Here is a 144,179-nt window from a genome sequence, read left to right as displayed (position 1 = left end):
ATTTTGGTTTGGGTTGTTTAGTTTTGTTCCATTATTGTCGTGTGCTCATTTAGTTATTGTGTCCACCCGTTCTCGTCAACCTACCTGGTGTCGACCAATCAGCTCCCTCCAAGCCATTCGTGTTTTGTCCAGGTGTTCCTCGTTGTCTCGCCAATCTGTTTGTATTTAGTTGCCTGGTTTCTTTCATTTCTTGTCGGCTCATTGTCATTGCAGTGTGTCATTGTCCCTGTCTGTTCATGTTTTGTTACCATTTTTGGTTTATTCAAGTGTTTCTTTGTTACTTTGGTTATCTGTTGTGGGACTTTGTTTAATTTGCTCTTTCCATGACCCTTGTTTACCTTTGATTTGGAATGAAATATTTTTGAGACTCCTGCCTTGCCTCCCTGCTTCCCTGCACTTGGGCCCTCCACGTTTTGGCCTTGCCTTCCGAAAACCCCAATCGTGACAGAAAGTGTAGTTCACTAAGTCGCAAAATAAATACTGCTTTTTAATACAGTTAAAAAGCCAGTATTTTGAGAAATTCAACAAACATTTGAAAAACAACAAATCACCTGTGAGAAAATGTCACAAATGGCAACCCCACAACTTTACAAGAGTGAAAGATGAGCTATTAAAAAAAAATCAAAACATGTACATGTGTAAAATTTCAACTTATATACACAAGACCAGCGTTATCAGACATATCTTGAAATTAGTATCATTTTGCTGTGACAAATATTTAAAAAAAAGTTACAAATCTTTAAAAGAATTACCCAAATTAGTCTGGACATTGTTCTATCCTTTTTTTTTTTGTGGTGTATTATATAATCTTGAAGATAACATGGAATAAAGACAGATGTGCATGAAAGTCCATGTCACTAAGGAGGTCAATGTGGTTAAAGCAGTACCATGTACATTGATGAGTTATGACTTTAAATATGTAATAAAGCATCCCTGCTCTAAACTATGAAGAGCCCAGATTGTGAAAGCAATTAAAAGATATATTGTATTCTATCACCAGTAAAATCCAGCACACGCAGAAAAGTTGCTGCAACAAAGTGCCTTTTTTTGTCTTGAAGGAAAGGAAAGATTTAGTTCTAAAATAATAATAATAAAAAAGCCAGTTGGAGTTTCAGCATTGGACGAGACAGGAATGTTTTAATCATCCATCATTTTTATTTTTATGTTGGAACTTTCACCTTGACTCAGAATAAAAGCTTCAACCACTAACATATGAGAAAATATTGGACACATTACACTAAAATAGACGAAGCATAAAGGTTATGATCATCTGAGCAATTCCACTGACCGACTACAGGAAGTTGTGGGTGCTACAACACCCTAAACCTGATTTTATTCTATTCTAGCATTCACACTTCAAAGCAGGCCTTTGGATGAAAACAACCCCTTAATTGTATTTCTATGATTATTTGTAGTTTGTATTTTGCATCTGTCTGAGAGGAGATTTACAAATGGAATAAGGTTGCAAATCAGGCAAAAGTTTGAGCACACACATACGCCCACCCACCTGCCCGCCCACAGACATGCACGCACACACAGCGTTGATGTGATGTTCGGGCTGCAGGCCTTAGCTTTTTTTCACTTGGACTTGACATGCGGTGATCTAATGCAAGCTGTCTGCTTGACTAATGACATTTTGGAAACTTAATTAACTGGAAAACTATCGTTGAAAATATGATCCACAGTTAAAAGATCTAAAAACAAATCCAAGCTGCCTAAAAACTTTATTTACATGGAAACCCAATGGAGGAACACCTGCTGTTCTGAATGGAGTACTGCTTCAGTGACCGTGTATGCATGATTCCCACTCACACTTCATCAAGAAATCAGTGTCTTCATTTTCAATTATTACATATTGTAAAAGTTTAAATGAGGACAAATATCAATTGAAACATCATGACTAAGCAGACAATACCAATATTGTGTGTTGAGTGTGTCATGATCACATGGTTGTCGTGTCACACAAGATTTATTATTTTTAGCTCCAAATGTTTTCTGAACAAATCTGGGATGGAAAGAAAAAAAAATGCTCTCAACACACCCACACCACAGGATAATCGTTCCAGATAATCTTTTAGACACATCTGAAAATCTGGCCATTGCTGGCTTAGATCAGAAGAGAGCAAACATGCTAAAACTTAGGCCCAATTTTCCTTACGTGTGTATCCTGGTTTAGTTAGCATATTTTCCCTGAAATCATTACAATTTATAGCATTATTAATCTTACCAAGACATTTTGGACAATTCTATTTTTCCATCTTTGGCCCTTTTATTTTCCAACATAACTGGAATGGCAATGTCATGCGTGAATGTGTTTTGGAGTGAAAAAAAACATGAGGCCAGACCTCAACCCCGTCAAACACCTTTGGTATGAATGAGAACAGAGATTGTGAGCCAGGCCCTCTCACCCAACATCAGTGACCTCTCATCTCATGTTTTTGGAATGACTGGACAACACACTCCAGTTCCATCCTGTAGATAGTCTTCTCAGAAGGGTAAATGCTGTTAGTTGACAAACTGTCTTCTGTTTTTAGTTTATGTGAGTGGAATGGTCAAACACCCCAACTCTTTTGACAGTATTTAAAAAAAAATTTTTTTTTATTGTGGTAGCACTCTAATCCTTTCTGGTGGTCTGTAAAAAAAAACAAAACAAAAACATTTCCTGTTCTTTAGCAAGTTATTTATTAACACTCAATGAAGCAGCTTTCTTTGCTCTTCTCCATGTTTCTCTTTTTAAAAACGTTTGACTGATGATTTGATAAGACAATACTTTATTTATCCCGCAGCGGGTGAATTAATTGGTTACAGCAGCAAAACAGATTTACGAGGTGCACATTATATGAGAAAGAATTTTGGTTCATTATCAATGAACCACATGAGAGGAAGAAAAGAAATCATCTGGAAAAGATCTTTACAGCATTAATTTAATAGAGCAACATTATGTTACACAAGAGAGGACATATAATATATATCCCTCATTGACCCTTATGTCCTCTTGGCGAAGTGGAGTTTGCAGGTCTATGGCCCCTCTTCAGTGGGGAAAAATAGGATATATAGCAATGACATCAGAATGTCATTCGGACAAGATATGTTTGGGCAAATGACTCTATATGTCAAGGGAAGATGATCACAACTGAAGGGATTGAACTAGCATAACAGATGTGCAGGACAGCTACAAATACCTTGGAATTCCACAGGCAAATGGCAATCACGGGGAGGCAGCTCGGCGTGCAGCTAGATCCAAATACCTAAAGAGGGTGAGGCAGATCCTGAATAGTCAGCTAAACGGCAAGAAAAAGATCCAGACCATTACCACTTATGCTCTGCCAGTAATCAGATACCCCGCTGGCATCATACCCTGGCCACTGGAAGAGATGCAAGCTCCTGATATCAAGACAAGAAAGCTCCTTACAATACATGGAGGTTTCGACCCAATCTCCAACATCCTGAGACTGTACACAAAGCAGAAAGATTGCGGGTGAAGACTAACGAGCGTCACAGGCACTATCCAGGAGGAAACGACTTGGGCTTGTGTAGTAGGTATATTCTGTAGTTCGGTGCTGGTACTTTTCGAGGTGCAAGGTGGAGGTGGCGAAAATTGTTTACTTTTCAAGACAAAAAGATAGCTCTTCCAGGCAACACTGCAGTGTGTCACTTGTTATGTTGAGCGATTCAACTCGGCTTTTTATTTGACATTTCACAGTGACCCGGTTCTCCAAAGGACATGGTAAGTTAACATTCACCGAGACAATATCACCATTGCAACAACAAGAGTTGGCGGTGGGCGAAGCTCTCTCCTCTTCCTCTTTCTCCCCGCTCAGTGCTGCTTTTCTGCGGCTGAACGAGCAATTGCTGTTCACAGGTGTTGGAGAAATTCTCAAGCCATGAGAAACATTGATCAGCCGATATTATATGCTTGTTGTGGTTATTGTTTAATTCTTGGTTGTTTTTGTGACTCCAATTTCATTGTATTTGCACCTTACAATGACAAAAAAGGCTTTCTATTCAAAGTATGTTCACTAATTATGTATAGCACTAACTAACTAACTAACTAACTAACAAAGTTGAGTTGAGAGTTGATTGTCTCAAAGATTAAGTAAGAGAGTAAGTACACATGAACATGTACATGTATATATGTACTATGAAACTGCAAATGACTCATAAAATCAGATGGATATGGATCTTGCAGGATCTACTTGGCGTTGCTTTCTGCATCCACTTCATAAGGACCATCTCACCGTCCAGTTTCAAGGTACAGTGTTCCCCCAGCTGTTTGCAAGGGAGAGGAACTGAGCCCTGCCGCAAATTGCGCAAGTAATCGAAGCCCAACTGATAGGGCTGCACACTATATTGTTTAAGCATCCTCAGCGCAATGTATGTGTGCGCAATAGTCACGTCGCAGGGTCCTGCGCAATGGTGGTGCACTAATATGCAGTCAATCAACTGGTATAATAATAAGTGACCAGCCGAGGGAGCTGGTTGGACAATCCATCCCTCCATTTTCTGAGCCGCTTCTCCTCACTGGGGTCGCGGACGTGCTGGAGCCTATCCCAGCTGTCATCGGGCAGGAGGCGGGGTACACCCTGAACTGGTTGCCAGCCAATCGCAGGGCACATAGAAGCAAACAACCATTCGCACTCACAGTCATGCCTACGGGCAATTTAGAGTCTCCAATTAATGCATGTTTTTGGGATGTGGGAGGAAACCAGAGTGCCCGGAGAAAACCCACGCAGGCACGGGGAGAACATGCAAACTTATGGTAAATTATAACTCATGAAACAAAACACACAAAGCAGCCTAGAGGGCAGCCAAGGGAGCACGCCCAATTTTCGTTGAACCCCCAGTGCAATGACAGTAAAGGATATTGTTTTCTATTCTATTCCTCTTCAGAATGTGATGAACGAATGCATGTCGAAACAGATTACAATTGGAGGGATGGGGGAGAGTCACGGCATTATTGGAGAGACAAACTTCAGTTGTACATAACGTGTTTTGCTTTACTAATGCACTCAAATATAGAAATACTAATAGATAATAGATCAATACTAATGCATATGTTAAAACATAGGTGTAAAATAATAGACTGATTATAAACAAAAGAATATTGTTATGAATGTGATAATGACTGGTAGGATGGTCCCTATTTTTTATTTCTTTTTAACATTTACAAGTTCATGCTCTCACCCCACCAATATGTATGAATATATAAAAAATAATTGGGAAGAATGTTATCTATATTAATCAATATTTGGAGGTTGAGCAAGACCTTTGAAATTATGCAATATATTCAGGATTTTTTACCATATCATGTGATGCATTGTGCTAATGCAGCCCTATGGGGGGCAGAAGCCAGTGCTAACTGTAGGCCGGTCCCAAGCCCAGATAAATGCAGAGGGTTGCGTCAGGAAGGGCACCCGGCTTAAAACTTTGCCAAACAAATATGTAAAGAATTCCATACCTGATCGGTCGTGGCCCGGGTTAACAACGTCTTCCCCCGACGCCGTTAACCTGCAGGGCGCCGGTGGAAATTCAGCTACTGTGGGTTGGAAGACGAAGGAGAGGTGGAAAGCGGGTTCTTAGGCAGAAAGAGAAGAGGAAAGCACAAAGCCTACAACTCCATGTGGGGACGTTGAATGTTGGGCCTATGACAGGAAAATGTCGGGAGTTAGTTGACATGATGATTAGGAGAAAGGTTGTTATATTGTGTGTACAGCAGGCCAGATGGAAAGGGAGTAAGGCTAGAAGTTTAGGGGCAGGGTTTAAATTATTTTACCATGGTGTAGATGGGAAGAGAAATTGAGTCGGGGTTATTCTAAATGAAGAGTTAGCTAAGAATGTCTTTGAGGTGAAAAGAGTATCAGATCGAGTGATGAGGCTGAAACTTTAAATTGAGGGTGTTATGTATAATGTGATTAGCGGATATGCTCCACAGGTAGGATGTGACCTAGAGGTGAAAGAGAAATTCTGGCAGGAGCTAGATGAAGTAATTCTGAGCATCTGAGAGTCGTAATTGGTGCCGATTGTAATGAACAAGTTTGTAATGAACAAGCAGAGAACCATGTGGTGGGAGCTGAGAAAGGAAGAGCGTTGTGCGGCTTTTCGGGAAGAGGTGAGACATGCTCTCGGTGGATCGGAAGCTCTTCCAGGAGACAGGACCACTAAGCCAAAGTGATCAGAGAGACAGGCAGGAGAGTAATTGGTGTATCTTCTGGCAGGAAAGGGAGAAGGAGACTTGGTGGTGGAACCTCAAAGTACAGGAAATCATACAACGAAAGAGGTTAGCTAAGAAGAAGTGGGAGACTGAGAGGAACGAGAAGATGAGAAAGGAATACATTGAAATGCAACGTAGGGCAAAGGTAGAGGTGGCAAAGGCCAGCCAGACAAGAGGCATATGATGATATGATGGCATATGATGACATGTATGCCATGTGGTGTAGGTGTGACAGAGGAATCTAAGGTGGAGGTGGGACTGCATCAGGGATCAACCCAGTGGTTATGGACCAACCAGCCCAGGAACTTTGAGTTCCAGGTAACAGGAATTCCTGGTAGCAAAAGGTTCCCATGGCCCATCTGGTTTGTTTTTCCATCGCACTAATTAGTTCAGGGAAGCTTAAGCAAATGAGGCTGATGCTGCTTATTACTGACACCTACTGGAACTAAAAAAATTCTGTTATTTCAAGCTTTGAATGTCTTATTTTGTATATTAATCTAAATTTCAAATCTTTTTGATACATTTAAAACCTAACCCTTTATCCAGGTGAGGCAATTGAGAACTGATTCACATTTGCAATGCCAACCTGGCTGCAGACAGTCTTTGAGGTAGCGAGTTTTATTATATACAGGTACATTTCAATAAATTAGAATATATTTATTCTATTTTACTGAGATGATATACCTAAATAGATATGCAACAGAAGCTTACAGATGACTATAGATGTGATTTCTCAGCTGTCTGTGTATATATATATATATATATATATATATATATATATATATATATACTGTGTGTGTGTGTGTGTGTGTGTGTCCATATCGTGTCATATCATGTGACCATAGCAACTGTGCTAAAAAGTTTGGAAAAGTTAGGTTTTGATTAAACTTTTCACCTCAAAGGTCTGCCACTGAGGTACACGATATAAACCAAGCCTGAGACACAGAACACTGGACCTTTCTATAGCACGAGGACAATCTGGGGCTCAAAGGAGGAACAGAAGACCCATTCTACAATTGATCTAATAGTGCAAACATCCACACCGTGATAGTGAGCATAAGAAAGGTAAGAAACAATATATTTTTTCTTTACCTTATCTCTTCCATATAATGTAGTACATCTTTTGGAAGTTTCCCAAAGTTTCCCATTTTTATGAACTTTATTAGGTTCCTTTATGCCATGTTATGTTTTTTTCATCATTTTTATTCCAACACCTGGCTGTTTGAGGTCTCCCTTGATGTGTGCAAAAAAAAAGTGTTTCACTTGATAGTTCTTTTTACTTTCTGAAGAAGACATCTTATTTGTGCTCACATTCTAGAAGCAATTTAAACACTTCTCTAAGTATATGATTTGTGTCAATAAATATTTTTCTGATCATCTTCCAGTGTGCAACCTCAAGTGCGCAGCCTCTAATGAATTTGCAGTAAATAAAATTCAAACTGACATTTTTCACACAAAAATGGGAATACTCAACATGCTTTATACAGAATGACCAGGATTTCAAGAACTTTATTTCCAGTACTTTATTTAAGGAAAAATTAAATAGTGATATTAGTATATTATTACATTATGGGCTCAGTTATTACATTTGTAAATATTATTATTATTATTTCTTTTTACCAGGCCAATAACATAATAACTAGCTAATAACGCAATAATGATTACGTTATTGGCCAAGTTATTATGTTATAGGTTCAGGACCTTTTTTACGTGACATTTTAAAAAGGGCAAATTTATTACATTATGGGCCATTATTACCTTATGGGCTGTTATCACGTTATGGGCTTCTACAAGGGGCCTGTGGGAGATACTGCCTTTTTTTAACAGCAATTGACTGACTTGATCTGGACGTGGACCCCGGCCTGTCATTTGAAGACACCCAACCTATTCTAATAAAACATTAGGTTAAATAGCAGAACTAAGAAGATGCTTTATTAGAGTAGTACATTTCTTTTTCTATTCAATAAATTTTCATTACACCATTTGCCTAGACTCTTCTACTTTGCTCACTTCAGTGGTGCAAATTGAAAATATTATTATATTGAGCCACTGTCAATCACTGACCATTAGAATCATCATCACTTATTTCACCCTAAATGTGCCCCTGACTTTACTGCTTTTGGGCAATTAATTTCCAAGTTTCTTTTTCATTTTGTTGCGACCAACTGTACCTACATCAGGTCTGGAAAGCACGGCTGCAAGATGTGCTCATCATCCCAGTCCCCAAGAAACCTGGAATCTCAGGTCTGAATGACTACAGACCTGTCGCCCTGACATCTGTGGTAATTAAGTCCTTTGAACGCCTCCTGCTGGACCACCTCAACAGCGTCACAGGTCCCCTGCTAGACCCCCTGCATTTGCCTACCAAGCAAACAGGTCTGTGGATGATGCAGTCAACATGGGACTGCACTTCATCCTAGAAGACTGCGACGTTGCGGGGACCTATATGAGGATCCTGTTCGTGGACTTCAGCTCTGCATTCAACACCATCATCCCCGAACTCCTCTCCCCAAGCTTCTCCAGCTCAGCGTCTCGGCTGCCATCTGCCAGTGGATTTACAGCTTCCTGAAGGGCAGGACACAGCAGGTGAATCTCTACACGAACGACTGCACCTCAACGCACCCGGCTGTCAAACTCTTGAAGTTTGCAGACGACACCACAGTCATCGGCCTCAACAAAGACGGTGACGAGTCTGCATATCGACAGGAAGTGGAGCAGCTGGAGCTGTGGTGCGGCCGACACAACCTGGAGCTGAACACGCTCAAGAGTGTAGAGATGATCGTTGACTTCAGGAGGCATCCTTCACCACAGCTGCCCCTCACGCTGTCCAAGTGCCCTGTGTCAAGCGTCGAGACCTTCAAGATCCTGGGAATTACAGTCTCTCAGGACCTGAAATGGGAGATCAACATCAATTCCATCCTCAAAAAGGCCCAGCAGAGGATGTACTTCCTGTGGCTTCTGAGGAAGCACGGCCTGCCACAGGAGCTGCTGAGGCAGTTCTACACAGCTGTTGTCGAATCAGTCTCGTGTTCTTCCATCACAGCCTGGTTTGATGCTGCTACAAAAAAGGACAAACTCCGACTGTGTCATGGGTGTGTGTTCTGGTTGTTGTTTCCCCCCTGTCTCGTACACACCTGCTCCTGAGAGCATCTTCCCCACCTGTGCCTCGTTTACCTTAACTACCCCATGCATTTAACCTCTTGTCTTCTTCTTTCTGGTCGCCAGTTCGTTGTACCTTCTTGTCACATTCCAACATTCCTTGTTTCCATGTCACCGACTCGTAATAAGACTAGACCCTGTTCTGATTTTAGACCTTGCCTCTTCGCCTCACGTTTTTTGGATACTGTTGCGTTTTTGGATTGCCTGCCTGTGTACCGACCTCTGCTCGTATATTAAACCTCTCTTTTTTGAAACTGTCCATCTGTATTGGAGTCGTGCATTTTGGGTCCTGTCCTCTGTTCCGTTCATGACAGACAGCAACGGACAATCAAAACTGATGAAAAGAGTCCTTGAGGACTTGCACGCTGCCAGAACTAAGACAAGAGCATGCAAAATCTTCTTGGACCCTCCACATCCTGGTCACCATGTCTTCCAACTCCTTCCCTCAGGTGTAGGCGCTACCGAACAATGCAAACTAAAACTAGCAGACATTCCAACAGCTTCTACCCTCATTGCCATTAACTTCTTAAACAGTTAACTTACAATTCCATTGCAACATGCTGCCAATTTTTTTGTCTTGAGGTTGTTGTCATATTTCTGTCGGGCCAATTATACATTACTCGTGCACTCACTGTAGTAGTCTCGCCACGCTGCATTATTTGCATATCCCTTGCATATATACTGGCCACTCATGTGCCTGAGTAGCATCTGCAACATCGACACAATCGACATTGTCCCAGATTATCGCACTACTAGTCACTTTAAACTGCATACATTTCTTGAAGTCTTGGCCCCCTTTGGACAATGGTCATTGCACCGGACTATTGTTCTATTAGTCATTTCGAACTTCTCTAATTGCTAGAGGACTATGCATCTTTTTGCACAATTATCAAAAATAAAATAAAAACAATTGTACTTGTATTATTATTTTAAAAAAAAAATGTTTTTATGTCTCAAAAGTATTCTCTGTCAATTGACTGTTGTTGTACTAGAGCGACTCCAACTACCGGAGACAAATTCCTTGTGTGTTTTTCGCATACTTGGCAAATAAAGATGAGTCTGATTCTGAACTGCAGGTTTCAGAACTACCTACAGTAATACCTCAGTAATATCATTAAATACACAGGCTGAGAAGCTTGATCATCTGGGAGGGGCTCAGAGTAGAGCTGCTGCTCCTCCACACCTACAGTGCCTCTGCCTATTGAGGCTCTGAAATTAGCATGGCAGCAGTGAGTCTCTCACAGGATTACAAAAGTAAAAGCAATGAGGAAGGCCTCGTTGCAGGCAAATGGCTCTCAGTCAGTGGATTATGGGAGCGACAACAAACCCTGTGGGGGATGTGACAAATTTGCTGTAATTGTCAATAAGTGTGAGCTTGCTTCATTTATAGTAGATGTGTTAAATAACTCACCACTGATGGACGGAGAGACTGAAAAGAAAAAAATGACAGTGAAATGAGATGGGAGGCTCTTGGAATGAAAGCGCCAAGCTCAGTAACATGAGCTGAAATTAGGATCAAAGTACCAAGTAAGGCTTCCAGCTTCTCTTCGTCATCCTTCAATGGAATGAAATGCTTTATTGCAAGCAGAATTTGAACACTTCTGTACCAGACTCACAGAACATGTAACAGCTGTATAATAGTAATAATAATAAAGGTTTGAAATAGAAAGAAGCATAATGACGACCTATTAAAGTGACCCATCAAACATGCTAAACTTTGCAGAATAAAGGTGGACAGTGTTTATTGTATTTCTTATAGAAACGATACTACATTACACATTGTAACCAGATGAATGAGATTTAGACTTACTTATTGGTTTTTTTTAAAGCTTTGAAGCAGTCAACTGTACAAAGTTATGAGCAAGATCGGAAAAAGATACATCAACGATGTGGGGAGACACACTAGACAGAAAGAAAATACATACCAGACATATACTACCAGTCAAAAGTTTGGACACACTTTCCCATGCTATTGAATGACCCACCCAGTCATGTTCTCTTAACACTTTTCAAAGGCACTGAGCATTTTCCTTCTGATTGAACTGCAGCCGTTTTTGTGAAACATTGTTTTGCACGTTGAAGGTGATGATGCAAACCATGAAGCAGAACCATGCACAGTCAAACAAATGGTGTCTCTATTTTATTTGGATAAAGAAAATAAAACTTGCTTTTGTTGAAAATAATATGACAAACCTAAATGCAATGGCTGCAGTTGTATCATTTATAAGGATATAAAAATAAGAAGTCAATAAACCAGAAAAGACTAAAGAAGATACATCATATACCACACACCCATGAAAGCTAATGAGATCCAATACAAGAGCTGTGTTAGAAATTCCGTCTGCTCAGTTTTTTCTGACACTGTCAGAATAATATTTATTTGACAATGTGTTTATTGTTGGCGGCACGGTAGACGACTGGTTAGAGCGTCTGCCTCACAGTTCTGAGGACCGGGGTTCAATCCCCGGCCCTGCCTGTGCGGAGTTTGCATGTTCTCCCCGTGCCTGCGTGGGTTTCCTCCGGGCACTCCGGTTTCCTCCCACATTCCAAAAACATGCATGGTAGGTTAATTGAAGTCTCTAAATTGCCCGTAGGTGTGAATGTGAGTGCGGATTGTTGTTTGTTTGTATGTGCCCTGCGATTGGCTGGCAACCAGTTCAGGGTGTACCCCGCCTCCTGCCGATGATAGCTGGGATAGGCTCCAGCACTCTCGCGACCCTTGTGAGGATAAGCGGATCAGAAAATGGATGGAAGGATGTTTATTGTTGTAATTATACCAGTCTACCCCTGAAATTTGCTAAATAAGGAAAAACAAAACATAATAAAAACCCTACATTGTAGTTTGACAATAATAATCCAGTAATGTAACATTAATTAATTAATACCTCTCTGATAGTGTCAATAAAGATACATTATTTCATTTGAAAATGCAGAATAAATTTGATGAAGATCTTGTATTGACTCTTATTAGATTGTGCAGGTGTATCCAATGTTATGGTAAATGTATGTTTGTAGTAAGTAATGTAATGTTCGCAAAGACATCTCAGATGAAACATTGAAATTCAAGAACAGTAACAGTATATTATTTGTTGCTATATTAAGTCTCTTCATCCATTCTTAGATTCAATATTGGTATCAATTAAATATTGCACGACTCTGTTTCTCTATTTGAACTAATTTAGTTAATCATTCAGTCTGTCTGCAGTGGATTTTTCTCACATGGACTCAAATTCATCAATGCGCTGTTTGGTGTTGCCCTGACGAATCTGACGTAGGGTCTTGTATTTGTCACGGCCGGCCTTTACATTGTCAGCATGGATCAGGTCATTTGGGGTCTTTTTGCTCTCGTCTACAGCTTGAGCAAGCTCAGTGCTCAGGAACTGAAAGAGAACACAAACATACAGAGAATGAAATCCTCATAGCTGAGTCTATTCAGAAGCCTCAGCCCTCTCCCCACACCCCTGTTCTCCCCTCAGTCCCAATCTGAAAACATTATTTTGTTCATAGTTATTAAATCCATTTTTTTCTGTTGGAAATTCTATGCAACATCATATGGTATCTTGTTTTGCTTGGGAAATAAAGTCCAATTTTATTAGATGAGTAATAGACTTTGTGGATGACAAATGAAAAAAAGCACTTGAATGGCAAGGTACCTGCAACAATGTTTAATTATGTAGAGTTCACTTAGTTCCTGGAGAAAAACAAAATAAAAAACCACATCCTTTTGGGGGGTAATTAGGCTGTCAACTAACCAGCGCAATCAAAACCATATACAGTGTGTATTAAAAGAAAACCCAACAAAGAGAGCAAACATAATGGTCACCAGGAACTGCATAAGAGGTGGGATCAGAGTGGGCAAACTAAACTACGTGACATTATAGCATCAACTGAGACTGAATCCAGTCAGGCATAAACCATAGTAAATTGCACAAATTATCATTTGATTGCAAATATATGAAATGTTTAGAAAACATTGAAGTCAATGTGGTCTATCGGTTAGTCGTAGTAGCAAAACTTCTGTAAAAACCCATGAGATTGTCGTCAAAAAGATTGGTAAATTTTATGGGTACGTGCACAGGATCATCGGGGAAACATAAATAGTTTACCTCCAAGTTAGTCTGGAAGTCCAAAATTTATTTTTTAATTGGTTACATTTTGAGTGGAAAAGATTCATTCTTTTTGTGACAAATTTCAGTGATGGACAGACATACTATATTTAATTATCAATAGATTGGTGCCAAACCACTGGAGATGGTTCTAGTATTAATTTACCGTACCTTTAAGTTTTTCTGCAGTCTCAGGTTCTTCTGTGCCTCTGTTACTCTTTCCTCTTCACTGCGGTCGCGTACCGTGCCGGGAGACATTAACTCAGCACTCGCCTCCGCGCTGCTCTCATCTGTCTCGTCATGATCATGCATGTGAGGGTGGACAGAATCCTGAATGTGGATCCCCATTATTTTAGATTTCAGCTCTTCTTTGGTTCTCTCTAAATCAGCTTCTACCATCATCGCCTGTCAACAAAGACATTTACATATTTAGTGGAGATCTGTTGTAAATTTTTACACCCTCAGCAGACATTTATGCAAAATTGTTACAGTAGGCACTCAATGACACAATGTCACAGTATGTTATTTTTGACAATTGTTTTTAAAGTGTTATTGTTTTTATATATGTTTAAAGTTTAAACAATTACTCGTTAAGTGAATATTTTCTTGACAGATAAAATTTTTCTCATTTTAGTTTGTATGGTTCAAGAGTCAATTTAAGTTTTGGAAGTTCTTCAGGACATGTCAAAAAATTGAATGAAAACAATTTCTAGATCTTTATGAATTGATATCATCGAGCTAACCCTTCGGCGAATGTGGGAGAATGCCAAAATATAGGAAGAAAACCCACACAACAAGAACATGCAAACGCTAAAGCTGAGATTCGAGCCCTAAATCTCTGATTTAATACGTCTGCCCTCTGAGGCAGACGTATTAACCACCAGGACACTGTTCTGCCATATAATTAAGTTATACAACCCCAATTCCAATGAAGTTGGGATGTTGTGTTAAACATAAATAAAAACAGAATACAATGATTTGAAAATCATGTTCGACCTATATTTAATTGCATACACTACAAAGACAAGATATTTAATGTTCAAACTGATCAACTTTATTGGTTTTTGCAAATAATCATTAACTTGGACTGAATTGGGAGTACATGAATCTTCTGGTATATCAAAGATGACAAATTTCAATGTGAGCATTTGAATCAAGTAGGGCTGTGAAAAAAAATCGGCTAACTCAGCTAACACAAAAATTGGTTGATGCAAAAATTTCTGCCTCGAGGCAATAAAAACTATTAATATAAGCATATATGTTCCACCCGGAATAATTTGGCCACTGTCCATGTTTACCACACAGACATTTATTGCAGATGGATGCAGTGTTGGACCACTGATAAACTTTGCCAAAAATGACAGCGTCTGTATGTGATTTTTAAGACACAATTAGATGTGTCATGTACACGTGATGTTGTAGTGGTACACTCGCCTCACTTTGGTGCGGGCAGCGTGGGTTCAGTTCCCACTCAGTGAGGGTGTGAATGTGAGTGTGAATGGTTGTCCGTGTCTATATGTGCCCTGCGACTGACTGGCGACCAGTTCGGGGTGTGCGGTGTTGAAAATGGATGGATAGATGGTAATCTCTAGCATGTGAATGCTAACTGCTTAGGAAATACTGATTTTCTTGTCTCATATTCTTTACAGAGTTCATACCATACAGTACCAACATATGCAGTTTAAGGATAGAAGTTCAGCCCTCATAAATGAGAGTAAAACAATAAATAAATAATGTTTTTTTTTTTTTTTTTTTTTTAGGCGTCGGCGGCGATTACTCGACTCGACTAAATATCTAGAGAATAATCGATTCTAAAAAGATTCGATAGTGACAGCCCTAGAATCAAGGGTAACGTTAAATCCAACAATAGATTTACGAGGCTTAGGTTCATATTAAATGCCAATAAATTATCAGTCTTGTGGTATTCTTGCCACTGTTGGATTCTTTGCTCCTATCTATCTATCTTGTCTTATACCCTGTTCACTTAGTAGTGTCAGACATCCCTCTGAGCTCATTTTTTATTCATCCTTTATCTGGCTCTTGCTTCTTCCGTTAATTCTCACCCTTTTCTGCCATCTCATTGCCTCCTCGTCCTTTTTCTTCTTGGCATCTTCCAGCTGGGAGATTTTCGATGTAAGCTCTGCCAGCTCAGTGGCCTATCCACATGGGCACACAAATGGGGAAAGAGTTAAGAGTGCGCCTGATCTAAGGTCACTGTGCTCTGTTTGTCATGACAATAGGTGTGTGCGTGTGTGTGTGTGTGTGTGTGTGTGTGTGTGTGTGTGTGTGTGCGTGTGTGTGTTTGTCTGTGTGGATGCAATCTCTTCATTTCTATAATGCAGAATCAAACTTGGACTCATTTAGTTTCATTTCATCAACCAAAAGTAATACCTACTTTTTGCCATTTCATACAATAGCTCTATTTTAATTTGAAATGAGTAACAATAGTGAAGTAGTACAAGGTAGAGAGACTAGTTAGACACGTTAAGGTGCTACATGCTCTCAAAAGAGATGAATTTTCAAGAGATTCTTCAAAGTAGAGACAGACGCCCTTTCTCCGACTGATAGTAGGAGTTTTTCCACCATCGGGAGCAACAAATGAGAACCACACGTGTGGGGGAATGACATACATGAACCAGCGTCATTATGCTTACATTAAAGCAGACATACTTCAAACCATAGGATTCCATAAATGAAGGTTTGTATATAATCCACTGTTGGCCTACTGCTGAATTGTGTACATGTACCAGCTCTTCCTGACTCTTCATCTTGGACTGGGGATGTTGTAGCAGGGCTTCTTTCGCCTGCATGGCAGCCCTGTGGTCATTTTCCAGGCTCTCAGCCTCCTCCTGCGCAAGTGTCTTCTCCTTCTCTAACTCGAGTGCCCTGCGAGTCTGCTCCTCCAGCTCTGAAACACAGTATTCAGCACACACAATACAGAAGACAGTATATACAGTACTGTTACTGTAGACTTCATTGGGGGAAATTCCCAAATCATGAATATTTCAATGTTTGTAAGCAGAAAGAAATATTGTATTCAAAATGTTGTCAGACCATCTTGAGCTCTCTTTGTCTGCTCTTCAATCTGTCGCAATCTCTCCATTAACTCCATGGTCTCACGAGCGATCTTCTCTGTTTCCTTCTCAGCATTTTCACGCTTTTTTTTCTCACTCTCAAGCAGAGCCCTGACAGGAGAATTGTGCATAAGTACACATCTGGAACAACTGCATCCCCTGACAGTTCTTTCTTAACTACAGATCACACACTGTAAACTGTAAAAAAAAAAAAAAGAAGAAGAGAGAAGTCCTTATCTTTGTCTTTTACCTCTCTATCTGCCTCTTGTTCTTCTCCTCTCTCGCCTGGGCCTTCATCTGCTGCACTTCGATGGTGTCCGGTTTTCGTCTGCGCATGTACAAGTCGTGGTTTCCCATGCATAGTGCCAGTATACGTTTGTTGATGCGCAGACGGGGTACATAGAAAACAAAGTCCTTTAACACAAAAAGCATCAATTAACTATGGTTTGACTGATGAAACCACCTTTTAGCATCTAATTCATTGTACCGTTCTGAGATGTGAATTTCCTGGACATGTGCCCGAAAAGTAAAATTAGTGATCATCACTGAAATGATCTAATTTCAGTATAAACTGGGTTTTATGCATTTAGGAAAATCATAATTTCCCCTAGTATCCTGCTACACCTGTTTACAAGCACAGTGAAGAGATCTGAATTAGCAAGTCAGTGAAGTAGTCATTAGTTTCTTGTTTGTAGTTGTGAAAATCCATTTATATTAAAAATCTCAATTCTCAAATAATGAATACTAAACATTCAGTGCTGGGCATTTAATAAAAAGCTATCTATGAATTCAATCAAGCTAAAACAGCTAACATTTTGACATTCAATTTATCTACATAAGACCAAATCCATTTCCCCTAAATAAACAATGAACTGGCCTGTCAAGGTGTACATAAAGCTATTTTTAAGATATTCCATACCGGAGATTTCTTGTCAATAGGTTTGATGACAAACTTCTTGTCATTGAAGGAAATATTTCTGATCTCACTCCAGGGGAAGCCAATCTTTGGGGTCAGCCTGCAGAATATTGGAATACTTTGTCACAGCCCAGACACAAATACATTAAGTAAAATAATACACAAATGTGTGTACTGTATATCAGTATCCTAAAGTAATTATGACAGGTTGTAGGTTTCCCTTCGAATCTGATACTGAATAAAATTTAAGCTGGTATCGGCTATAATTTGTGCAAATACACTTACTTTCTCTGGTAAATCTAAATACAGTAAAATAGTGCATTTTGAATCATAGCTTGATAAAGAAGAAAAGGCAGCAGAGTAATTCATGTACAGTGTTTATTAATCTTAAACTTGTATTTTATCTATCTATCTATCTATCTATCTATCTATCTATCTATCTATCTATCTATCTATCTATCTATCTATCTATCTATCTATCTATCTATCTATCTATTGTCAAAGGCAGCAGAGTAATGTATTTATTTTAGACTTTTTTAATTTTTAACTCCTGCCCGATGATAGCTGTGATAGGCTCCAGCACGCCCGCGATCCTAGTGAGGAGAAGCGGCGCAGAAAATGGATGGATGAGAAAATTTGTGTAATTTGATGCAATAACAAAATGTGTTCCAAGCTCTTGGGTCCTTCAGCGGGTGTATTATACATACTTGTAGGTTCAAGGAAAAATCAACTGCAAAAGGGTGATTGTAGTTATCTCTCAGCATTTAGAACTGCAAAGCAGTTTTCCCCAAACATAAAATAATTAAATACTGGTTTATCGCTACAGGTGACAAGCACCAAGCCCACTCTGGGTAATATGTGGCGACAAGCTAGGAAATTAGGTAACAAAGCCTTCAAAAATAAATAAATAGATAAATGAATAAATACAATCGTGTGGCAGATGTGTTCAAAATAGTTGAAATCCAATTTGGTTCTAAATCTGACATCATTTTGTTTTACTCTGCTGTCTGCAGCCAGGCATTGCAAATGTGAATCCGCTCTCATTTGCCTTACTTGGACAAATAAAGATTAAATAAATAAAAATCAAATAATTCAGTAACTGATAAGTAGAAATGAGCATTTTATATGACAAAGACTATGGCAGAGATTTGAGCATTAAAGATGGATTTTAAATTAACAACTGTCCCAGCTGGGAGTTGAAGGCATACTTGTCCTTTTTGTCATATATGTTGAGCCCCAGGGCATCCACTCCCAACCACAGCTCAGTTCCTTTCTTGTTCTTGATGCTGAAGTAGTTGACCCCATACATCTCTAGATCCTGTGCTATCTTCAAGTACTCCACCATGGCATCCTCCCTGTGACAAAGAGTCATGTCATATTTTATGCGATGAAACACTCATTCGCAGAGAATAGTGCTCGGGTTGGGCATCGAGTATGAGACTCGATTGAGATAACATTCTGATTCTCCTGGAATCGTTCAATTTTAACATTTCGGTTCCTAGTTTCGATGCCTACAGACCACTAACCAGAAGAAGAACACACCGAAAACCAACGAAGAAAAAGTGACGAAAACCATCGAAGTGTGTGCCCAACAGGGGCTGCAGCGATTAAAAGTGTCTTAACTTTGTTAAAATAAATAACCAGTCGCCTCAGTGCAACACTTGCAATAAGATTATAGTGTGCAAAGGACGTTGCATGATGTGTGGAAGTAACGGATGCCGTCTCCCCCTCGTGCCGAGCCTAAGCCTACAGCGCGCTGAACTTCAGTGAAGTCATAATAGGGTGAGTGAAACAATAAAATAGTTCTTATGCCAAAATTGAGGCGGATAAGTTAAACTGACTTAAACAGTGGGTCAACGTTAATGCAAAGATTGAGAAAAAATGTTTTCTTCTCTTCTCCTTCCTTGTCACTCGCTGTAGAAAATAAGTACTGTAGCTACCAATGCAGGCAAACAACACAGGCCATATCAAATGTTCATTTTAGTCTATGATGTGGCCTGCTAAAAAAATGGATGGCCGTAGTTTCGACACCCCTTCTTCACACCATGCAAACTTTTTGGAATGTGTCCCCTAAAAGAATCGGAATCGAGAATCCTTTGGAAACGGAATCGAAACGAGGAACCGAAATCAGAACCGGAATTGTTTAAATTCAAGGGATGCCCAACCCTAAGGGGTACATTGACTTTGGGTTACCTTAGCGTTCCCTTGTGCTCTTGATGCCACACTTGAATTCTTTCCTCCCACTGATTCGTATTCAGTTTGTGTTGCTCTAAAACCCTGGGTTTATCATGGAAGATGACACTACAGTTAGAATTCCGATGACTGAATAAAGTTCAAGTTTGTATCCAGAGGATGGAACGTCTACCTCTGGGGAAGCAGCTTCTCTCTTGTTAGGTAGCCCGGTACGTGATAATCTTTCCTGTAGTCTCCATGTTTGACCTGAACCACATATGAGGCCAAAAGCACGGCAGTCTCAGGTGGACAGTAAATGTCGTCATTTAAGATGCTCTCTTTTACCTAAAGCAAAAACAATGGCAGTTGCTCATTGTTAGTATTCATATTATTATAGCGCAACCTAGAAAAAGCCATGTAACTTCTGAAGTTTATTTGATACACATGGATAAATTTGTTTGTGCACATGAACTCCCTTGTGAAAAACCTCTGAGAATAACCTTTTGCCTGAGTTGTTGGGAAACCCCCAGAGGTTTTTGTGGCATCTGTTTTAGTTGAGATTCCTGATTTGTCTGTGCATCGGTACCACTATAAAATTTAGAATTGTTAGTTGAAAGTGTTTTTTTCTTGTCTGTGTTGAATTGTAGTTTTAATGTGGATTTAAAGTATTTTAGCCATACTAGTCATTTGGAATACCATATAAGGTAGGAATATTTTCAAAAGATTTTTACAACTTTATTGAATTATGAAATAGTGAAGTTCAGAACCTACATTTTATTGTTTGCTTTATGCCATTGGTTGTGTATTCGCTAACCTGCAGAAAGAATAGACGCTGCGTTGCCTCCTGGATGAGTTCTTCTGCAACATCCTCAGGGTAAAACCTTGCTCTGAACTTAATCAACAGAGGATTGTCCCTCCTGACATCTTGAGCGGTCACCTGTGATTGGCACCCCACAACAAAAAGCAAGCAGCTAATTAACCTCAATGGATCGACAGAGTCACGTTCATTTGTGAGCATCTATCAAGGGTGCGGGTTGGGCGGGTCATTTGAGAGATATGTCAACAAGTTAATAAGTTAACTTTCTTTTTACCCTTTTGTTGAGCTTTAGCCAGGTGGAGAAGCCTTTGCTGTCCTGGTACTGGAGACCAAAGAACCAGGTTTCCCTGAGGCCGATTGTTTTCACTATCTAAACAGAACAATTAATGGTATCATATTACTGTTGAAAAACGGTCTATTACCATGTGTTGTACAGTGTACCTGATCAAAAAGCTGTTTGCCAGTCGTGCTGGGCAGGATGGCAAATTCCAGCTCAGCAGTCCATGCTCGTAACCCGAACATTTATCTGTCGGAAAACACAAGTAACAGGAGGAAAATATTGTGGTTGTGCAATAATCTGTGTCACTGCAGAAGCTTTGAGGAACATGACAAGCAACAACTGAGTGAAAATAAACTGTACTTGTTTTCTAATATCTTTGTAAGTTCTTTGAAACTGAGATCAATTTGTTGGTTTTTGGACAGAAAAATGACAAAAAAGAGAGTTCCTTACATTCTTCTGTTCAACCAGGAGCATCCACTCACAAGAGGTTGGTGGAGGCTACAGTCAAAAAATGAAGCCCACAGTATAATGAATGGGTCAAAACTAGGGGTGGGACAAAATCTAAATTGCGATGTCTTATGATCCCATTTTACGATACAATTTCAATGCACCAGCATATAACACATTTTGATATAATCCGGCGATGTACATACAGCTGTGCACTTCCTGACAATTTGGATATGATGTTAATCATATTGTACTGTACTGTAACTGTGAATATCTATCTATCTATCTTTTCATCATAAAACATTGTATTTGATTTTATTTCTTTTTTTATTTATCAGTTTCCTCGTTTTTAGTTATATATCATGATGCATAATATACTGAAGATTATTCTCGTCCAGAATAAAGATGATCACACAATTGCTGTATTGTGATACTATCGCTATTATTGGCAAAATATCATGATATCATCAGCAATTTCCACCCCTTGTCAAAACAATGTTGCCAATTCAACTCTGTATATGTACAACTTTTAATAGAACAATGTACAGCGGAATAGAAGAAAAATTTTTTTGCTCAAAGCAAGACACTTCTGTCAATAACAACAATAACATCCTAAAATATATTGCAAAATCTACAGGTACCATGCAAGTCTTGGCTAGCACGAGCATGCATTATTGCAATCTATTCTACCTTGCTCCATTTTAGATTACAGGGCCTTGTTTTAAATCCAGCATGTGAGTGTGCTAATTCCTAACCATTGCTAATACAACATAAACTTCCTTAAACATATATATTCACAATACACAGTAGATATAAACAATGAAAAGTTGCTACTCACAGTTGACATCTCTCTTTTTCTCTAGTCAGTAGTAAAACAATTCTTCTCAGGGACGCTTGTCACCTTTTCTCTGTGGAGTCATATGAAACTGCTTGCAATACCAACAAGGATTAGACGGAGTGAGAAAAGACCATTGCATTGTTCCCAAGCACCTCTCTCTCATTTAATCCATTGGCAGCCTGGGGCCCAAGCATTGCTCAAAGGCAGACTTCATCTGAGAATACTTCTCATCATGTTTTGATCATACATCACTTCAGGGATATATTTATAGCATAATTCAGACCAGTGATTCTTAACTGGTGGGTCAGGACCCAAAAATTGGTCACAGACTCATTTTGGGTGGGTTGCCGACAGCTAGTATAAAAATTACATTTATTCTTATTCAGTTTTTTTTTTCAGTACAGTACAGAGGCGTACCAAGTTCCCACACGGAACATAAGAGGAGAGTCACAAGAAATGCTTTTCTTGCGCTCTAGCCATTCGTCTACTCTGTAATCAAATACAGTGCAGCTCATCCTTTGGTTGGCATTTTGTAAAGCAATACACCTTTGACCATACAGCAAACACATTTGAAACGGCATTTTAAAACAATACACTGTACATGTGTTTTCAGGTGCTATTTTTAAACAACAACAACAACATTTTTTACTCTCAACTTTTATGAAAGTGGGTCACGACTCTGCAATAATAGGAAAATGCATGTTCCAGGGTGACAACACTTGAGAACCACTGATTGTTTGTTTCCTAAAAAGAAGACAAACTATGCATGTTGCAGTTTCCTTAAAGGAAGAGATCAGTGCCCAGATATAAAATGTACAGTTATGTTCATCCTCAGTTTCCTAATAAGGTGCGGCATCTTGGCGCAGACTGGTTTGCCAAATTGGCAAACACGCCAGTGAGCATTGCGCTTGCATGAAACTCATGATGCAACAGTTTTTGCGGTTCAGCGCACGTTGCACAGTCTATGGAGATAGAGCCCCCCCTCCACCTCCCAGTGCTTGAAATTAGATTGCGATGCACGTCTTGACCGAAACTGATTGGTTTCTCGCATACTAACTTTATTTATATATTTAGCACCTTTAAAAACACGTTTACAAAGTGATTGAAAAGATGCCACTGATTTTGCATCTCTCAGCTCCACAGGCAGGTGGAGACGAGTCACCCTGATGGAAAATGCTCTGTCACCTTTAGTTAAGTCTCGACTTTGGAACAACCAGAACGCCCTCACCCGAGGATGTGAGACCGAGCGCTGGTTCGTACATGGTTAAAAGCTTGGTTATATAGCTCGGAGCCAGGCCCATACGTGCTTTAAAGGTAATGAGTAAAATCTTAAAATAATTTCTTAAACAGACTTGGAGCCAATGAAGTGAAGCTAAAATTGGAGTGATGTGGTGCCGTCTATTTGAATCACTGAGTAGCCGAGCTGCTGCATTCTGAACCAGATGTAGGCGAGATAGCGATTTTTTTTAAATTTTTTTTTTTTACTAATACTGGGGAGGATTGGGTTGCACTAATCCAGTGTGGAGAAAATTAGGGCGTGAATCAGTTGTTCAAGGTCGGGCTTAATAATTATTTATTGTATTTTGGCTATCGTGCATATATGAAAGAAACATGACTGAACAACTTTATTGATATGGGTTGTAAAGGTGAAATCCGATTCGAAGATTACTCTTTTAGGTTTCTTGCGGAAGTGTAATTATGTGTAAAGGGCCCAAGGCTAGATTTAATAACGAGGGTAGTATTTTGCAGGTTGAATAGAATTATTTCCGATTTTTAGTTATTTAGTTGGAGGAAGTTTTGTGCCGTCCAGCAGCTGATGTCAGAAAGGTAGTCTTTTACAGCAGCTAGGCTTCTAAGGTCCTTTGCTCTCAGTGGAAGGTATACTGTATCTGTGTGTCATCTTATGCATTACTTATTTACTTCTTCTCAACCTCTATTTGTTGTACTTTAATGTGTTTATTGAGCAAACAATGTTTTTTCAATTTTTATTACGGATCTGTTTGGGTCTGTTTTTACTACTCCTCCATTCTTCCTTTTTATTTCCACTGTATTTTATGTGTCTCTATTTTGTATTTTTCTCGCTACATATTGTTTTATCAATATTTTTTAATGTGTTGATAGTTTTTTTTTTATTACTCTTCCTAATGATTTCCTTTCTTATCTCTTTTTGACTCAGCAACTTTTTTACACTTTGGGGTCAACCGTGGCCCGATGGTTAAGATAATCATCACCTGCCACCATGGGGAGCCAGGTTTAAGACCCCGACTGGACCATCCACCAACATCTCCCGGACTCACAGCTGTGGTGTCCTTGAGCAAGACACCGATACCCCAAACTGCTCCCTGGGCGCTTAAGCTGCCCCCTGCTCCAGTGTGTTCCACTAACAAGTGTGTGTGTTTACTGTGATGGGTAAAATGCAGAGAACAAATTTCGTGTGCATGCATGCATGTTCATGACAATAAAGATAATTCTTCTTCTTCTTCAAATTGAGCCACTGAGAACTAGAGTGGGCTAACTCAATTTTTTAGATGACTTCTGAACTAAATCAAGGGTTAAGTCCAATTTTGACATATAGAGAGCTGTCCATTATTGCATTCAGCACTTTTCCTGATTCATCAGTGCAACGACTGGGCCAACTCTTGTATCCAAGAAGGCCACACTCATGAAATCAGGCTTCACCTCCTGCAAAAAAATCCCATGTGAGAAAGTGCAGTTCAGAGATTGATAGACTCGGAAAGTGAGTAGTGCTTTGGCTTGGGTGTCAGTGCATCAGCATTTAGTATAAGTAAATGTTATTGATCATCTTTCATAAAATATTGATAGATTTGATGGACGGGCGGCACGGTGGAGTCTGGTTAGTGCGTCTGCCTCACAGTTCTCCCCGTGCCTGAGTGGGTTTTCTCTAAGCACTCTGGTTTCCTCCCACATCCCAAAAACATGCATGGTAGGTTAATTGAAGACTCTAAATTGCCCGTAGGTGTGAATGTGAGTGCAAATGGTTGTTTGTTTATATGTGCCGAGCGATTGGCTGGTAACCAGTTCGGGGTGTACCCCGCCTCCTGCCCGGTGATGGCTGGGATGGGCTCCAGCGATCCCGTGACACTCGTGAGGAGAAGCGGTTCAGATAATGGATGGATGGATGTTTGGAATAAACTACAATTTTAGGAAAACCACAAATTTCTGTAAAAACAAGCAACCAGAAGTAATCATTGCTGTATAAATCACCAAAATACAAATCAAACAGCTTTTATTGCAGCAATAAGAGCTGTCAGGTTCAAGGCACATCTTTTGAGATTGGGATACTTCTGCTGTAATACACCTGTAATTTCCAGAATATGCCAAGCATGCCAATGCCCGCGATCCTAGTGTAGATAAGCGGGATGGAAAATGGATGGATGGATGTTAGTCAGTTCAAAACATCAGTAAAGCTATGTGAATATGTAGTTTTGGTAGCATGCCAATGCTTGCTAGCAAACCTATATTTTTGATATTATATTATCAAAATAGGCACTGTGTGTAATTTGCAGTAAAAATGAATTTTTGCTTTTGGATTTATACGTACAATCAAGAGTCTGTACTATTTTAAATTTACTTAAAGGACTCAAATCACTAGGGTACTTTTACTTTCACCAGTCTTCACCAGTTTTTTTTATTTTTAAGTATATGTACTTTCAGTTCAGAGTGTGACTTTTGCCACATTTTAATGTTTTACTTGCCTCGTGTTTAATCTGTAAAATAGACTAGCTTTGGCGGAGTACGAGCCACTGTGTATGTTTACTTGGGTGCAGACTACTTACTGAACCCTTCAACCACTACCTCACCTTGAGCAAGCGCGCTCGGGTGCGCGGTCACGTCGACTATTTATTTATTTATTTATTTTGAATATTCCCAAGAGGAGACCACCGGGCAACACGGCGGCACCAGCTGGTCTACGATTCAAGTATTCATTCAACATGACGGACGAACAAGAAATCATGTGCAAGTTAGAAAACATCCTGGAAGTACGGTAAGGCTTTTGAAAATACGTAAAACAATCAACAGCCTGATGTTTGAGAGAGGTCAGCGAATGCAACACTAAACAGCCAAACGAGCTTCCCCCCCCCCCCCATCCTTTTGGCTGCTTTGTTACCCAGCTAGCTAGCATTGGCTAACAGCGTCTATGCTACTACTTCGCTAAACGAACAAAGCTAGCCTTTGTTATTTTCAACACGTCTTACATAGATGCACATAGGCTGTAGCTGACGTTTGTCATCATTCTTGATGTGTGGGCAAATTCAAGTTGTGGGTTGCGAAGCAGTGCTGTGGTCGAGCTAGCTAATTAGCCAGCAGCAGTCTGTCAGGTTGTAACTGCACATTCGCTGCTGGCCGGCTGATAGGTGCGCTATATTATTTTTTTATAATATACATATTAAAGAATATTTGCAAGCAATGTTTATATATGCACAGTACGATACCAAGACACCTTTATCTGCATTTCACCTTTCTAATGATAGCCTAATACCAGGCTAAACCTGACAAAGCCACAATTGCAATAATCTTTTTGTCTGTCTTATTACTGTATAATAAAGCGATATAGTATGACCGATCCATATGTTGGTGTACCTAAAGTTGTGGCCAGTAAGTTTTTGTAGTTCATATCTACTCTAGATCAGGTAGGCTATCCTCAATTAAAATTTGCAGGGGTCTGGTTTCAAAGGTTTTCCAAGGGCTACGATCCGAACAGGCGGCACGGTGAACAACTGGTTAGTACATCTGCCTCACAGTTCTGAGGACCTGGGTTCAAATCCTGGCCCCGCGGTGCCTGCGTGGGTTTTCTCCGGGCACTCTGGTTTCCTCCCACATCCCAAAAACATGCATTAATTGAAAACTCTAAATTGCCCGTAGGTTTCAATGTGACTGTGAATGGTTGTTTGTTTCTATGTGCCCTGCGATGGGCTGGCGACCAGTTCGTGGTGTACCCCGCCTTTCGCCCGAAGATAGCTGGGATAGGCTCCAGCACGCCTGTGACCCGCGTGAGGATAAGCAGAAAGGAAGATCAATGAATGAAAGATCCGAATATCAAAATGTTTTCCATTTGCGTAGCCGACCTGTCAAACAAAATGGTACAGTTCCTTTTCCTTTTCAAAACATTTGGCGTGACAGTAACTCAGTAAGTTTTGGACCTGGGCTTTGGAGTCAGAGAACACGGGTTTGAGTCCAGCTATGGACAAAAATGTAAAAATGGCAACTAGTTGTTGCAAAGTTGCTAGTCTGCCTGCTGGCTACTTTTGAGGTGGCCTTGAGCAAGGCATCATCCCCACTCCCCAGCTGAAGTTGTACAGCACAGTTTGCACCAACTGAAAGTCTCATTGTATGCTTGCATGTATGTAATCTGGTTCTATATGTGGAATGTGTGAATTCTTTGGCCAGTCCCTCAATAGTCACGGTAACTACAGTATGTCTGAATTCTTTATTTCATGTAATTCTAATTCATTTATATTTGCATTAACTTACATGTTGTAACGTAAACTACAGTCTGCTTTAGGTCTCCCTTCCAAGCAGTTTCAAAATTAGCTTTATTGGCCAAGTACTTTACGTTACAAAACACACAAGGAATTTGTCTCTGGTATATGGAGCCACTCTAGTATAACAACAAATAGGCAGTATGATGAAGTATACATTTCGGACTTTAAAAAAAATGTTTACCTTACCTAGTATCTTCTACTGACATGTCACACATTCAAACTAGACTTTACACCGATCTGATCGGTATCGGCCGATAATTAGTTTTTTATGCTGCTCGACTTTAATGTCAAAATTTGCCAATCTTGATTGGCTCCGCAAAAGACATTTACTCCATATCGCTGTCGTGTACAGTATATTTGAATCCAAAATCTAGTTTATTTTTAGCCTTATTGTGTGTCTTTTGACGTAGTACTGTAAATATCTGACCACCGATAAAGTTATTTTTAAAAAAACATGTCGACGGTGTGGGACAGACAACACGTAATGCCCGGATCAGACTACAAGACAAATTTGGTCTTTCACGATTGCACTGTCAGACTACTGCAATAATCTTTTATTCCGATACCGCCGCATCCCGTGTTTTAAGATCACTGGGCTTCATCTTGTCAACTCACATGCGACCGGATACACTCATTACCATGGCGACGACAACAATAATAGATCACGCCGTGTGTTTGTAAGAACAAAATGGGGAAAAATGTGTGTTGATGGTCACCGGTGCTCGGGTGAGGACTTTCATTCAAGGATTGCTTGAGGTATGTTCACGTAATTTTAATACAATATGGCTTGCAAGCAGGCAACAAAACGTTATGTAGCCTAGCAAGCTAGTGCTAGCACTAACGGTTGTAAGCAAACATGCAGGCGTTCTGTCGACTCTAAAGTTTTGGTGTGTGTGAATTTAATTAGAATTAAGTAATTTCATTACAGTAAGTTAGCACCCATTATTTCTGTCATGTTGTAATGCTGGTTTGACCTGATTGATTAGAATACACGATCTGACGAGAGCAGTTATTTCCAACCTTTATGGAGCCCAGGCACATATTTTACAATTGAAAAATCTCACGGCACACCAACAAACAAACAGTAAATGGTGTTGACTGACTGGTTACGTGTAACCATGTATTCTTACATCACTGTGCAAACTAGTTCATTACGCACCATTCGTAACCTCAATACATCATATGTCGGTAATGTCATAAACTAATGACCCCCTGTAATTTGTAAAACTACCTGTCTGCGTCCCACTTTTGGGCCCGATCCACCTGTTGAGAATCCCTGCCTTAGAAGGTGTTGTTTACTTGTTACCGGTCATTGAGTTTCTACTGTGAATAAGATGAGCTAATTATCTTCTTCTTGTGCCAACAGGAACAAAACGGTCCAAATGCAGAAGATCAAGTCTCGTCTGAAGATTGAGTTTGAGGCTCTGGAGTCTGAGGAGAAGCATCTAAAAGAGTACAAGCAAGAGATGGATCTCCTCCTGCAGGAGAAGATGGCACATGTGGAGGAGCTCCGGCTCATCCATGCAGATATCAATGTGGTGAGTGTGTGCTACAATTACAGAGCAGCACCATTATTATCACATTTATAGCATGTGCAAGTAGAATCTTTCAATCTTTCTTTTATATGGGTATACAAGAAAACAAATATTTTTTCTAAATAATTTAGATGCAAGGGTTTATTGCGGCGTATTCAGACAAAAAAATTCTAAATATACGTCTTGCTGATTATACAGTTAGGGTTTTTAGGTGTATTTTTGTTTTTCCCCAAAGATGGAAAGCACAATCAAGCAGTCTGAAAATGACCTGAACAAGCTGTTAGAAACAACTCGCCGCCTGCATGATGAGTACAAGCCTCTGAAGGAGCATGTTGATGCCCTGAGGATGACTTTGGGACTACACAGACTCCCTCACCTCAATGAAGAAGAGGAGAAACTTTCCTTGGAGTCAGTATAAAATACACACACACACACACACACACACACACACCCTCCTAGACAATTCTAGTTTACACTAGCACTGTCTAGACGGAGACTTTGATTATAGGATTAAAAAGAAAGAAGTACAGGGAATGCATGTTGTGATGTTCTAACTCAGGGTGTCCAGATCTGATCTTTCAGATCAAACATCGGTCCGATGTCAGCAAACAAACAAGTTTCGCATTGGATCTAAAATCTCCAATTTTACTACTCTTGTACAAGCAGTCCAATCCATGCGCCACTCCACCACTTGTATCCAGCAGCGGCCTTACGGCATGCAGAGCCCACATGCTCACAACAACAGCTTGCTAAGTTGGAAACATAGTAATAAGCAAGGAGTAAGAGTGAATGTTGCTTGCTTAAAGTTGTTTATTGACATTCCAGTTGAAGTTCACTTTAAATCTAAACTTGCATCACAAAAGAATCACACCTATTGAATGTGAAAATAGATTACAGATTTTGTTTCTTTCTTCGTTTATGTTCACAAAAATCGCTAGCTCAAAGCTAACACACAATGAATGAAAAACACCATTGACGAGCTAACAAAAATTAGCATTGAACTCACAGCACTTAAAGCTCTCAAAATAATGAATATTGGTACACAAACACTGTATAAAAAATAACAAATAGGCCATATAACAATGCTCAGGACAGGAGAGGACCTTCATTTAAGGCTTGCTTGAGGTATGTTCATGTACTTTTAATACGATACGGCTCACAAGCAGGCAATAAAATGTTATGTAGCCAAGGAAGCTAGCGGTAGCACAAACGGTTGGATGTAAATATGCCGCCGTTCTGTTGAATCAAGCTCTAAAGTTTCGGCGTGGGTGAAGTAATTTAATTAAAAATAAAGTAATTTAATTTCAGTAAGTTAGCACCCATTACTTCTGTCATGTAATGTTGGTTTGACCTGACTGATTAGAACACGATCTGACTAGAGCAGTGATTTCCAACCTTTATGGAGCCAAGGAACATATTTTACAATTGAAAAATCTCACGGCACACCAACAAAGAAAAATGTCACAAAAAGTGGATACATTAATTACTGTATTTACTTCCTGCCATCTAACAGAAGACCATTCATTTGTTCTGTCTGTCACTATGCCTCACTGGCATAAATAGAGGAACAAAGATAACAATTTTGAGCAATTAAGTACACAAGTATATACAGGAAATGAACAGGTCATTTAAATAGACACATTCCTCCATCTTGTGATCAGATCGGTGATCGGTTATCGTTTTTTTAAACTCGCCGATCGGTGATGGGCCCCAAAAATCCTGATCATGTAAAGCCTAATATGAATACAGTTGAAGTCATGCTAACTTCCCTAGCCTGCCTGCTACCTTGGTTTGCCCAAGTAAACTTATTGTATTCACTTCCTATTTGTGTGGAGGTTTGCAGTCAAGGGGTGAGAGAATCTCTCTGTGAGTGTTCTGAGCTCCTGTTTCTACGCCAGAGTTGTATTGAGAAGATCAATGCTGTCTGGACGAGTTGTGCCATACCGGATGTCTGTGTGGTTATTGGATGGAGCAGTTTGTGTGCAGTCTGTTTATCTCAAGATTCTGGTTGTTGATTGGCTTAATTAGGAACATTTTAACTAAACATCTCCTGCAGAGATGCAAAACTGTAATTGAGAGGCTGTCGGCCAAATCGGTGATCTTTGATTACTTGTTGACTTGTTGTTTGTAACAGGGCAGCTGACCATTACTCTTATTCTGTTCTACGTGCCACAACGCTGTCAGACTCCTCAGTGGCACAGCTTACTGCTATAAAAATAATTCTGCAGTCATTTTTTTACCTTTTAGTAAGTGCCTAATGAAATTGTATTTGAAGGTGTGATAGAGCAATCTTCAAGCAAATTAAATCACACCTCATATGCCTGTTGGGTGTTAGGAACATTTTCAAATACTCTCTTAGAGGGAGTGACGCTTCCGCATGAGATGAGCTCTCGCTCAAAGAAAATCAGCTTGAAATATAAATTTAGACACGAATACAGACACATTTAATGAACATGCATTGAACATGAAATATTAAGATGGGTTGTGTTAATGGAATGCATTAATATGTGGTACGTTGATGGATGGTTTACAGGAAAGCCGAACCATTAGATTTGTTTTGCAGTGAATTGTACGCCATAATAAAACTATTCTTAGAGAAATCTGAGCGCATTATGAAATAGGATATTTTTTTTGGGGGGGGGGGGGGGGTGAATGCGCCAGTCAGACATAAAACCAAGGCAGATTTCTCCCCCCCCCCCTGCACAAAGACACTCACATTAACTCAGACAAACACTCTCACTATGACTGTACTTTGGCCTGGAGTTGTACATTAAAACAGGGGAAAAAAGAATGTGAGCTTGTTTTCTTTGTGTCGGTGCTCCTGATGTGTGATGGGATGACATTTGTAAGATCCTGCAAATGAGACTCACAGCCAGCCCTTTTGTGTCTGTCATGTCTTTCCCTTCAATAGTTACTTTGAGAAGCAAAAAGCAGAGTGGCAAAAGGAGCCACATGAACCGGCCATCCCAGAATCCCTTGCTGCCGCTGCAGCAGCGGCACAGCAACTTCAGGTGTCCCGGAAACAAGATGCCCGCCAGACGGCCACCTTCAGACAGCAACCACCCCCCATGAAGGTACACTTTAATCTAGTAATAATCTCGGATGTTAGGCGATGCTTTTAATTTCAAATACAGTGGTGCCAAGATTTACAAGTTACTTGTATATTAAAACAATAGTCGCCATTGAAATTATTTGAAATGCCATTAATTCATTACAATCCCTCAACAAACATGTTTTAACAAAGAAAAATAGCACTGCATTGTATGAAAACATAATAAAAGATTACAAAAGAAAATAAAGAAATAAACAAGCTTTTAAAAATTAATCTATGTTGGTATGTTTCCCCCCCCCCCCCTGTAATTAATTAATGTCAATTGATGCATTGTTCCAGTTCAGGTTCTAAAGACCGGTTTGATTACCCTCTCAATTAGAGTTAATTGGCTTGTGTCATTCCGGTTAACAAAAGAGAACTCACTGTGATTTCAGCAACTTGTGCTATTCATTAAAAAGACAAAGTAGATGTTAGTAAATAATTAAAACTCTGAGTACATTACACAACGGTGACAATTGTTTTTGAAAAGTTTCGAATACGGACAACACCAAAATTGATTTTGGTGATGAAAAAGGGTCGTTCCCAGGGTAATTCTTTATTTACCAATAGCTCCAAAACGGATTGATATTATGACTTCCACGCTGACTCTTTTTCTCTCCCCCCGCTACGTCTCTCTTCATTCTTTCTGTTTGGTCTGCGCCCAGTTAGTGATTATCGCCTGAGATGAAGACTTGATTGCCTGAGTAAGGTCACGTAGGATGGTTTAGCTCGCATGTGATTGTTCTGTACGTTTATTCACTACCGTCAAGCCTATAATGCTGCGCCGCTTAAAATAGAAGCGCCCCGTATGTCTCGAATCATTCCCTTTATTTTTGGGTTTTGGGTGTGGGTCCGTATGGGACTGCTTCCACCAGTTAGTTACCTCTGCCTTAGGGTTGTATGGCACGACAGATGTTTTTATATAATACTACGAATCACGTCGTAGTATGATCGTACAGCACATCAACATGGGCACGGGAAGGAGCAAGCTGTGCCTTTTGTGCACGATGCTGGAGTGGGGCTCCGATACTTCCGAAAGATGAATATCTGAATTTAATTGCAAGTTAGAAACTAGATCAGACGGGTAAAAGGTACAAAAAGTAGATCAGAGAGGTACAAGGGGCAAAATAATGTCCATATAGCTTAAATAAGTATGAGCAATTTCTCCAATACCGTTAACAGAACTGTTAAGGGTGGAGCTTATCGTTACGCCAGTCTTTAATAATTTAGCCACGGGACCAGTTTAATACCGGGGCTCAATATCCATCCCTAATTATAGGTCCAAACAGTTGTTTTCCATTGTTGTTTTGGTCACCATGTAGTTGCACTAACCTGCACTGAACATTAAACTTATCTGTTATGGTTTTACATGAAAACGGATGGATAATGATGTAGTTTTGCATTTTGAGTCCCATTTTCAGATGTCTGTGTTTATAGACTAAACACTGTCTCCTTTATTCTCACTCCAGGCTTGCCTGTCGTGCCACCAGCAGATTCACCGCAATGCTCCCATCTGTCCCCTCTGCAAGGCCAAAAGCCGCTCGCGCAACCCAAAGAAGCCCAAGAGGAAGCCGGACGAGTAGATTCTTTACTCTATTTACTGCAAACTGGCCCAGTGTGCTGATCCTGAATCAGTCATACACACAGAAATGCCAGAACTACGTGTTAGGAAGACTCCCACACACTTCGACTATACACATTACTAGTACTGTACCTTATTCGATATCAGTCTACCATTGAGCCAGGATTGGGTTATATCTACAGTACGTTGTGTGTTCCTCCTATCTGTGCTTTTGCTGTGTTAATATGTAACCGTATGACTTCCTCATTAGGTTTATTATCCCTCAATCGTGTTCCTGCAATAACATAGTTAACAAAAATCGTTTGTATTCATCATGATTATTGCCTTAGATAATGTACTGTAATATGGTTTTTTTTTTAATTCAGTGCATGCATGCTTCTGTGGTTGTCAATTGTGATTTGTGCCAAAAAAAATTAAATACAGTAAGTTTAATGGCTACATTAAATGAAATAGTGTTGTTGTAATGTTTACAATGTTAAGCGTGACCACTGACTCATATGGAGAAAAAACAGCCAGACTGACTTGCTTTAAATTGTGTCATAACTTTTAATACAATGATATGAAAATAAATGTCTTTTGTACTAAAATGTACAAAGTTGTGTTATTTTTAGTCAAGGTAAATATTGCCATCCTCAAAATCTCTGAATCAAACCTTAACTTTTTGGACTCAGGTGCATCGTGTATTATTTTTGATATACGTGTGGCTGGACCACCCAACCAAAGTTCTTTTTCGAGTAGCAAAGCACCAAGACACGTTCTGTCTGCAGTGCTAATCAAAGGCAGAGTGACTTTATTGGATAGGTCACACTATTGAACAAATCCGTCTACATTTAAGTTATATGCCTGTTACTGCATTTGCATGTTTGACCTGTTTTTATACTTCTGTTATAACTCATGCATGCAGTTCTGTTTTGAATGGGCATATTTTGTTATGCAGCTCTTTGAATGTTGGTAGGGGTGGGCGGGGTGACTCATATGGAGGCAAATTAGTTTGTACGGATTTGTCGTGTTGTTTAACAGGTGTTTATTATATCTGTGTGTTGGACCCTCTTTTAAAAAAGAGAAGACTCTTAAGGGGTCAACCCTGAACAATAAAGTTTTTTTTTTATGTGGATGTAAAAGAACAATGGTCTGTGAAAATCAACAACTAGAATGGTACGCTTGCAGAAAGTGAACCTCCGCCAAAGCCGCTTCCTTTCATGTGCATCAATAACTGAATTTAAATAAATAAATAAAAAATCCTGACAAAGTAAATCTGTATAATATATGCTGCCTGGTGAATCAACACTGAAGGTGCATAGGACATTGTGTGAATAGAATTTGTGAAGTCAATACTAATTTAACAAAACTGCTCTTTGATACTCCTCCACAATAACAAGTGTGTATGGGGCTCCATCCTCATCACCCTTCAACCAATATACTCACTATCTCTCCTCTGGACGTCTCCAAACCATTGGAGTCTGCTCTCTCTAACTTTGTCTCCAAAACATCTAACCTTGGCTGTCCCTCTGATGAGCTCATTTCCAATTTTATCCAACCTGGTCACTCCGAGAGCGAACCTCAACATCTTAATTTTCGCCATCTGCAGCTCTGCTTCCTGTTGTCTCTTCAGTGCCACTGTTTCTAATCCGTACATCATGCCTGGCCTCACCACTGTCTTATAAACTTTGCCCTTCATCCTAGCAGAGACTCTTCTGTCACATAACACACCTGACACCTTCCTCCAAACGTTCCAACCAGCTTGGACTCGTTTCTTCACTTCCTGACCACACTGTTGACCCCAAGTATTTAAAGTCTTCCACCCTTGCTATCTCTTCTCCCTGGAGCCTCACACTTCCCCCACCACCCCTCTCATTCATGCAGACATATTCTGTTTTACTTTGGCTAATCTTCATTCCTCTCCTTTCCAGTGCATGCCTCCATCTTTCGAACCGTTCCTCCACCTGCTCCCTGATTTCACTGCAGATCCCAATGTCATCTGCAAACATCATGGTACACGGGGATTCCAGTCTAACGTCATCTGTCTTATCCATCACCACTGCAAACAGGAAGGGGCTCAGGGCTGATCCCTAATGCAGTCCCAGCTCCACCTTAAATTCCTCTGTCACACCTACAGCACACCTCACCACTGTTCTGCTGCCCTCGTACATGTCCTGTATTATTCTAACATACTTCTCTGCCACTCCAGACCTCCGCATGCAGTACCACAGTTCCTCTCTGGGTAGTCTGTCATAGGCTTTCTCGAGATCCACAAAGACACAATGTAGCTCCTTCTGACCTTCTCTGTACTTTTCCATCAACATTCTCAAGGCAAATAATGCATCTGTGGTACTCTTTCTAGGCATGAAACCATACTGTTGCTCACAAATACTCACTTCTTCATCAACTGTATTCCTCTACAGTTCCCACAGCTCTGCACATCACCCTTGTTCTTAAAAATGGGCACAGCACACTTTTCCTCCATTCCTCAGGCATCTTCTCACGATTTCTATCTAGAATTCTATCGAACAAGCTGATCAAAAACTCCACAGCCACCTCTCCTAGATGCTTCCATACCTCCACAGGAATGTCATCAGGACCAACTGCCTTTCCATTTTTCATCCTCTTTAATGCCTTTCTAACATCCCCCTTACTAATCATTGCCACTTCCTGGTTCACCACACTTGCCTCTTCTACTCTTCCTTCTCTCTCATTTTCCTCATTCATCAACTCCTCAAAGTATTCTTTCAATCTGTCCAGCACACTAATGGCACCAGTTAACACATTTCCATCTTTAATTACCCTAACCTGCTTCACATCCTTCCCATCTCTATTCCTCTGTCTGGCCAACCTGTATAGATCCTTTTCTCCTTCTTTATTGTCCAACCTGGCATACATGTCATCATATGCCTCTTGTTCAGCCTTTGCTACCTCTACCTCAATGTATTCCTTTCGCCTCTCCACAGTCCTCTCAGTGTCCCACTTCTTCTGAGCTAACCTCTTTCCTTGTATGAGTTCCTGTACTGTGAGGTTCCACCACCAAGTCTCCTTCTCTCTTTTCCTGCCAGAAGATACACCAAGTACTCTCCTGCCTACCTCTCTGATCATCTTGGCTGCAGTGGTCCAGTCTTCTGAAAGCTCCTCCTGTCCACCGAGAGCCTGTCTCAGCTCTTCCCGAAAAGCCGCACAACACTCTTCCTGTCTCAGCTTCCACCACATGGTTCTCTGCTCTGCCTTTTTCTTCTTAATCTTCCTCCCCACCAGAGTCATCTTACACACCACCATCCTATGCTGTCTAGCCACACTCTCCTCTACCACTACCTTACAGTCGGTAACCTCCTTCAGATTACATCATCTGCACAAGATGTAATCCACCTGCGTGCTTCTACCTCCGCTCTTGTAGGTCACCCTATGTTCCTGCCTCTTCTGGAAAAAAATGTTCACTACAGCCATTTCAGTCCTTTTTGCAAAGACTACCACCATTTGTCCCTCCCAAGTTTCTTTCCTGGATGTTGTACTTACCCATCACTTCTTCATCACCCCTGTTTCCTTCACCAACATGTCCATTACAATCTGCACCAATCACGACTCTCTCTCTGCTTCATCATCATATGATAATAATCCATCCATCCATCCATGCTCCTGGAGGTGGGGCTCGAAGGCGAGCACCTGGTGGGCGGGCCTGCACCCAAGTGGCCCGGCCGGGCACAGCCCGAAAGGGTAACGTGGGTCCCCCTTCCCATGGGCTCACCACCTGTGGGAGGGGGCATAGGGGTCGGGTGCAGTGCGAGCTCAGCGGTGTCCGAAGGCGGGGACCTTGGCGATCCGATCCCCGGCTACAGAAGCTGGCTCTCGGGACGTGGAATGTCACCTCTCTGGCAGGGAAGGAGCCCGAGCTGGTGTGTGAGGTTGAGAAGTTCCGACTAGATATAATCGGACTCGCCTCCACGCACAGCTTGGGCTCTGGTACCAGTCCTCTCGAGAGGGGTTGGACTCTCTTCCACTCTGGAGTTGCCCACGGTGAGAGGCGCCGAGCAGGTGTGGGTATACTTATTGCTCCCTGGCTCGGCGCCTGTACGTTGGGGTTCACCCCGGTGGACAAGAGGGTAGCCTCCCTCCGCCTGACTGTTGTTTGTGCCTATGCACCAAACAGCAGTTCAGAGTACCCACCCTTTTTGGAGTCCTTGGAGGGGGTGCTGGAGAGTGCTCCCGCTGGGGACTCCATCGTTCTGCTGGGGGACTTCAATGCTCACGTGGGCAATGACAGTGAGACCTGGAAGGGCGTGATTGGGAGGAACGCCCCCCCCCCCCCTCCGATCACAACCCGAGCGGTGTTCTGTTATTGGACTTTTGTGCTCATCACGGATTGTCCATAATGAACACCATGTTCAAGCATAAGGGTGTCCACCTTATGTCGCAGTTTGATGATCGACTTTGTGGTCGTGTCATCGGACTTGCGGCCGCATGTCTTGGACACTCGAGTGAAGAGAGGGGCAGAGCTGTCAACTGATCACCACCTGGTGGTGAGTTGGCTCCGATGGTGGGTGAACGTCTGGCGGAATCCCCTGTCAAAAGGAGTTTCAACTCCCACCTCCGACAGAACTTTGCTGATGTTCCGGGGGAGGCGGGGGACATCGAGTCCGAGTGGACCATGTTCCGGGCCTCCATTGCTGAGGCAGCCGACCGGAGCTGTGGGCGTAACGTGGTTGGTGCCTGTCTTGGCGGCAATCCCCAAATCCGTTGGTGGACGCCAACGGTGAGGGATGCCATCAAGCTGAAGAAGGCCTTTTGCCCCGTGGGACTTCTGAGGCAGCTGATGGGTACCGGCTGGACAAGCGGAATGCAGCTTTGGTGGTCACTGAAGCAAAAACTCGGGCATTGGAGGAGTTCGGTGAGGCCATGGAGAAAGACTTCCGGACGGCTTCGAGGAAATTCTGGTCCACCTTCCGGCGTCTCAGGAGGGGGAAGCAGTGCACCATCAACACTGTGTATAGTGGGGATGGCGCGCTGCTGACCTCGACTCGGGACGTTGTGAGCTGGTGGGGAGAATACTTCGAAGACCTCCTCAATTCCACCGACACGCCTTCCTGTGAGGGAGCAGAGTCTGGGTTCTCTGAGGCGGGCTCTCCTATCTCTGGGGTTGAGGTCACCGAGGTGGTGAAAAAGCTGCTCGGTGGCAAGGCCCCGGGGGTGGATGAGATTTGCCCGGAGTTCCTCAAGGCTCTGGATGTTGTAGGGCTGTCCTGGTTGACACGCCTCAGCAACATCGCGTGGACATCGGGGACAGTGCCTCTGGATTGGCAGACTGGGGTGGTGGTCCCCCCCTGTTCCAACTACTGGGGGATCACACTCCTCAGCCTATAAGGTCTATTCAGGGGTGCTGGAGAGGAGGGTCCGTCGGGAAGTTGAATCTCAGATTCAGGAGGAGCAGTGTGGTTTTCGTCCTGTCCATGGAACAGTGGACCAGCTACACCCTCGGCAGGGTCCTCGAAGGTGCATGGGAGTTCGCCCCCAACCAGTCTACATGTGTTTTGTGGACTTGGAGAAGGCGTTCGACCGTGTCCCTTGGGGGGTCCTGTGGGGGGTGCTTTGGGAGTATGGGGTACCGAACCCCCTGATACGGGCTGCTCGGTCCCTGTACGACCGTAGTCAGAGTTTGGTCCGCATATCCTGCAGTAAGTCGGACCCGTTTCCGGTGAGGGTTGGACTCCGCCAAGGCTGCCCTTTGTCACCGATTCTGTTCATAACCTTTATGGACAGAATTTCTAGTCGCAGCCGAGGCATAGAGGGGGTCCGGTTTGGTGGCCTCAGTATTGCATCTCTGCTTTTTGCTGAGGATGTGGTTCTGTTGGCTTCCTCAAGCCGTGACCTCCAACTCTCACTGGAGCAGTTCGCAGCTGAGTGTGAAGCGGCTGGGATGAGAATCAACACCTCCAAATCTGAGACCATGGTCCTCAGTCAGAGAAAGGTGGCGTGCCCTCTCCAGGTCGGGGATGAGATCCTGCCCCAAGTGGAGGACTTAAAGTATCTTGGGGTCTTGTTCACGAGTGAGGGAAGAATGGAACGGGAGATCGACAGGCGGATCGGTGCTGCGTCTGCAGTGATGCAGACTTTGTATCGATCCGTTGTGGTAAAGAAGGAGCTAAGCCGAAAGGCGAAGCTCTCGATTTACCGGTCGATCTACGTTCCTACCCTCACCTATGGTCACGAGCTGTGGGTCATGACCGAAAGAACAAGATCCCGGATACAAGCGGCCGAAATGAGTTTCCTCCGCAGGGTGTCCGAGCTCTCCCTTAGAGATAGGGTGAGAAGCTCGGTCATCCGGGAGGAGCTCAGAGTAGAGCCGCTGCTCCTCCACATCGAGAGGAGCCAGATGAGGTGGCTGGGGCATCTGATTCGGATGCCTCCCGGACGCCTCCCTGGTGAGGTGTACCGGGCATGTCCCACTGGGAGGAGACCCCGGGGACGACCAAGGACACGCTGGAGAGACTACATCCTTCGGCTGGCCTGGGAACGCCTCGGGATCCCCCCGGAAGAGACGGATGAAGTGGCTGGGGAGAGGGAAGTCTGGGCGTCCCTGCTAAAGATACTGCCCCCGCGAGCCGACCTCGGATAAGCGGTAGAAAATGGATGGATGGATGGATGGATGGATGTCAACTACAAGTATTATTTCTGATATAAGAGTTGAACAGAATCTCACGTTTGCCTGATGAAGCATCCAGTGAGTATTTGTAGTATGCAACATAAGGATTGGTTTCCATTGGACAATCAGCTTGGTGTGGCCAGCATATTAAAAATGAAGACATAGAAACATTTGACTCCACCTTAACATTGTCCCTCACATTGTACAAATGATGTGCCTGTCATTGCTGCGATCTGTCGGAAAAAGGACAGTGAGGTCCTGCTAAATGAGTTCCTGTTGTGTTTTTGTCACGGTAACCTCTCATTTCATCTGTTGCCAGGGCAACTCCACGTTCCTTCGTAGTTGCTAAGGCGACCACAGGTTGCTGTGACCCGCATATTTCCACAAAATAGTTACTCCCAAATCCAAAGAGGGGCATTGAAGGGCGACGAGGCGTTTTCGGCAAACTCTACTAACATGCACACTCCTAAGTGAAAGAATTGTTCAAAAGGTCCAACGGCATCAGATTAAACACTTTGGTGTCTCCAGGAGACATCAATATTAGAGATGTTTGGACCTAGGCCATAAAGATCATGGGTGTATTTAGTCTGCCTTGCAGTGTCTGGTACTGCAATTGTGTCTTCGTTCTGATAAAAGTTTTCAAGGCCACAGAAACCTGTTACTCCTCACATTGACCACAGTGCAAAACAGAACGCATATACACACATGCATTAACACGAACCAGCGCACACAGAACATGACGAAAAGGCCGGACACTTGCTTTCTGTTGGCTTGTGTGCTACAGATGAATGACTCCTCACCCTTCTCATCTTGTCTAAGAGAATTTTTACCGTCAGCTGTAGAATGAAACAAAGCGGGACGGGCTTCACTTGAGGACCTTGAAAAGGGGGTTGCCAAATCTTAACCTCCCAAGAGGCCTCACGCTGACGTTGCTGGGCTTGATTAAGGACACGCACACGAAAAAAACATCCTACAAGTGGCAAGCTGTGCATTTGGTACACGACAAAAGCATTATAATGTAGTAAAATGTGCATCCTACTCACCAGAGATGCTGATTATTAAGTGTTTTAAAGCTTGCTGATCGCTACTGACGTACAGTATTTTGCTTACTGATCTTTGCTCGAACTCTTTTTGCTTGGACCGACTTATCAGAGGACAGAAAAATGTGGCAATATAAAATATAAAATAATCAAATTAAAATGGTATGAAAAAACGAAGCAATTCCTTACCTTTATGCTTGCACACAGGAAGAAGCAAGGACATCAATGAATTTCAAAATACGTGCCTTACCAACTACAAATGTACGAATACAATATATTTATTAAACTTTTTTTTTTTTTTGTCAAGCAGTCTTCTTTTTGTGTTTACAAGAACACGCTATGAAATCAATGTATCACTATCGCCATCAAGTGGAGAAAAAACGAGGATGCAAATTCAATTTATTCAGTTTTTTATTTATTTATGATAACGATGAGAGATTGTTCTCATTATGTAAAGCAAATAAGGAAAGTTTGAATCAAAAACAGTTACCAAAGTTTTCATGTAATTATTAGCCTTTTTATTATTAATTATTAGCCGTTACGTTTATTGTTGGGGTTTTAAACACTTATGCACTCACTTTTCACGACAATGTATCTTACTACAGTACATGGGGTTTTATGGACATGTATACTTTATATGTTACACAAACCTCAATTCCAATGAAGTTGGGACAGTTGTGTAAAATGTAAATAAAAAAAGAATACAATGATTTGAAAATCCCTTTCAACCTACAGAATATTCAATTGAATACACTACAAAGACAACATATTTAATGTTCAAACTGATAAAAATCTTTTTTTCCCGCCAAATATTCTCATATAAAAATATTCATTTTGATTTTGACTCCCGCAACATGTTCCAAAAAAAAAAAAAGACTTTGAAAGTTGAGGAAAGCTAAAAAAAAAAAAAACACCTGTTTGGAACATTCCACAGGTGAACAGGTTAATTGGAAACAGGTGAGTGTCATGATTGGGTAGAAAAGGAGCATCCCCATTAGGCTCAGTTGTTCACAAGCAGGTTCACCACTTTGTGGAAAAACTGCATCAGCAAATAATAATGTAACAATAACAGTAATGTACAATTGCTAGGAATTTAAGGATTTCATTATCTACGGTCAATAATCTCATCAAAAGATTCAGTGAATCTGGAGTAATCCCTGCACGAAAGCGGCAAGGCCGAACACCAACATTGAATGCCCCTGACCTTCGATCCCTCAGGCGGCACTGCATGAAAAACCGACATCATTGTGTAAATGATATTGCCGCATTGGCTCAGGAACACTTCAGAAAACCATTATCAGTTAACACAGTTTGTTGCTACATCTGCAAATGCAAGTTAAAACTCTAACATCCAAAGCGAAAGCCATATATTGACAACACCTTGAAACGCCGCCGGCTTGTCTGGGCCCGAGATCATCTGAGATGGACTGACGCAAAGCGGAAAAGTGTGCTTTGGTCTGACGAGTCCACATTTCAAATAGTTTTTAGAAATCATGGATGTGGTGTCCTCCGGGCTAAAGAGGAAAAGGACAATTTGAATTGTTATCAGTGCATCAAGTTGTAAGGCCAGCATCTGTGATGATATTGGGGTGTGCTCGTGCCCATGGCATTGGTAACTTGCACATCTGTGAAGGCATAATTGATGCTGAACTGTACATACAAGTTATCACTCTCGCACTCTCATTCTAGTCACTGGATGTTCAATATACACCTCATGGCAGTCAAGCACTATCTGAATACCTGGAAAAGGAATTGTTGATCGACTAAAATAAGCGCTAGGCTATAAGCAGATTGCAGCAGACAATGATCCCCTCCATTGGAAACAAACACACCTTCAACACAACCACTCAGGGCAAAGGTGATGGACTGACCAAGTGTTCTATGTCCCCTGACCTAAATCCTAGTGAGCATCTGTGAGGCATCCATAAATGGAAGGTGGAGGAGCACAAGGTCTCTAACATCCACCAGCTCACCGATATCATCGTGGAGGAGTGGAAAAGAATTCCAGTAGCAACCTGCTGGAAAATAACGGTGGCCACACAAAATTTCTACACTTTGGGCACAATGTGGACAGTTTCACTTAGGGGTGTACTCACTTTTGTTGTCAGTGTTTTGGACGCTAATGGGTGTGTATTGCATTATTTTGAGAGAACATTAAATTCACACAGTTAAGCAAGCACATACAACTATACATCATAGTAAAGTGTCAATTATTTAGTGTTGTCCCATTTTAAATATAAAATAGAAATATATTTACAGAAATGTGAAGCACGTAGTCACTTTTGTGACATACTGTATCATGTGTACATGTTATCAAATAATTGGAAACTTCTCCATGGTGTATTCAGTGAATGCCAGCAATCTCGACTATTTGCCATCTGCAGAAAGAATGTGGTGTTACATTCTATTACGAGTTAGGCTTGGCAAAAGAACAGCTGATTGCTGGCTTCACGGTGGAAATGTCTCGCAGTCACGCAGCTGACACTTACTAAAATGGCTTCTGTTGAGAAACTGGGGATTGGGAGAGAGGATAGCAGCAATGCCAGGATTCTTCTGTGATTTTTCAGCTTTTATTCACCTGTAACCGTGGCAAATATGTAAATGCGACTTAATTTGCATACTTACTCTGTCAGGACAAAGTGGCACAACGGTCGTGCTTGATAACATTCTACACGCCTTTAATTCTGGCATACAGACATAAACACATCTGTTCTATTTTTGTTTTTGTCCTGGACATCAGTGACACATACATGCGCACACACTCAGACACACACCAATCAAAGAGTGCCACTGGTCTATCACCTTTCTAATTTTAAACCTGCGCTTCAACTCTCCAAGAATGGAAGTTCAGCCAGGCCCATCTGTGGTCTAAATTTAGCCCCCCCCAGACATTTTAGCCCCTTAAACACAAACACACTATCGGGCACCTTTTACAACTCACAAGTCTCTGCATGCATCACACATTCACAGACACGCACAGGTTCTGCCCTATGTACCTACTTATTTCCGTTCCTGAATGTAACTTGAAGGTGATTGCGTCATTTTTGCTTGGAAATAACCTCAGCCGAATAAGGTGAGTTTTTGTTGTAATAATGTGTCATTTTCACAATAATGTCGGCTTTTAAAGATGTAATGATCCCTTCATGTCAAACAGTTTGTGGCATTACATATGCACAGTATAATCACAGCTGTCACATAGACTTGTGCTCAAATAGACACAAACAAACGACAGATATGTTTGGGTGCATTACCATCCCCATTGTCTGCATTTGCAGATGGCAGAGCTTTAACTCGCACCGGCCTGGAGATAAATATGCCCGTGGGTCGAGCTGTCGACATGAGTTTGATGGACATCTCCAAGATCTTCTCATTGCTGCAGCCCAGGGAGGACGATGAGGACAACGCTCTGAGTCAATCATTAAACAACGCCGTGAGCAGCGACAACATCTTTCTCCTCGCGCAGCTTCTTTCTCAGGAGAGCTACAGGAGGTCTATCAACAGTCGAAGTGGCTGGGGGGTCCCCGTAACCCCCTTACGGACTGCTGCTGCTTTGGGACACCTGAAGTGCCTGGAGCTGCTACTGGAGCACGGTGCAGAGGTATTTGTGATGTGCAGCAGTGTGGAAGTAGAGGGGTCACCTGTGACTCTCGGGCTGGTTATGTATTTAGATTAGAAATCAAAACATGTTGTGCCTTCAGCATTTTACACGCGTTGAACATATTATGCATTAAAGCTGCATAATTACAGGACACCGCCTTTCATGTTAGATCAGATAGGCTTCACTGAGCTTTGAACGATCTTCACTGATCTTATTTTAATATGAACCACGGTGATAGAAGCAGTCTATTTTAGACCAAAGCAACACTTACACCCAAACAAATTAATTAAATAAAAAGCTAAAAAAAAATATATATATATATATCAACATGGATCCCAGCACCCACTTTATTTCAGAATTTGATTATTTCATAAAAATAACGCGAGTTGGATAGTTTTAGAGGTACAGTGGTGTCGAAGAGCTCTCTAATATATTGAAAGAAAATTTTATATGCATCCATCCATCCATCCATCCATTTTCTGAGCCACTTCTCCTCACTAGGGTCGCGGGCGTACTGGAGCCTATCCCAGCTGTCATCGGGCAGGAGGCGGGGTACACCCTTAACTGGTTGCCAGCCAATCGCAGGGCACATAGAAATAAACAACCATTCCCACTCACATTCACACCTACGGGCAATTTAGAGTTGTCAATTAACCTGCCATGCATCTTTTTGGGATGTGGGAGGAAACCGGAATGCCCGGAGAAAACCCACGCAGGCATGGGGAGAACTTGCAAACTCCACACAGGCGGGGCCGGGGATTGAACTCCGGTCCTCAGAACTGTGAGGCAGACGCTTTAACCAGTCGTCCATCGTGCCGACCAGCATGATATAATAATGTGTAATACGTTTCGCTTGGAAATAACCTCAGCTGAATAAGGTGAGAAACTTTGACAGCATGTGCAAAACTGCACTGCACTGCATCAAAGTTGTTTATATTTCAATGACCTTTTTTACATTTCAAAAAATAGAAATGCCTCTCAGAAATATAAGTGGAGTTCTACATCACTGCAAACTACAACCAGAATAAAATAAACATAATAAATTAACCTGCAGGTCTATATGCTGGTTATTTGTGTCCACCTCGCTTATTTCTTGAACCGTTTTAGCTGTTTTAATGAAAATAAAATGAAACTCCATAGGGGAGTGGATTTTCGTTTGATAATTGAAATACAGGATAAGTGCTTTGGAAAATGAATGAAAGCATTATTGGTGTGATCATGTCCAGGTAGATAGCCTGGACGTGAAGGCCCAGACGCCATTGTTCTCGGCTGTTAGCGGCAAACATCTAGACTGTGTGGTGGCTCTCCTGAAGGCCGGAGCCGACCCAAACGGAAGCCAGCACAACAACTCTTCGCCGGTGCTGACAGCTGCTCGAGAAGGGGATGTGGACATTCTTCAAGAGCTGCTCCGCTTTGGAGCAGAAGTGGACGTTCGACCCAAAGGACCAGAGTGGGCATCTAACGCTACGGCTTGCCGAGGGCCTCTTTATATCTCAGCGGTGTACGGACATCTGGACTGCTTTAAACTCCTACTCCTCCATGGAACTAACCCTAACTATAACTGCACAGATGAGAAGATGCTGGCCCGAATAAAGCAGCCGAAGACTGTGCTGGAGGTATGTTTGCGTTACGGTTGCGGCGTGGAGTACATCCAACTTCTTATAGACTTTGGAGCAGATGTATATCTGCCGACACTCATCGTTGACAAGACAACAAAGCAGAATGAAGCCTTGGCTCTGCTGCTCAAAGAAAGGGGTAAGACCCATATGACTGTGATTTCATTTTGTCACAAAAAAGTTCAACTGTTGCTTTAACTTTTTGTGTCTTTCTGCCCCAGTTTGTCCCAAACCTCTGATGTCACAGACTCGCCTAGCATTCCGCAGATACCTTCATTTTGCTAACAAAGATCCTGCCATTGACGGTTTGGACGTTCCTCTTCTCCTGAGGAACTACCTGAAGCACAACACCTCTGAACACGTGGGATGTTCCAGTTAGCATCAGAACAAGCAGCAATAATTTTTATGTCAGTGTTGGTTATTAAGTCCTCTTCGAGTTAAAAAATAAATAAATTGGATGACACATCCATTTATTCATTTTCTGTACAGCTTGTCCTCATTATGGTTGCGGGTAAAATGGAGCCTATCTCAACTAACTGAGCAAGAGCCTGCACTGGTCGCCAGCCAATTGCAGGGCACATATGTATTTGTTTCATAAAATTGTATGAATTTATTCCGAGCACTCTTCATTTCGTAGCGTTTCTCAAGGCTCCACTGTACTCCTCCAGTACGTGATTCCAGACAGATTTCAGAACTAGATTTAAGATTATATGTGCTGCCATGTCAATCTAATCTGGGCCACGGAACTTCAGAATCAGTAGTGTTGGCCGATATAACTTAAACTATGTTAGCGATGCTGCTGTTTCTTGAACCGATCAGATTTCAAATTCACCGCAAAGGGCCTGCTAGCTGACCCGCAGCAACGTCAGCATTTTTTTGTCATTTGAATGGTTGGTCAGAGAAAGTCAGCTTCAACTAGCAAAACTCGTCTGTAACGATTTGCACACTTCAATACATTTAAGAATCAGCATCACTCTGAGTGAGTATAATGTATGTTTTCATGTTTTAGTCACATGTTATTAAATAAATATTGATTTTGCATGTTCTCCCCGTTCCTGCATGGGTTTTCTCCGGGCACTCCGGTTTCCCCCCACATCCCAAAAACATGCATGGTAGGTTAATTGAAGACTCTAAATTGCCCGTAGGTGTGAATTTGAGTCCGGATGGTTGTTTGTTTGTATGTGCCTTGTGATTGGCTGCCAACCAGTTCAGGGTATACCCCGCCTCCTGCCCACAGTTAGCTGGGTTAGGCACCCTTGTGTGGATAAGCGGCTCAGAAAATGGATGGATGGATAGCTGCTCCAGATGATGTACTGTTATGTTGCATTTGTGTATAGTATAATTGCAACATGATATCAACGGTATTAATGACTCCGGTAAATCCCCACTGAAGGCTACAAAATGCACATGAGCGCCACTGTGTTTTAGGAACGTGTGAGGAAGCCAGATTAACTGAAACAACAACAACAACAAGCACGGGGAGAATATGCAACTAACTCAACACGGGAAAATTGGAGCAAACTTCCCCCCCCAAAAAATGTAAACATTAAACCTCATATTTGTGAGGCAGACATGGCAACCACAAAACCACAAGCTGCTACGCAAGTGGACAATAGTCAACGAAATGTCTGTTGTTTGTTGTTTCAAAGGACATGATTTTCTGGTGCAGTAAAATGATTTTGAATTATTTTTTAATCAATGTTTGAATAGTAAATGAATGTATGACTTTACTACAATTACTGTAACTGATCAAAGGTTGTGTTGGACTAAATTCCTCCAAAATCGGAATTATTTTTCATACCAAGGTTTGTTGGACAGTTCTTTGTGGGAACACTTCAGGGATGCCATGATTTGACGGGTTTGATATTAAAGAACCAAAGAGGACCTGGATCTCATACACAAAGAACAGATTGGGAGACAGGTCTGCTTGTCCAACACAATGCTCTTTTGGATGAATGGGCCGCAGACAGTCTTTCTTTTGTTTTGACCTTCGTTTGGTGTTAAAGCCTCAAGGACGTCCCAATACTTTAGTCCTTGACAAACGCTTCCATGTCCTTGTTAAGTGTAACATCATTGATGGGCACTAGAGGCCGCAGTTGTGCTACTCATTGATCTGACTCAACCTTGGGCCTTGCCAAAGGAAGTTTAGCTGAGCTATTTTCGTCTTCAGTGTTGTTTTTATTTTTATTTTGCAAGTATCTTCTCCCACATAAACAGTTCAATGCCTTCATCTAAAGAGTCACAACTGGAGCAAACCTCTGAAAAACACACACCCACACCGCATCACACCAATGAGTCTTAACAGCTCGCCGGAAAAAGAGGAGCAGTCGGCTGAGAGATGTATTTGCATAAATCTTATTACTAATTGATGGCAGCATACTTACAATCTGCAGACTCATTTTTGGCGGGCATTTTTAAAAAAAATAACCAAACAGTGGCGGACAACTGGATAGCACATCTCCCTCAGGTCCTCAGTTCTGATGACCCAGGTCCAAAACCGGACTCGCCTGTGTGGAGTTTGCATGTTCTGCCAGTGCCTGCGTTGGTTTTCTCCGGGTACTCCGGTTTCCTCCAACATCCCAAAAAACATGCTTGGTAGGTTGACTGAAGACTCTAAATTCCCTCTAGGTGTAAATGTGAGTGCGAGTGGTTGTTTGTTTATATGTGCCCTGCGATTGCCAGGCGACCAGTTTAGGGTGTACCCCACCTCTCGCCCAGAGTCAGCTGGGATAGGCTCCAGCACACCCACGACCCGAGTGAGGATGACAATGACAGTAAATAAAGCATTAGTAGCAAGACAGTTGAAAGTCCAATGGCAACACTAAACACAAGAATTCAGTAAGACATAATTCTTGCCAGCAACCTTATTGCAAACAAAATGGAAAGGTTTGACATTTTTTGCATATATTATTTTGAAAAAGTCAAAATCCTCTGAATTCAGTCTCTCACAAATGTGAATTATTTTTAATTGACACTAGTTTGGGGGAAAGATTCAGAAAGACGAACGTCTCTCCCCAACTACGCCGCTGCTTTCCAACATTTCCCCCCAAACAATCTCTTTGAATTCATCATTAATGAATCCATGTGCCAAATATTAGAAATGCCACAAAATGTCCCAGGACAGGAAATCTAAACCAATGCACTCACTCACACACAAACGCCCGACACCAATCTGGAGAGGTTTTATTGTCAAACAAAGTACAGCTATATCAGATATGGATTCTTTTTTTTCTTTTTTCTTTTTTTACAGCGAAGTACAACGTTTTCCCAGTGCTTCGGAATACACCAAAACATATAATGTACATACAGTTGACTTCCCCACTCTCCCATTCACAGTTTCTGGATTGAATAAGCATTATTTTTCATTTCTACATCAAATCATCAAACTCAAAATACCAGCAATAACAAAAATGACAAATGTTTGCATGTGGAGACAAATGATTTTGGGCAGTGAGTTAGTTTTCTACGGTAGGCAAAACCTAAACCTTGGACTATATGGTATTATACAGTGAATCGTCTGTTTCTAAAAGTGGGACGCCCGTCTTCAGATCACATTGCAGTCATTGAAAACCACATCTAATATGGCTCATTGTACTCTGTGGTACCCTGACTGTTCAGATGCAACCAAGAGATCTTTCGTGGTGATGTGGCAATGCTCTATGCAAGTGTTTTGTAAACACATTGGAATAAAAAGCAGCCTCCTATGCACTCTGTTCGCTAACTTGGCTGTCTCAGGACATGATTGGAAAACCAATTGTATTAAAATGACCTTCACTGAAGGCCAACGTCTGGGCCTTGAATAAACGATCAGAATGGTAACCTTATGAGATCAACCAAACCAAACCATTGTTTGAACAATTTGGCTCCAAAGTTACAACATTGAACACTGGCTACTAATTAAATAAATACAAGTGAGAAAATCATCTTTACTGTGAAGTTGTTATACTTCAGAGCATTATTTTGAACAAGAGCATGATATGAATTGTAATGAAGTACTCTGTGTGTGTCTTCAGGATTAGGATTATTTTTAGCACATCCCTACAGATGCATTCGGCTCTTCTGATCGACTAAAAATCTACAGACAACACCCATGATCAGTGCTAACTCCATTTGGTTGTCATAGAAAACCTATACCCGTTTTGCGTGATCCTCTGAAGCTCAGCGCTACTGGTACCCATAAATAACCAGCGATTAGAGCTGTGCCAGTGTAGATTGGAATAAAAAAGAGAGAACATCTAATATTTGGCACACAGAATGCCAGTTTGCCAAATATTTCATTTGACCTATCAGGAGTTCACTCTGACTCTGTGTGAGGATAAGTCCCTCTCCAATTCCTGACATAGAATAAGAACAAAAGCTACAAGCGTAAACATGACATAAGCAAGGAGACAGGTGGACAGAGACCAGAACTCCCTCTGGTGAGATGACAGTGGGTTCACAACGGAATGCATCATGGTGGAAAAATCCCATTAAAAGCAAACAAACCATAAAGAGTTGTTTTAAGTCTCATGCAAAGTATTGGATGCCACAAGCATGCATTTACCTGTTACTGAGCTCTACCATACGCTAGAACTGGATCAACATTCGTCTCCAACGCAAAATACCAATATCCAAATATATGATCTGTTCTTTTTACACTATTTACAGTGTGTAGCTGATAAAGTTAAAATAGATGACTTTTTCTTATTTAATTCATAACCCATTGCTTATAATATTCTTTCAACACTACAACTCCACTATGCAAAACTAATGATTTCTCATATATATTCCAAAGAAATCGTCTTTAAACAATAAAGGAATTCCATGTCATTTCTAAATAATCTATCTGAAATAAAAATAATTTATAATTGTGCAAGATAATTGCTGCTATGTAATATAGTAATAACAAAGTAAGTGTTTGGAGTGTGCCGTGTGCACAGAAACGACTCATGTGGAAGAGATATCTGTCCGAGTGGATCTCGTGCGAGAGAAAGGAAGAGACCGTTGGAAGTCCAACACTGAAGGGAAAATACGTGACAAATTTGAATCTGCCTGTGAAACTGAACAGATAATCACTAGTGGAATGCTGGAAGGCACTGTTAGATAGCATCTCTCTTCTCCGCAGCACAATGGGCCAGTAAGTGCGCATGATTGTGTGTCTCTGTGTGCGTTTGCATCTGCGGGGGTGAGGCGGTGGGGTGGGCGCAGCACTGGACCTGAGGTTATCATTGTCTAGGAACCGTATGTTGTTGGTGAAGGGAATTATCTTCCAAAGCAATCGGACTGGGAGCGACACCACTCATCCATGTCTCAACTTTCTTTACTGAAACAAAACACAGATTGTACAACATACTGTTTAAATAAATTCTATGCTGTTTTCCCAGGAATTTATAAGGCCTTTTTGAAGGCAAACAAATTACATAGAACAATATCATGAATAACTCTTTCATACTGAGTAATAAAGTAATGATGGCACATTGCTCAGATACGTAGATGTACTTTCCAGTGAATCCAAACGAAATGTGTCTGAGGTCAAACTATGCTCACAAACCTTGGACAGATGTTTTGCTTACATTCCTGCAGTAGCAACGAACACAAGCCATTTCAAGAAGATCTTTGTTTTTCTAACTACTATACTGAAGTCTCTCGTTCATTGCGGGTGAAACAAGTCTTCAGAAATTCAGTTAATAGTGTGGAACTCTGTGCCAGATCTGAATAAACAACATGATGGGGGGGGGGCAATGCCAAGCCAAGATTTTAAACTGCAATCTGTAGAGATACATGAATCACAATCAGAAAATGCCAGCATGCTACACATTATATCCGTCTTTGTGCCTCCATACTCATATCACACGAATATATTCTTTTTCACTTTTTTTAAAATATCTGCCTGTTTTGACCTCCTTGTGGTGGTTAGGGTCTACCTACAGCCATCCGTGCACATCAATCTTCAACCAAATGTATTCTGCCATGCTGTGCCCTTTTCCATTGTGGGCAGTAAAAAATAAGTAAAAAAAAATAAAAATAAATAAAAATAAATCATGAGCTGACAAAAAACCCCCAGACATTTTAAAGATCAACCTCACTGCTAGCTCTTGAAGTGGGCCGTGGTCTTTCTAAACAGTCCGTAAGCTACCAGCACAGTGCTACAGGGGTGGTCTCTGGGGAGAGAAGGGATGGGGTCTGGCACTAGCTGGCTGGAACGTAGTCTGCCTATCTCCTGCTCCCAGCAGATTCATCTGACCAGCAAACTCTCCACAACCCACAGCCCTCGACATTTTGCGTGATGGGATATGAATACCCTGTCAAAACTGCTTGGTGAAAGAATGTTAATACACTGTACTGAAATTCCCACTATTGATTTGTTCCTGGAGCGGTCATATCATGGCCGGTGGCAGGTTTCTGAAGGAATGAAACACTTCCTCTAAATCATATAGGCTGAACAGGTGAGTAACGAGATGAAGAAGGTAGGATGACGAAGAGAGGGCGACATTGCGACGAGAGGGCTATTCCAGACCAAGTAGAGAGGCGATCCAAATGAAGACGTGAGTGGAGCTGAGATGGTCTGTAATTAGCGGTGGGAGAGGTGACGCCCAACAGAGTCGCGCTTTTGCAGGTACTTCAGACACCCTGGCGAGTAGCATAGGTCTGTCGTTATTTGGCCACACATTCACAAGAATGCACCATGTAATCTCACATAGTGTAGCAGCACAGCAAGATCTTGGACACAATCATACAACCACCTGGCGCTCCCTGGTGTGTGTCTTCAGACAATGGATTTAAAGAGAGTAAGACAACAATCTCTACGAATTCCAGGACATTCAGATGGTGTGATGATACAGGTAAGTGTTGCAGAATCTGAATGAGAGCGCAAGTGACGGTTGACTCAGCTGGAGAAGCATGATACCTAAGAATGTTTTCAACAAGTATGAATTATTATGTTTTATTCCTCCCCTCGATTCTGTGAAAGTCTTCAGTCCTCTTGCTGCTTTCAACCACACCCAATATTAACATTGGTCCTTAGCTTTGAAAGTCTCAAGTCAATGTGTTTTTGTATTTTCTTCATTGTGGGACACGATCATCCAGTGTTTAGTGCTTCTACGAAAAAATAGGTGGTCCTTCAAAAGAGTCTCTATTTCTTAAACGGAGCTAATCTACTAAAATTCTGCCAGAAAGGAGCCTGGCCTCGTTTGGATTGACTGAATTCAAAAACCTCTCCTTGTGCCATGTCCTCTGTTACCTCATACTGCCCCGCACTGAGGGGATCCTGGGGGGGCGGGTATGAGGGGGGCGTGCACCTATTTACACCTAGAAGAGAAGCAGGCGCAGAAAAGCAGGAAAGGGGTACGGGGGGAGGGGGACAAGGAGGCAGCATAGGCACAAAGCAAAGGGAAAACAATTGTTAGTATTGTCACTGAATTGCTTGATAGCACAACATCTATTCATGCTACCACAGCAAACAGGTGCACGCATAAAAATGAAATTCCGTTGGTAACATTCCTGCATGTTAAACCGGAAATATGATCATATGATGATTGCTGAAGAGGATGGGAAGTGGAATTCAGCTTTAGCGATGACAGAAGAGTGATGAAAGATGCTATTCAAGCAATGTCTGTTACATGTGAACAAGAGAACGCATCACATTTGATACAATGCTGCAACCAGGTTTTTGGACAACAGACATTGTTCCTGCATGTTTCTTGACAGCATGTTTGTTTGAATAGCACCCTCAACACTTGAGGAACACAAGGGTGGTGAAAATAGAGGCCAACAGAAAGCTGTTAATATGCACTGAACTAGATTCTATCATGTCATTTAGCAAGTCTACAAGCATCACAAGTATACTGGCATAATAACAAACTAGTATATTTGGAGATGAAAAATTCAAAAGTTGCCATGGCATCTCAGAAATAAACATAAAATGATAAATAAAATTGTGTGCTTTGTTACAGGTATTTTGCCAAACACCGTTTTAGCAGTGAGAAGAGTTTGGTCTATTTGTGACCAAAGGAAGCTGTTTCTCTGAGATACTGCATGTGATCGTGAACATTGGACAGTGACTTAATGCTCCAGTGCCAAGGTTAATGACAACACCTCCCAATGCTGTTTTAGCAGTTGCCATGGCATCTTATTGTGCTAGCTCTAAAGAGAACTGTTATGCATATACCTTTATCATTTTCAAACCATGTCCATACAACATGGCCTTCTTTCTCAAGAGGAAATCTATAAATGAATCTGAAATTCAAGAGAGTACTTCACCTTGTGCCAGCCATGTACACATACAGCACATCCACAACATTTATTTTGACAGACATCTATGAGGGTTGACATCAGAGAGAACATTCAGAAGTGGTCATTGGTTAATTCATAATTTAATGGATGATCATGCTTATTGTGCCACTGGCTTTAGCGAAAATATCAGTCATGGTTTAAAAAAAACAAACACAAAAACATCTAGACTAACACTAAAATGGCTAAAATACAAACGGATGACACCAGCAGTTGTGACATGTGGGCCCAGTGTTTGTGCTGATAGGTGCGAGCATCTAAGAAACAGGTTTCTCTTTTTGTCTTTTGTCTTCAATTAGTTGTAAGGCTGTTGGGTTTCACTGGTGACTGAAGCTGTGGTTTCATCAGACTGAGTTACACAGTGTAAAGTAGATTATTTTAGTGTCACTTGTCATATTGCTTCAATAGGGTCTTAGGTCTGACAAAGAGAACAAAACAGTTCTGGTTTAAATAAAAATACATACTCTTTAAATGGTTGAAGAACTGTTGATAATTACAAGCAGCAGAGAGGTGGAAAGAAAGTGACAGATCTGACCTTTTACCTCAGCAACTTTGACTAACTTGGTTCATCAGCTTTCACAATTATGTGAAAAAAATCTGAAAGAACACAGTTTATTGGAAATTGTGACTGACCGTTACTAGCCGAGGCTATGGCTTTCAGCTATCTTTGTCATCTTGTGTTGGACCTTATTAGCTTGTCCCAAGCTCAGGTGCTAATCCTACGCAGGCTCCTACTACCTAAAACTATAGAGGCAACTGTGAAGTACATGATGAAGTACTGGATAATAATGTTAAGTTAAAACCAACCAACGTTTGCCTTTGCTCAGTCAAAAAAGAACAACAACAACAACAAAAAGTTGCTAACCCTAACCCAAACAGTTGTTGGAGGTAGGAAATGACACCGGATCCAGATGCCATGAAGACGTGTGTCATCTCTCAAACACAATACTTCATGCAAAAAGTCCATCTGTCTTTTCATTGATGCTAAACAGCCGCTTTACTACATGTGGCGATTCAGCTTAATGGGAGCAGACAGAAAGTTAACTCAAATAAAAAGACCGAAAGCAAACCTTAATCAACTGTACTTTTCCAGTTTACTCGGTACACCATTCATAAAATGTGTGTTTGTTAAAAGTAATTGAAAGTAGATATGAAAGCAGGTTGAAAGAATAATAAACAACAATGAGAAGACAGAGCACACCAGCGAGGAAAAGAAAATGGAAATCACCTGATATCTTCTTGTTGCCTCACCTTTCTGTTTGGTCACCTTTCTCACTGTCATGGCTGCCTGTCGCTTCTGATACTCTGAGATCTCAAAACCTAAACGGTATGTTGTAAAAAATAAGTGGTCAAACTAAAGATTGCAGTACAGATAAGAACTGAATTAATGAGTATCATATATCATATAATTTCATATCATAGTGTCATAATACCATACAAATATGCTTGTCTGGGGCTGCAGGGGTGACATCCGAACTATCCGATTGGACACTCAGCAAGTGCCTTTGGCAATGCCGTGGCATCACTGTCACATCATTATTTTCTGTCAATTGTTTTCTTGAAGGTTTTTTTGGGGGGGGCTGATATGTTTTTAGGCTCAGAAAAGTAAAAGTAATTTGACTGTGTTAAAATCAGTAGAGCAATTGTACTAATGAAAAGCTTGACAGATAAGGGGAAGAAAAATGTGATGACTAGCGGCGTAATCGCTTGCTCAGTATTCACACAATTAATAAAAAGGAAGAAACTCTGAAGTTTACATTTATCATTTCACAAAGAAGTTGTAAAATACATCCCACACTTGAACATGGAATTTGAACCAATAGCATCTGGATATAGAGGTAAATAGTTTTGTTTTGCAAAGAAGTTGTAGTACATATGAACCATGGATGCTACCCCTCCCATGGTGAATGAAGCGAACGCTGTTGTGACTAACCGATTTTCTCATCCTCACGCACCATCTTCCTCTCCTCATGGAAAGCCCTGAGCCAGCGGATCTTCTCCTCGGGTTTCTTGGCCAGGAAGATGTGGATCTCGTCGCTGTCTTTGTTGCACAGTTTGAAGGCGTTCTTTACACTTACGTTGAAGTCATCGTCTCTCCCATCAATGGCATCCCGCACCTCGTAGCGATCCATGTCGATGCGACCCTTATAGTACAGGATGTCCCGTCGTATCAGATCCTGGTGAGGTGCACAGAAAGATGTGTTGTGTGTAGATTACTTGAGCTTAAAAGTAACTTAGTTACTTTACTGAATACTTTATTTCAAAAGTAACTAAGTTAGAAAAAAATATTATTTTTGTTACTTTCAGCAGCTACCAAGTGGCAGGAATATCACTTATCCACAGTAGTACCAAAAAAGTATTAGCTTAACTGTACCCATTACTTGGTAACCACCCAAGTTACAGAATGATGTCATCAACTTAATTATTTGTGTTGTTGAAGCCACATTAAATCAGTAAAATAGTGCGGTCTTGACATGACAACACAGTACAGTAAGTACCTAAATGTAAACAAGCACACCATTATCAGTACACTGCTCTAATCTTAGCTGATAGACGTAAACGTGAAAGTGAGTGGGGGTTTGATATTGGGGGACATACAAACACACACACACACACGCACGCGCGCACACACACACACACACACACCATTTCTCCCACCATCGTAATTCTGACACGAAGAGTGAGAAAAGGTGACAAGATTACGCAACTGTTTAACTAGCAAAGCTGTGGGTGATTGACGGGGGGGAGAAGCATTTACTTACGTGACATCAACAGTGCGTTAAACCAGCTCACAGTCTGGACTACAGACGAACTTGAAACATCTCACTTTTTACTGTAAATATTATTTAAGTATTGTAAGTCCTTCAGTGCGTCAGTCCTTAACCTCCATGACCGTTTTATGACCGCGCGTAATGAATAATTAACTCACAATGCATTGCGCACTTAACACGCCAGTAAAACTGTATTCTTAATGTGTACATAAAAAAGTACCAACAATCAAATACACTTTTTACAAAGTAAAATAACAAAAATAGTGTGGCGATAGTGGGATCGTGCATTTCTTTGCACTTTTATCGTACTGCACCGTGCATTGTAGAATCAACAATCGCCTCCCAATCGCTTTCTTCCGCTTATTGTGAAAACAGCGGTCTGTGTCAGCGGTTAAATGCTACTGAATGGCTGGACTGCAATTTACCAGCCACAAATCAGTACTTAGTGAGAGACATTGATGACTCCAAACTATTGCTGGTTTGAAAAAGTAACTGTAGTCTGATTACTCTCCTGGGGAAAGTAACGCGTTACTTTGCTTGTTACTCAAAATGGCGGAATCTTGGAGTAATGCGCTATAAAGTAACTATTCATAATGGTGGTACTTGGAGGGTAAGCATTTTTATCGTTGGTACTTGGTATAAATGTTTGGAACCACTGACTAAGATGAAATTAAAACCCTATAAATGTTTTAGGAACGTTAAGGTATGCAGTTCACACACAGACATGGATCTAATTTATTTGGACAAAATTTATATGCATGTAAAATTAGCAGTGCCATTAGTGCATAAATACAAACATTTGAGTGCATCAGGCCTGCTCTTTCTGTATCAGTGAAACTCAAGTATTACACTAAAAAGAAAAAATATAATAAACTCTAGTCTGTGGCACTGACGCAAGTGCCCCGTCACCCGTGAACTCTTGGATAACTACACAAACATGCGCATTGTAACGTGCAAATAATTAGTCACCTGTTGAAGCGCAGAGGCACACATGGCTATAGATTTGCCTTTTTAACATCAGCTTTATTTTTGAAGTCCAAATATGCATATACAGTATTGTATTGGCTCTTTTTGTAACTGCCGTGGATGAACTAAAGTTGCTTTCAAAGCACATGCCTGGACAAACTGTGCATTAAGGACGTCTTCAATTACAATTTGGAAACACTGATGACCAATGGAGCTCAAAATTTAGTAAGAACTGCTAAAAGCAAAGTATGTGGGGTGTCTGTGGACAAACAGCGACACAATAACTTCGTTTTATGAAAAGTTAGACTACAATTATTCCTATCTCCCACACACCGATGGAAAAAGGAGTGTTAGCAAAACAGCAGGAAAGAAACGGGACTTAATAAACTAAATAATCAATTAAAAACATTTTTATTTACTTAACATGCTCACCTGTGCGTGGATTGTAGAATGACCGGCTTGTAATTGTCTTTTCCAATGGCTCGTGTTTCTAAAAACGTTCTAATGAACTTGCGGCCATAGATAAAGTATAGTTATTTTTAGGCTTTACACAGTCAGGATTTTTGGGGCCGATCACCGATCAAGTTTAAAAAAAAAACAATAACCGATCCAATCACAAGATGGAGCAATGTGTTGATGTTGTTCATTTACTGTATATACTTGTGTATTGTATACTGAGTATCTTCAAAAGGCCTTATGCCATATGCAGGTCATATATTCTAATCAGTCAGGTCAAACCAACATTAGAACATGACAGAAATATTGGGTGCTAACTTACTGTAATTAAATTACTTTATTGTAATTAAATTACTTCACACACACCAAAACTTTAGAGCATGATTCGACATAACGCCGGCATGTTTATTTACAGCCATTAGTGCTAGCACTAGCTTGCTAGGCTACTTAACGTTTTGTTGCATGCTTGCGAGCCGTATCATGTTAAAAGTACGTGAACATACCTCAAGGCAATCCTTGAATGAAAGTCCTCTCCCGAGCACCGGTGACCAACAACACTCGCTAATTATCGGCTGATAGCGAGCAAACAAATCAGATCGGTGTAAAGTCTAGTTATTTTATGTTTATACTGTATATATGAACTCGATGCTCGCTGCTCCTGGATTCAATCTCAAACTGGTATGTGTTACTTCCTAATCACGTCGTTGTGATTGGTTCTCTTGTCAATTTCTCCCGGCTCTTCAAACAAAATAATTTTTGATTGGATCTCATCGCTGGCAGGCAATTCTATCTCGACTTTATTCTTTGACAAAAATGTCAATAGACAATAATCGGCGTAGTCCCCTCAAATGCATTTTTATGTACGTAGTCATAATTTCGTTTCCATCAGGAAAAAACATGGTTCGTTGACTATAACTATGATGCAAATACATAAAGTATGACTAAATACTGCCATTTTATACAAGGGGCGTCCTGATCTGATCGTTGAGATCGGCCCGATGTCAGCAAAAAAACAAGGATCGAAGTGGACTGGATCTAAAATCTCTCATTTTACCATTCTTATACAAGCGGTCCATTCCATACTCCGCTACAGCACTACTATTTAGCAGCTCTAGGATGGCATGCAGAGCCTACGCAATCACAACAACAGGTTGTTAAGATGCTAACATATTTGCAAGGAGTAATACTGAATGATCTATGCTTAAAGACATTTATTGACACTCCAGTTGAAGTTCACTGTAAAACAAAACAAACATAACAAAGGAATTACACCTATTGAATGTTCAAATACGTCACAGACTTTGTTTCTTTCTTCGTTTTTCTTCACAAAACCCACTAGCTCAACGCTAACACAAAATGAAAAACACCATTGACGAGCTCATTGAAATTAGCATCGACATTGTGACACTTATAGCTCTCAAAATAATGAATATTGATACACAAACACTGTATAAGCACACACAAACAGGCAATACAAAAATAGTCTCTGGCATATATTCTTCAAACTCTGTGAAAAATGAGTTGTAATAATATTCAACCGTGACTTGACTTGGATAAAGCAAAGCAAAGCAAAGCAAAGACTTGGTCCCACCCCTGATTTATTGTACAGTACATTCCTTTTTCTATGCTGGCTATGCAGTGAATTTGGTTTTCAAAAGATGTTAAATTATATTTCTATTACAATACTACACAATGGTTGTATACATCTACAGATTCAATTAACATAGCAGAGCATTACAGTATATAACACACACATTCGCAATTTCCGAAAAGGCCGAAGGCTAGATCAGACCATGCCAACAGTCCAGTGCATCCAGCACAAATAACCTTAGCCAACCTAACTTCTATTTACTTCCATGTTCTGTCAACATAAACTAATTGCCACATATCAACACTAGTGCCTAAGGAACAAATAACATCCAGTCAATGAGGTCAGCGAGGCAAAAAGAGAAAGAAAACCTCTAATGAGCATGCAGAGATAAAACCACATCTATGTACAATACTGAAAAGAACAATACGTGATGGAGGGCTCACACCCCCAGAGGCCTGTCGCTGGACTGAGAATGCTAGAGAAGGAAGTATAGGAAAAATAAAAACAAAAAAAGAGCCTAAATTCGTTTGATTTTTTTCCCCAATGGCATTGTAAAAAAACGAGATCTGCACACATCCTGGAATTTGTGGTGCCAGAAATGATCAGCAGTGATAGATAAAGGGTGAATGAGGTCAAGAAATGATCAATGATTAATTAATGACATCATTACAACCTATGATCTGGACTTTTTGTTACTAAATGAAACGTGGTTAACAGAAAGTAGCTGTAATACCATTTTAAATGAGGAAACACCAGGAAATCTTTATTTTATGAACAAGTGTCGAATAGGGAAAAAAGGCGGTGGTATTGGTGTTATTTTTAAGTCATTATTTCAGTGTAAAGAAATTATACTGGGTGATTTTAGCTCTTTTGAATAGCTCTGTTTTTTAGTTAAAGGTTACCCAAAGGTTATTTTTTTCATAATTTATAGGCCTCCAAGATACAATAGAAAATGCATGGAGGACTTTTCAGAACTGCTGTCAGTTATTTGTACTGACTACAACTATTTTGTCATAACAGGAGACTTTAATATTCATGTTGACAATAACATTGAAAAGAAATCTGAAGAATCTCTGCTATACTAGACACATTTGACCTCTCTCAACAGTCCAACCCACACTCAAGGTCACATCTTAGACCTGGTCATCTCTAAGGATGTTGAAATTGACATCAATTGACATTAAGGATATGGCTATTTCTGATCATTTTTGTGTATACTTTGAATTACAGATTCTTCCAAAAGTTCAGACAACCTCTATGTATATAAGAAAAGGTATATAAATGAGAGTACTGCCAATAAGTTTATGGAGACAATTGTTGTGCTACAAACTGTGAATGCTGAGACAGTTGATGAACCTTTGGATAATTTAACCTGTAAAATCTCAAATGTCAGGAATGCTGTTGCTCCTATTAAAACTAAGACAATCTTGAGGTGACCTAGAACACCATGGAGGAGCACAATGATGGTAAAGACCTCTAAATCAAAGTGTAAGAAAGCAGAACGTAAGTGGAGAAAAACTAAACTAAATTGACTATGACCTCTACAGACAAAGTCTTTGTAATTTTAACCAAGAGTTAGTCAGGGCTAGACAGCAACACTTTTCTGAACTCATCAGTAAGAACTTCAACAATACTCCGCACTCTGTTGGCTGTGGTTGCCAAGCTCACAACCCCCCGAATCCCCCCCCCCGAATCAGATCGCTCCAGAACTCCTAACACCAGATAAATGCAATTAATTTGCTTGTTATTTTAGTCAAAAAATTTAATCCCTCAGGTTAAATATTAGCACAAATCAGCAAAATGATAAAACGATACTACATCTGAAGCCACCCAGGAAAAACTCTATGACCATGTCAGAATTTGATACAGTTGACCAAAAAACCGCAGAGAAAACGGTTCAGCAGCTGAAACCATTAACGAACTGTCTTGACTCAATACCATCTGACTTTATCAAAGCTATTACGGAGTCTGTACTAGCTGATTTGCAGCAAATAATCAATTGCTCACTTCAGTCAGGCGAGTTTCCTAAAGCTCTTAAAGTACCTGCCATTAAGCCTCTGTTAATAAAATAGAACGCTGGACGCCCATGTTAGCAAGCCATAGACCCATCTCAAATCTCCCTTTCATAGCCAAGATTGTTGAGTTGATTATTTTTAATCAACTCAGTAATTTCTTGAATTTAAATTGACTTTTTGACAAATTTCAATCAGGGTTCCGAACTCATCACAGTACAGAATCTGCTCTTATTAAAGTGCTAAATGATATAAGGTTTAATACTGACTCGGGAAAGGTGTAAATTCTGGTCTTGTTGGACCTCAGTGTGGATTTTGATAAGGTAGATCATAATATACTGCTGAACAGGTTGGAAATGTGGGTGGGACTAAATGGAACAGTCCTTAAATGGTTCAGGTCCTACCTGGAGGAAAGGAGTTAATTTGTAACCATTGGAAGTGTTCAATCTCATCGAATGGCAATGACCTATGGGGTCCCTCAAGGGTCAGTTCTTGGACCCCTCCTGTTCAACCTGTATATGCTACCCTTGGGTAAAAAATCTTCAGAACTTGAATTTTGACTATCATAGCTATGCAGATGACACACAGTTATATCTAGCAGTGTCTCCAGATGACTACAGTTCAATTGAGGTGTTGTGTCACTGTCTAAAACAGATAAATATCTGGAGGAGCCAAAATTTTATTCAAATAAACCACAACAAAACTGAGATAATCGTTTTTGGCAATAAAGAAAAGAGGATTGCTGTTAGTAAATACCTGGAGTCACTCTCTTTAAAAACCAAAGACCAAGTCCGAAACATTGGTGTTCTGATAAGATTCCAACCCGACTTTCAACAATCATATCAAATCAATTACTAAAACTGCCTTCTATGATCTGAAGAACATATCCAGAGTGAAGGCTTGCATGTGTCAAGCAGACCAGGAGTAGCTCATCAATGCTTTATCTCAAGTAGACTTGACTATTGGAAAGGTCTTCTGACTGGACTGAATGCTGCAGCTCGGGTTCTAACCAGAACAAAGAGGTCAGAGCATATTACTCCATTTCTAAAGTCTTTACACTGGCTTCCTTAGAAAAGGTTTTAAAGTTCTGCTACTGGTCTATAAATCACTAAACGGTTTAGGTCCTGAATACATGAATGAAATACTAATGGTATATAAACCCAGTAGGGTTCTGAGATCGACAGACTCAGGTCAAACAGTGGAGCACAGAGTCCAAAGCAAACATGGTAAACATTTAGCTATTATGCTGCACACAAATGGAATAAGTTGCCAACAGAAGTGACGTCAGCCCCAAGTGTGCATGTTTTTAAGTCCAGGTTAAAAACTATTTTCCCCCCCCCATGCTTTTTAGACCACTTCCACTTTTAAATGATATTTCGTGCACTGTATGCTGTTTTAATTGTATTTTTATTAAATTATTTCTCTCTTTGTTTTAAATGTTTAGAAGCTGTTTTTTCCTTTGTTTTTAAATACCTTTAATCATGTAAAGCACATTGAGTTACCTTGTGTATGAAATGCACCATATAAATAATTTTTCTTTGCTTTGCTTAATGAATATATATACTTTAGATGAACTAACAGCATATACATAAGCCGAACATGAACTGTGAACTGTGTGTAAGTGGTGAGATAATTGTTTTTGGTTCACATTTGGATGCATGTGAGAATGCATTTCCTCAGTCTCGGTGAGACACTGTGTGGAACTGTCTCACCGCATTCGTGCCTGTGCCTCTGTGTGCATGTATAGCTGAGTGTAGCCAAGCATGAACATTCATCTGACAGGGGAGCACAGCCTCAGTGCATCGAAGCTCAAACTACCGCAGCTACATTTTGAAAAATGTGCTGAGTATTTGAACTTAACCGAGGGCTCATGCGTCTTGCATTGGGTAATATATTTCCAGCCTAAGCAAGAAGTTGCATTGCCTTAAAGCATCTTTGTCGGGATGTACAACTTTCAAGGAGCAGACTCGGTTTGTGTCTCCCTTATTGGATTTTTCTCAAGCAAACAGGAATCAAAATGGAAGGAAGAAAGTGAAACAAAATAAAGACATTCTACCTTCTTACAGAGAACCAGCTGGTGATCAAAGAGGAAGAAAACTCGCTGCTGGCTGCGCCCATATGGCTGATAGATCCATGACAGCTCTCCAGTGTAGATGAGCTCCGAGCTTCTGTCCAAGATATCATCCCCCTAGACACATTAAAACAGACACAAAATCAATAAATCAAAGGTTTACTCATTGAAAGAATCCCTAAATCATATATTAATTTTTGCCTTTATCTTTTTAATCCAGGACGCATAACAATGTGCTTTCCAAACACAGCATAAAAATATATTACGGAGTTGAACAACATACTGTAGCGTCGATGAAGTTGACGGTACCCCAGCAAGCCTCACGGCTCAGGTTGTAAATAGTTCCCCTTTTATTTCATGTGTTCTATAATGTACAGTGTAATATCTGAACTCTGACTTCGGGCGGTTAAGCCTGTTGATTGGCGGTTGTGAAGTCAGCAAAGAAGAACGAGTAAAGGACTATTTCAGCTTGTACGTTGGCTCAAGTCTGGGAGTCTGTGTGTGGATTGACTGGGCTGGTTATGGTGTCACCCCCCCAAAAGGTTTTCATATGTCACTCAGAAAATGATTGTTCTAAAAAACAATTAAACATGAGCTTAATTGAATTTTGACCTTATCTTACTCTGAAAGCCAAGCCATTATATTAAAGGCAAAGCACATAAAACTGACCATAGCTCTTTTTGCCCAAATAATGTTTTGGCCTATGAATGGTCCACACTTCTTTGGGACTTTTTTTCTTCATCTGAGCAATGCACATAATCTGTAGCTATTAATAAACCCTTTGTAAAATCCCGATTCGCCAAATGTTACAATACTGACTGTTGAGGAAAGGTGAAGAAACATTAAGTTATATGATATTTAAAAATGAATGGGTTTCCCAAAATTAAGGATGAAAAAAAACCCAATGATTTATTTCAAAGTCATAACAAAATTAATTGAATGTTTTCAGTTTTTTAATTATTTTTTTTAATTTACTGTATATACAGTAAATTAACAAGTCATTTAAATAGACACATTGCTCCATCTTGTGATCGGATCGGTGATCGTTTTTTTTCAACTCGCTGATCGGCCCAAAAAATCCTGATTGTGTAGAGTCTAGTCTTCTGTTAACGGAGAAAATTTATTCTTATTGAATTGTGGGATTCAAGGAATGATGACCAGTTCATTTATGCAAAAATGAAACTGAACACTGAGTCTAGGGACTTGGTGATAACTAGATGAAGTGGATGAAGAGAGACAAAACAGAATTACCATGATCAATAAAACAAGCATATCAGGACACCATATAGTCAGAAATAGGGGTCTCGAGCAGGATTACATTTTATTTCCTCAATGTGCATGCTACACAGATGTACCCGACTGTTGTGTTAATTAATATTCCATGGTGCTAAAGCTAACAACGTCAAGCGTACAGGACATAAAAGCTGTAGCTTACATACACACCCAGAAGCTGCGCACGCATACACACACGCACGCACGCGCGCGTGCACACACACACACACACACACACACACACGTACGTACCTCCCAGTCCAAGACGGATGCTTGCCACTGGGCAATTTTGTCAATGTTTTCCAGCCTCCTCTTCCTCTCATTGATCTGCTGGGTGACGTTTCGCATTACTGCCAGGGCTGCTGCCACGTATCGATAGTCACTACAGACACAGTGCACACATAATGACTCTTGGGGAATTAAAGGGTAAAGTTAAGCTCTTTGAAAACTAGCCACTCTGTTAAAACATTCCGGTGATGTTGCAGTAATGAAAGACACAGTCTACCTTATAAAACATGGGATGTATACTTAAGTAATAGAGGTAAGCCCTTCTGGAACACGGACCGAAGAGCATTGAATTCTAATTAGCCACTTTGTAAATCGCCTGTAAAATACGACTGCATAAATCTGAGCTGGATTTTTTTCCCTCTTTGCCTCTTATTGCAATGGATCCAAATACTGTATAGTTTGTTTTTGACAGAGGAATGGCCTATAGCTGGCAGATTCTCAAACAGTGTGAATTGGCAGGCTTTGCTGGCAGAGCTGGCACCTGTCCCTATCTGGCTGAGAGCGCCTGGTTTGTGAATGACCTGGAGGTGGCTGAGTTACGCTAAATCTCTTAGACTATGCTTCTGTCGACTTGCACGAATGAGTATGCACGTCAGAATTTTTATATACAGTACACATCTGTGCATGAGATAGCCTTTTCAAATGCTTTAGAAAAGAGCTAAAAAGCATTGATCCTGTACAAATGTACTAAAATGAAAAATGGATAAAATCCAAATCTTTCATATTTTCATTGGAACACAGTGTTAATTCACTATAAATTATTTTATATTGACTAAGTAGTACTAATAAAATGCTGTTAAATGTACAATCTGTCATACCTGTGCTCTTGTGCAGTGTATTTGAGAAGCTCGGCCAACTGGAGGGGATATTTGCAGATCTTCTGGACAGGGGTGAGCAAGAAGCCATCTATGGCAATGTCAATCATTTGCTGGAGGAGTCGACAGGCCTCAAAGAAGTGCTGGTACCTGCCATCCCTCATCAACTTGCTCAGCTCCATGCAGGCGTCCAAGTGGTTATTACAGTATTCTGAATAAATCCAGAAACCATCTTGCTGTAACAAAGAACAGCAGCAATATCACATTAAAAATAAATACATTTAAGTGATCATCTTCCAAGCTTAAACATGTAATTCAAGAGTATTGTTTTTCTATTTATGATTACTGTATGTTTTAAATGATGTTAGTCGTGTAGATTAATGCTACATACAGGACTGAAGTGAAATACTATTGCCCAATACATAGATTTTCCATTCAAACAAGATGTTCAGGATTGTACAAAAATTGTTTCCTTAATTATGATCTTGAGGGCAAACTTTATTGTTGCTCATAGTGTCATATACAAGTCAAAATAATAGAAGGTTTACATCATACTAAAATGGCTCATGCATCAGGGACAAAATGACAACACACACATTCTAAAAAAAACAAAAACAAAAAAATAAACTAACAGCGTTAACAGAAAACACAATCTGAATAAAAAAAAATCTCTCTCTCTCTCTCTCTGTCTCTCTCTCTCTATCTATCTATATAAATATATATATATATATGGGAAATGAGTAAAGTTTGAATACAGACAGTTTTATTTCTTCCTACTTTTCAGACAAGCAGTACACGATGGTTCAGTATCGGACAAAATTTACAGTACAGTATATTGTGCATTTTTTATTTTATTGTTTTGCACTGCATGATCGAAATAAATGTTTAATCACCCAATTAATCAATTTAAAAAAATGTCTAAAGAGCAGTCCTTAAGGAGGTGGAACAACAGGAGAGGCACCACAGAGTGAGCCTATGTTAATAGTAAAAAGGTTTGGGGAAACATTCTGGTGGTGGATGTTTAAGTCTACTAATTTGCGTTTTAAGTAAAAATTCTATCATCGAATAGTGCACACTGAACTCACATGTTCTAAAAAGCAAGGTCCAATTTCAGAAAGGTGGGGCTCCTCGGTGTTGTACTGTTTCTCCAAGTCTCTAACAAATCCCATCTGGAAGCGGTAGATGTCCTCAATGTTTCCAAAGATGACCTTCAGTTGGTCATCGTTGAACATGTCCACACGCTTCCTGCACTGACGCAGGTAACCCTGCAAAAGAAAGGGTTAAAGTTCCATCATGCTTTCAAAGGTGATGTTGTTGGGAGCCAGCAATTGAATGACCCAAAAGAAGGGCGACAATAAGTCTCAAGAAATTAAAACAGAGACTTTGATGAGTTCACTGCCGTTACTTTTTAGAGTGCTTCAATGTCTAATTCTTGAATTCTTGTCAGTGGCGGCTTGTCATTACAGGGTATGGGGCGCCACCACACCGCTGCAGACTCACATTGAAAAAGACAAAAATGAATGAAATGAAATAAACTAAAAATAACAGAGTATTGTAAAAACATTACAAATTATGTGTATATTTTTAGATGAGTAGGATATATGGTATCCAATTAATAAGTAACATTTATTTGTTTACCACCGTCTCATTACATGATGTCACTTCCTGTTTTGTTTTCTTTTGGCTTAAAAATGCCTTTCATAATTCAATTGTCATGTAATATTTTAGTTAATATTCAACTCAACTTTATTTATATCTCTCATTGCTTTTCTTTGTGACCGAAGATCTTATGAAGGCGGCTGTTCACATCATTGCAGGCGCGCTGATGAACCAACCCAGTGGAAGACAGGCACATTTTAAGAATACAATCATAAATTATTTATTTATTTATATGTAAGCATGCATGTATGTACAGTAGGTATGTATGTATGTATTAGGGCTGCACGATATTGGAAAAAAAATTACATTGCGATTTTATTTTATATTGCAATGTGAAAAAATACAGGATCAGTGTTGGGAAACTATTTTCTATGCAAACTAGTTCAAAGGTGAAAGTTAGTAGTAGTTACTAGTTTAAAAAAAAGGCGGCAGTATTGCTGTCTCAATTGATGACTTGACTGCAAGTGATTTTAATGGGAATCCAACAGTCTATGGTCCGATCCTGGTAAAATCCCCAGTAAGACGACCATGGCTGAACAAGGTGAACAACCGGCAGCCCAGTTATTAGTAAGTACAATAAAAAGAAATCGCCTTCCTCATCTGTCAGCAAGATACAAAAACCAGCCTGTTACTACAGTGTTTAAATAACTTTTCATGTTCATGTGGCTGCCAGGCGGGATGACAGTGGCTAGCTCTCAATTATCTATTCTATAGTCTGTGCTCTCAACGGCTCAACGGAGACAGCAACACTGCCGCCTAGCGGATGGAGGGACAGGACTTCCCACACGTGTGAATATTCTTAACGTGTGTGTGATTATCTTGAAAACTGCATTGCGTTTGTGAATGTGTTCCAGCCATAAAATTCTAAGTTAATGATTATTTGCTAAAAACAATAAAGTTTATCAGTTTGAACATTAAATATCTTGTCTTTGTACTGTATTCAATTAAATATAGGTTGAACATGATTTGCAAATCATTGTATTTTGTTTTTATTTATGTTTAACACAACGTCCTAACTTCATTGGAATTGGGGTTGTAAATCGGGGCAATATTTGTGTAAATAATTTTGAGACAAATCTCTCCCCATATGCCTATAGTTGTTTCATTCTGAAGAGACAAATATCTTATTAGCATGTTCAAACAGGTCCCTCTGTTGGTTACTTTTAATATTACCGTTAATTCACTGTCTATTATTACAGTACACAAACATCGCAGCAAAGGCTCATCCATCCATCCATCCATTTTCTGAGCCGCTTCTCCTCACTAGGGTCGCGGGCGTGCTGGAGCCTATCCCAGCTATCATCGGGCAGGAGGCGGGGTACACCCTGAACTGGTTGCCAGCCAATCGCAGAATTTGAGAAGGGGGCCAATAGTTTTTCATGGCACTGTAGTTATAGGTTCAAAATAAGTTATACAATAGTCTTGGGTATATTTAAAGGAGACATATTACCCATCTACAATTTAAAACAGTTCCCAGGTGTTTTTATAACATGTCTGTGGCAGGAGTTTGTCAAATTGGGGCAGCTATAACTCATCTGTAACAGTGGGGCAGAAGTGCAAAATGGGCAACTCACAGACACATTTTCAGAAATAGGCAGATACCGGTAACTACAGAATTAGTCAGTGGTTAATTTCAAACTTGATGGGTGGGCAGGCAACCCAGACACCCAAGACTATTTGTATACAAACATTACAATGTCAATTGTCCCCATATTTTCCCCTTTAAAGCTGTAAGTACCGGTATATGCTGGCTAACAGCTAATAAGGCTATTTAATCTGTACCTATTTGCTAGCTGATATGCATTTTGTACCTCACAAATGTCCTTGAGGTGCTTGATGTAATGTCTCTCTGTGCTCATGATCTCGTTGATGACATTAGCTCTCATCTGGTCACGGTTTTGGAGAGGCGAGCCCAGACACAAACAGTCGTTGGCTGGGTCAAGGTGGCCATTTTGAACCTCGCTGGTCCCTTCGGCTGGTTCTCCTCCTCCATCCTCTTGATTCACCCACAACTAAGGAAAAATACATTCATACCCACAAACACATACGTGTGATGGCTTGGTAAGTTGTGTGTTCAAAGCATTTGATGAGAAGGTATTAACAAACAAATAAAACTACTGACCGACCCTTATGCCTCAATCTAATGTGACTTACTTCATCAAAATGCACACACCCAAATAAGACACAGACACTACGGCACATGTCATAGCATTTCTAAGACTCGTTCCCAGAGGATTTCCGACCTTGAGTGTGACCTCTCCTTTTACTTATGCACACATACTGTATACAGTGGATATGGACTAGAAGTAACCACACCAATGTTAAAAGACCAGGTTTCCAAAGAAAAAAAGAGAAGTAGATATAATTTAAAAACCTTTTCCACCATAAATGTGATCTATAACCTGCTGAATTCATTAAAACAATTACATCTGTGGGAGGAATATGAAAATAACCATACTCAACTTGATACTGTGGTTTGTTGAAAGCAAATTTGCTTCAATTACAATATTAGTTTTTTGGGTCGAAAGCTATCAGTATTGCACTTATTGAATAATGGTCCACTCTATCTTGCCGAATCATTCCAAATTTGTTAGCTTGTAAAGATATCTCTTGTGCTTAGCCTAATGCCCACATACGAGTATTTTCAGTTGGATTTAGGTCTGGGTTCTGTCTGGGCAATTCAGAAACTTATGCTGTCTTCTGGTGAAGCCATTCTTCTGTTAATTTGGACATACTGTATTTTCACGACCATAAGGCGCACTTAAAAGTCTTGAATCTTCTCCAAAATGGACGGGGCGCCTTATAATGCGGCGTGCCTTATGTGTGCACCGAGTTCCAAAATCTGTAAATGTTGTTGTGTGACTTCGATGAGCCGACACGCTGCTTATATAGAGGAAAAGCGGACGTGGCTGAGGACAGCATGCGGCCGTTAAAGGGGGAAGGGTGCGCGTGACAGAGGACGCTAAAGGTACGCCTCCATGGGAATGGGAATCGAGCAGCCACGAGAGAATTCAAGATCAACGAATCCATGGTTTGCAAGTGGAGGAAGCAGGAAAACGAGCTTCGCCAAGTCAAGAAGACGAAGCTGAGTTTCCGGGGAAACAAGGCGAGGTAGCCCGAGTTGGAAGACCAACTCGAGCAGTGGATTAATGAGCAAAGAACAGCCGGGAGAAGCGTCTCTACAGTCACCATTCTACTGAGGGCAATAACTCGGAGCTTGCCATCATTCCGGGAGGCTTGACGAAGGAACTCCAACCGCTGGACATCGGTGTAAACAGGGCGTTTAAAGTGAAGTTGCGAGCGGTGTGGGAGCGATGGATGACAGATGGCGAACACAGCTTTACTAAGACTAGGAGGCAGCGAGTTATGCCACAATTTGTGAATGGATTGTGGATGCTTGGGATAACGTGTCTGCTTCCACTGTTGTTCGAGCTTTCCTAAAAGCCGGCATCATTTCTGAGGAGCCGCACGGCAACGAGACTGATTCCGACAATGACGAGTGGGAACCTGCCGTCTTTGATGGCGAACTTGCCCAGCTGTTAATTTCGGATACAGAAGACTGCGCCTTTTAATACGGTGCGCCTCATGGTCGTGAAAATACGGTATACGAGAAGTAATTGTCATGCTGGATAGACCATGACCGTGCAGTACTACACAGCCAGGCCTTTCATGGAACTACTGCGGCGCCGTTAATGATGCTCTTGGCTTCTTAGTATTCTAGCCTTCTAATCAATTTGCACTGGTACTTATTCCATAGTTCTGGACTTAAAACAATGTCTGCAGAAAAAAATAGGTTGAAAACAATTTTAAAATCATTGTATTCCAATGTATGTCCCAACTTCATTGGAATTGGGGATTGTACAGTCTTTATGTGTAAGATGCACTGTACAGTATATAAGAGTTGAAAATGACACAGTGTTTGGGGATCCTGGTTTGTGGTATATTTACGGTTCAAACTATTAATATGGGTATGTATAAAAAAAAATTGTAGCCAAAATGAGTGAAAGCTGCAATTAAAGCTAAAGATAGTCTGGTAAAGTATTACTTTCATTGCATGTAAACTTGTGCAACCAGATAATTGTATGTATTTTTATTTACTTGTCAGTTGAATTGCACTTCTTATAGGTCTTATAGATGGGGTAAAACATTTATTGTGGTGGCATCTTTTACTGTATATCAGAAAAAAAGTGATTTTAACAGTGGTGCATTCACGTTCTAAACCCACTGTAGAGCTCTTCAAACGTCCTCATGTGCACATTTGCTCCCCAACATTCATACTCACAGGTTCACACACATACGATAGTAAGGGTATAGTAATTGTGATTTTAAAAGCCCAACAGCCAACACCTGATGACACACACTGTTCCAATATAACATTGAAGAACTGACGGATAGAATGCCAAATAAAAGATGAGAAATGCAGCGCCACAGACAAGCAGAGTGACGGGTGGGAGAGCACTGACTGCAAAGACGAGAACCAGTAGCACAGCCTTAAAACTGAAAAATAGTCAGAGTCAACAGTAAATAAACTGCACTGAAACAAGATTACAAAAATAGCAGTAGATATAAATATAAATGTGAATATTAATATATTAATATGAGTTGTCACTCAAACTGCAAATCTTAAATATTTTGGTTATAAATCTTGAGGAAGAAAACTAAGAGCTTTACTTTTGACTCATCGGTACTACCTATCTATGACACCTGTCAAGGGTGACTGGATGAGGTTAATGTCTGGTAATGTTGAGGGTGCGTTGCGTGGAAGGTGGGACAGGCTAAATGGGTGGATGAGGCTGGAAAAAAACGCACCTTTGACGTAGTGTTTTGGAACCGTGGAGTTGCTATGGGGTTGATATAGAAAACCTGTTTTGTTTGGGGCTGAGGAGGGTGGGGTTCCACCTTGGAGAGAAAGAATGACACAACAGAAAGATACTTTTTGGTAGACAGTCCTGGCCTCTTGGGAGTGACAATGGAAAGGTGGACAGGTGGGAATGGCAATGAGGGGTGTCTGGAGGGGGCTGGGTGTGGGGGGGTGGGGGAGGTTCTGCTGTGACCCTCCATCTACAAGGAAGCTACAGTAACTCTTCCATCAGTGAGCACTCAAGGTAATAACACACAATACCTTCATCAGACATCAGTTCAAACAGAGTTCAGTTAGTTCTGTTCAGATATGAGTAGTTATATCATCTTAATGTAAAATGACGATGTGGTGAGTGTATTTTAAGACCCAGTAAACTAACCAACAAAATGACTTGAGTGTGAAACAGTCTGTCAAATTTGAATGAATAAAAAAAGTACCGGCATATGAAATAAGGTTCCAAAATCATGAAAAATAGAGCCTGCCTTCCAGCTGCAGGGCTGTGTGGGGGCGTGTCCGCTAAGTGCGCTCTGCAGTACCTTCAGCTGTCAATCATGTTTGTGTCTGTGGCTCTTTGCGGCTCACACAGCCACACACAGCCATAAGCTGACTGGTGCTGTGTCTATTAAACAGTAAACTTTCCCTGATGCATTGCTGTTGTGTAGATACACACGCAAAACAAAACAAAATGAGGCGGTGACATGACCCGTCTCTGTACTGTCGAACTCGCTGGCTCGTTAGCTTTCTAGCAAGTTAACTTGTTAGCTTGCGAGCTAACGCACGCAATAAACAGTTATCTTTCCCTGAAGTGTCACTGTTGTGATGGCCCACACAGGGTGAGGCTGTGGCGAGTTGGACCGGCCCCATCGCCGGTGCGCTGGTCCTCGGGCGGCTACTCTAGCCTCTGGCGGGCTTGCGCGGGGCTGCAGAGACGTCCAGTTCGCCACTGCCTCGCTACGCCTCGCATATGGGGAACAATGAGCTTGATGGCCAACTACACGCTATGGTGGTAGAAATGGCCCAAGTCACAGCCACTGCATGGAATAAGGGCATATATAGTGGGGAAGGGGAGACTCACGCCAGAGGCCTGCTTGCGTTATCTGCCCCAAAAACCTGATATATTGACAAAGTGAGGTGTTTAACACAATATCTCAGCAATTTAGTACTTAAATTGTTCTCAGTCTTTGCACATTCTCAGCAAATATCTTAAAAAACATAATTAATGTATTTGAAAAGAAAAACACGAAAATTAGTTTATTAGGTCTTTAAGATTTAAATATAGCCTTTTAATCAATTTGCACTGGTACTTATTCCATAGTTCTGGACTTAAAACGATGTCTGCAGAGAAAAATAGGTTGAAAACAATTTTCAAATCATTGTATTCCAATGTATGTCCCAACTTCATTGGAATTTGGGATTGTACATTATGTGTAAGATGCACTGTACAGTATATAAGAGTTGATTTAAATGTGATGCCACACAATAGGGCCACGCTCAGCATTTATTTTTAGTACGGCAATATGTATTATTCAAATAATTGTTCACCATTGTGTATATGTGTGAAGAGCCAGCATATCAATGTTTGTTTGTTTGCATATGTTCATGCCTCCAGTTGTGTGTGGGTGTATGTTGTGTCTGTTGTTGTGGGCCAGCTGCGGCTGCATCAGACTCACCCGCACGAAGCTGGCAGGGAACCATCCCTCCTCCTCATCAATCTGGCCCCACCACCAGTCCTTGTTGGAGGCATCCAGCACCTTTATGACGTCACCGGCCTTAAATGCCAATTCCCGGTCTGCCATGGTCACATGGTCCCATACCGCCTCAGCGTTGACGATTGACCCGCCACTTATCAACTAGAAAATATGTAAGAATATAGAATATATCTCAATCTATACAGTTTTCAAAATTGTGGGTCCTACTGTGTTGACAACACTGACACAACATTGGAGAAATAAAATAAACCAAGATCCATTTCACCTGAACTCATTACAAACTAACGTCTACGCTGTGTATATTATATCATAATCCTTTGCACACATATCTGCTCTATTATGAACCTTTTCTAACTTTGGTATGGTATATTCAGTAGGTTTGAGTTACTAATATATGACCGGTATATCTTTTTAAAAAGATTCTTAAAAAATAATTACTATTTGAATTGTGTTTCAATGTAATTGAAAGATCACATTAAATAAATGTGACACCAATTGGAATACTTATCCTTTTGTTGAAACCACTCAGATTACTTCTTCTTTTCCTTTCGGCTTGTCCCGATAGGGGTCACCACAGCATGTCATCCTTTTCCGTGTAAGCCTATCTTCTGCACCCTCCTCTCTAACACCAACTGCCCTCAAGTCAATCACTACATCGATGAACCTTTTCTTCCTCTAGCTCTCTTGCCTGGCAGCTCCATCCTCATAAAACTTCTATGAGTATACTCACTCTCTCTCCTCTGGACGTGTACAAAACATCAAAGTCTGCTCTGTCTAACTTGGTCTCCAAAATATCTAACCTTGGCTGTCCCTCTGATGAGGTCATTTTTAATCCTTTCCAACCTGGTCACTTCGAGAGAGAGCCTCAACATCTTCCTTTCCGCCACCTCCAACTCTGCTTCCTGTTGTCTCTTCAGTGCCACCGTCTCTAATCTGTACATCATGGTTCCTCTCACCATCGTATTATAAACTTTGCCCTTCTTTTTTTTTTTTTTTTGTGGCAACCAACACCGACATTAAAAAAATTAACTTTGCCCTTTATCCTAGCAGAGACTCTTCTGTCAAATAACACACCTGACACCTTCCTCCACCCGTTCCAACCTGCTTGGACCCGTTTCATCACCTCCTTACCACTCTCACCATTAATTGATTGATTGATTGATTGACTCAGATTACTAAATCATTCAAAAACAAACCCTCAAAGCCCACTGGTAACATGAAGCACTGCAAACAGCATTACACAGTTGCTAACACAAACCACAGCACTGTACAACAAAGTGCACCGACACAAAAAGGGCAAAACTATGACAGGAGAACACAGTGTTCAGACATCTAATCGGTCAATAGGGGGTGATCATGGCCTGTGAGCTGATTGGCATTCTTTTAGGGATTTGTGCAGCTGAAAGTCCTTCTGATGAAAGGACAAGAGACAGCGACATTGCTTCTAAGTAGGACCTAGAGCTGAAAGCATCCATTTAGTGAACAGCAATGTTATCTATCAAACTGTTTTATCACCGAGAGACTAAGATCATGCCCACATTAAAGCTGTGCACGTTTGTATCTTTTCCAGGTCTCTTCATCAGAATGTTCCAGCCCCAACATAACCATGTATTCAACTGTGGGCAACCCAGCCAGTTCTACCGAAGTCAGTCAAGAGCAGCTTTGATTCTAGGTAAGGAGTTTACAAAGGCTAAACAATAGGAACTATACAGACGAAATCTAAACTATGTTTTTATATTCAGCATTTGTCTCATGTGGAATAATGTGTTTGTCCTCTAAAAACTAATTTTCTTAAAGGTCCCCGTATGTTGCTAAACCAACTTTTTCTCGTATTTTGGATATAATATTGGCTTTATGGTGCCTCAGTAAACATGTGAAATATGAATTAAAATCATCCACGCATTCCTGAGTTCCAGACGTTTTTCTGCCAAGAGGCCTGAAATCAGTTCCTACGAATTTCTTAAGCTTATCTACATCACTAGCGAAGATCTCCGTCTACCTCTCCACTCCCGAGCCAGTGTGGTCAACATAAACACATGTGCTCTCTCAAGTGAGGCAACCAATCAGAGGAAAGGGGGCAGTATTAGCCAAATATGGAAAAAGCAGATAGAAAACTGGGTGAAACAGAAGTCGCTGTCAAAGGTGTCTTTACTGGACACTCCTATGACAAAACTATGATGTTGTTTGTTGTTGTTTTGAATTAAATTGACACTTTTATACAAAGTCCATGTTAGAGAGTCACTCAATGAAGTCTAAATCGCCAAAATATGGGACCTTTACAATTGTATTTTTATTGCCCTTAAACATCCATCCATCCATTTTCTCAGCCGCTTCTCCTCACTAGGCTCGCGGGCGTGCTGGAGCCTATCCCAGCTATCATCGGGCAGGAGGCGGGGTACACCCTGAACTGGTTGCCAGCCAATCGCAGGGCACATATAAACAAACAACCATTCGCACTCACAGTCACACCTACGGGCAATTTTTAGAGTCTCCAATTAATGCATGTTTTTGGGATGTGGGAGGAAACCGGAGTGCCCGGAGAAAACCCACGCAGGCACAGGGAGAACATGCAAACTCCACACAGGCGGGGCCGGGGATTGAACCCCAGTCCTCAGAACTGTGAAGCTGACGCTCTAACCAGTCGGCCACCGTGCCGCCGCCCTTAAACATTTAAACAAAAAAACAAAACAAAAAATCCACATTTCTGACAAAGTGACAAATATGTGCGAGTCAGGGTTTGAACAAAAAGGGAGAGAAGACTTGGAAGACTTGGAAGACTGAAATACATGGAAGACTGGATAAAATTGGAAATGGACACAGGGCACTGCATTCAAACGTGCAAAGAAGGCAGTTTGCCTTGAGCAATCCCCTTTCTTTACTTTTGTGTTTGCTCAGCGTGACGCATCATTAAAGGGTGAATAATTTTACTTTAGATAGTTCAACAGTCCAGCTAAAACATTTCATATTAGGGCTGCAGGATATTGGGAAAAAATGACAATGGTATTTTTTGTAACCCTGCAATATGTATTGCAATGTGAAAAAAATATAGGATAACATTGTTGTGATATGAAAACCAGCACACATTTCTATTTTCCCCCTATAAGTATTGTTTGGACAGTCTATAATATACAGTAATAACAATAATAAAATAATAAACTATCCATCCATCCATTTTACATACTGCTTATCATCACTAGGTTCGCAGGCGTGCTGTCTTCCGGGCTATTTTCGGGCGAGAGGCGGGGTAAACCCTGAATTGGTCCCCAGCCAATCGCAGGGCACATATAAACAAACAACCATTCGCACTCACATTCACACCTATGGGCAATTTAGAGTCTTCAATCAACCTACCACGCATGTTTTTGGGATGTGGGAGGAAACCGAAGTACCCGGGGAAACCCACGCAGTGACGGGGAGAACATGCAAACTCCACACAGGCGAGGCCGGGATTTGAACACTTGTCCTCAGAACTGTGAGGCAGATGTGCTGAATAGTCGGCCACCGTGGTCACCTTTATTAAACTATAATCGATAAAATATATCAAACTATGCTCAATAGAGGACAAGTATACTGAGTCATTTGTGTGAAGTCTACCTTTTAGTCCTGCCAAGATTAGCCGACTCATCACGAGTCCGTCGAATATTAAAATTGTCAATAACCACAATTGATTTATTAGTCCATGTCGTCGTTTATTTTTTTTTTAAAGCTTTGTTTTTCTCTAAAAAGTGTGATGTAAAACCTGCAAGACAGAATTTGCCTTTGATGGCAGCACAACAGTGATACAAGTTGTGGCTGATTCAGTTTCTGATGAAGAGGAACGGTTATCTTGGGAAACTATATAGCTAGTTAGCTGCTAATATTAGCGTCAACGGCTGTGAGTTACTTGCGTGAAGCTGTACATGTTAACATTATCTTAAGGCTAACGATGTCGATTTTATTAACTTCAGCACACATGTTATGTGTTTGATATAATGTTATACATATATGAATACAAGATCGATAAAGTGTAGCAGGCCAGCTGAGCGTTGTGCCTACATGGCAGCCACATTGGCAGGAGCAACGTTCCCATGACTGGCAATGCATGTACATTTAAAATAAATCAGAACTTTTTTGTCAACATCAAAGCATGTGGTATTAATCCAGAACATTTGAGAAAAAGTGCCCCAAAAAAATATTTTTTTTTTTTTCCAGTTCCCATGTTGTGATTATGGATGATTTTACATAGTTTTTGGTTCCATTTTAAATTGCACGAAACATCCATCCATCCATTGTCAACATCGCTTATCCTGGTTAGGGTCGCGGGGCGCTGGAGCCTATCCCAGCTGACTTCGGGCGAAAGACAGACTACACCCTGAACTGGTCACCAGTCAGTCGCAGGGCACATAAAGACACGGACAACCATTCGCACTCACATTCACACCGTCACTGAGTGGGAACTGATCCCACGCTGCCCGCACCAAAGTCAGGCGAGTCCACCACTACACCATCAGCGACTGCACGAAACATTTACAGCTAAAAATGTTAAAGGCCAGAGTATCACCATTTTAATTTGCACTACCATATATAAGGAATGCTGGGACAAGCTGCGAAGTTTATTAAAAGTCGACTGTAATATTACCAGATCAACATTGTAAATAAGAGACTGTTCGTAATGGACACAAATAAAAGTTACAAATTATCTTAATTATCTTCTGCACACTGCCTCACGGTTCTGAGGACCAGGGTTCAATCCCCGGCCCCGCCCGTGTGGAGTTTGCATGTTCTCTCCGTGCCTGTGTGGGTTTTTTCCGGGCACTCCGGTTTCCTCCCACATCCCAAAAATATGCATGGTAGGTTAATTGGCAACTCTACATTGCCCGTAGGTGTAAATGTGAGTGCGAATGGTTGTTTGTTTATATGTGCCCTGCGATTGGCTGGCAACCAGTTCAGGGTGTACCCCGCCTCCTGTCCGATGATAGCTGGGATAGGCTCCAGCACGCCCGCGACCCTCGTGAGGAGAAGCGGCTCAGAAAATGGATGGATGGATGGATCTTCTGCACACACGGCACGGCAGCAGACCGCGGACCTCACAGTTCTGAGGTCCGCGGTTCAATCCCTGGCCCCGCCTGTGTGGAGTTTGCATGTTCTCCCTGTGCCTGTGTGGGTTTTCTCCGGGCACTCCGCTTTCCTCCCACGTCCCAAAAACATGCATGGTAGGTTAATTGAAGACTCTAAATTGCCCGTAGGCAACCAGTTCAGGGTGTACCCCGCCTCCTGCCCGTTGATACCTGGGATAGACACCAGCACTCCCGTGACCCTTGTGAGGATAAGCGGCTCTGAAAATGGATGGATCTTCGGCACATACCTTGCACCAGTGGTGTCCAAACTATGGCACACGGGCCACGCGTGGCCCGCCATCCATTTTTTGTGGCCCGCAGCATGTACTAAAAATAACACTGAACACGGCACACAACGCTAGTTTCCCCTGCTTCAATATATATACCCTGTGGTTTTCCTGGTCTCTCGGCTCCAAAGACACTGGAGGACAAGAGAATTCACTCTGCGCATGGATCTCAGCACGTGCACGTTTGCTTAAAGCGGGATGAACGAAAGGGATTTCTCTTGTCAGGTATTGACTCTTTTTCTTTGTGGGGGCAGGGAGGCGGTGTCAACACTGCGGGGCCGCTAGCTTACACACATACAGTTTCTTACATGAGGAGCAATGCAAGGAGAAGAAGGACAATTGCAATTTGCAAAGCACAATGCAACAGACCTCTGGGGAAATATTTCAGCTTCAAACCGGTTAGAAAGGTGAGCCCACACGATGCTCAATTTGTGTTTGTCTTGATAGTTAAACACTCGCTGCTTCATGAAGCGTTTTGGTCGACAAAGAAAGAAGGATTAGTTTGATACGTTGCACAATACTGCCTTTTAATACAATTGAAAAGCCAGCATTTTGAGAAATGCAGCAAACCTTTGACAAACAGTACAAATCGACTATGAGAAATCACCTTACAAATAGCAATCCACAGTGTGAAAGATTACATAAAAGAAATCAAAGTATGTATGTGTGTAAAATTTCAACTTATATGCATGAGACCAGCATTATCAGACAGATCTTGATATAATTAGAATTTTCCTGTGACAAATATTAATAAAGTTATTAATCTTAAAACCAATGAAAATGCGCTAATTTCTGGCCAACGTCTTAATACAAAGACAATATGGGCTGAATAAGAGTTTAAGTGTGACCTTTTTTTGTTGTATCCGAGTTTCAAACTTTCATTCATTTACTGTACCGCTTATCGTCACTGGGGTCGCTGGCATGCTGGAGCCTACCCCAGCTGACTCTGGATGAGAGGCGGGGTACACCCTGAACTGGTCACTAGCCAATTGCAGGGCACATATAAAGCAATAACCATTCACACTCACAATCACACCTACGGACAAGTTAGTCACCAATGAAAGTCGCATGCATATTTTTGGGAATTGACCAAATTTAGACAGGAGGTTTCGGCCCGATGCCAGCGATATGATACGATTAGTCAACTAGTCACAAAAATAATCGGTGACTAGTCAAATATCAAACTAATCTTCTGTGGCAGCCCCCACTACCACTATTTAAATGCGAGACACAGCAAGTTAAAATAATTTATTTTCATGCCCAGTTACACTGTCTTATAGTAATTAGCACATTCCTAACACTATTATTGTTTCTTAATCAATTTGTTATTCTACACGTTAACATAATATGCATTAGTATTTTTATATTTGAGTGCATTAGTTTAAACAACACCCATTGTTGTGTGCACCTTAAGTTTGTCCCTTCAGTTTAGCCGTAGGCAGGCATGAAATTATTTCCCATGTCCTCATTACTAGTTATCGTACAAGAAGTATATAACACTCTGAGCTGCTGCATGTTGTTTGAAGGTTTATAATTTTCCATAACATCTGCGCTAATCTTATTAGCATGTCTAGCTTTTCTTATCACTGTATGCTAGCACTTTTACATTTAACTACAGCTAGGAGTGACAAATAAACAACTTGAAGCCAGAATATTTGGCCTGTTATTTGCAGAATATTTTGCTACCACACTACAATTGTGATTGGTGGAATGATGATGATACCTGAGGTATTTGCCTCCTACATTGAAGGACCTTGCAGTGTGACTACTGTGCATGCGCATATTGTGAAGACGATGTTTAATCAATACATCGTGCAGCACTGTGGGCTCTATTGGACAGTGCATCTGCATTTTCTTGCTGAGGTCCACACACAATCACTTACATTGTCTTTTGCCACACAGGACAAGAGCAGTGACAATAGCAGCGATTATGCAACCTACGTCGAGACTGTCAATGCACCACATTTAAAGGGAATGAGAGGAGCCGCTTTGATTGGCAGTGACTTAAGTCAGCTGTTAAAACACCCACAGTGGTGCAGCCTGCTCATCGGCAGATCCACTGGCCTTCACTGGTCTATGAAATTACCAGCACCATTCTAACATGCCCCTGGCGGACAGTTGTGCCGTCCATTGTGCCGGATTTACACGAAAATAGGGACCTGTATGATGACACCAGTTTGTTGCTGGAACTCACACAATAGAGCATGTATATACTGTATTTCCACTTCGGGATAAATGAGTAACCACTGCATACTATTGGTTTTCTAATGAAAAGTAGTTTATCACATATTTGTTAAACTAAGGCAATAAATCATGAGAATCTGCTAAATTCTTCCTTTCATGCCATGCAATGCCCCCATTCCAAGTTTTTGCTCAAAGATGTCACTGAGTAGGTTGATTACATTGGCAATCACACAGGGCTGTGAGCTGCTGCAACAATAGCTCCACCATATATCTCAAAGCTCTTCACTTCAGGAAGAGAGGAGGATTACTGCAAAAACATGTGTCATGCTGCCATGGAAACAGCACGGATGGAGGCTGCTCAAAAAGATTTAAAATTTGTGTTGATTCAGGAAGAGAAATTAGATTTATATAATTGAGACTGAGATGATTAAAATGGAGAAATACACCAGGGAATAATAGAGGAGATTTCTACCTGACTAGGCCAGAACATACAGAACAGAGGTCAGCCTTGATGCTCCCCTATTAAACCTTATTAGGTCCCCACTGCTGCACTACACCATTTTCGGCCCAATTCATCACAGTGCAGTTCCTATCAATCTGCTGTAATACAGGCAACAGAAAGCAAGAACAAGGGTGAGATAGCAATCCATCCACTAAACCCATGTTCCTCATTACTCTTCTCTCTTTTTCCTCATTCAATAATCCTTAAGATGAGCATTCTCCAATACATTGTATAATTTTTCCTTCATGTCTGAAAGAATTAAAAGCATTACATAATGAGTCTTAACAATTGCCCCTGCCTTAGCTATGCTCAGCCATAGCCAGATCAAATAACATCAGAAATCTCTTCTGCACAAACACTCATAACCTGCGTATCTAACAGCTGTAATATGACCTATACAGTACCATTAAAGACCAGAGGACCATCTTCAAACTGCAAGATTTGTATTTAGGTCAAAGCAAATGAATGCAGAGGAATGTCTCTCTTACCATGGACATATGTGGCATGTTCAAGAAAAATATATTAAACAGACCTTCAAGAAATACAAAAACAATGGCTTGAGTCCTTCTGTCTTTGCACTACAAAGCATCAGGATTCACTGCACTGGCAGCCTCACCGCATTCCTCCTCTATTTGTAGTGGTAGCATAGCTGCACAAACGCACTAGTAGCATTATTAAGCAAATACATATGTTTCAACAAGCCTTACCATTTTCGTAGCATTTAACTGTAAGGAGAGCGTATGCATGGAGGAATCCAGCTCATATGATCATGATTGATGATCCCTTTCTAAAGAGCTCAATTTATGGTTATTCACGAGAGCTCAGCCCAAGATGTCGATTAACAGGGTGCTATATTCCGGAGAGAGGTTTCTCTTTCTGACGCACAGAGTGAGTCTCGCGGTCCATCCTCCCTGCGTCTGCCAACCTTGTTATGTAATACACATATACCCCGAGTCTGGGAGCCAATCAGAAATAGCTCTTCCTAAAACCAGTGAGGAATAGCAGCACATCCCTCACAGACATGGTTTTCTCACTCACATGCACCATACGCACATTGACGCTTCTGTTTGCACGACATATAACAGAACTCTATAAGAAGGCACCTGTCCTGCAGGGATTACAAATGTGTGGAAGACATGCATGCTTTCAGAGACAATAAAAGACTACATACCCGATACAAATACTGTATGCTATAATACAGCATAAAACACGCCACTGCAGACTTAGACTTGCCAAAGAATTAACACGTGCTGTGCCGCTTACTTTGAGATTGTTCCATAACCACTACAGTATACGACATCATTATGCTTTTCTTAGAGTAGCAAAACGTGACAAGATCACCCAAAAATGACAGTCTGGTTGGAATGGCCACTTCAACCTGATTGCAAGGCACCAATAAGTTTGAAAATTGGATGATGGGTTCCGGGGAAATGTATTTTTGTATCAGAAAGAAAATTACCTTTTGAGGGTAGATCTTTGTGTGACATCACCTATAGAAAGCCTTCTCAAAAACACCTTCAAACTAGAGTAAAACAGTATAACTTCATTATTCCACGCCATAGCTCCTCAACCCTTTCGTTTCGTCTGCTACTTGGGAAACCCCTTCTCCGTTTGGCTGTCAAGTTTCAGTTCAAAAATAACTCGTACGAGCCTAAATTCCAAGGGGTTCAAAGCGTCCAAATTACAGTGACGTTTCAAACGACACTTACCCTAAAAACTCTACTTAAATAGCACAAATTGAACATTATTCCCAAGAGCAGTGTGGATAGTGGAATAGATGTTGTACTTTCGAAAAAAAATAAAATCCTGAATTTATTTGTCATGGAAGATTTTCAATTTATCATTCCATATATATATTTTTTTGGGGGGGGGGGGGGGGTAAAATTCCACAATGGTGGCAGCGACTTGTTATGTTACTTCTTACTGTACTGTGGCCTCTACATGGATGTAAATTTAAGGTTTGTTCTGCAGTGAAGAGAACATCGGCCCACATGTGCCCACAAGTGGAAGAGTTACCTTCCCTTGTAATACGTGGCTGCCAAGTATTTGTCTACACATGCAGTAAAACCGTTCCACCTTCACTAAACAAATACATACTGTATTACTTAGCCTACAGGGTGAGAGAGCAGTTATATCTAAATAAATTAATAAATAAAAAGTCAAGCAAACTAGCCTGCCCACCATTACTTATAATAGGAATGTCATGGACAACTCTGAGATGGGCTTTTAGCATATCTATTTATGACATTCATTAAACATTCATGACACCTGCCTCCCACCCTTTATTGGCTTATGCTGCATATGGAAGATATGAAACAGGCATTTCCCCTCTAACAAGCCTTTTCACTTGGCGAATAAAAAAAGACATATATATATATTGCAATGATCAGAGAAGTGTGAGCCTCAGAAACATGTGCATTGTTGAAGTGTGAATATTCTAGCATTGGAAATGGGAGCCAAGTTTAACTGCATCTAAAATGGGGGAAACCTCAAGTGGAGGCCCTCCTTTATTAGGCCCAGCCTTGTCCACAACTACTGTTCAACTACCATAATCATGCAGCGTCTGAAGCACACATCGCACTTGCAAGCCTATTTGCTAAGAATATCACATGTAGCGAGATCACCTATTAGCTGCCATGTTGTGAATAGTAAATAATAATTAAAAATTAAGCAGCAGCAGGGAGGAGGTTAAAAATTATCACCCGTTTCAGTCTAATAATGACATAATTGAATCACTCTCATGCTCATAAACCATGGACTACAATATGGAGGAGAGAGAAGAGAGGAGATCGACGAAGGGGACATGTTTATATGCGGGGATAAATCTAGTGACCACAGAAAAAGGTTAGAGCATACAGATCTAATGTGTTCGCTCCACCACTATCCATCCATGCATCCATTTTCTGAGCCGCTTCTCCTCACAAGGGTCGCGGGCGTGCTGGAGCCTATCCCAGCTATCATCGGGCAGGAGGCGGGGTACACCCTGAACTGGTTGCCAGCCAATCGCAGGGCACCCACCACCAAACAACATAATCTATCACAAACGAACGGTGAGAGGACACAATACACAACGAAGGATTGGGGAGTGGGTAACACAAAATACATGATGTTGTACCAACGTCATTCATTTCAACGCGTAGCCGTGAAGGAGCGCCGGGTGTCCCCGCTCTCAAACACCGCGCACCGCCTGTCTCTCCTCTCCTGTGTGCCAGCGAGGTGCGCTGCGAACCGGGCCCCGACCGCAGATCCATTAACGAGTACCGAGGATGAACATCAACAGCACGTTCACAAGCACCAGCAACGCGATCACCGTAAACACCGCGCAAGTCTGGACATCCAAGGCCATGGCGCAGCACTGCGGGCCGTGAGAGGCGTTCTCAGTCGGGCGGTATTCAGCGGTGAAGACCCCAGGCGAGCATGTAATCCACCTTTACGGTTGGGCAAAACGTGGAAAAAAGATGCCGATACGCCTCTTCACACTGCGTCTGGTAATTCATAATGGCACAGGAGGGGATGCATCATCCTCACCATCATCATCGTCATCAGTCTGCACCGCGATTTCTCCCTGCTGATCAACACCTGACGGTGTTTTGCCTCTTCCCCTGCAAGCCAGCGATTCTCCGGGCTGCAGATTAAAACGAGCGGGGGGAAGGCGGCGTGCAGGCTGTTCGCAGCTGCAGAGCTGCGTTCCGGTGAGCGGCGACCAGCCAGAGAAGGGCTCAGTGTTTCAGAGGCGGTCCTGAATTAATACTCATCAGCCTCGACTGCAAGACTACCGGCATCCGACATCACACCAGGCGGGGAGGGGCACGTCCAGCCCCTCGCTGACTTCACTGACCAACTAGGCTCAAATCACAACCTTTCTTTCCACCATCCCTTCTCACAACATCGCCTTGCCGAGACTATGTGCCATTTATTAGTCATACCTTACGGGGAGGATTTCATGACGGGTTCAGTTTTATTTAGTGTTAAACACCTTGTAGTCACATTGGCATGACGTCAGCATTTTCCACTATTCTGTCTGATGCTAGTACGTCTAATCGATCCAGTATAACAGCTCAGTCTGCCGCATGGCGAAGACAAAACAATCATTCGAATGAGTCTTGTGCAACATTCTGATGCTCACACTCGCTGACTGTCCTGTCATTCTTGTTTCATGTCAATAGATACAATATGCCCAAATAATCAGTGAGAAGTGAGATAATAATAATAATGGGCACATAAGAAGCCCAGTATAGTGATAACGTGAATCGCAAAGATATTACAGTTGCAATACTGCAATATTACAAGTTTCACAACTCTCTCATAAAATCTGCCATAGACAGCTTTTGAAGTCAAAAATCCACATTAACTGGGAGGGCTGGCAGTTTAAATTTAATTTTATTTTGAATATTTCAAATTGTAATATACAATATCAACAAGTTTTTATAGTGCAATTAATGTTATTGGTGCATTGAATATGATTTAAATGTTTAGCTTAAAGTGATGTGCGCCTTGTACAGAACTCCAAACATTGAGGTAAATAGACATTTGTTTGTCTGCCATGTTGAGTCAAGGTTGGGGGGATAAGATAGACAAACGGAAAGAGTAATAGACCGACTCCTGTTCGTTTTCCTTTGGTCGATTTTTTCCCTGATTAACCCTAATCAGTTCATATTAGCTGTTATACATTTTCCAATCTCCTTAGATGTGCTAAAATGAGGGATAAAATGTTAACAGACTATAGCGAAACTTTGGATCAGTAGCAAAGACATGACAGGCTAGCATTAGCCTCAAGGCTAGATAGCGGTTAGCATGGTGGGAGTCAGGTGTCATTCTGTTATCCAATATATCCTCAATTTTTTACGTGTATGTACGTTTAATATAATACCATGGGAACAATCAACCGACATCCAACGTAAGAATATTTTACAAATCTGTGTTACTGAGAAGTCCTGAACTGAAATTTAAACATGTAGATTGAGATATGTACATTTATCTACACTATGTAACGTGTTTTCTAACATAGCTAAGCATTAAAGCTTACCTTCAGAACAAACATGGATGTATGGATTGCGTAGATTGGGAAGTATGGTTTACTTCCATTATCCATCCATCCATCCATTTTCAACACCGGTTATCCTGGTTAGGGTCACGGGACGCTGAAGCCTAGCCCAGCTGATTTCGGGCGAAACTACACCCTGAACTGGTCGCCAGTCAGTCGCAGGGCACACATAGACACAGACAACCATTCACACTCACATTCACACCGTCACTGAGTGGGAACTGAACCCACGCTGCCCGCACCAAAGTCAGGCGAGTGTACCACTACACCATCAGTGACCCTACTGCCATTAGATTTCATTAAAATAAAATGGAAGCCTTATAAATGTGAGAACTATAAAATGAAAAAAATTTAAACAAATGTTTCTCAGCATTGCAAGAAGCCAACAGTGGTGTTTTAATTGTGTGGATCGAAATTATTGGCCAACAACATGAATCAAGTTTATAGAAAATAATTGTTGCATTAGGCTCAATTAACTTAATTAACCAATTATTTATTAAAAATAAAAAAACATTGTTAAACGTATGTACTGATTTTAATTGTATTAATATAAAACCGATCAACCAATTACTGTATGAGAGAAAATATTAAAAAATAGATAAAATGAAAAAAAATAATTTTATCTACCCATTTCAGGAAAATATATTTGTGACTCTTGATATTAGCTGGGTTTACATGCAGACTTTTTTTGTCAATCCGATTGAACAACACTGGTCAAATATTTACATGTGACGTGATCTATTCTGATCGAGTGGATACATGTGCACTTCATTTAATCAGAACATCCGTGTGACATGCGCACATCGACGTAAACATTACGTCTTTTATCAAGATGGGTGTCTATTTAGTCTATTTAGCACAGTAGATGGGATTGTTTTTACACAGAAAACAACAGCTTGATAAAAACAAGTTACAAGTAGTTAAAAACAGGATCTCCGTCGCATACGAGCTCTGGGTGGGAGCTGCCATATTTACGTGTGTAAACGATGATGTCACCGTGCATTTATGTCAAGACAGAGCATGCACAGACAGAGCGGAGCCCGGCACCTTTCCGATTCACGGTTTACATGACAAAAAAGTACTTGTGATCGGTTTAGCAAAAGGAATATTCCACCCCTGTGAAACCAATTGAAATTCCATTTGGATTTGGCCCATTTATTCCGACTGAGGTATTTATATGGAGCATTTTCATTCAGTTTAGGCTTCTAAACCGATTATAATCCGAATAGAAGGCTCCATGTAAACCCCCAGATGTAAATGCATGGACTAGATTACAGTACATGGAAAAAGAATAAGTTTAAAATCCATTGTAACTGTAACTCAAATAAACAGCATAGCTGCTATCTTGGGAAGGATAATTCTGTTTTTTACGAGTACTTATGTCTTCATTGTTTTGAAGATTATGATGGGAGCTCTCTGTGATCATAAATAATTTCATAGGCTGCATTTGGTTCAGTTCAGTCACCACAATCCCAAAAACAAGTTATCCAATCTACCACTCAACACAACTTCACATAGAGCTTCGGGTTTCTATCAAAGATCTAAGAATATGTTTGAAAGATGATAACACCAAAAGGAGTGCACCAGTATTTTTAAAGCCATAAATAATTTCCAGGGTACTTTATGCACATATATTCAGATAAAAGCGAAGGCTCATGAAAGTGAGGCTTTCAGTGAATTGCAAAGAGCTGTACGAAGCATCACAGCTAAGATATGACAACACTTCTCAAACAAGAGCCTGCTCTGTGCTAGTAAATGTGTGCATATACGTGTGTGTGTGTGTCAATGAATCTGTGTGAAAGGCAGAGGGAGCATATTACATAAGCGTGCCCTTCCACTGTGGGCTCACTCTCCAATCTCCCTGACATTTAGACAACAAAGGTCACATCTGAAAGTCTAAATCTGCACAGACAACAATGCTAATTCAGTCATACATATACAAAAGACAGTTAGTTTGTGAAAACAGTACAATTCCTCACAGTATTACATCTGATAAAATGCTGAGCTTATTTTCCATGAACATCATGCATCGAGAGCCGACCCTACTGCCTGATAAGCCGTCATCATGTTCAGGCACATTTTCATCCTACTTAAAACTTGATGGACCAGTTTATCATTTATTTAATATACATTAGTTGAGAGGAGAACTTGCAAAGGAGTATCACCAAGGTATTTTAATAAACAGTAGCTGCTGATGCAGGCCTATATGTTGAATTACTACTAGAATGGTTTTTCCACAAATTTGTCTGTGAAAATGAAAAGGCTTTCCTGAAAACAGCCCTTATGCCAAACAAGACTTGCCTGTACATGATTGGTCTAGCATGGCACAACAATAGTCTCATATTTCTGCAGCAGTTATTCTTTAACTGTAAGGTCGATCACAAGAAAACATTGGCTTATAATGTGAAGACTTATTTTGGTTAAAAACCATGTGCATCAGTACATCTGCAATGAGGAACAAAAATAGATTAATGCCAAATTAACTGACCTTTTTTTGTAATGTGGTCTCTAGCCGTCTAGGAATCAAACCATACTTGGGAACGTAAGTGGATGATCAAAATAGAAGCCACGTCTCACAAAGAGAGAGTGGAACTGTCACTTCTCCTAGCCACTAAGTGAATAAAGTTTATTATACTAATGTCAAATTCATATTCAACAAAAGCATTCATAAAGTGCAGACCTCTGTCGAGGCAGCAGTGTTAGCTAGTTATATATTTCTTAATATTTTTTTTATTTGAACAGTCATGAATTGCAGTACATAATGTGTGGATAGTCGTAACAAAATTTAAACGTTGGTCCATAGCTGCTCCAGTGAAATTAACTAGAGGGCAAAAACTAAAAAAAAAAAAACTTTCATCGAGGGTTGTCTTTTATAGTATTTTACGATAATGGCCCAAAATGCATAATTCTAACCCTGGAATTTTCTTGAGTAAATCTGTATGAGACCACAAACATTTTTAGAATAATATTCTCTGAATAAGAATGTATGTGTGATCAAATTTGTTTGTGGCCGGAGGGCATTTGGCTTATTGAGGCAATGACCACCACACCCATTTCCACTCCAGTCTGCTCCTGTTCTTTTGTTTCTCTCCTATCGCCACAGCAACCACACTGATGTCCTGCTTTCTCCCAGGACCTTTATGCCACATAATTCCTAAAAATATGCATGTTCTTGAACCCAGGTCTTTCACCATTGTTCAAAAAATCAGCTGCTTGGTTCAGATGAATTGTGTGAGAAATTAGTGGGTTAGAAAGAGGAGCAAGTACCAATAGTCATTGAAAGTAAAAGTATGAAAGTATGCATCTGTGCAGCATTGTTTTGTCACATATTCATTCATTTAACTACGGTCGCGGCATGCTGGAGCCTATCCCAGCTGACTCTCTGCGAGAGGCGGGATAGACCCTGAACTGGTCGCCAGCCAATTGCAGGGCACATAAAAACAAACAACCATTCACACTCACATTCACACCTACGGGCAATTTAGAGTCTCCAATTAACCAACCAGACATGTTTTTGTGATGTGGGAGGAAACCGGAGTACCTGGAGAAAACCCACGTAGGCACATGGAGAACATGCAAACACCACAGAGCCAAGGCTGGATTTGAACCCGGGTCCTCAGAACTGCGAGGCAGTTGTGCTAACCAGTCTTCCACCGTGCCGCCATGATATTTAGCATCCACCACAATTTACAGATGATCTAATCAGCAATTCTAATTTCGACCCTCTGAACAATTTCACCGAAGTCACATTTTGGAGAAAAGATCAAGCATGTTATATATCGATATTTGTATATGAAAAAAAATATGTAGCATGTGTGTTTATGTCTACAAAACCCCCAGAAATAGACAATTATAAGGAAAAATGTGAAGAAATGCATGACCTGTTTCAACATTGATTTGTTGCAGGCGAGTGCTGCACTACTGCACTTGCATTGTGCCAGTTATGAGTGTGTTTACTAGTGTCACAACTCATCAGAGCACTGGCAGCCACCTGGGGTCTTAAACATTGGAAGCCTGGCTGTGTTTTCTGGTTGCTGGCTCCCTTTTTGCATGCAATGTCTGTTAGAGTTTTGTAAAATGTCTACTTCAAAGCAGTATAGTTACATCCCCCGTTTATTATAGCTGAAGTCATTTTTTGTTATGGTTGATAATAAACGGTCTTCTCACACACTTGACCACAACAGTATGCACACTGGAGGCTCTACATTTAGGCTGTTTCAACAGGCCTGTGTATTGACACCAGACCTGCATGTAAGTCTGTTCTGCTCACACTTAAGATGCTTTTTTTTGCAGTTAACCCGGACCAGTAGAGTGCTCCTGCAAATTTGAAAATCTATGATTGTCACGCCGGTGCATTTTTAATGACACACCTTTTCGTACTGGTACTTTGCTACGAGTGTAGTCATTACAAAAGACCAAGCAGTGGAGGGAGTTTACAACAAAACACCCATTTATAAACTTTTGGACAGTGCATTGACGCAGAGAAACTATATTTGATAATTTTTTTATTTCCAGTATTTATTAACAATTTGTTCATCAAACTAACTACCTGCTAAGACCCATCAGCAGCACTTTATCAGAACTGTTACAGTTGGTGGCTGCAGGAAGTCACAGTAACGTGTTTGCACCTCGTCAGGACAGTGGTGCTGAATGAAGACCAATGATGGAGTCAAGGTCACACGTGGCTCGGACTGTCGCTGTTGGCAGTTCTTCATTGATGCACCTTTACAGAGTATTTGACAAAAACCTCTTGACTCTATGCTTACTTATTCAGTATACACCTGTGAATCCATAAAAAAATGTTGTTGACAGTGTTTGTGTCACTGTGCATTGCTTTCACATTATATGAATCATCCTTCTTTGCAGCTGTTCGCTCAAACAATTGCAATCCCTCAAATCAGTAGCATGTACTAAGTTTTGTAATAATGTAAATGTGATCTCTGTTATTAACTCGAGAAGAAAATTAGACACGGAAATGTCACAAATTTACGGAACAGCCTTTGCCTACCAAACCCCCGAAAGAAAATGACCTCCACATTTGTATTATTTTATTTATAACTCAGTTATGCCAGCCCTAACCCTAAAATATGGCAAAGAGTGACATTATATCCATAATAACAATAACAGTGTCCAAACACAGAAGTGGTCCTTGGCCCCAATGTTTGAAAATGTGCCCCCCATGAAATGTCTTGCTGAATCGCCTTACTGTATATTAGATGTTTGTATCTGTTCTCTGATCCAAACGGATTACACAGCTTCACTGGTGCACACAATTCTTCAGTGCAGTGATATTTAGGTTCAAGACTGCTTGGTCTGTCGTCAAGCCTATATTCTTTATGGAGCTAATCACACCATTTTTCTCCACTTATTAGTAGGGAGACATTTTTAAGTTTTATGATGCATGCAAGTCCCAATACCTTCTTAGGTTATCAAACACAGTTCCTTCCCCAACAAAGGTATTGATACCCATCAAAGACTTGGGAGACTTAAATGTTGAGTTGCACTGCAAAATAACAATGAAAAAGCAGCCAAAATAAAAGAATGCTATCATCCTCACAGTCCCACAAGAAAGTAGAACCGTCCCCAAGAAGCAGGTACTGTACTCTCACATGCCTGGAGGGAGGACCCCATGGAGAGAATGCAAGTGAGGTGAGCAGATGAAAAATAAACATTGGGGAGCAAAACTCAAGTTAATGGCAGGGGAGAGGGAAAGAAGACTGAGGTCTAGCTCTAAAGGCAGGGTGAAGAACAAAATACTAGGAGTGAAGTAGTTGCATAATACTGTACATGATTGTGATGGAGGGCTTTCTCAGAGGCTGCATTGGTGTAGCAGGGAGCCTGAGAAGTCAGAGACAAAGTATAATAAAATAATGTACACAGGAAGTGTCAGCTGCCAGGAAAATCTACCCCATCTTTCACATGGCCCTGCAGGACACAATTACAACTAGAACGCCTTACAGCCAATTATACTTGTCTCATTTTAGAATAGGGTCACCACCACCACTTACTGTATGTGCCCAATCCATTGAAGGTTAAATGAAGCTAACATCTGTCAGACTTTAAACTACTTGCTTGAACTCCACTGAGCATGTTCGCCCTGTATGTTTGTCGAGTAAGATTTGCATGAGTCAGTTTGAACAGTTTTCATAAACCTAATACACAAACCCTTCTGAAAAAAACGTTCCTGGAGTAGCTGAGTTGTTTATGACAGAGTTAACAAACCACTTCTGATAGGCCCAAGCAGCTTGTTACACAAGAGTTTGTCACAATTATAGGCCCCACAATTATAGGTCCTATTCAATGATTCTCTTGTGTGGGAGGTTTATATAATAAATTAGCTTATACAGCCATACCTTAATGGGATCACTACAGGAATGAAATATATTTGCATTGTATATTTGTGTATACTGTAATCAACCAGATGAACATAGCATCAGGGATGCTGCAAGTGATAAGACAATCTAAAGAAGCTGCGACGAATACCCAAAACTCTTTGGTGATGTAGACATGTTCAAGTGATCTTTATACTATGTCTCTCATCCCTGTATGTGCAAGAGGTCAGCTTTTGCATAAGTGCATGAATAGTCTAAATTGTCTTTCCTAAAAGATAAAATAATTTTGTCCTCTTTTGTGCATGTTTTTTTTTTTTACAGTTGCTTGCTGATCATTTGAACTACATTGCAAATATCAAGCACAAGAAAGACTAAATATGCTTCCAACTTTAATTCTGGAAGATTGAGTATTCAAGTAAACAAAAAAATAAAAAAAAACCAAAAAATCAATCACTTTATTAACTGCTAATTATGTTCCACTATTATCTTATTCACATTTTAAGCTCATATGGAATTCTGCCAATAAGGTAAGGTTTCAGTGTGTAAGATTTTGGCCTGAGGGTGACCAGGGAGAAAGCTGAGGGTGCATCCAAAATGTCAAGTACCAAGTACTTTGTGCACTGTCAATAAAATGAAAACTTTTCAGCTGAAGACAACATTATTGATATGTTTGCATATCCACTTCACATTGGCAAGACCTGTGGTACAATATCCCCTCAACAATAATAACTACTAGTAATGAGACTGTAATTATGTTGGAAAATTTGAAAAAAAAAACGCCACTACAGTACAGAGAAAAATATGGTGACACTTGGCACCATTATTGCAGTCTTCAGATTTTGGAGTGAGTCTGTGGGAATCTTTTCATACAATCTCTTTTGTAGTTCAGCGTGTTAAAGGTGTAATGTGGTTGTGGCCAAGGCTCTGTGTGAGTTAATCCCAATATTTCACAGTAAATACATCCATCCATGCCTTAATGGACCTTGCTTTGCACTCATGCTGGAACAGAAAAGGAGCTTCCTCAATCTGTTCCTACTCAGTTGGAATCAGATAAATTGTCCTTATGACTTGATAAAGGGGAATTAAGGAGGCTACAATAGAAAGAAGACAGTCAAGATGAGGTTATCAGATTAATTGTTGATGTAAATTACTGAACCAAACAAAATGATGACTGAGGTACAGATGATGCTGGATAATAAGTACTGCATGGTTTAAACCTGTCCCAAAAGAAATATTACATAACACATTTGTCACACCATCTACTAAAATGCCCCGACTGTCCTAATCTAACATTGACATATGATTGCTTCAGAGATGATGCTGAAAAAACAAACAAATAGCACTCTGGAAGTATGTAATACAATGTGCAACAACAAAGCACAGATACAAATCTGCACAAGCACAGACATACAATGTCTGGAAAGAGACAGAGAATTAATTATAATAGAGTAACAGTAAAGCAGGCTACTCCAGTGAGTCAGATCAGAGAGTTACCACATAGTCTCTGGGAGTATGCAGCCACATTAAATAAAAGTGGGAATGGCTTTTATAGTGAGCAAAGGAAACTCTCTTGACTATTATATAAGAAAAAGGCCCTGAGCCTCTCTGTTTCCCACACACACACGTGCGCACACACACGTGCGCACACACACACACATAAATACACAACATGAGCGCACGTGCATGCACCAACAATAACACACATGAACACACCTGACAGGCACAAACCCAGTTGGTAGAAGAAACAACCTCAGGAGGCTGTGACACAACCACCTGCTTAGATTCCATCAGCAGCACTTAATCAGAACTGTTACAGCTGGTGGCTGGAGGATTTCACAGTGGATATGAGTTTGCAGCTTGGTAGAGTTGTAGTGCTGAATAAACACCAATGACAGGTTCGAGAGAAGATAGAAATGAAGATGTTGGCAGTTCTTCATTGGTTCTTCACTACTGTTGAAGGTGAAGAACCTTCAACAGTAGCTGGGTTTATATGCGGACTTTTTTCTGTCTGATTGAAATCATTCAGTTTGAAGATCTCAGGTCAACTGTTTACATGTGATGTGATCTACTGTATTTTGCTCTGGTGTTTACATTTACAGACATGTGAAGTGAAGATCTATGTAAACATCATACGATTTATCAAGATGGAGGTCAGTAGTCTGTTTAGCAGAGTAGTTGCGATTATTTTTCCTTTTATTGAAGCAGCAGATTGATAAAAACAAGACACAAATAGTTAAAAGTTCTGTCGTAGACGAGCTCTGTTTGGAAGCAGCCATATTTTCGAGTGCGTAAACAATGAAGTCACTGCGGATTTACGTCAAGACAGAGCCTGCGCAGACAGAATGCAGACTGACAACATTCCGATTGACCGTTTACATGACTTTTGATTCGTTTGGAGAAAGGGGTATTGTACCCCTGCAAAACCAAATGAAATTCATTTGGTTTCAGTCTGTTTCTTCCAACTGTGGTCTTTATGTGGTCCATTGTTATTTGGTTTGGGTTTCTACCTGATTCTAAGCGGAATATAAGGCTCCATGTAAACCCCGCTCGTGTTTGACAAAGACATCACAACCTGGTTCTATTTATTCTTCTGAAAACAATGATACCATGTTCTCTCTATCTGAGTGAGTGTATTGTGCGAAGGAAGTGTCAGTAAGGCTGAGGGTTAAGTGGCAAGTATTGTACATACAGTCAAGTTTATTTGTATAATCATAAAAGACTCTCAAAGGGCTTCACAGGCCCACATTTGACAAAGACCGACAACAGCCCCTGATCTAAACGCCCCAGGTTATCAAGGAAAAACTCAAAACCCCATTTGAGGAGAAATAAGAAATCTCGAGAAGGGACCGCAGATGAGAACTGGTGCTCAAGCATGTGTCTACAGTTGCGTGCACAAGTAGCGCGTTCCATAACTGGCCTACTCTTTGCCCAATTAACCACTGCCTGCTGACTCATGCATTCATAATTAATAAATAGCGTTGCGTAATATGATTATGACCGCACATGCCCGCCGGTTGGTATTACACTTAATCATGTATAATTTAAGTTTTAATCTACATGAAGCCCTGAATAAGTTTTTCCTTTTCACAACTGGTCAGTCCAGATGCTATCATCACAGCATCAGTACCAGACTACAGAAAACTGTCCCCTCAATCTGAAGAATTAACAGAGAAGAGGAAAGGAAAGAAGAGGAGGAAGTGACTGAAGGAGAAATCCATTTAAATAAAATGAAGAAGAGAGGCGTCAGCATTAGCAGTTAATCCACTGCAGTGAGAATGCTTTCTTTCTGCCTGCGGCCTCCGGGCGCAAGTAGTCATCCTAATAGGAACTGTAACACACACTGCAGTGTACCTAAAAACATTATGTCAAAGCCTCAATCCGTGTATCCTGAAATAAGACATGCAAAATGTGTAACATCTGACGATGCTTTACATAAATGTCTTTCACCATTCAGCGACTTTTCCAGTGGTTCACGTCCCTACCCTAGGGCAGGCTACGACGTAAACATGCACACAAAACAGGAAACATCTCTCGTTCTCTCTCGTTCTCTCTCCCTCTCTTTTTCTCTTCCACCCCCTTTTCTCTCCCTCACCCACACACTGTCTTCTTTTAGCCTTGCCTAATACGGCTGCCTCAAGATAGAAACAAGTAAATGAACGCAGGACAGGCAGTGTCATGGCAACATTGTGCAGTGGTTTGCAAACACCATGTAGCATCAAGTGCGCCAAATGCTTAATTATTTTGAGACTTCTTTAAAGAAATACAATTCTAGATTGAGTATTAATGATACTGAAGAAAAAAAAAATCTAATAATTTTTATAGTGGGGATATTGTATAGACCAAGTTGCACTCCTCCAAATTCTGAATTAAACACAAAAACTTAGATATCAACCAGTAGATTCAACTTGAAATGTCAAATAGTATGTTGCATTGAATTCTTCATGCATAGGTTTTACAATGAGAACCCACCCATCATGCCTCCCACATTGATCATACCTCTCCGCACCAACCGCACCAACACCCTCTCCACCCCTCCAACATACACCAATGCACCTATAGCCACTTTGTAACCACTACACCAATAATTGCCCCAAGGCTACTTGCATATCAAAGTACCTATGCTGTCGTCAGACTGTTTGGTCCTACATCTACAGCGGTAAGTTAAAATTCAAATGCCGCAAAGGTCATATAATTTTGAATTTGACCAAAGTATTTGGGGTTTTGGGGGAATATCTCAAATATCACGCAAACACTTGGAGTTGGAAAAGTCACCATGCATAGCTAGCCTATCCCAGCTATCTTGGATATACAGTGGGTACAGAAAGTATTCAGATCCCCGTAACCTTTCACTCTTTCTGATATTGCAGCCATTTGCTAAAATCATTTAAGTTCATTTTTTTCCTCATTAATGTACATACAGCACCCCATACTGACAGAAAAAACAGAATTGTTGAAATTTTTTCAGATTTATTAAAAAAGAAAAACTGAAATATCACACAGGCGTAAGTATTCAGACCATTTGCTCGGTATTTAGAATAAGCACCCTTTTGAGCTAATACAGCCATGAGTGTGTTCCACTAACGTGTGTGTGTTCACTGTAATGGGTTAAATGCAGAGAACAAATTTCGTGTACATGCATGCAGGTTCATGACAATGAAAGGTGATTCTTCTTCTTCTTCACACCTCGGGCAATTTAGAGTCTTCAATCAACCTACCACGCATGTTTTTGGGATGTGGGAGGAAACCGGAGTAACCGGAGAAAACCCACGCAGGCACGGGGAGAACATGCAAACTCCACACAGGCGGGGCCGGGATTTGAACCCCAGTCCTCAGAACTGTGAAGCAGATATGCTAACCAGTCTTTCACCGTGCCGCCTATAATAATAATAATAATAATCCATCAATTTTATACACTGCTTATTCTCACTAGGGTCACGGGTATGCTGGAGCCTATCCCAGCTAACTGCGGGCAGAAGGCGGAGTACACCCTCAACTGGTTGCCAGCCAATCGCAGGGCACATACTGTATAAACAAACAACCATTCGCACTCACATTCTCACCAACGGGCAATTTAGAGGCTTCAATTAACCTACCATGCATGTTTTTGGGATGTGGGAGGAAACCGGAGTACCCGGAGAAAACCCACACAGGCACGGGGAGAACATACAAACACACAGGCGAGGCCGGATTTGAACCCAGGTCCTCAGAAATGTGAGGCGGATGTGCTACCAGTCGTCCACCATGCCGCCCAATAATAATGATCATAATAATAATTATTATTATGATTATTATTTCTATTTTGATAATGCTAAAGATGGACCAGCCTCAATATGCCTTGTGTAGACAGATGAGAAGAATATATAATGGAACTTATGCAATGTACGCGCACTTCATTGCTTCCTTCATTCGTCATTAAAGTTAAGAGAGTTTAAATGGAACATATTTTGCCAAACCAACTTGATCTAGTATTTGGGATGTAATATCATTTCTATGGTGCCTCATTAAACATGTGAAATCTGAATCAAAATAGTCCACGTGTTCCTGAGTCCAAGTGGGTCTTCTTCTAGTGGGTCTTCTACATGGAAGCAACCAATCAGAGGAATGGGGGCAGTCTTAGCCAAATATGGACAAACCAGATATAACATTGGGTCAAACAGACGTAGCTGTCAGAAGGGCCTTTTATGGACACTCATATGACAAAACCAAGGAGTTTTTTTGGAATTGACAATTTCATACTAAGTCCATGTTAGAAAGTCACTCTGTGGAGGTCTAAATAGCCAAAATACGGGACATTTAAATAAATATGAATTTCAGTCTGCGGTTGCCATTAACTGCCATTAACATCTCACACACTATACTCATACTTAATTGATTAATGTAGCAGTGCCCCTGTAATACAAAACAGTAACATCTGTAAACATCAAAGCAAAAGCATCTGGATGACAATGAATCCCAATCCTCAAATAAATAATACAGTGTTTTTGTTTTTTTAATCAGTGTTGAAAATATGTTTAGTGATCACATTGACCACATCAATATTTCCTGCTATCAGCAGCGATCATCAAATAAAAACCTGAGTTTACTCTGTGGTTGCTGTGTAGCCAAGTGTCACCATGCTGTTCAAATGGCTTACTTGGTTTACTGCCTCAATAAACATTCATTGTTTAATATTCAATTTGATTTATTCTTATGAAAAAAAAAAAAGAAACATTTGAAACAAATCGTAAGGCGTGTGTGCTCAGCCTTTGTGGTTTCACTGTAGAGCTGTTCCATAAATCGATGGCTCTTCAAAACTTCAGAGACAGCAAAACTGTGAGTGTAAATGCTGGGTATGCTCGACTTACAATGTTGACTTGCAATGGTTCTGACCCAGGTCGTAGCAGCCTCTTCCTCCTGCAACTACTGCCTTCAGACCGCAGACGTACTGATGATGAGGATGACTGACCCACAGCTGTTGGACAGGCATAAGTAAGTCAGATAATGCAATTTAATCAAACAAACATATTCATATGTGGAAATTGAAATATATGTGTGATGTAGTACCTGAATGAGGCAGGAGAAGAGCCAAAGCAGTTAAAGTGCTGGGGGGCAGAGGTAGGGAGTGGCACCGCTGCAGAGAAACCCTTAGTGGTGGCTCTAATGGAGATCCACCGGGAGGACGAGACAAGGCCTGGAAGGTACTCAGGAGTTAGGACAATTCCTATATTCAATACAGGGTTGCTTTGATATACTCAGGCTGAATGAACACATCTATTGAAAATCCTGTTTCTCTGCTTGTTCAGTAAATTCCAAGTATTTTGCATCCAGCATGCCAAATGAGGTGGTGTGTTAGTGGTGCATGCCTGGCTGTAAACTGTCAGATTATACAGTACAGTACATCAAATCAGCCAGACAGCCTCTTAGCTTCAAACAAAGTGATTTTGAGTGAGGCCAATGAGAAGTAACACTTATGGGAGCAATGAGGCAGAAAATTGGACATGGAAAAAAATGGTGAGTGGTAAGAGGAGATCACAAAGAGAAAGACAGAAGAGTGAGAGACAGATGTGAGCTGGTGGAAAAGCAGCATCCTGAAATATACGCCTTCCTTATAAACAGAGAAGAGCATGCTTGCATTGTTGCAGCTAACACTGAGTAGTGTATAAATAATGTGAATGGGCTGCCCTTCAGCACCTGCAGTGTATTCATTCATAATGGTCTTGTGTTATGTGTTTTATCAGTAAGTGGGATTCAGACCTCCTTTTGAATTTTGAAAAAAATACTTAGCTCTCCAAGCACCACCATCATGACCAAGAGTAAAATACAATAGCGTAATAGGCCATCATCAACGAGACAGTGATTTTATTATTAAAAGGTATACTGTATTTAATATTATTGTAAGCCATTGTAACATTATGCACAGTTTAAACATGAACACTATGAACACTTCAATAAAAATTGTACCTACAATAAATAAATGTTTGAAAACAAACAGTTCTACAACATTAAATGCAAATGTATTGTGCTTTAACGTTAAATACAACTGAACTGTACTTAACCATTAGTTATTTCGCATATCACTAGTGGTACTAGTACCACACTTTGAGAATCACTGATCGAAAGGAAGGAGGGTATAATTACTTTCTATTACATTGTTTAGTTGAGAAATACTTTATATTACCTTTTGAATATTGAAGCCAAATTCAGTTAATTGATGTACAAATGCCTGTGTGGTAATTTAACATCTTACTCTGTGGTGCAACTCCATGGACTGCATCTTGCTAGTAACACTGGCTTCAATGACAGAGCAGGGCCTGGGACGAGCAGGCATCCATCTAAGCCCCAGTGAGTGTTGCATGGTGGGATTAGGTCTGTGCCTCCGTCGGCATAGTGAGCCAAACTCACTATAATGGTTGTTGAGATCTCGGTCTGGGTTTGGCCTCCACAGATCCAATACAGCTGATGCCGGGCGAGGACGAGGGCGCAGCAGCTTCTGAGGTACAGAGATCTTCTCTGTGTTAGAGTGGGGCAAGGCTGGGCCTGGCAGTCTTACACTGCAGCCTGTCTGGCTTGCAATCTGCTCACACAGCTGGGATTGGCAAAGATTCTCAGAGGCGGCTTGGCCCACACACAAGGTGCAACAATAAATACTTACAGGACACTACATTAGGTACACCTACATCTGAAATCAAGCGAGACCCAATACAAACACTGTGCTTTTACAAATTCTCAATCAACTATATTTTGTGTCCTTTTTATTATTATTGCCCAAAAACACTAAGGAAAGTGGGTTTTAAAATACAAATATCTATTTAGTTCAGGTGATTAGTGGTATAGTGGTACACATGACTGACTTTTGTGCAGCCAGCGTAGGATCGAATCCCAGTCACTGACCGTAGGTGTAAATTTGAGTGCCAGTGTTATCTTTTGCGATGCCATTCATAGGGTAGTCTCTGTTGCGCGCAGTCAGAAACTTTAAACAGGATAAGCAGTAGGAAATAGTAGATGGATGGCTCTTTAACTCATGTCAATCAAAACTGAGCTTAGAATTAATAATTAATGATATAACTCTCTGTCCTTCATAGGATAGATTATAACTACTTGATATAGTAACAGTAAATAGCACTCATTTAATTATCAGGATTGCGCAGAAAATATGAAATGAAACTGAAGAAGGGTATTTGCATGGGCCAAGAAATAACCCATTACATTTTGGTAATGATCTAAAGGTGATCTACCAATACCAAGGAACCTCTGTTATTTTTGGAAAAATGAATCTCAGGTGTACCTAATGTGAACGATTAAAGGTAGAATTTGCAGTTTTCACTGCTCTCTCTCCCAGCCCTCACGTCTCTGACTAAAGCCACACCCCTCATTAACGTGAACTGCACGTTTCATGTTTACTCTTGCTTTGTCTCAGGATCTGGCAAATTCCTTCTTTTTAACTTTGGTTGCTAACTGAGGGGAAAAAAATCCGACCCCCCCAAAAAAGTAATGTGTGCATGCTCTCTTTGGTCACTCCTTCTGTCTCTCCAGTCTGTGAGAGTGATAAGGTGTTTCTGTCCCACCATGCCAACTTGTAAAACAATAATTAAAATGACATTTGAGGAATTAGATTGGGCCAGAGAGGGATGCTTTTTTTTTTTTTTTCCCCAAAAGGTCATTTTAATAAGATGGTACATATTCTACTGTCATGTCATACAGACAATTTTGATGACAAAAAGTGATTGTTTTTCTAAACTGCAAACCCTACCTTTAATGTTCAATACCTTTTGAGGATGTGGGAAAATTCCAATAAATTAGTTTGTCTTACACAAACTCATGTTTTACAAAAGAATAATGGGGAACAGCAGACACAATAGGTGGAATTGCCCTTCAAATATATCAGATAAGAGAAAATGCATGGGCAAATTAAACCAGGCAGCCTAAAGTACTGTATATGATTCCATATACTGTATGTCTACCTAACTATTTTAACGATGCAATGACTACAACAAAGATTCACAGCACATGCGGTTGCATAACTAACCCTTATGATAGTGTGCTGAGTATTGCAATGTCATATCTCATTTTGTCAATAGGATTTGGGCTACTGTGTCCTGACTCAGTGTGACTGGCAGGGACATGACTAATACCTTCACTAGAGTAGAAACATATAAGGCTTGCCACTATGAAGCATCAACATCACCATGCTCAAGGGGCAGTTACACAGCAAGCTTCATGGGAAAAAGGCTGTTCTTGCATGCTACATGAGGTTGGCAGGGCTGGAAAGCGCAAACATCTTTGGTTTAAAGTTGTAAGCCATTGCAATTACTACCGCCTCTCGCCAACAGATGGTGCTAAATGATAACTCTACCATAGGTGCCATATTTTTGTCAGCCCAAGACTGGTGTATTGAATCCATCCATACATTTCCTGTAACGCTTTATCCTCACAAGGGTCGTGGGCGTGCTGGAGCCTATCCCAGCTGACTCGGGCGAGAGGCGGGGCACACCCTGAACCGGTCGCCAGCCAATCGCAGGGCACATAGAAACAAACAACCACTCGCACTCACATTCACACCTACGGGAAATTTAGACTCTTCAATCAACCTACCATGCATGTTTTTGGGATGTGGGAGGAAACCGGAGTGCCCGGAGAAAACTCACGAAGGCGCGGGTAGAACATGTGAACTCCACATTGGTGGGGCCGGGATTTGAACCCCGGTCCTCAGAACTGTGAGGCAGATGTGCTAACCAGTTGGTCCACCGTTCCACCGAATGCGTTTATTAGTCCCAATATTTACACCACACCTACAAGGACTAAAATAATGGTGAAATGACAGATTTGATTATATTTTTCCTACTCTGTTGCCGTTACAGGAAAATGGATGTATCTGGTTAAAACTGTTACATGAAACACATTTTCAATGTAGATAGTAATAGCATGCCTATTGCAGTGTTAATGATTAGGAAAAGTCTGCGATGGAATGTGGTTATGGCATCACTGGGAAACACGATATTACTGAGATCATACTCATTTACTTAAACTGTGTTAAGGAGAATTAATGTTAAATAAAAACATACTTTGTATACTATAGCTTCATTTAAAGTACATACATTACCTTAAATATCTCCTCTGTGGAATCAGATGATGGTATGCTATTGGTCATGCTCTCTTTACCATTTATTTGTAATTTAATATTCGCTTCCTGTATCTGCTCTGAGTCAGGTGAAGCATCCTTGGAATCCTCTTCATTTCCTGTGTCTTCCTTTACCTTTTCTCCTAAGTGCAGACAGTTTAATGGATTCATTTCATGCTCAGCACCAGTCTCAGTGTTTGTAACTGAGTGAGGAATATGATTCTCTACAATGGTGGACCTGTGGTTTGTTGCTGTATCTATATGTTTCCCTGTACTGTCTGAGCTTCCAAAGCCATTGACACTTCCAGACACTGAGCATGACCGAAAAGCTTTGAAGACAACCTTAGGTGATCCCACACCTGTCACAGGTGCGGGGGCCTCATGGTCAAAGGTACTGGGTTTTAAGGATTTAGTGGTCAATGGTGAGGATGGAGGATTCTGAAATTGTGGAAGTCCTTCACTGTGGAGGGTTAGGGACAAACTGTGAACTTTGTGTACTGTGCGCTGAGGAGCCTGAGGAGAGTTAATTGGGGTTTTCTCTTCCTCAGAAGGGGAGAAGGAGCGGGATGTTGTCCGCCATTTTCTGGCTGTTTCTGCTACATTATTAAAAAATTTAAACAATCCACCAAAATGTCCCTTCACATCTGAATTTTTGGGAGGCAGTGCTTGGAAGTCTTTGACATTCTCAAGGTCTACAGAACCATAGTCCGAGTCAATCGTCTTGTCAAAAGAGTGAAGCTCAGAATCAAAACTCCTCTCTGAATAGACAGGATTGGCCTTTCCCAAAAGAGACATCCTCCTCAGGTAACTCCACACATCTTTGTGTCGTCTTCCTGCACCCTGGGTGGTATTTTTGCTAGCCTTAACAGAAGCCTCCTCACAGCCTGCAGCTTTGTTACAGTTAGTCGAATTGAGGTGGCTTCTTTTGGAGTATGAAACTCTTTCTGATGGTTTACAACCATTCTGAACGGTAGTTTCTGGAACAGCAGTCGGCTGATGGTCATCCATCGGCGCTGGGAGGTCAATGTCTTCAAAAGAACAGTCAAATTCTGCTGTGTATCCAGCATACGAGTGCCTCTTGCCACGGTGTCTAAGTGTGCCCCTGCTAGATTGCTGTGGAGTGCCAATGTCTCGGCAGAAAGAGTCCTCATCCACCTGTGAGCTGCTGAGCTTGGCACTAGACAATTTCCCAGCCTTCCCTCTGAACACAGAAGGGGATTTAAGTTTCTTAAAGGAGCGAACTTTATCAGCAAATGAGAGTTTAGGGATGGAAGCTTCCCCAAAGAGGATCATGGAGTGGGGTCTTCGCTCCAGCTCTGAGACACCTCTTTTCCGGTTCAAGATCTTCCAGATTCCGCCAGCTGCACGGGGTCTTCGGTTGACCTCCTGTCTGTCCTTGACAGGGGTCTGAAAAGACGAAGCCTGGGCCTCACCCTGCATCTCTGCAGGCCCTGACCCAGTCTCTTTAATATAAACACTGCTGGTCTCATTCTCCACATCCAGAGAAACATTAAACACTCGGTTGACAAACCCATTAGGGTTGTTACTCTGGGGGGCAGGATTGTCTATTTGCTCCATAATCTCTCATTCCACAATGTCAGCTATTAGCTCCAATGATCATCATGTCTTGGTCCGCTCTCTCACATCAATACCTATACAACAACAACAAAAAGAAAAACAGATTTGTCAACAACCATAATCAGCCACCACTTCCTTCCCCTCATATTTGGCCCATCTTATCCATTTGAACAAGGAAGCAGTGTTGTCATGGAAACCCTCAAAACAGCTACCGGATGACATCATCATAATAAACCTCTTCAGAAAACAGATGCCAAGAAAATGAACAGCAATGGCCAATGTATGTATCACAATCCCTTTAATGTATGCAATGTATGGAAGCATCATGTGCAATGCAGGCCTGTGAAATATTTCAAACCAGCTCGTCTTTTCAGTGAATGTCTTAAGTAATTGGGTTGCTGATTTAATCATTGAGATAATTCTGTACACTAGCATTTTAAGTATAAAAATGAGCTTTTAGTATAAAATGATATTTACAGTTAAGTATGCTTTTGTGAATATTAACATATAAATTATCAGTTATTTAACAAAATTGTGACTGAAATACATTCATAATATAAAATCATTTATGCAAGACGAGCAATTTGTCAGACACTTTGTCTCCCCAGATTAATGGAGACACGGGCCAGCGTCCGACTTTAAAACGCAGGTTCTTCAACACAGCCACCTCAAACAAACATGAACAATGAGATTTACAAATAGAAGATAAAGTCGTTCGCTTACTTCCCAGTCGTTAGTGAAGATGGCATTGTCGTGTGAGTCCTTAAATGAAAAAAATATATATATAATAATAAAAAACACCGAATTTCACACGAACGCTAAACTTTATCCGGCCGACTGTTAGCGGCTTAGCCGACATCTATGAGGGAAGTGGCGGGCGGCGACTCGCCCACAAGATCCTGTCCTGCTCGGTTTACACAACAAAACCTCGCCCGATGTAGTCTGTGCGGAGCCACACGAGTGTGATTTAAGCCACACACCGGTGAACTATTGGCCTGCGAGCACGCGCAGCCGCCGACTGATTTCAGATGAGTGCACGCGCACACGAGAGCACACACTGTAACTGGCGACCCGCCATGACACTTTCAATACAAAACTACACGAGTGCCGAAACAACAAGGAGTTGACGCTAGTGACTTAGTTTTTTGTGGTAATCAAGTCGTTGTAGTTGGAGATTGTAAGGTTAATGTATTAGTCAGTGTTTCTAAACACCAAGTGCTATTACGGTTTCCGTTTTGTTGACTCGTGTTTATTAAGTAATGCTTGACAAACGTATTAGACCACCACCACCTGTTTTAGTTTTTAATTTCTGTCAGGAATGTAGGTTTATCCTACTTTAATTTAAAAATAATAATAATGTGCTTTACCATTTTAAATTTTTAGGGGGAAACAGTAAGTTTGAAAATTCCTGGATAACAATAATTAGGCTATATTTTCCCAAAAATGATATCATTTTACATTGAAGAGTCTCTACATACAGAAACAGAAAAACACAATTCTGGTCTCAAGTAAACACAGACAAGGGGGCGAGACAAATCTCTGTCACGCTTCTCCTCTGCATTTTTACATATAGCCTACACTCATCATTATAGTGCACCGCAATGTAAGGCATACAAGAGCAATTGTTGTTCTACACCTTTGCTGAACTACATTTTAGTTCTTTTATTCAGATAATTACCATAAAGTTACATATTAGAATACAATTCTGTTTCATCTAAATGGAAATGCCTGGGACTGAGAAAATTAACTACTCTGACTACTATTCAATATAAAATATTGCTGGCGTTGGACGGAATCCTCATATTTCCAAAACTACCACTTTACAGGAACCCCAAAAAAATAACATTTGTTGAGCCATTAACATTGCATCGTCTAAGAGAGCAAGCTATTTTCAATTTTGTTTTGGTGAAAAAATGTAGACATAGGAGGCTTCGCCAATATGTAACATATATTATACCAATATTACACTGCTATGTGTGTAACATTTGTCCAATTCATCCATTCTGTGAACCGCTTATCCTCATTATTGTCATGGTTATGCTGGAACCTATCCCAGATGACTTTGGGCGAGAGGCGCGTGGTAAACCGTGAACTGGTCACAAGTCAATCGCAGGGCACATGCATTATAAAAAAACAACCATTCACACTCACATTCACACCTGCGGAAAATTCAGAGTCTTCAATCAACCTCCCATGCATGTTTTGGGAATGTGGGAGGAAACCGGAGTACCCGGTGAAAAACCACACAGGCACGGGGAGAACATGCAAACTCCACGCAGCGAGGCTGGATTTGAACCCAGATTTGAGGCGGATGTGCCGACCAGTCGTACACCTTGTCGCTGTGTAACAACATAATAAAAGAATATTCAGTTGTACTGTTAAGTCTATAAAATATACATTATAATACGATGACACTATGAACACTTTAACACAAAGCCAGTATCCTCTATGCTGGTTTGTGAGGGTTACTTTAAACATGTATTCCGATACATTCTCATAATTATAATACGATGACGGCGATACATGACGTCAACCGCGGAAAAACCTTTTATCCCCAGTAACAAGTTTAGCAGCTGGTATTGGTAATCCATCCATCCATCCATCCATTTTCTGAGCCGCTTCCCCTCACTAGGGTCGCGGGCGTGCTGGAGCCTATCCCAGCTGTCATCGGGCAGGAGGCGGGGTACACCCTGAACTGGTTGCCAGCCAATCGCAGGGCACATACAAACAAACAACCATTCGCACTCACAGTCATGCCTACGGGCAATTTAGCGTCTCCAATTAATGCATGTTTTTGGGATGCGGGAGGAAACCGGAGTGCCCGGAGAAAACCCACGCAGGCACGGGGAGAACATGCAAACTCCACACAGGCGGGGCAGGGGGTTGAACTCGGGTCCTCAGAACTGTGAGGCTGACGCTCTAACCAGTCGTCCACCGTGCCGCCCAATGTTATTATATTGAACGTTATAATTTACCTTTCAATAAAAAAAGCATTATTAACTCCATAAAGTTAATAATCCATTTTTGGTAAACTAACAGATATTTTGAAGGTATGTACTGTATGTTACACCATATACTTGTACAGTAAGTATTTTCAGCAGCAAATATATTTAGGGTAAATGCAGACTGCTTGTATTATTTTTTTCTAAAAAGCATGAGTCAACTCTTATACCAAGATTGTCTCTGTGCCTATTTGTGAGACCAAATTACACTAAAGCGCATTTGTCAGTGAAAACAAGTAATTGACTGCACTCTGGTCTCACTGGCTGATCCTCCTTTGGGATTTGCCTTGAATGTGAAAATCCTTCCATTGAAAGGACACAATGGGGAGAGGGAGCTCGGGGGTCGGGGAACTGAAGGAATTCACAAAACCTAAACAGCTCCAATGCTACATAGCTGATAGAAAGAGGAGATGGTGGAAGAAGGGACCTAAATTTAAACATTTCCTCTCTGTCCTGTTTTGGGCCCATTGTCATTTCACGGCATTCTCCCTTCTGCACAGGAAGGAGTGGATCTGACATCAATGCTCTCAGGCTGACAATGCCAGGAAGTCTGTCTGACTGTATGTAAATATCTCAATGTGTCCATGCTTCCCTTGCTGCACACGGAGCCACACTTTGCTCCCTGGTCCTCGAACTGCTACAAACGTTATAGCAACATCGTGATATACATGCTACACCCCACCATAACTCATCCAGCAAGAGTCACGAGAAATTACAGCAACCAAATCTTTCAGCTAAGCCTTCACTTCTCATACAGTACATGCATTAGGTAATATTGACTCATGTTTTGTCTTTTTGGTCCTTGTGCTGCCCATTTTCCCTCATGACACTCTTCCAATCCCTCCCTTCCCTCACTCCACATACTCAGTCACTTCCTCAGGACCCCAAGCCGTCTTCCTGCTGTCTCTTCCCCATTACAAGACATCCTGGCCCACATCATGAAGTAGTACTCTGGCTCATGCACACATAAAACAGTTCTCTTAAACACAATAATGTATATATATATACTATAAAATAAAGGGAGATATTGTATTGAGTGGCAGAATGTATTTTGATGGAAAGGGAACGTGGGTGTTGAAGGGAGATAAAATTTAGCGATGTATGGACCTTTGGCCAGCTGGGCTTGCATCTGCAATGATAAGTTTTGTTGATGTTTGAGCCGTGTACATTCCCGCCAGTTGCCTATTTATCCAAAGTGTTGAATACTCTCAACAGATTAAGAGAACGCTTTGAAATGATGTCATTGACTTCTCATTGTCAGAACAATCAACCTCTTCCTCCTCTTCCTATGACACAGTCCTCACTGGTGGAGATTACAGTACACAAACACTGAGTTTCAGCCCAGCTGTAATTATTTCACCAGTCTTTGTCAAAGCTGTTGAGTGAAAACAGGTTGTCTTGAAAAAAAGTTGGCTAGACTGGGTTAGTGGGGGTGGGTGTATGGCAGTAGATATGTTGCGATATCAAATGGGAGGCTTACTAAAGCATGGGAACTGTATGCAAGAGGCGTCTTCTGTGAAAACGGCTGGGAGTTTTGTATTATTTTCAGGACAGGTGTTTGGGAACACTGAGTTTCAAGCTGTCTGGATTGCTGAGTTGAAGAGGTCTCGAGGATGACGGTGTTGAAATCGTCTGTGTGTGTATTCATTGCGCCTCCAATGCATTTAAAAGATATGTGCCAAATGATTAAACACTAATGGTAGTTTTCTTTATAATTTTTTATTCCTTTATTATTATTTAAACAGGCCCAGGAAGAAGTTTTCTCTAGTGGTCAAAAAGAGTTTGAATTATCCTGACATTCCAGACATTCCCTTTGTGCTGACCTGCATTCTACCCTGGCCAGGCTGCACATGGCACTATCATTGACACACACACACGCGCACTCAAACACACACACACACACACACACACACACACACACACACACACAAACACACACACACACACACACACACACTCACGCAAGCAAGCACTTGATTTTCAGTCCCCCATCAACTCACACTTTTTTTGTGATGTTTACTGCATCTTCATATACTTAGTCAATTTTTAAATGTATTTCCATAGTATACAAGACTATTATTAGAGAGGACATGTCAAATAGTCATTCATGATGGGAAGATCTACTCAACAAAAAACATCTTATGGGAAACAAGACATAAAGACAAAATGTGTGCAAATGCATGGGGGGCCTTCAGCTGGGGACTTCTAGCCTTTATCAGGACGAATCTGAAAACAGGAAGGCGGGTTCCAATAAACAAGGCGAACGGAAGACAACCACAGCTCTACTTCCTGTTTCAGAGCAAGAAAGGAAACAGCAGATTTTTTAGGAATTCAAATCTGAGCTCTGTGGTCCTCACTCAAAATGTGCTCTTCTCAGTAATTAGCATTCATGAGTCATACTTGGTTTCTTTTTTTGTCTGTAGACTTTGGAGTGTTTTGGACTTGCATATGAGAAGTCAAAAGTAACAGATTTTCCATAAACCCCAACCTGTTTATTTTGTATCTGGTGTGCTATCTTCCTGCACAAGCTTTGGGCTGAGCTGGACTTGGCTTCGTTTATGGGTCAGTAGCAAAGAGAGAAAGGCAGCCTGGCACACAAAAAATGTTTCCAGTCTTTTGAGTGCATCCACGTCTTTGGAGACCAGAGCTTCTCACTGAATCTCACAAAAGAAATGGTGAACACACGCTGCAGGTGAATTTATATTCTAAATATAATAGTGCAATGTGGCTTTGTAGTGAGAGGGGTCATCAGAGGCCACTTTGTACATAATAAGTGTGTGATTGATAGAATACTGGCATTCCTTTCACTGATTGTTCATTAGGAATGTTTGTTTCGAGATGACTGTGTTATCTCTGATGAATGCTGACCTCTGACCTCCGGATTGTTTCTGTCCTGTTATAGTTCAGTTGGCAAAGCGACATTATTGTATCAGTGTAAGGCTACAATGAGATGTGATGCCATCCCGTGTCATGTGCAATGTTCCTATCACTGTTCCACCATTTGAGGAATATAGTTCTGCTGTTAAAATGGGTAATCCCATTCGTTTCTTACATGGTTATATCAGGAAGGGAAGCACAGAAGAGGGAGGGGGGATGTTCTTCTGCAAGTTTACATTGATCCCCAAGCAACCCTCACTTTAACAGTGCTGTAAGGGAACAGAAACAATAGAGAGTTTGCAGGGCATTCGCCATGAAGCTTGTAAATAATTTGTCTTCAAAACATCCTCTAATGTAGACTTTCTTGTCAAGAATAAGCACCTGTTGCTCACATTTGCACATACACAGCTTCTGGACAATAATGACCCCAGGTGTTTATACCCTCCACTTTTTCATTGACGGCCACTTTCCTTAAAACCTGTTCCGGTGCAATTTATTGCAAGGACGGGCTTTAGAGGAGGCTTCAGATTTAACCATGGGTGAAGAGAGACATCTAGAGGAACCATCTGAAACTGCCATCTTGATTTATTTGCGATCACACTGAGTGAATGTTTTGTCATGTCACAAATGACAGATGTCAGAGCCATTGGCAAAATAGTGGTACACAATCACTCTGTCTTGGGTGCAGTCTGTCTTTCGCACCAATTCAGCTTGGTTAAGCTCCAGACCTTGCTGTGACCCTGAAAAAGATAAGAAGTATAAGAAAAAATAGAAGGGTGTAAGTGCTGGATATCAATTAATAGAATATGTAATGCATCAAATGTATATATAGTATACCTTATATTCTTAATTTATCTCTTTATCTATCTGTCCGTGTTTGTGTCTATCTACACACGAAAGACTAAAAATCTTGGCATACTGCATACTAATGTGTAGTGAAAGCTCCTCGCCACGTGATAGCGCTCTGCTTCTTCCAAATGAATAATGGTTGCCTGGTTTACAGGTCGATCCTTTTATTACAAATCAGATAGAGTGTACGTTTGAGCATTTCTTTTTTTTCTCCCCCAGAAGCCACACAAGAGAGACACATCCAGGTTTCTGTGGGATTCACACAGATACACCGAAACTACAGCAATTAATATAAAATGATGAAATGATATAGAAGAAGGTTTTAATTAATTGCCTGAGTAAATTCTGTTCACTTTTTCATTGAATAATTGCTTTGTATTAGATGGTTCCAGTAAGACACTGCTCCCAAACCTGATAAAAGGGCTGCAATTGTCCTCTACACACCACTCTGCTACTGAGATCTGTCATACATAAATGGCACCCTGAGGCTTCTAGCTCGCCTCCCTGTAATGACGGTGTAGTTGTACAGGTACATGGGCAATAATTCCAAACAGCATGCCACTGAGACCTATCTGTGTCATTCAGTTAATCGTGGTTGTTATACTAAAGCTGTGAGTGACCACAGTCGTGTGTGTGTGTGTGTGTGTGTGTGTGTGTGTGTGTGTGTGCGTGTGTCTGTCTATGACACACCTAGGGCTGAGAAGTAATTTCACCTAAAAGTAAAGTATTATACCTGGGGGATGTAGCTAGCATTAAAGTTAGATGTGATGACAGCCACAGGCATCTACTGGATCTCCACTGTTAGGTTCCAATCGTTGTAATGTTCTGTAAAATACTTGAATTACTGTATTAACTCTCGTGATATTCACTGTAGCATTATTAGGCCAACATGATTGCATTGGCCTTGCACATTTCCTAAAATGGTTAATTTACGGCGTGAAAAATACTCCTCATACTTTTGCAAGGAAAAATATATATCATATATACATCATAAAATCTGATGATAGCTAATTGACGCAAGTTAGGTAATGACTTGGTCTAAATTAAAAGCTACAAGTCAAGTGGAACTTTCTCATTTATTATTCAGTGAAGCATGTCATCCCCGCTAAAGGCTTTAAGAGGAGCGATAAGAGCCTCTTTTAATCTGCGTATATGGGAGACATACATCTGTCGCATCTCTCTTTTGCTGTCAGTCACGACAAGGTCCAATCATTGAGTTTATGCATCATATTTCCACCTTTTAATCCATTTTCCTGAGTGCACATTCACACATTCAATGGAAGTATAGGTACAAATAGAAAATGTGATTATTGGGGGAAAGATTGTAGAAAATGTTTCAGCACTCAAAGCCAAAGCCTGTTGCCTTCATGTGAGCAGCTGCCTGAGCCAAAAATGGCCAATTACCATCATTTTCCTGCTGGTGTTGGTAATGTTAGCGGGAGCATCAGACAGACAGAAAAGACCCGACGGCAGATGAGGTAAAGATAGCAGAGTTGAGCGACAAAATGAGACCATGTAAATCAGACAACATCCACCATGACAGGAGGTGAATCCATCATCTGCAAAGGAAATGGATTCAATTAAATGGATCCCTCTGGTATGTGACTACAGATATGAATTGTTTTTATGATAATAATATTATTGCAATCGTATCCCCTGGTCTGCTGACGTTGATTATGCAGTGTAAATAAGCAAGGCCTGAAGAAAGATAGAAAAAGTAAATATGAAGTATCAGCATACTGTTATTGAGAGTGAATTGAATTCTGAGACACTGGCACTGATCTGACCATGTATATGCTCTGTTTTTGAATACTAGTATAGAATATGTACCCTGAAAAAAAATGTGTTTTCATGCTTCTGCATATTCTATAAAGTTGAGCCTGAGTCAATAAAAGATATGGAGTATGCTGAATGTCTAGAGTAATTGTCATGATCTTATTTCCAACATTTTCTATTTTGCTAATTCCTTAAAGGATATGTTATTTTAAAACCAGTGCAATGCTCTCTGAGTTGATGAACAGACGCTTAAACAGCATGAGACTCTCGGACGCTGAAAGGGAGGATATTTTCTCATATGAAATATCTGTGCCTGGCTTTTCATCAGGTATTGGAATGAAAATGGTGGATGCTGATGAAAACTATTTTGGAGGGCAAACTGTATACAGTAGTCTTATCTTTTTTTTCTTTTCTTTTTTTAACATCCCTTTGGTCTTAATGTGATGACAAAGTGTACACTGTTTTTAAAAGCAAGCATGTAAGTTATGTGTTAGGAACCTTGGTGATATTATCAACATCCATATGCCAAACTGCTTGACGTATGTAATAACGCCGCCTTTAAATTTAAATAAATAAATAATATAAATACATTCTAAAATGTTCTGTCTGCTGTGCAGTACTTATCAACAATGCATTCATGCTACCATCCATACAGTATATTCTCATTTGGGCACTGAGAAAGACCCGGTCAACAATGATTGAAAGCCATGCAGTTATAAGTTATTAAGATGTTTGATTAAATTTCTCAAAATTACAGGCTATAATTGGCTCATGGGAAGTGCTTATGCTAGTAAAGTTACAATGTTTAAATTACAGTTACAAAATGGATTCAACTCCACATAAAGTTTAATAACAGATGTTGGAAATTAAATGTCTGAAGCTAGAAGATCACCTTCTGTGGTTCAACTTTCTGTTGTTTAGTTTAAATGTTAACAAGATACACTATCCATATGTTTGTTGTCATTGTCTAAATGTAGTGGTAAAACAGATAATTAAGATCTGGGGTCAAATAAGAGGTCTAATCCAACCCCTGTTGAGCTCCTTATTCATGACTTGTGCAAGTCCCCGCTATGCTTTCCGTAACTCTGTGAGGAGGGGGTTAGACCGGGTGTTTGTAACTTTGTAAATGAGCCCAGCCGGCGTATTTAAAAAAAGGGCTGTCTGCGCCTCATGCGTATGAATACAATTGACTTTATTCACCGCCAATCAAAGCGGCTTCATCCATTCGTTCCCTTCAAGTGAGGCACAATGATGGTCTTGCATAGAGAGAGCGATCCGTGCGTGACTGGAGCATTATCACTTGGCCGGTGTGGCAAAAAACAATGTGATTAGATACAGTATGAACTGGGGATAAACGCGGGTGACTTAAATATAATGTATCGATCCTCACTCATGCATTCCATAGCGGGGTGCCAGCCAGTGGGAGGATTTAAAGAATAAAAATAATTAACTCTGAACATGGAAGAGCTAACAAAGATTTAAACGTAAAGCAATGCTCAGTTAATATTAGCACAAATGATAACACCAAATGCTCCCTCCTTCGGCTGATTGGTGCCTGCTTGCTCTCTGTGAGGGGAGGGTTGAATTTATTGATATGACCCAGAGAACCTTTCAAAGCACAGTGAAGAAAAAAAAGCTTCAGGAAAATGGGAGAAAGAGAGAAAAAGTTGTTGCAACTTTTGTTTTGTTTTGTTGTTTTGTCACTCCACAGTTTGTTTGGCAGTAATGATGCAGTAATGGAATGCAGAAAATGTTTTCTTTCATTTTTAAAATTGTGTGACGTTATCTTATAAATTAAAGACAACGGTAAAAACCATGCTATTTGACTTTTTGCGTCCCATAAAATAGAGCCCATTTTGTCCAAAAACTTTGGTTCATGCAGTGCAATGATCCTCACTCTTATTTTCTGTGATTAATTCTAATGTGCCTTTGCCCATTCTGTGATAACGAGGTTTATATGTCTCACCGCCTCCATCTGTCCCAGTAGAACATGTCTGGGAACAGAACATCACCAGAACACCAGAACAGTTAATCTGCCTTATTGGCTTCTCCCAATATGGCAGCTTTGTCGCACACATTGTTTGTTCTCCAAAATAAATATTTCCACACTGTTGGTGCACACTAAATGTTGATTTATCCTTGGTCTGTATATCGGCCAAACTGCATATGGCATGTTTGTGTTTTGTCAGGTTGCCTCCACTGTGACAATATACTGTATACTACAATTATCAGCAAAGTGTGACAGTGGTGCTGGAGTCCATCCATTGGATAGCAGAGACCTGGGTGTTTTTGAGTAGATTTGGCATAGTTCACTATATATTGACAATGTCATGATAAACAAAACCATGATTTGACGGGAACTGTGTTTTAGGTTGTTTAATTGTAAAAAATATAATGACGAGAATAATATTAGATGTGGAGCCTATTGATAACTGATATGGAGAATTTGGTGCAGTCATATTTAACATTATGATCTCTTCTTTTACAAATAGAAATCAAAAGTGAAGAGAGTATGGTACAGTATTAGTCTCATTGTGTAAGCCTTGATTAATCTACAGTCTTTTCACTGCTTTTGGGATTGCAGCATCAAGATGATATTAAAAAAAAAACAGATGGTATAAAAAACAAATACCAACTCATATTAGCGATGCAGTGAAGTTATTTTAAAATGAAGGTTTGAAAAAAAAACATACTGTCAAATTGGATCCTGTAGTGTCCTAATGACACAGAGGTAAGACTGAATTAAAAGGCAGGAACAGGAAATTACATTGTAAGATTGCCCCGCAAGCGTGCAAATGGTAATTTGTAGCATAGACAGATTTTATGTTTCGAGAGACAATCTGAATATTTTTAAGTTAAAAAGACATTTATTACATACACAGAAAAGTAAATACACAGAAAAGTAAATACTACTTACTGTCTTATTTACTTGTCCACAGAATGACACATCAATGGAATTTTTCATTAATTGACTTGTTTAATACGTATGTAATATGCATTTCACTGTAATGCAGTATGAGCGCAAAGCTACACCACTGAAACTAATGAAGTCAATGTAGAGTACATGAATAACAGCAACAGAAGATAGAACGGTGTGCAGCAATGTATTGTCCACAACTCTAAACATTAATATGCTTGATGACGTCAGCGCTGTTCCCCCACTATTAAGACTTCTTTTCATCTGATAGAATCAGCATTTTAAATAATGTATTACCAAGCTGTGTGTTATATAATATTTACCTATTGTGGTAAAAATGTTTTCTGCATCTACTACCTATGTTTGACCTTTATTTTTCAAATATGTGTGTAGTTAAAATTTCGGTTTCCAATGTCATCTATCTATCTATCTATCTATCTATCTATCTATCTATCTATCTATCTATCTATCTATCTATCTATCTATCTATCTATCTATCTATCTATATACACTGTATGCTATGAATATTATAATATTAAATAGTCACATTTAACTTAACTAATTTTACAGTCCCCTCCAAAAGTAACATGAGCATTATACATGGGTCATTTTCATCTTAAATTTTGCTACAGCTTTGTTGACAGAACCCATTGACAGAACAAATGGCGGTGGCCCACTGAAATAAACTTCTTGCATAACGATAAAGGCAATAGTGCATAATGCTGAATACAATAACAGCTTCATAGCAACGATGTGAGTTGCACTCTTCATATGTGTTACTCTTCAAATTCCACAGATACAAGTGCGTAAATGATGCTAACTACTCATGAAACCCATTACACTCTTGTCTTTATACATTTATAACATGCAATTGTTCTGCACTTTCACAAATTCATACATACCTCAGAAATAACACCATCAATTTTGGTGTCTGCTATTGCATGAATGCAAAATGGCTGCCACAACCTGGCACTTGAGATCACAGATCCATCCCTTTGGTGCTTTGAAAAAACATAATGAGGCTCCCTCTAGTACCATTAATGGTAAAGACAGCCATGTCTTTGTGTGACATAGAAGGACCATTTGTAAAAGAACCAAACAAAATGAACAAGATACATTTGTGTTAGTTTTCATGGAAAAGGCATACTGAGCAATGGGGAAACTAATCATATAAATAAATAAAAGATCATATATGTATATACAACCCCAATTCTAATGAAGTTGGGGCGTTGTGTTAAACATAAGTAAAAACGGAATACAATGATTTGCAAATCCTGTTCAAACTATATTTAATTTAATACACTACAAAGACAAGATATTTTATGTTCAAACTGATAAACATTATTGTTTTTAGCAAATAATCATTAACTTAGAATTTTATGGCTGCAACACGTCCCAAAAGAGCTGGGACAGGGTCATGTTTACCACTGTGTTACATCACCTTTTCTTTTAACAACATTCAATCAACGTTTGGGAACTGACGACACTAATTGTCGAAGCTTTGTAGCTGGAATTCGTTTCCATTCTTGCTTGATGTACAACTTCAGCTGTTCAACAGTCCGCGGTCTCCGCTGTCGTATTTTACGCTTCATAATGCGCCGCACATTTTCAATGGGAGACAGGTCCGAACTGCAAGCAGGCCAGTCTAGTACCCGCACTCTTTTACTATGAAACCACTCTGTTGTAACACGGGCAGAATGTGGTTTGGCATTGTCTTGCTGAAATAAGCAGGGGCATCCATGAAAAAGACGTTGCTTGGATGGCAGAATATGCTTCTCCAAAACCTGTATGTACCTTTCAGCATTAATGGTGCCTTCACAGATGTGTAAGTTACCTATGCCTTTGGCACTAACACTGCCCCATACCATCACAGATGCTGGCTTTTGAACTTTGCATCCATAACAGTCCGGATGGTTCTTTTCCTCTTTGGCCCGGAGGACACGACGTCCACAATTTCCAAAAACAATTTGAAATGTGGACTCGTCGGACGACAGAACACTTTTCCACTTTGCATCAGTCCATCTTAGATGAGCGGGGCCCAGAGAAGCCGGCGGCGTTTCTGGGTGTTGTTGATAAATGGCTTTTGCTTTGCATAGTAGAGTTTAAAGTTGCACTTACGGATGTAGCGCCGAACTGTATTTACTGACATTGGTTTTTTTAAGTATTCCTAAGCCCACGTGGTGATATCCTTTACACATTGATGTCGGTTTTTGATGCAGTGCCGCCTGAGGGATCCAAGGTCACGGGGATTCGATGTTGGTTTTTGGCCTTGCCGCTTACATGCAGTGATTTCTCCAGATTCTCTGACCTTTTGATGATATTATGGACCAAAGATGATGAAATCCCTAAATTCCTTGCAATTGTATGTTGAGGAACATTGTCCAACTATTTTCTCATGCACTTGTTCACGAAGAGGTGAACCTCGTCTTTGTAGTGTATTCAATTAAATATAGGTTGAACATGGTTTACAAATCATTGTACTCTATTTTTATTTATGCTTAACACAACGTCCCAACTTCATTGGAATTGGGGTTCTATATATTTAATTAGCATCTTCAGAATATTTGTTACAAATCATGATATTTCATTTTGGGACACAGCATTTTGGCTTTAAGTGTGAAAAATGAATTAGAAACAATTATTACTTTTTGGAGCGGCACGGTAGGCGACTGGTTAGCACATCTGGCTCACAGTTCTGAGGACTGGGGTTCAAATCCCGGCCCCGCCTGTGTGGAGTTAACATGTTCTCTCCGTGCCTGCATGGGTATTCTCCGGGTACTCTGGTTCACTCCCACATCCCAAAAACATGCATTGTAGGTTGATTGAAGTTTCTAAACTGCCCTTAGGTGTGAATGGTTGTTTGTTTATATGTGCCCTGCAATTGGCTGGCGACCAGTTCAAGGTGTACCCTGCCTCTCGCCTGGAGATAGCTGGGATAGGCTCTACCACGCCCGCGAGCCTAGTGAGGATAAGCGGTACAGAAAAGGGATGGATGGATGGTTATTACTTTTTGACTGTTAACAATTGCCAATAATTCAAAAACATCAGTAAAATTAATTTATTTTAAAAATGAAATTCAGTGTTGTATGTCTTTACTGTTATTGATCAAATCATATGAAAATATCCCATATATATTTTTGAATAATCGATATAGAGACACCTGAAAAACAAAACAGACATGTGAGTCACGTTCCAATACTTTTGCTCATGTTAAAAAGTGTTTGGATTCAAACAAAAGGTGTAATATTTTGTGTAGTTGGGAATAAGATTTTGAGGTACAGAAAATCCCTAGAAATAAAAGATGAACTGCTGCTTTCTTGTCTTCTGGTATATTCACTTTTCAATGTCAAAGTTATATCCATCCATCCATCCATTTTCTGAGCCGCTTAACTTCGCAGTCCCGGGAGTGCTGGAGCCTATCCCTGCTATCATCGGGCAGGAGGTGGGGTACACCCTGAACTGGTTGCCAGCCAATCGCAACGCACACATAAACAAACAACCATTCACACTCACATTCACACTTACGGGCAATTTAAAGTCTTCAATTAACCTACCATGCATGTTTTTGGATGTGGGAGGAAACCGGAGTGCCTTGAGAAAACCCAAGCAGGCACAGGGAGAACATACAAACTCCACACAGGCGCGGCCGGGGATTGGTCCACAGAATTGTGAGGCAGACGCCGTGCCACCCAAAGTTAAATCTTTGCAGAAAAAATAAAGGAATTGACCAGACCTTTCCAATACTTTTAGAGGTGACTGTTGTATTCATCTGCAAGGTAATATTTTATTTGTGTGAATGAGTGAAATATGCAATCTCAAGTGATGATACCAGTCGCAATTGCCAAAATGACAAACTGTCATCAAATGTGTACAGTATGGCATGTGGACTGTACTTTTTCAAAGTTAAGATACGGAAATGGCATTGAATAATTTATTCACTCCATCCCACCTTATGAATCACATGTTGCAGGAAAATAACAGATCTTTAGGGTTCAGCCTCGATCAAACAAGAACAACATAGTGAGACTGGAGAGACAGCAACCTTGATGGGTTTCAGACTTTGTTAAAGTCTACTTTGGTATGTCTCTATTCATGAAACTCTCAGAAATGACAGCTCAAACTAGCCTTCACGCTTCCTCTGCTTGATGATGGAAAATTAGAACTAAATAAAATATGAGGAGGCTCTGGGAAGTCTGGGTGAGGAGTTAATTGTCAGATTCATGAGCATAGACAATTGCGGAGGCAGCATGTGCCTATTTGTAAAGCACAAATGAGGGATACTTTAATATTTCAGTCATATTTGATTTTTTTATAGTAAAGATGAGGCGGCACGGTGATTGACTGGTTAGAGCGTCTGCCTCACAGTTCTGAGGGCCGGGGTTCAATCCCCGACCCTGCCTGTGTGGAGTTTGCATGTTCTCCCCGTGCCTGCGTGGGTTTTCTCCGGGCACTCCGGTTTCCTCCCACATCCCAAAAACATGCTTGATAGGTTAATTGACAACTCTAAATTGCCCATAGGTGCGAATGTGTGTGTGAATTGTTGTTTGTTTGTATGTGCCCTGCGATTGGCTGGCAACCAGTTCAGGGTGTACCCCGCCTCCTGCCCGATGATAGCTGGGATAGGCTCCAGCACGCCCGCGACCCTAGTGAGGAGAAGCGGCTCAGACAATGGATGGATGGATAGTAAAGATGAAGATGAAAAAATTACACCAGTGTGTTGCAGAAATCACTCTTCTGCCACACTCACAGGAATGGAACACTTCTTTTCATGATGAGCTTTAATTGGCCACTTGGCCACAGGATGCATGTGGGATCTTGTGCATATTAAGAAAATGGTTTAATGAGTGACAATTATCATTATTCCATATTTAACTAGCCCTCAAAACTCATCAGAACACATTTTACCATGGGGGATAGCATGCTCCTGCAGATGCTGTCATTATGTGCAATATCACTCTTTGGTTGCAAATGCATAATTCAGCTGCGTACGTGTTCGCGTGTATACATTTGTATATGTACATACAGTATGTGGGTGTGTGCCCCTCTGAGACAGGATTAAGCAAGAGTTTTTAGCAGCAATCTGTTGGAGAGACAGAGGTCTCGAGGCTCTATGTGCTGAGCCCTGTTTTTCTCCCCCTCTGCCTTTTGCTTGCATTCCTTTTAGCACTATGCTTGAATATTGTTAGGCAGTGAAGTTTAGTTGTTATTCCAAATGAGAGACAGCTCAGACTCTTCTACTCTTCTACAGATGCTGTGCACACAGTTCTGAGGACCGACGTTCAAATCCCAGCCCTGCCTATGTGGAGTTTGCATGTTCTCCCCGTGGCTGCGGGTACTCCGGTTTCCTCCCACATCCCAAAAACATGTGTGGTAGGTTGATTGAAGGCTCTAAATTGCCCGTAGGTGTGAATGTGAGTGTGAATGGTTGTTGGTTGATATGTGTCATGCGATTGGCTGGCGACCCGTTCAGGGTGTTCCTCGCCTCTCGCCCGAAAATAGCTGGGATAGGCTCCAGCATGCCCGCGACCCTAGTGAGGATAAGTGGTACGGAAAATGGATGGATGGATGGATGACTAGATGCAAAGTGTCCTTGACTTTCTCTCTTTTCCACATCACATGCTTTGCTGTTTTTAAAGCAAAAAATAACATTTTGGGTAGGTATAAAGAGCATCGAGGGAAAAGTACAACATGCACATGATATACTCATGTAATTGTTCAAGCTATTAATCAACTGAAGAATGAAGAAACCCTTCGAACCAACTGTTTTCCTTCTAGCTTTAATTTAGGGCGCAGCTGGAGACAGGCTTGAGCAACGAGACGAGGACTGTGGGATGAATATTTAGGGACTGTGTCAGTTTTAACTGGACGGAAGTGGGATTAATGATTTTAGTGATGGGAAAAGGACCAATGAAGCGTGGAGCGAGCTTACGGGACTCTGTTTGAAGGGGAAGGTCGTGGGAAGAGAACCAGATGGATTGACCCACCTTGTATTCGGGCGTCGGGGAGCGATGACGGTCCGCGAGCTGCTTGTTGCGTGCCACGGACCACTTCAGCGCTTCCCGCACGTCCTTCCAAACCGCCTGGACTCTCTGGAGGTGATCTTGTACGGAGGGGACTGCTACTGCCTGCTCCTGTAGGTCGAACAGTGGAGGTTGGAAACTGTAGCAAGCCATGAATGGGGACATAACGCTAGCGGAGCTGGTGAGGGAATTATGATCTTATTCAATCCATGGGAAGAAGGAACTACATGAGGAGAGGTTACGGGGTTCTAGGGTTTGGTTGGCCCGCTCCGTCTGGCCGTTGGACTGCGGATGATACCCCGAGGATAAGCTCGCTGCTGCGCCCACCGCCTTGCAGAATTCCTTCCAGACTCGAGAGAAAACTGGGGACCTCGATCGGAGACTATGTCGATGGGAATACCATGGAGTTTGAAGACATGTAAAACAACGAGGTTAGCAGTTTCCAGGGCGGACGGGAGTTTGGGGAGGGGCACATAATGGACACACTTGGAAAACGACGTCCACAGCAATGTGAGACCAAGGGCGGCTGGGAACTGGCAAGGGGCGCAGCAGGCCAGCTGGAGGTCGGTGAGCGAACAGGCGGTCAGGAGGCCCGGTCTTGGGATCAGGTTGGGTCTTTTGGGCCTCCTTGACCACCTACTCAATCTTCCACGTGGCCGCTCCAATGAAACAGGAGGCCGGAAGGATGGATTCGGGTTCTGCTGTGCTGGAGGGTCGTGAGTGAATACGGGAGAGGACATCTACCTTGGTGTTACGGGAACCGGGACGGAAGGAGAGACTGAAATTGAATCTGCTGAGGAATAGTGCCCAGCGTGCTTGTCGGGGGTTGAGACGTTTAACGGTACGGAGGGAAGCAACGTTTTTGTGGTCAGTCAAAATGAGAAATGGTTGCTTAGTCCCCTCCAGCAGGTGCCTCCATTTTTACAGGGCCCATATTATGGCCAGCAGCTCGCGGTTTCCGATGTCATAATTCCATTCTGCTGGAGATAGGGGACGGGGAAAAAAAGCACAGGGGTGAAGTTTATGGGTCTATGGGGTCTCGCTGCGAAAGGACTGCTCCAGATGCGGGATCCGAGGCGTCAACCTCCACCACGAACTGGAGGGAGGGTCAGGGTAGCGCAGAATGGGAGCAGTAGTGAACAGGGATTTTAGTTTATTGAATGCTTGTGAGGCTGCCGGGGTCCACTGAAAGGGGGGAGCTGGTGGATGTGAGACTGGTGAGGGGAATAGCGACCTTGCTGTAATTACGGATGATTCGGTGGTAGAAATTGGCGAATCCAAGGAAACGTTGCAGTTCTTTAGTGCCTCCGGAGTTGCTGGGTCCATAGTGGCCAAAGTATTCCGTCACGTGTGGGGAGTAGCTGGACCCAAGAGCAGGCGGAGGCAGATGTAAAATGATGAACAGTTTATTGAGCAAAGGTTATGGAGGTGGTCCTGGATGTGTTGGCAGGCGGCGGTATGGACAGGTGGCAGGCGGCGGCGTGGACAGGTGGCAGGTAGTGGACAGAATAGACGGCTGGCTTGGTGGCAGGAACACAGGGGAGCACTGGGAACGAGGAGACACAAGAGTTAATAAGGAAACGAGGAGTTAAGTGGCTTATTTGAGTACGGTGGGCCGTGGTACCGCTAGGAGAGGCTGCAATACTTTGGCGAGGATTTCCTGGAACAGGCAGGCTAAAATACCGGTGGTGATGATGCTGATTGGCGACAGGTGCTGAAAACAGAGAGGGGAGGGGGGAGAGAGAGAGAGGACGCAAAGAGCTGTCCAGGCTACTATAATGGAACTGCAGGGCAGTATATGACAGTTCTCACAATTTGAAAGCCATGTCAAACACATTGTCAATGACAAATATGAGATGGTAAATTTTTGTGAGGCTCTTTATCAATTCATCTGCTGATTATATTTCATGCACGTTCACTAAGCTTCTTCATTTACAGTATGTAAATATTACTGCTGGTATCTTGGTGTAATTAATGCTTCTTGACACTGGACAATTTGTTGTTTTGCTGTTTACATAGTGTACATTTAGGTCTATAATGTATTTGCAAACAGGGAGTCACACGTCTTGCAAAAGGCTCTGGGTGTCATATACTGTAAAGATTGCACAACCCCTCAAGACAAGTGTGTGATTTGTGACAATGGACAACATAAATAAAATCGAATTGAGTTTAGAGTAACATTGCAGAGACAAGCAGACGTCACCTTGCAAAGTCAAGACCCAACATTTGCGATGTGAATTGACAATATTGATTTATCTTGACAGCTATTGGCAGAAGGCAAAAGGATGACGAGGGCCCAGTGTGCGGGTCCATGGGAGCTCGGTGAGATCCGGCCAACATTATGCGTACCAAGAGAATGAGGCTTAGCATATATTGAGTGTTTATGCTGCAGAATAGAAAGTGTGAAGCACCTTGCTTAAACTCACTGAGTGTTAAATTGGGCTGAACTAAAAATCTATTGATACAAAAAGAACATGATCCAAAGTATTTTATTATTTTTTTTGCACAAAAATCAATTATATGCAGGAAATTTTGAAAAGTGCATGTTTTAGAATTTACTGTTCTTTTAGTTTTACATTAGAATTTACGGATAGAGAAGAGAGAAAAGGAGATTGACTAGTGATGAAGGGTAATGTGTTGACAGAGGTGATCTGAAGGAGACTGAAGAATATCCATTGTTTGCCTTCTTAAGGGCAGGGCACACAAGAGGGACCGAGCTAGAGTGTATGTGGATTAGACCAAAGCACCATGCTGAATATATAACAAAACCAATGTCCACTTCTCCAATCTTCTCTGCACCAAAGAAATAACAGGGTTGAAATAAATTTAAAAAAAACTAATACCTACACCCTGAAGAATTTCACGATAAAAAACTGTAGATTACTGGCAGAAAGGACGCTAGTAATTTAGTTATTTTACTGTGCATTTACTTTAATTAGATTTTAACAGTATAAAATGACATGTTGGATGAGAACATTGTCACTGAAATTTAACAATACATCTACCATAATGTATTTAACATTATACCACTGTATAATGGATTGCAGTATATCACCGTAATTTAATAGTACCTCTGCTGTAATTTATTGTAACACTAACAGGAGAGTAATTTAACAGTTAGTATTGGTAATTTATTTAGACTTTATATTACTGTATTTTGGATGACTGTATGTTACCACAATATAACGGTAAGTGTTGGTAATTCATTTAAACAGTATAATACTGTATTTTGGATTACAGTATACGATAGTAGGATAACTGTGGGTTATGGAAATTTTACAGTATATTCCAGTATGTTACTCTTTCTTGACAGAGTAAAAAGAGAAGAATCATCTTTTATTGTCATGACCACATACAAATAAATGATTTCCCTGCATTTAACCCACCACAGTTGTGGACACATCAAACATACACTGTTAGTGGCAGCACACACTGGAGCAGGGATTGCTGAAGCACCTAGGGTGTCAGTGTCTTGGTGAAGGACGCCGCAGCCGTGGGTTCGGGGATTATTGGGACTGGATGGTCCATTGCTGCATGCTCTCAAGATCTGTCAAGCTGACTGGGTTTGTGTTAGTTGCCCACATTGATCTGCCGTCAGTGACTTGAGCTGGCGTCTCCACGGTGGCCGGCGATGAGTTTAACTACAGCTGCCCATCCATAAAATCTGCTGTTTTATTAAGATAACATCACAAGGCTTCTTATTTGAGACTGAATGGCATATCAATCTGGACCCAGCCATGTTCATCATGAAAGCCAGTTAATATGGAAACATCCTGTTAGAGTTCATCTTCTGGTTGGAATGACAAGGAGGCTTTGCTGTCCAAAGTCAAGACAGTCACATCTTCTCACTCGAAAATGAGTTGCATGAAAGCTTGACCAACTACAAAGTGTTGCCACCATAATTGAAACAAAAGCCCTCAATCATTATTAAGATACTGATGGAGTCAGGGGATGTGAAGGAGTAATGATGCCTACGTCCACCACTTGAGAAAAAATAAAATAAAAAAATAGAAAATATGGGGTGACTGTAGTTCAGTTGGTAGAGCCAGTACTCCACTGACCAATGAGTCAGTTTGAATCCCGTTTCTGACTGGCTGCTGTTAAAGACACCTATCTGACACCAAAAGTTATACGTGGTCTAAGCTGGTGTAAGTTTAGAACGACTTTCAGTCACCAAATTCTTACATGCGCTGAGCAGATGTCAAAGGACACATCCTTGTTGCGTTCGTACGGCTATCTTGGCACAAGCTGGTCTTCCAAATTGGACACAGCGGCACACGTTATTGCGCGCATTCAGCGGACATGCCCACAGCATCAGACAGCAAGGAGAAGGTCTATGGGGCGATTATTGTAGCAAAACCATTGCTAAAATAATGGCGCCACAGAAAGTCTATTTTTCTTGATTTTTTTTATTGATTACAATTTGCAGGCTTATTAATAACATTCTTCTCTGTTGTTTGTCAAATTTATAAGACTTTTATTTTTACTTTACAGAGACTTTATTATTATATTGCTGGAAATAAATGTACCCTTCAATTGTCAATTTAAGTTACTGCTGTGTAGTAGTAACATAGTGTCTCTCAGTGTTTGAAACTTGTTTACTATTAATTAGGAGCTTAACAAAGATAATCATTGCTTTGCCTGTGTTTAGAACCCAGATGACATGAGTAATAGGGATGATGACGAACACTGCAAAATATTATTAACTACTGTGTCCATTGTCTAAAAGATGAACATTAAAGAGCAAAATAATGTACAGTGGAACGTGTTTGGTCAAATCAGAACCAGAATCAGTTTCAGAATCAGAATCATCTTTATTTGCCAAGTATGTAAAAAACACACAAGGAATTTGTGTCCGGTAGTTGGAGCCGCTCTAGGACGACAACAGACACCCATGATGACAAAAAAATTACTTTGAGACATAAAAACATAAAACACTACGGAGAGTCACTGCACAATGTAAGGTTATGGGTAATGTGGTAATGCTGATACAAATAACAATTGTGGAAATGATGCAGCGTCCTCTCACAATTTAGAGCAGAATTTCGGGGGTAAAATATGCCTTTTAAAAATGCACAATAAAACTTTGACGCTTGAACCAACGTCGCGCATTACATCATGTGATATACTATACCTGTATCAGCATATAATCATCCATCCATCCATGTTCTGAGCCCCTTATCCTCACAATGGTCGCGGGAGTGCTGGAGCCTATCCCAGCTATCTTCGGGCAGGAGGCGGGGTACACCCCGAACTAGTTGATAGCCAATCGCAGGGCACAAATAAATAAACAACCATTCGCACACACATTTACGCCTACGGGCAATTTAGAGTCCACAATTAACCTACCATGCATTATTTTTGGAATGTGACAACATGCAAACTCCACACAGGCGGGCCTGGGATTTGAACCCCGGTCATCCGAACTGTGAGGCAGACGCTCTAACCAGTCTCCTCCATGCCGCCCAGCATATATATCAGTAGGCATCAATTCATTGGATTTTTCATTTTTCTTTTCCTTTTTTGTAGGTGATTTACGAAAGTGCTACCCGGCTTCCAACTACACCGAGCGGACCGTAAACAGGGAGCTATTGGGGAAAACATAAACGAAAAATGGTGTACTGATGTTACGGAGCTCAGCACACACTGCGGCATGGACTTGGAGTCGCTGTTTTTAAAATGTGTGATTGCTTCATTCATACTTGCCGGTGTTTACATCCCCCCACAGGCTAACACGAATGGCGCGCTGCAAATGCTGGCTGACCAAGAAAACGAATTTGGGGAAAAAAAACACATAGATTCACCCCTCATTATTCTTGGGGACTTGACAAAAAAATCAAAAACCTCACACACGAACTCAAGCACCATCACATTGACTGTCCCACCAGGGAAAACGACACTCTGGACCACTACCACTCTCAAGGACTATTACCGTGCTATTCTCTGTGCAGCTTTGGGCTCATCTAATCACTGTTTAAATCACTTAATGCCAACATACAGGCACAAACTTAAATGTGCAAAGCCTGTGGTGAAAACAGTGAACAGGTGCACCAATGAAGCTAAGATGGAACTTCAAGACTGTTTAGACTGCACAGATTGGAGTGTCTTTGAAACTTCAACTGGCAGCTTGGATAATATAGGTACACTATTACACCCTACATCAGCTTCTGTGAAGACGTGTCTGTACCAACAAAGACATTTTGCAGGTTCAATAACAACAAGTCTCTCTGCCATACTTGGCCAACTCTGCCTGGCTAAGGAGAACGCCTATCGGAGTGGGGAGAGAGCCCTGTGCAATCAAGCCAGAAACCATCTGACAAAATAAATGAACATCGCAAAGACAAATTATGCAGAAAAGCAGCAACACCAGTTTGCACGACTCTGCATTACTTTGGCGAGGATTACAATCAATGACCAACTACAACCGATCACCCCCCCAAGCGCCGAACAATAAAGGACTGGCTGACAACTTGAATATCTTCTCCTGCAGATTTGAAAAGGATACATTTACAGCCCACACTCCTTCTACATCTGCGGCTGTGGTAGAGTGGGTCATCCAGTGACTGAAGGGTCACTGGTTCGAATCCCGGCTCTAAATGTCCGCATGTCAAAGTGTCCTTGGGCAAGACACCGAACACTAATTGCTCCCAGTCGGCCCAGCAGCTGCCCTTTGGTGTATGAATATATGTGTGAATGGGTGAATGTGAGCCTTTGTAAAGCGCTTTGGGCACTGTAACGGTCTAGATAAAGTCCTATATAAGTGCAGTCCATATACCATTTGCATTCACCATTCATGAATAGGACGTGAAACATGTCTTTAAACAACGAAAGATCAACAAAGCAGCAAGCCCGGACAGTGTTTCCCCCTCCTGCATGAAAGTCTGCGCGGACCAGCTTGCTCCAGTTTTCCCACAGATCTTCAACATATCTTTGCAAATGTGTGAAGTCCATCCTGCCTCAAACTCTCCACCATCATCCCAGTCCCCAAGAAACCGTCAATTTCAGGACTGAATGACTTCAGACTTGTTGCCCTGACATCTGTGGTCATGAAGTCCTTTGAATGCCTCGTGCTGGGCCACCACAAGAGCGTCACAGGACCCCTTCAAACAGGTCTGTGGATGATGCAGTCAGCATGGGACTACACTTCATTCTGGAACACCTCAAAGGCACAGGGACCTAGGGGAGGATCCTGTTCGTGGACTTCAGCTCTGTGTTGAACACCATCATTCCCAAACTACTCTCCTCCATGCTTCTCCAGCTCAGCGTCTTGCCTGCCATCAGCCGGTGAATTTACAGCTCCTGACGGGCAGGACACAGCAGGTGAGGCTGGGGGACACCACATCTACACACACCATCAGCACCGAGCCCCACCAAGGCTCCTTTCTGTGCTACTCTTCTCGCTCTACACAAATGACTACACCTCAATGCACTCGGCTGTCAAACTCCTGAAGTTTCAGACGACATCACAGTCATCGGCCTCAACAAAGATGGTGACGAGTTTGTATATCGACGGAAGTGGAGCGGCTGGAGCTTAGGTGTGGCCAACACAATCTGGAGCTGAACATGCTCAAGACGGTAAAGATGATCATTTGCATCATTTATGAAATCGCCATTATATCAGCATCACCACAGTAGTGGTACATGTTCATTGCTCAATGACTCTCCATACTCATGTTTTTATGTCCTATATGTACATTTTGTCATATTGGGTGTTTGTTGTCATATTAGAGTGACTCCAACTGCTGGAGACAAATTCCTTGTGTGTTGTAACATACATGCCCATTAAAGCTGATTCTGATTAATCTTAAAGATGGAGAACCATCAGGAAGGACATCACGCAAAAGACTGCCTGAAATATTAGTACTAAGAGTTTTATGATGGCAATATTTTGACTTTGGATTGGACTATTTCTAATTTAATTCTTCCTGTGATAAAGCTGTTTTGAAAACCAAATGAATCACAACCTTTTTAAAAATGATAACAAGTCAAACGGCAGGTTTCCACTTCAAGCAAACTTTCATTGACCTCCTACTGTTGGAACATTGATTTGTGCAGCCCGCACAAAAAGGTATGATAAGAGTAGTGAATGTAAATCTTCACCTTTCGTTGACTAAAGATAGTACCTTTAACCTTACAGTATCTAACTTTATTGATTGGACATTCATGAGAAATTGCTATTTTATATACATTCTCTTTGGCTCACAAGATTTATGCAGTGGATTAAAAAAAAGAGTCACAAAGTATAAAACTACATTGTAGAATGTTCCTAATTTTGCAAATTAAGTCTCTATTTGACAAAATTGTTGTTGATTTTAGAATTAGCCCATTTTAGATATCAGACATCACTCTAATTTACATTTTCATTAGTGTATATGAAGCCTGTTTGCTTAAAATGAATTCTTTAGAAATTAGCCTACTGGATTCAAATGAGTTTATACAGGTATTACATGGATTTTGTACTTGAGGACTGGCAGATTCAAATTAAATTAATGTCATGTCCAAGCAGAGTGAGGCAACCGAATTTTTGAGTTACTGTTAACAACACTAAGGGATTTATCTGTGCTAATTCAAGTACCTCTTAGAACTGTCTTTTAAGAAACGCAGGTCCGTCCACCAACCATATTTAGCCCATGTTAAAAAAGGTTGCCAGAGCTATTGACTGAAGTGTTCAATACTTTGTCCATTGATAGAAGTCATTGCACGAGCATGAATTTAGGTTAGCAGTGGGCAGAAGGCCCTCAATCAAACCACCCATTAACATCCAAATCTTTACGACACACACACACACCTACACGCACACACACACACACACGCACACACACACACACACACACACACACATAACCAAGAGGTCTATTAAGTGATTTCCAGTGTAACGTATGGAAAACACAATGATACCACGCACTCAATAGTCATGACAGTGAACACATCTGCATCACACAGAATCACCACAATATCACAAAGCGCTAACCAGCTTTAATAATCTACGATAGAATTTCAAGGGGAGCTCATTGTAACCCACCAGCTACTACAGCAGATGAAAACAATAGCTGAGCTCAATGGTGTATTTGACATCCAACATAAAAAACTCTCCTGAGCACATCAGAGTTGGCAGAGATGAAGGCAAAGCGTACAGGCAACACAGTCTAAAGGCAAGCACAAGAAGAGGAAGAAGCAAGACAGTGTCCATGCTATGTCTGCGATAAAAGTATGAAGATTAATCGCAGTGCCCTCAAAGAAATTTATCGATCATTCATTCATTCATCTTCCGTTCCGCGTATCCTCAATCATTTTGGTTTAAATTAAGCAACTTTAAATAGTTACTGATAGCATACCTCTGTACCAGGGTGATTAAAATGCTTGCCAGTGCATGTAATAGCTTATTTGTTATAGGTGAAGATATTGCTGTGCTTTTAGTTCTTTTTTTTAAAGTTGTGGTTTAATACACACTAATCACTAATTTACTATACAAGTACAATAAGTACCACATTACAATAGTGCTGTTAATTTAACAATGTGTTATTTATGGAAATTTGAATTTATAAGGGTTTAGAACTTTGTTTGGGGTTATGGAAAAGCTGAAGCATATCCCAGCTATTGTCAGTCAATAGCAAAACACCTGGTTAGGGGGAAATATTAAAAACACTTCTGAGTACAATGTAGCTGTACCAAAGGGTTTGGTAAAGGTGTGTAAATTAATATGACTCATACACACAGCAAAATAATACAGTACGACTTTATTGTGTCTGTCACTTAAGTGGCCATGTTTTTCAGCAACAACATGGCAGGTGCAGCCTCCACCCATAGCCTTTCTTGTCATCCGAGTGCCTTCCATATCACATGCTGGAAATATACACATTTGGATCCACAAGGTGACATAAGTTGAGAAACTCCATGTGCTACACTCTAAAGCATAGAAGACATTTAGTTTCAGATGATGCTGGAGGCCTGATAGTAAAACAGCTTACCCCCAACCGAGCAGGCATGACTTCGCCTGAGTCTTACAACCAGTCTCATTGATTTACTCATTATCTTCTTCACAGGCGATCCTTCTGTAGGGAATCACAGGACATCACTCTACTACTTTATTTTCTGTTGCAAAAGAGTTCTTGATCACAGCCAACCTTACAAAGGATCACTCAAAGTCGTCCAATTGTGCAGGATAGATAATTTCCATTTTACCACTTGACATGTTGAGATCCACAACACTTCTATGAACATCATCAAATATAATGAGGATCATCTTTAAAAGCAGTAGCGTGTTCATGCGAGGGACTTTTTAATTGTTTTTCCAATAACTTAATGTCTTTTTTTTGTTACTATAGAAGACATTCATAGTTCATATTGTATCTGTGTGTTGTTTGCATGGTCTCCATATGCTTGAGTGGACTTTCTCCGGGTCGTGTGACCTTCTCACAGACTCCAAAGACTTGCATATTAGTTTAATTGAAGACTGAAAAATTGTCCATAGATGTGAATGTGTGGGTCAATGGTGTCTTTATGTGCCCTGTGATTGTTTGGTGAGCAGTCCAGGGTGTACCTCACCTCTCATCCAATGTCGGCTGGAAAGGCTTCAGCTCACCTGCGATCTTAATGAGGACAAGCAGTATAGAAAATTGGCAGATGGGTGGATTATTTTGACCATATACTTTGGCCAATATTTAAAAGTTATATTTCATGTGCATCCAAATGTGTATGCACAAGCCTAGAGTCAAGAGTAAAATTATGGAAAGTTTGACATTCAAACAGAATTTGGGGGACAAATATGTTTCTAAAATCACACAAAAATTTGGAGGTTGAGGTTGGAGGTTCATTGTGTATGACGACGTGTAAGCATATCTCGTGAGACTGGTATGGTTGCGGCGTCGAGGAGTGATGGACCCAAATGCACTAAAAGAAAACTCTAAAGCCTAAAGAAATTACAGGGTAAAAAATAAAACTGTGAGGGTAACAGGCAATCGCAAAACCTTATGGCAGCACAGAGACAACATTCCTGTTCATGCAATGTTGAGCCAAGGAAAACTGAACTGAAACAGGAACTACTGAGACGAACAGCAGGTAAATCCTACAGACAGAGGCTTCCGCAAATCTTGCAAGACTTCAGTTTACTGAGCAGAAAAGATGGACTCAATAAGTGTAATTTGTGTTACTGTTGCATGTATTTTGTAAACGCCCACAGATGATTGTCAATGATGGCAACTCTCAGTGGGAACAGTTAAACATTTGTTTTAAGTCCATCAGTATCACACAACCAGTGGCGGTACAGAGAGGAAAAAACTAATTGGCTAAACTAGGCTTTTACGTGTATAGCACTTTTCTACCTTCAAGTTACTCAAAGCGCTCTAAAATTGTCTTCACATACACCTAATGATGACGCAGCATAAGGAGCAACTTGTTTTTCAGTTTCTTGCTCAAGGACACTTCGACATGGTCATGCTTTTTTTTTTGCAAGGGTTCACTGTTGTAATAAAAAGGATGGATTTGATTATGATCATACACCCACTCATGCATGGCTCAGTTACAACATGATGAACAAGTGAATTCAACTTGGGCCATGAATGGAAAATAGTCAAAATGAAGGAGAAGGAAACATAATGTTCCTGAATGCGACCCATTTGTTTGTGCAAAAGTAATTAAAAATCAAAATGTTAGTTTTGTGAGTGCCCACAGGAAAGAGGAGGGGGGATTGGACAGCTAAAAATAAATAAATAAATAAATCCCTCCCCCCCAAAAAAATCATAATAATCTGGTCAATAAACCATTGCTGTGGACAAAGCTTTCCCTCCTACTGATTATCGCTTCATGAAATTGTAAATATATGCACCCAGTCTCTAAAGAAGCCACTTTAATGCCACATACAAGTTAGGTTGCGCTTGTTCCTCCCCTTAATGCGGGAATATATTGACTCCAATGTTAATATTTTGATATTTTCTTCAACGTTAACCAATTTTGAAATCGCTTAGCAGGAATCAATATTTAACCGGTTTGGAAAAAGAGCATATTCGTGCATCTGTCAATGTCTGCCTCTGCTCAGAAATGTTCGTTGGAGTTAATACATCCAACGGTTTGGCCATGATAAACAAATGTTTCTGAAGAGGTTTTTTTAATTGAATAATATAGAGTGTGTTGAGTTATTCATTGTCACCACGTGCAATTCTGAGGTAAACACACAAGCATGTGCAGTCAGTCAGGCACCAGCCACAGTCACTTGACAGACCCTCCCCTCTAAGCATATAAAAAATGACATCGGGTGATACATTCAGTTCTTATGTCGCAGTATTATCCAATTTTCTTAGGCCTTTGAATTTAGTACCACATTACTGGGAATGATGTACAATACTGTACGGTATATCCCTTATGGCAGTGTTTGCCAACCTGTCCAAGGCGCATATTTTATATTAGAAAAATATTACAGCACAAAAGGTATATGGGTCATTCCAGAATCGGAGGATATTGTTGTCCCCCCATGAAATCAAAATAATCCATGCACAAAATACAAAAACATGCACTTGTTGGGTAAATTATAACTGTCCTGAGACAAAATGTTACTAGTGATAAAAGTTATTAAAAATACCCCAAAAATCTTGACCATCCCTTTAAATGGCTTTTTTTCTCTTGCTGTTCCCTCTTGATAACCAACTTACATACCAAATACAACAGGATAAAATGTTTAAAATCAGCTTTTTTGGTGTCTTAAATGTTAAAACATAGCTTTATCACAATCACTGACGGTGTAGTGGTGCATTCGCCTGGCTTCGGTGCAGGCAGCGTTGTTTCAGTTCCCACTCAGTGATCGTGTGTATGTGAGTGCGAGTGGTTGTCCATGTCTATATGTGGCCTCCGACTGACTGGTTACCTGTTAAGGGAGTTGTCCACCTTTCACCTGAAGTCTGCTGGGATACACCAGCTCCCCGTGACCATACAGTAAGGGTGTCCACATGTGCACTTGTCACCTGGATAGACTAGGCCATAGTTCGACGATCAACTTTGTGGTTGTGTCATTGGACTTTCGTCTGAATATCTTGGACACTCGGGTGAAGAGAGGGGCGGCGCTGTCAACCGAGCACCACCTGGTGGTGTGTTGGCTCCAATTGTGGGGGAAGATGCTTGTCCGACCTGCCTGACCCAAATGTATTCTGACGGTCTGCTGGGAACGTCTGGCAGAGTCCCCTGTACAAAGCAGTTTGAACTCCCACTGATGCCAGAATTTCACCCATGTCCCGGGAAGGCAGGGGACGTTGAGTGCAAGTGGACCATGGTCCATGTCTCCATTGTTGAGGTGGCAAACCAGAGCTGTGGCCGTAAGTTGGTGAGTACCTGTCGTGGCCCCAGAAGAGTTGGACGAAGTGGTTGGGGAGAGGGAACTCTGGGCTTCTCTGCTTAAGATGCTGCTCCTGTGACCCGACCCCAGATAAGGGGAAAAAAATAGATGGATGGATGGAATTTTCAATATGTAGCTAAGTTTGTTTTTGCTCTTGGCCAAAACCTCCAACATTAGAGTTTATTTACAGCCCTATTAATTGCAACCTGATATTGTAATTACTGTAATACTTAATCAGTATTCAAATAAACAAGTTCATTAATTTAACTGTGAAGGATTTATTCATCCATCCATCCATCCATCCTCAATGCCACTTATCCTGTCAGGGTCATGGGGCACTGGAGCCTATCCCAGCTGATTTTGGGCAAAAAGCACACCACATCCTGAACTGGTCACCAGTCAGTTGCAGGTCACATATAGACACAGACAACTATTCACACTCACATTCAGACCATCACTGAGTGGCAAATGAACCCATGCCCGCTCCACTGTCAGGCTAATGCACTACTACACCACCAGTGACTTGGTGACTTGTTCAGAAATGTTTTAAATATATGTTATTCAAGTACCTGAGTGTAACAGTTGTGCCATACAGCTCAAAATCTATGATATGGCAGCTAAGACATTGCATGAAAAGTGTAATATTAATGCTTGGGCTGGACAAATGCAATTATATGTATGATGTTATTCTTTAAAAAAAATAAATAAAAGAAAATGATATATCTGTTTGCTTCAGAAATGTTGGTACAGTACCGAAACTGTCTGCCAATTCTGGGATGACCCCAATATACAGAAATAATCTTGATCTTGTTTCACTACATATTCACAAGTATACTTACTCATTTTGAAATCTCGGCTTGTTTGGTTAAAAACAAACCCAGACCTGACAAATGTTACGGAAGATCCGTATTTTATTACAGAAATCACTGAACTTTGACTCGTTACGGCCGTGACACTGATGGTTCCAGATATTTGGAAAAACAAACCCAGCGTCAGACTTTACCGGTGCATCCACATTGACCAGCTGCTTGCTGCACGCTATTTTGCTATGCCCCACGGCTGCCAAGCTGCGGAGGCAGAAGTTCTCTTTGTGTCAGTGTCAATACATTGAAAGTCACTGATCATCGCCTCCATGGTAGTGAATAAGCTACACTTCTTACCACGTTTCATACAAAACTTCCATGAAGGGTGGTGCTAAATGCTAAAGTTTCATTACAAGCAGTCGCAAAACATCTAAATAAAGTGATTTGGTGAAACAATACATTTGTCACATAGGTCTGGCTGGAACTGTGTTTTTGCAGAGAGTAACCAACTTTGAACAACAAAGGAACGGGCCAATTAATACCTGTTTATACCTGTAATACCAATTAATACCTGTTTATATATATATCCCTGGCCCCGCCTGTGTGGAGTTTGCATGTTCTCCCCGTGCCTGCGTGGGTTTTCTCCGGGCACTCCGGTTTCCTCCCACATCCCAAAAACATGCATTAATTGGAGACTCTAAATTGCCCGTAGGTGTGACTGTGAGTGCGAATGGTTGTTTGTTTGTTTGTGCCCTGCGATTGGCTGGCAACCAGTTCAGGGTGTACCCTGCCTCCTGCCTGATGATAGCTGGGATAGGCTCCAGCACGCTCGCGACCCTAGTGAGGAGAAGCGGCTCAGAAAATGGATGGATGGATGGATATTATTAAAAAATATTTGTAATATAAGGTAAGATAACGGGCGGCATGGTGAATGACTGGTTAGAGCGTCAGCCTCACAGTTCTGAGGACCGGGGTTCAATCCCCGGCCCTTCCTGTGTGTAGTTTGCATGTTCTCTGCATGCATGTTCGTCTGCCATAGGGCTTTCTCTACTCAGGTTGCTATTTTTCCAATTGTGAGCATGTTAGAATTTTATATGTTCTTATTTGAAAGAACAATACAGTGCATAACATAAAATCCTTATCAGTCAGTGGGAACTTTCTGTATCAAAGTTGCTATTTTGCCACTGTCTCTCAGTTGATTTTAGCATTATATCACATGTCCATGGAGGCATGACTCCACACAAGTTGTTAGTTGATAATAAGCATGCTATCTTGTATCACTGTAAGAATTCACGTTTATACAGGTTGAGCCCAACTCTCAATGAATGTTCAGGCAGCAGGCCCATTAAAAATTTCAGATGGAATTAGAATACAGTATCTTCAGGGTCTATTAGAATGCCTGAGACTAATTTGAGTGATAAACCCTTGAACTAATCCTACTCTACTATTCCCTTCTTTACTGTTTAATCTTTTTACATCTTTCTGATTTGTTTACTTAATCAAAAATATTGCACACATAAACTGTCAGACTCAGGCTGAGAATCAACGTAAGAGTCTATTGTTTGTGCTGATGGTATTAACAGTCAGCACAAAATCACATCAGGAAGGAAATGTGTCAACGTGGAATAATTGGAATTATGCAAAAAGTCACAAGGTTGAACTTTGCAATAACAGTAGGCTACTGTACTTATTAAAAAGTTTCTTTTATATATATATATATATATATATATATATATATATATATATAATTTATGTGATGTTTATTATTTTTCTCACTACATAGTTTATTTTATTGTGTTGACTTGTAAACATAGGGACATGAAAAGGAAGCTGTAATTTCTATTCAAAAATGAGCAAGGAGACTAAATTAAACCATCGAAGATACTTTTCATGCATAAGTGCTGATTTCTCTTAGGAGGATCAGGAAGCCCTTTTTTTTTCTCCCTTCTAATTCGATCCACTCCTGTGCAGCTGTAAAGTTCTGCACTGAAGAGACTGAATAGAAATCCATTTGCGTCTCTGTCTGGCCATTGATATTCTCCTTACGCCCCTGTTTTCCTCCACATTGCCATCATCCCATCTTTCCCTCTCTTGTTCTGGCTTTCTAAGACAGTCCGCAGTGGCCGATCCATCCTCGTGCCCTACACTGGCCTGGTCAGGACATCCAATATCCGATAGAGTCATACTTTCTCCCCCTTAGCCACCTGCACCCAACTCTTGTTCCTCTCTCCTCCAACCTCAATCAATCTTTTGTTCCTCAACTTTTGTCTCATCGCCCTCTCTGTTGTGACGTGTTTGCTGTCTAATTTATCTTGTGGTCTTTTGCATAGGCTGGAGCACTTCTCACATATTTGCCCTTCAGTTGCGTGCACAATACTTGTGTGGAGGAACACATTATAGAGCTCACACCCACTCCACAAGTCATTGCCACAATTGTGGCAATGTTCTGTGTTGAAAAAAAAAAGAACAAAAAGAGGAAAAAACTTGCATGGTGTCGTCCCCGGGTGCTCCGGAGAGGACCACAATAACCTTTTATCATTTAGAAAATTAAAAATCTCGTATTTGTATTGTATTCAGTTTAATATAGGTTCAAAAGGATTTGAAAATCATGTTGTTTTTATTAACATTTTCAACAACATTCCAAATTTGGGTTTTGTACACGATTGAAACATTTCTTCATATTTGTATCATATTTATTTAGCTACAAAATCAATACAAACAAATAGATGTAGTGCAGGAAGTAGTGCAGGCTTAATAAAATCTCAGATCAAAATTATATGATAACTGTTAGGGCCATAAATCAACGGACAGCAATTATTTTCTTTAAAGACTGATGGATTACGGAAATGGCTGCAACATGTTAAACAGAAACACACAGGATTTGTACACTATATCAATGTGGTCGAGCTGATGGACATCTAATGTTCAATGCAATATGGAAATAGCATGACTTTGACTTTGGAGAAGAAAAGTGCTGGTCTGGAAAGCTTTAAAAGCATCGAACACATCAAAACAACAACCTGACAGTGCTACCGGCATTTTCTCAGTGTGAACACGTTTAAAGCATATGGAGAATAGAATCCTCATCAATTTTTTTGGGCGTTGTAAGCAAATTGCAATGTTTCTATGTGTTTGGATGCCAAACCTATCATGCACAAAACAATCATCACAAAAGTTGTATGGCGATGGCAAACTTTGGAGAAGGTGTAAGTCTGTAAGAAGTAAACAGATTACTTTCACTGTGACAGCATCTGGTGTTTGGCTCTCATATTATTGCTTTTTAAATTATTATTTTTTTAAATTATTATTATTATTTTTAGCGCAGACATTTGTTTGGTCCTGCGGCTCCAAACCCCTTTTCTCCCTCAACAGCATCCCAAATTAATGAGTAGTATATTAGTGTGTCTTTTAGTGAGTACATAAACTCTCACCTGGATAAAGAGATTGACTGGTTGTTCTGCATTCAGAAGGCCATCGCTCATGTTTGGTTACACTGCTGTAAATAAGCTATTTTTGTTGGCTTGACACAGGGGACTTATACTGTAAGTCCCACAGTCTTGAGTTACAGTTTCTGCGCTGGAGAGGACTCCTGTGTTAAAGCCATAATATATAAAAATTTTACCCGTCAATAACGGTTCCAAAAACATTTGGATGGTACAAATTTCTACCATGGAACTGCCAATGATGCCGGATCACACAACCTCCCATGTTGCGTGATTAGACATGTTCTAATGTAAATTATTCTAATACAGAAGTCCACTCTGACTCTGTCAGCACAGTTCTTGCTCTGTCAGTTGGTTGAAAAACAACAGAAAATCTAATTGAGATGCTAACATTCCTTTTAGCATGTAATTAGACTTTGTGAATACTGATGACACACAAATGTGCGACCTTTAGAAAAAAAAGGCCAACCCACTGTGTGGATATTGAAATTCTGTACAAGATCACCCATCTTTTTATTTTACAAGTGCCACAAAAACTTCACCCATCTCCCTTTGAGAAAGGGGTGCATCTCATAATTACTGATGTAGAGCCAATTTGCGTCTCTCAGCAGATAATGATAATGATTATAATTGCTCGAAGCACTTGCTTCGTGCAGTAAAAGCAATAATGTTCTCTCAGATCTTTTGTAATAAAGGCTTTAGCCCAGCTCTTGGCCTACTCCAAGCTGTTATAAAGTGACTGGAGGTGAATAATCATTACAGAAGTTGAAATGCAGGGGTAAATACATGATGGTTTCTGTCCTGCTGCCTGTCTCTTTTTCCCAGTCATTGGATGGAGTGCCAGAGACTGATCAAAGACTGACGGTGATGCATTGTGAATGATCAAAGAGAGAAGACCGAGAGCGCTGTGATGACTGAAGGTTGATATGTTATCAATTTCAGTCATTCCACAATTGGCTGTTGCCTCACAGGTGTTTTACACACTGTGATCACCATAGTACTGGTTTTATAGACCATGAGGGACAATTCTTGCATTTTTCATGAGGGGAAAATACATTTTGTGATCAAGAGGATGGCTCAAATTGGCTGATTGCCTTAAAGCTTCCCATTTGGAGTTGTGGCAGAGCTGTGTCTCTCCTTCTATCCCATTTAATGCTTGTAAAAAATAGTGGTAAAAGATACTATTGAGGCGGCACGGTGGGCGACTGGTTAGAGCGTCTGCCTCACAGTTCTGAGGACCCGGGTTCAATCCCCGGCCCCGCCTGTGTGGAGTTTCCATGTTCTCCCCGTGCCTGCGTGGGTTTTCTCTGGGCACTCCGGTTTCCTCCCACATCCCAAAAACATGCATTAATTGGAGAGTCTAAATTGCCCGGAGGCATGACTGTGAGTGCGAATGGTTGTTTGTTTCTATGTGCCCTGCGATTGGCTGGCAACCAGTTCAGGGTGTACCCCGCCTCCTGCCCGATGACAGCTGGGATAGGCTCCAGCACGCCCGCGACCCTAGTGAGGAGAAGCAGCTCAGAAAATGGATGGATGGCCCAGCCGAGAGACGTAGTCTCTCCAGTGTGCCCTGGGTTGTCCCCGGGGTCTCCTTCCAGCGGGACGTGCCCGGAACACCTCTCCAGGGAGCCGTCCAGGGGGCATCCTAAACCGATGCCCGAGCCACCTCATCTGGCTCCTCTCAATGCGGAGGAGCAGCGGCTCTACTCTGAGCTCCTCCCGGATGACCAAGCTTCTGACCCTATCGCTAAGGGAGAGGTCGGACAGCCTGCGGAGGAAACTCATTTCGGCAGCTTGTATCCGGGATCTTGTTCTTTCGGTCATGACCCACAGCTCGTGACCATAGGTGAGGGTAGGAACGTAGATCGACCACTAAATTGACAGCTTTGCTTTTCGATTTAGCTCCTTCCTTACTACAACGGGCCGATACAAAGTCTTCATCACTGCAGACGCTGCACCAATCCGCCTGTCAATCTCCCGTTCCATTCTTCCCTCACAAGACCCCAAGATACTTGAACTCCTCCACCTGGGGAAGGATCTCATCCCCGCCCTGGAGAGGGCATGCCACCCTTTTCCGACTGAGGACCATGGCCTCAGATTTGGAGGTGCTGATTCTCTTCCAAGCCGCTTCACACTCGGCTGCGAAGTGATAGTTGGAAATCACGGCTTGATGAAGCCAACAGAACCACAGCATCTGCAAAAAG

At 41.0% G+C, this 144,179-nt stretch overlaps 4 protein-coding genes across 7 annotated transcripts; 2 read left to right on the top strand and 2 right to left on the bottom strand.

Annotated features, from left to right (window-relative positions):
- Positions 1-12,260: 12,260 nt before the first annotated feature.
- On the bottom strand, positions 12,261-21,247 carry LOC133407590 (moesin-like). Its single transcript, XM_061685638.1, has 14 exons — positions 21,186-21,247; positions 20,897-20,981; positions 20,730-20,825; positions 20,453-20,575; positions 19,832-19,983; positions 19,660-19,743; positions 18,675-18,821; positions 17,470-17,566; positions 16,801-16,964; positions 16,531-16,661; positions 16,224-16,384; positions 15,540-15,632; positions 13,648-13,881; positions 12,261-12,750 (listed from the first exon to the last, which is right to left on the bottom strand). Exons 2-14 carry the CDS (start codon positions 20,975-20,977, stop codon positions 12,586-12,588), a joined length of 1,728 nt encoding a protein of 575 aa, XP_061541622.1. The 5' UTR covers positions 20,978-20,981; positions 21,186-21,247; the 3' UTR covers positions 12,261-12,585.
- A 4,601-nt stretch (positions 21,248-25,848) lies between these two features.
- Positions 25,849-33,929, top strand: zc4h2 (zinc finger, C4H2 domain containing). The gene is made up of 5 exons (XM_061685744.1): positions 25,849-26,026; positions 28,891-29,062; positions 29,295-29,467; positions 31,971-32,133; positions 33,620-33,929. Exons 1-5 carry the CDS (start codon positions 25,974-25,976, stop codon positions 33,731-33,733), a joined length of 675 nt encoding a protein of 224 aa, XP_061541728.1. The 5' UTR covers positions 25,849-25,973; the 3' UTR covers positions 33,734-33,929.
- A 10,528-nt stretch (positions 33,930-44,457) lies between these two features.
- On the top strand, positions 44,458-46,987 carry asb12b (ankyrin repeat and SOCS box-containing 12b). Its single transcript, XM_061686114.1, has 4 exons — positions 44,458-44,467; positions 44,670-44,992; positions 46,219-46,747; positions 46,830-46,987. Exons 2-4 carry the CDS (start codon positions 44,708-44,710, stop codon positions 46,985-46,987), a joined length of 972 nt encoding a protein of 323 aa, XP_061542098.1. The 5' UTR covers positions 44,458-44,467; positions 44,670-44,707.
- A 2,789-nt stretch (positions 46,988-49,776) lies between these two features.
- Positions 49,777-107,912, bottom strand: LOC133407593 (spermatogenesis-associated protein 13-like). Of its 4 annotated transcripts, none has more exons than XM_061685642.1 (14): positions 107,691-107,912; positions 105,372-107,041; positions 101,336-101,462; positions 101,137-101,243; positions 75,309-75,488; positions 73,587-73,676; positions 70,589-70,789; positions 68,204-68,383; positions 67,122-67,354; positions 66,268-66,397; positions 64,729-64,860; positions 56,810-57,053; positions 56,128-56,196; positions 49,777-53,895 (listed from the first exon to the last, which is right to left on the bottom strand). In XM_061685642.1, the coding sequence occupies exons 2-14, from the start codon at positions 106,965-106,967 to the stop codon at positions 53,720-53,722; spliced, it is 3,465 nt and encodes a 1,154-aa protein (XP_061541626.1). In that variant the 5' UTR covers positions 106,968-107,041; positions 107,691-107,912; the 3' UTR covers positions 49,777-53,719. The 4 variants fall into 4 exon arrangements, 3 of the variants coding, with proteins under 3 accessions (XP_061541626.1, XP_061541627.1, XP_061541628.1); XM_061685644.1 differs by having other exon boundaries at positions 53,806-53,895; positions 56,105-56,196; XR_009769200.1 differs by having other exon boundaries at positions 53,816-53,895; positions 54,755-56,196.
- Between the last annotated feature and the right edge of the window lie 36,267 nt (positions 107,913-144,179).

The sequence above is a fragment of the Phycodurus eques genome, chromosome 9, assembly GCF_024500275.1.
Source record: "Phycodurus eques isolate BA_2022a chromosome 9, UOR_Pequ_1.1, whole genome shotgun sequence".
Classification (NCBI taxonomy): domain Eukaryota; kingdom Metazoa; phylum Chordata; class Actinopteri; order Syngnathiformes; family Syngnathidae; genus Phycodurus; species Phycodurus eques.
This window is presented reverse-complemented; position numbering and strand designations above follow the sequence as displayed.

Coding starts and splice junctions, on each gene's coding strand:
- LOC133407590 (XM_061685638.1), bottom strand. CDS start 20,977: ATGTTCGGGTTACGAGCATGGACTGCTGAGCTGGAATTTGCCATCCTG. Junction 20,826..20,896: donor GCAAACAGCTTTTTGATCAG/GTACACTGTACA, acceptor TGTTCTGTTTAG/ATAGTGAAAACAATCGGCCT. Junction 15,633..16,223: donor TGAAGAGTCAGGAAGAGCTG/GTACATGTACAC, acceptor CCATGTGGATAG/GCCACTGAGCTGGCAGAGCT.
- zc4h2 (XM_061685744.1), top strand. CDS start 25,974: ATGACGGACGAACAAGAAATCATGTGCAAGTTAGAAAACATCCTGGAA. Junction 26,027..28,890: donor GAAAACATCCTGGAAGTACG/GTAAGGCTTTTG, acceptor TTGTGCCAACAG/GAACAAAACGGTCCAAATGC. Junction 29,468..31,970: donor GAGGAGAAACTTTCCTTGGA/GTCAGTATAAAA, acceptor TCCCTTCAATAG/TTACTTTGAGAAGCAAAAAG.
- asb12b (XM_061686114.1), top strand. CDS start 44,708: ATGCCCGTGGGTCGAGCTGTCGACATGAGTTTGATGGACATCTCCAAG. Junction 44,993..46,218: donor TACTGGAGCACGGTGCAGAG/GTATTTGTGATG, acceptor GATCATGTCCAG/GTAGATAGCCTGGACGTGAA. Junction 46,748..46,829: donor TCTGCTGCTCAAAGAAAGGG/GTAAGACCCATA, acceptor TTTCTGCCCCAG/TTTGTCCCAAACCTCTGATG.
- LOC133407593 (XM_061685642.1), bottom strand. CDS start 106,967: ATGGAGCAAATAGACAATCCTGCCCCCCAGAGTAACAACCCTAATGGG. Junction 68,384..70,588: donor ACCTCAAGGACATTTGTGAG/GTACAAAATGCA, acceptor TTTCTTTTGCAG/GGTTACCTGCGTCAGTGCAG. Junction 53,896..56,127: donor AAAGGTGACCAAACAGAAAG/GTGAGGCAACAA, acceptor CTTCTCTTCTAG/GTGTAAATAGGTGCACGCCC.